General features: G+C 45.6%; 7 protein-coding genes and 1 pseudogene across 8 annotated transcripts; 2 read left to right on the forward strand and 6 right to left on the reverse strand.

The window, feature by feature from the left end:
* Positions 1-2,479: 2,479 nt before the first annotated feature.
* ILVBL (ilvB acetolactate synthase like) lies at positions 2,480-11,881 on the forward strand. The gene is made up of 16 exons (XM_055344003.1): positions 2,480-2,799; positions 3,098-3,242; positions 4,410-4,611; positions 4,734-4,861; positions 4,951-5,089; positions 5,180-5,291; positions 7,671-7,770; positions 7,906-8,003; positions 8,120-8,256; positions 9,223-9,357; positions 10,336-10,450; positions 10,550-10,719; positions 10,796-10,866; positions 10,948-11,019; positions 11,206-11,311; positions 11,432-11,881. The coding sequence occupies exons 2-16, from the start codon at positions 3,108-3,110 to the stop codon at positions 11,608-11,610; spliced, it is 1,899 nt and encodes a 632-aa protein (XP_055199978.1). The 5' UTR covers positions 2,480-2,799; positions 3,098-3,107; the 3' UTR covers positions 11,611-11,881.
* On the reverse strand, positions 11,880-18,682 carry SYDE1 (synapse defective Rho GTPase homolog 1). The gene is made up of 8 exons (XM_055344002.1): positions 18,559-18,682; positions 16,607-16,948; positions 15,863-16,507; positions 15,496-15,710; positions 14,745-14,871; positions 14,375-14,535; positions 13,600-13,825; positions 11,880-13,306 (listed from the first exon to the last, which is right to left on the reverse strand). The coding sequence occupies exons 1-8, from the start codon at positions 18,644-18,646 to the stop codon at positions 12,903-12,905; spliced, it is 2,208 nt and encodes a 735-aa protein (XP_055199977.1). The 5' UTR covers positions 18,647-18,682; the 3' UTR covers positions 11,880-12,902.
* A 14,615-nt stretch (positions 18,683-33,297) lies between these two features.
* Positions 33,298-34,239, reverse strand: LOC129522321 (olfactory receptor 1I1). The gene has a single exon (XM_055344485.1). It carries the CDS (start codon positions 34,237-34,239, stop codon positions 33,298-33,300), a length of 942 nt encoding a protein of 313 aa, XP_055200460.1.
* A 19,362-nt stretch (positions 34,240-53,601) lies between these two features.
* On the reverse strand, positions 53,602-60,132 carry CASP14 (caspase 14). The gene is made up of 7 exons (XM_055343605.1): positions 59,934-60,132; positions 58,062-58,133; positions 57,116-57,265; positions 56,797-57,022; positions 56,521-56,637; positions 56,239-56,342; positions 53,602-55,528 (listed from the first exon to the last, which is right to left on the reverse strand). The coding sequence occupies exons 2-7, from the start codon at positions 58,086-58,088 to the stop codon at positions 55,424-55,426; spliced, it is 729 nt and encodes a 242-aa protein (XP_055199580.1). The 5' UTR covers positions 58,089-58,133; positions 59,934-60,132; the 3' UTR covers positions 53,602-55,423.
* A 13,724-nt stretch (positions 60,133-73,856) lies between these two features.
* On the reverse strand, positions 73,857-75,035 carry LOC129522441 (dnaJ homolog subfamily A member 1-like; annotated as a pseudogene).
* Positions 75,036-89,109: 14,074 nt separating this feature from the next.
* CCDC105 (coiled-coil domain containing 105) lies at positions 89,110-96,020 on the reverse strand. The gene is made up of 7 exons (XM_055343791.1): positions 95,451-96,020; positions 93,982-94,086; positions 90,905-91,103; positions 90,354-90,520; positions 90,133-90,228; positions 89,931-90,044; positions 89,110-89,358 (listed from the first exon to the last, which is right to left on the reverse strand). The coding sequence occupies exons 1-7, from the start codon at positions 96,018-96,020 to the stop codon at positions 89,110-89,112; spliced, it is 1,500 nt and encodes a 499-aa protein (XP_055199766.1).
* Positions 96,021-119,681: 23,661 nt separating this feature from the next.
* Positions 119,682-135,558, forward strand: SLC1A6 (solute carrier family 1 member 6). Of its 2 annotated transcripts, none has more exons than XM_055343789.1 (10): positions 119,682-119,827; positions 125,037-125,248; positions 125,438-125,575; positions 127,083-127,287; positions 128,051-128,093; positions 128,585-128,928; positions 131,470-131,703; positions 132,896-133,090; positions 134,083-134,217; positions 134,997-135,558. In XM_055343789.1, exons 2-10 carry the CDS (start codon positions 125,044-125,046, stop codon positions 135,190-135,192), a joined length of 1,695 nt encoding a protein of 564 aa, XP_055199764.1. In that variant the 5' UTR covers positions 119,682-119,827; positions 125,037-125,043; the 3' UTR covers positions 135,193-135,558. The 2 variants fall into 2 exon arrangements, with proteins under 2 accessions (XP_055199764.1, XP_055199765.1); XM_055343790.1 differs by lacking the exon at positions 119,682-119,827 and adding an exon at positions 119,896-120,011.
* A 1,884-nt stretch (positions 135,559-137,442) lies between these two features.
* Positions 137,443-138,432, reverse strand: LOC129522166 (olfactory receptor 7C2). Its single transcript, XM_055344312.1, has one exon. The coding sequence runs from the start codon at positions 138,430-138,432 to the stop codon at positions 137,443-137,445; it is 990 nt and encodes a 329-aa protein (XP_055200287.1).
* Between the last annotated feature and the right edge of the window lie 3,013 nt (positions 138,433-141,445).

Genomic DNA, 141,445 nt, shown 5'->3' on the forward strand with positions numbered 1-141,445 from the left:
AGAAGCAGAGACACAGGAGGAGGGAGAAGCAGGCTCCATGCTGGGAGCCCGACGCAGGACTCGATCCCAGGACTCGCGCCCTGGGCCAAAGGCAGGCGCTAAACCACTGAGCGCCCTGGGCCAAAGGCAGGCGCTAAACCACTGAGCCACCCAGAGATCCCTGGCTTGTCCTTCTATTGCTGAGGAGTGTTCCATGATAGGGATGGACCACAGTTTGTTTGGCCATTCACCTATCGAGGGCATTAACCTTAAAGATAAAACCATCAAGGGCAGCCCTGGTGGCGCAGCGGTTTAGTGCCGCCTGCAGCCCGGGGTGTGATCCTGGAGACCCGGGATCGAGTCCCACGTCGGGCATCCTGCGTGGAGCCTGCTTCTCCCTCTGCCTGTGTCTCTGCCTCTCTCGCTCTCTCTGAATGAATAAATAAATCTTAAAAAAAAACCCATCAGTTATTTAGCAACAAAAATGGTCTTATTCAGAAATAGCAGAAAATTACAATGCAGGATATTCAAGCTACAGCAAAACTATAGGCAAATCTGGAGAACAAAGGCAAAGTATGTTTTTTTATAGAGGAAAAGAGAGGTTTAGGAGGAGTTGTTATAAACGGAAAGTTCATTGGAGTAAACAGAGTTCTAAGAATAGTAGCTTTTCACTTGATGAACTGTCACAGTTTCTCATTAGCTTGGCTGTTGCTGGGGGAGGAGGAAAACCTTTCTTCCTCCTGCCAGAGCAGTACAATAGTATCCATTCTCAACACTTGCAAGGTCTGCAGTTGATGATGAATGGTAGGGCATGTAAGCTCCCCTCCTAGCCTCCCAACTCCCGTTTAAATGAGATTTCCTTTTGCTGATTTTCACAAGGGACATTGGTTTTTCCAGTTTTTGGCTATTACAAATAAAGCCCCTATGAATAACTGTGTACAGGTTTCGTGTGATGTAGGCTGTTCAAAATCTTCTTTGCTTTCCAGCTCACTTAGAATAAAATCCAGTGTTAAGTGTAAGGGTGTTTGGGTGGGCCCCAAATGTTACACCCTGTGACAGGCATGGGGAAGCCATGTGGTTGACGCACAGTACCTGTTCTTGAGGTATGCCTGGTCTGGGGGCAGCACTGCTTGAGTTCACATGGTGCCTCTTTCACTTACAAGTTTATAACTTGTGACTTTGAGCAAGTACCTTAATCTCTCTGTGCTTAGGTTTCCTCATGTATATATGAGTATATTAATAATATAAACTACCTTACAGGGCCTGTTGTAAGCATTAAATGTGTTAATGTGAAGAGGGTAGGGAACAACCCCTCCTATGTAATAACTGCTTAATGAAAAGTAATGATCACTATTTCGTTATTGGCTTTGGGAATTTAATTGGACCTAGAAGGCCTTTCTAGGAAGTTTGCATTTTATCCTGTTAATTATAGGCAAGGAGAGTCGGGTTGAGCTGTTAGATGAGAGACAGAAAGGAGAGGGACCTGTTTGGAGACTGTTGGCATACTCCTGAATAGCTCTCATAGGGTGGCCGGGAAGAGTCTATATGGAGTGGGTTCAAGAGGGAATAGCCGGGGGCTCACGGAGACAGCAAACAGATAACTCATTGGAGGAATTTTGCTAAAAAGAGGTGCAAACGTACAGTAATAGGTGGAAAATGTAGGGCAAATGGAGTTTTCTTTTCTTCTCTTAAATGGGTGAGCTGAAAAGTAAAATGATTCAACAGAAGATAAAATTACCAACCGGGGGGAATCCTCAGAGGGAGATCCCAGAAGTCCACAAGGGATGGGAGCCACTGGTAAAATGGCACGATTCGTTTGGTCAGGTAGCAAGGTGCTCAGTTCCAAAATTACTTCCCCTTCGCTGATGGGGAGATCATTTTCCAGAGGCCAGACGGCTGGACCCAGAGCCCTCAGGCTTCTGCAGGTCCACACCTGCGCACTCGGAATAGAGAAACCCCAAGGGTCGGCAAAGAAGGCGGGGCCAACGGCAGGGGCGGGTCTACGAGCGCTGGGGCGGGGCTGGGGCGGGGCCTCGGGAGGGCGAGGGGCGGGGCTTGTCGGGGACGCGGTCCCGGAGGGTGGGTTCCGGGGTGCGGCCTGCGGCATGCACGTCCGGCGGACGTTCAGGGGCGTTCGGCACGGCTGGTGTGAAAGCGGGCGGGCTCGGAAGGCCCGAAAACCGCAGGCTGAAACAGGAGGCCAGTGGAAAGCCGCGGAAAGTCGGCTCCGGAGCGGCTTGGCTCCTACAGAACGCCGAGGGGCGTGGCGTCTCATCAAGAAAAGCGTTACCTTGCGGGGCGAGCCAATGAGAGGTGGGGGCGGGGCCTGTGCGAGGCGGCCCGCAGGGATAGGGCGCTGGCGGTTGTCCCGGAGTCCGGTTACGGCTCTGCGCACGCGCGTCGGGCCGGACCAAAGGGCGCAGCGGATCCTAGTGAAAGCGCCACGGCCAGCTCCGGGCCCAGCCCCCCCGGCCCCCCCCCCGCCCCGCGCCGCGCGCCCGGGTCATGTGACACGAAGGGCGCCGAATGCCTCGAGTCAGCGCCATTTCCCGAACGTGAAGGCCAAAGTGCCCCGAGGGCGGGAGACGCCTTCTGCTGCGACCTGACCTCGACCCGCGCAGCCCGCGGTGTGGGGTCGAGCTCAGGCGCTTGCAGTGCGCGGAGGTCTGGCTTTAGCAGAGGGGCACGCACGCTACCTTGGGGGCGTGGCCTGGGCCTTCTAGGTGACGTACACGCGGGGTGGGTGGGCTCACCATTGGGGCTGAGATTCGGATCCAGGTGTGACAGAGGCGGGGCTTCCCGCCAACCATTGAGAAGCAGGTAAGTGTGAAAAGCCATCCGGAGGCTGTTCAGGCCGCACTCAGCCTGCGGTGGGCTAGTTTCAGTGGCGGTGGTGATGTACGGAGGGGGAGGGGCTGGCGCCGCAGGAGGTGTGGCCTGGCCCCGAGGGGCGTGGCCTGTTCTCGAGGGGGCGTGGCCTCGTGAGGCGTAAGGGGCTTAGCTGCGCGGAACGTGGGACGGAGAGGCGTGGCCCCGCATCCGTGCGGGAGGGGGTTACCTTCTTCCGGAAAAGGTATCTACGTCCAGCTGCTCGCTGGCGCTGTCCTTTCTCTTTCAGGTGCCGCCTCATGGAGACCCTTGCGGCCGCCGCCCCTGCCCGGAGCTTCTTCCCCTCCTTCCTGCTCTTGGCCTGCGGGACGCTGGTGGCCGCCCTGCTGGGCGCCGCGCACTGGCTGGGGCTCTTCTATCAGTTGGTGCACAAGGTGCGGGGGCACAGATCAGCGGCGGGCTGGGGGCAGCCAAAGAAAGAACGAGCTCCCGGCCCTCCCTCTAACTCACATATTTTGCAGGCGGAGCAAGTGAGGCCCGACTCCTTAATGTAGGGGGCTCGGTCGGGAAATTCTATCCACCTCCCTGTCCTCTGTTTGCCAGGCTGCAGGCAAGGCCCTCCTGGACTTTGCCTCTAGAAAGAGACAACCGCAAGTTGCTGCCCCGGCGCTCATCGCCCTTCCCACTCCTTCCCCAGCGGCCGGGAGCCCTTTTCACAGAGCACTGCTCCCTAAATGTGGTGTGGTCACAGTGGGCTGAAGGCAGGCCCCGGAGGGGGCCTGTGATAGTTGTCAAGTACCTCTCAACACCTCCCTGAGTAGTTGCTTTTGTTTCTCTCTTTTCTCGAGAGAGCTTGGAGGTAACTTGCCATAGGTGATGGTTTTTGGAAAGAGTTGACAGACCTCATTCTGCACTGCTTGGCTCCTCCCTCCGGAATTTACCTCTGCCCCTGACTCCCACCTCAGTTCCTCTTGTCTTCACCAGGAGCAATGGGAGCAAGGCTACTACTAATCTTGAGGATTTGTGGAGGTTTAAGGCAGAGGCCTCTAGTGTGCAGGGCTGTGAGAAGGCCGGGTCTGGGGAAGCCTCAGCATGATCTGTGCCAGCAGGCTGCTCTCGTGCCAGGTGCTCGGTGGCTGGCCTGCCTGCCTAGTGAGTGGGAGGAAGTCTAGCAGGCTAGAATCCACAGTCAGGGTGCCAGGCCCTGGAGGGGAGGCAGTTCTGGTATCCTGCCAGATGGCCCCTGGTCAAACTACTTAGGGTTCTCTGGATCCACTTTCCCTCTCCTCTCCCTGATTGCCCCACCGCCCCTGAGACAGGCAGTGTAACAAGGGGGTGCTTGAGAGCATTGGTTCTATGCGACTTGGACTATTGCTTGGGCAAGTCTTGGTCTTCCTAGCTGCAAAACGATATAATCTCCAGAGGATCTGATAGGATGACATGTCCTGCTCTGGGCCTGGCCTATAGTATGATAGATGCCTAACCAAGATCAAAGTTCCTCTTACTGACTCTGTCCTGTCCTCCTTCCTTGGGGGGAGCGAGATTGCCCTCTCCCTACCTGCCCTGGTGCTTGATAATCTTGCTCTTCCCTGTGGGTGCAGGTGGACAAGGCAAGCATCCAGCATGGTGGGGAGAATGTGGCAGCTGTCCTAAGGGCCCATGGTGTGCGGTTTCTCTTCACACTGGTCGGTGGGCACATTTCCCCGCTGTTGGTGGCCTGTGAGAAGATAGGCATCCGTGTGGTGGACACCCGCCATGAAGTCACAGCCGTCTTTGCCGCCGATGCTGTGGCCCGCCTGACCGGTGAGGGCAGAGCAGAGAGGGCTGAGGGCTGGGGAGAATGGGATAGGAGGTGTTTGAGGGGCAGAATTTTTTCAGATGTGGCCAGGAGGGTGGGCACGGCTGTGATGGATTCTGTGTTTTAGGGACGGTGGGCGTAGCAGCAGTGACAGCAGGCCCTGGTCTCACCAACACAGTGACTGCAGTGAAGAACGCCCAGATAGCTCAGTCCCCGGTCCTGCTTCTGGGTGGGGCCGCCAGCACGCTGCTGCAGGTGCCCTGTCCTTGGGTGGGTAGCGGGGGTCCCTGGGAGCCTCAGAGGGCTCAATGTGTTAACTCCCTGGACTCCTCTGTTTCCACCAGAACCGGGGTGCACTCCAGGCCATTGATCAGATGTCCCTGTTTAGACCACTGTGCAAGTTTTGTGCTTCTGTGAGGAGGGTGCGGGACATTGTGCCCACTCTGAGGCTTGCAATGGCTGCTGCCCAGTCAGGCACCCCAGGTAGGTGAGGGGTGCTGGGCAGTGGTCAGGCCCTATTGCCTGGGCCTAGAGAGGCATGGCCAGCTCAGTAGCCTCCCTGCCCCTCTTCAGGCCCAGTGTTTGTGGAGCTGCCTATCGATGTGCTGTACCCCTATTTCATGGTCCAGAAGGAGATGGTGCCAACCAAGCCGCCCAAGGGCCTCATGGGTCGAGTGGTCTCTTGGTGAGTAGCCCCACTCCCACCATGCCCTTTTTAGTAACTTCCTGCCAATATCTATCCCTCCTTTGAGTCCTTCATCAGCTTGCATATCAATTGAGTTGGGGGAGGGCAGCCAAGGGAAGAGCATTCTATATAGAAGGACTAGCATATGCAAAGGTCCTGAGGCAGGAACAAACTTGGTGGATTGGGAAAAGCAAGGTAGCCTATGTGGCAGCAGCAGGTGAACCAAGGGGCAGGGGCTGAGCTCAGAGCAGTGAGCAGGGGCTATTGAGGACCTGGGTTTTTTAAAAATTCAAGATCCATTGAGAAGCATTGCAGGGCCTTAACAGAGGCATGCGATGCCCTGATTCAGGGTGTTCTGTTTAACTGCTGCTGGAGAATGGACTGTAGGGTTGAGTGGAAGCTGGGAAGCCAGGAGGAGGTGTGGTGGGCCTTGGCATGAGAGGCACTGGTGGTTGGATCCAGGTGGTGGCTGTGGGATGCAGAGACGTGGGTGGATCACATGGGGGCGCTTAGACCTCAGGCCAGGGTAGGGGACAAGGTTTTCCTGGAAGAGCTACAAGCTTGAGGAAATCTTCTTTCAGTTGAGAGGATAGAAAGAGTTTCCAGGCAGAGGTATGTGAAAGGGGTGTTTTTGGTCACCACGGAGAGGGGCCTGGTTGAAACAGCACAGAAGGACAATCGATTTTCCTTCTCCTTCTTCTCTGTCCCTGCTCTTTGCCTGTGGTTGCCCTTCCACCTTCTGTTCCCCTTCCACCAGTGAGTGCTGCTCTAGGTACCAGGACAGGTGTGAACAAGACAGTCAGGCCCCTGCCTGCTTGAAAGACAGTGTCTTCATGGAGTAGTGGTTTTTTTCACATGTCTCTTAGAACAATCCATCCTGTGTTAAAATGGCAAGGTATTACGTGCATTTCATAGATGGGTAACTGGGACCCAGGGGGGCCAAATGACGGGCATGAAGTCCTCCAGCTTGTTAATGCTGAGGATTCAGCCTGGAGGGGCCCTCAGTGCTTTATCCACAGAGCTCTGTGCTGTCTGTAATGAAGGAAATAAAAGTCCAAAGAGACGGGTCTAAATCCCAGGACTGCCACTAGCTAGGTTAGGTATGTTAACCTTGAGCCAGTGGTGAGCCTACTGCCACCCCTGCCATGGTTTAATTGAGATACAGCTAACATAGGGTGCTGTGCACGCTTATGTAGACCGCGTCATGATTTAACTTTTCTTGACTTCAGTTTCCTTATCTAAAAATGGAGGAGCATTGCCTGTTTTCCCCTCTAGACTAAGATTCCGTGAAGAATAAAAGAAGGTCATTTTGATAGCGTAAAATGCGCAAGTGAATGATTAACTTATTATCTTAAATAAGAATAGGGTTGGAGTCCAGTATCCCTGTCAAGTGTGAGTCAAGGTGTCTCCCACCCTTTCTCCAGCATGTGCTTAGGGAACCACAATTACAGAGGGGGACTCAGGTCCTGAACACACAAGGAATGGCTGGTGACCGTGTCAGGCAGGCTGAGTTTTTAAGCAGTTTTAATTCTGTGGCCATGACGGCAGTCTCTTTTATGACCCCTCCCTTCTTTCTTTCTTTTCTTTAATTAATTAATTAATTTTATTTTTCCTTCTCTTGTTTCTTGGGCTGCCCCTACCCAGCCTCCGGCACTTACTCTGCCTTTTCTTTTTACCTTGGTTCTTTTTGTGGTCTCTTCTCATTCTCTACAGTCTTGGTTCCTCTTTAAAAGAGAAACAGAAGCTTCAGGCTCTGGCTGCCTTCTGCCACCACTCATGTGTCTTGTTTTTGGCTGGGTTGGGTGTTCCTTGAGGGCTGAGCTGGGCAGGATGTATCTCTGTGTCTCCAGGTCCTGCGCAGGCCTATGTGGAAAGTCAGGGCCCTAGGCCCGATGGGTAAGGAGACGGAAGGAGGTGTGTCAGAAGCCAGAGAAAGCGGCTTGAGTACTGGGGATGTTAGTAGCCTCACTGATTGTGTGTTTTGCACAGTGCTTTATATTCTGAATGGATAGATAGTGAACCTTGGGAGATTCCCTTTTCCATTTTACAGAGGAGGAACCTCAGGAAGGTTAAGTTACTTGCCCAGTCACACAACTAGGAAGCGGTGGAGTTGCGTGTGGCTGCCCCTGTAGCGGTGGCCCTGATCCTGGCATCCATGCCTGTGTCACTTGTTTCTGAGGGTCTGTGTCAGGTTGGGTGGTCACCAGAAGCTTCTGAGGGAAACAGGCTACTGGAGACTTGGTCACTGAGGTGTGTTTCTCCTGGGGTGTTGCTTGTCCACTCCGGTGCCACCTTCTTCTCTCCTAGACCTGGTCTCTTCCAGCTCTTGGAGCCCTGGTCATTGATCTTGGTAACCGCCTCTTCCTCTCACCTTTGCAGGTACTTAGAGAATCACCTGGCCAACCTCTTTGCAGGAGCCTGGGAGCCTCAGCCTGAGGGGCCTTTGCCTCTGGACATTCCCCAGGCATCCCCCCAGCAGGTGAATCGCCTCCCTTCCCTGGCTGAGGACCCCCACCTGGCAGAATGGCCTCTCTGAGTCAGTTTTGGGGCCATGATCTTGGGAGCTGATGGTGACTCACACGGTTGGCTCTTTGAGCCCCATCTCTCATCCCAGGTTCAGCGCTGTATGGAAATCTTGAGCCGAGCCAAAAGGCCCCTTATTGTGCTGGGGAGCCAGGCTCTGCTGCCCCCGACACCTGCTGACAGACTTCGGTGAGAAGCCTCAGCCCTGACCTTAGTCTCCTATACCTGGTCCCTGCTTCCCTGATGCCTTATGGGGTGGGGGCACTCCTTGACTACACTCTCCTCTGTTCTGCCTGGATTCCTAGGGCTGCTGTGGAGACTCTTGGCATCCCCTGCTTCTTGGGAGGGATGGCACGAGGACTGCTGGGCCGCAACCACCCCCTCCACATCCGCCAGAACCGGAGCGCCGCCCTGAAGAAAGCAGATGTTGTGCTCCTGGCAGGTGGGCCTCAGCCTCTTTCCTCCCTCCAGGCACCATTCTGTGACCCTGCCCCTCCTAGTTAGGGTACCTTACTGGCACCCCTCATAATTACCCATCCTTTATCTTGGGCCCCTTCCAAGGGTTTGGACAGCCATGTACTTGACATTTAGCTAAACTCTTGCAAAGTTGCAGTTGTGTTGTGGGACTCAGCCTCGCACTAAGGAAAATGCAGAGATAGTGGGCACCTGTAGTATTTGTGTTCAGCATTTGCAGTTGTATATGTTATATAGGATTTATATAGCATATACACATATGGAATACACGTTCTCATGTAAGGTATTTGGAATCCTGCCTAACATACCATAGTTGTATCAGTTTGCTGTTGTGTAATAACCATTCCTAAACTGAGTGAGTTAAAATAAACTCATTTCTCAACGTCCATCTAGCTAGAGGTTAGGTAGCAGTTGTTCTGGTTTTGATGGGACTCATTCATGAGTTTCTAGTGGGAGACGCAAGCAGGCATCTGGGCTGATCCGGGCAGGGTTGGCTCTTATACTTAGCCTGGGCTGACTGCAGGCGGGGTTGACATGGCCTCCGCAGGGATAATTGAATTCTTTCACTCTTCCTTACCTCTTCCTTCAGCTTTCTCATCATCCAGCAGGCCAGCCTGGGCTTGTTTACTTCATGGAGGATGAGAAACATGCAGAGATGGGAGAGCACGGTTTTTTAAGAGAGACCGTGGAAGCCACAATTCTTGAAGCCTGGTCTCAGGGATGCCTGCCTTCTTCTGTCACACTCTGTTGGCCGGAGCATGTTCCGGAGGCCAGCCCAGATTTGAGGGGTGGGGAGCTGTGAAGTCAGTGCATGTGGTACTAGTACGGGGAGAAAGGAAGAAGAGGGACCCTTGTGCATTTAGTCTGCTGGAGTGGATTAAGTAAGGTAGTAGGACACTGGCCCTCGCCATTGAGACCATGTTCCTCACTCTAGGAGCCGTGTGTGACTTCCGCCTGTCTTACGGTCGTGTCCTCAGCCGCAGCAGCAAGATCATCATTGTCAATCGTAACCGGAAAGAGATGTTGCTTAACTCAGACATGTTCTGGAAGCCCCAGGAAGCCGTCCAGGGTGAGCTCCCAGTATCCCCCCAACACATATATGTTCTTCCCGGTCCTTCTCCTGACTTCTGCTGCAGCTGGCTTGTGCCGGGTGCTGGTGAGCATGGCTGGGACCCTGCCCTGCTGGGCACCCAGTCAGCAGAGATGTACATTTGGCTCTCAGACTGATGGGTGCATCTGGATGAACAAATGGTGGGATGTGCATAAGGGGGAAGGCCTGGGAGTGTGCATGTGATCGTGCTCCTGGCCGCAAACCCTCCCATGCTGCCAGCTGCCTAGAGGACAGAGAGCTGCCTCTGTTGTCTCGGCAGACTATCCCTGTTCAGTCTGCTCCCATGGCTTCTTTGTGCTCTGCTTTGCCCATTGCTCCAAGCACATTGACTATGCTACGTGGACCTCTTGTGTCAAGCAGAGAAGTGGCACTGCTGCATTTGTGCCTGGGAAGGCCCACTGTAGCAGCTGGTAGGCAGAGGCCAAGGGGCCCATTCAACTGGGCCGGAGCGGAAAGGACAAGGTCTGGAGTGGGGATGGATGGGCATGACAAACTCAGCTTCTCTGAGCATCCATGGGATCATTTCCAAGATGGAGATGTAAAGTGCATCACTGGCCCATTTCTCGGTCACTTTACAAGCACTCTGCATGCCTGGATTGGAGAGACATGCTTGGCTGATGGAGGTGTTTGGAGGGATGTGTTTAGAGGCAGGATTGCCAGCACTGTGTGATCTAGGATGTGAGGAGGAGATAGGCTGCTCATTTTTAACCTATTTTGTGTTTCCTAAACCTTCCTTTCTCTGGCCTTGCTCTCTGCCTTACCTTGGCTGCCCTAACCTGGTTCTGGCAGACTCTGGAAACTGCCCTAGGAACATCCCCGGCCTGCCTCCTTGTCTCCTGCTGGGATGTTGCCATTGGATTCCTGCTGTCGCTGGGCCTCTGGTGCTGGAAGGGCAGGAGGCCACTTCCCTGCAGCTGTATCCTCTTCCTTCTATAGGAGACGTGGGCTCCTTTGTGGTAAAGCTGGTGGAAGGCCTCAAGGGCCAGACGTGGGCCTCAGACTGGGCAGAGGAGCTTCGGGAAGCTGACCGGCAGAAGGAGCAGGCCTTTCGGTGGGGGCCAGGTGGAGTGGACATGGGGCCGGGGGTGCAATTGAGGGCTCCTGGCAGGCTCCACTGCCGGGCGCACTGACACACATTGCTCCGTGGCAGGGAGAAGGCGTTGACACCAGTAGCCCAGCACCTGAACCCAGTACGGGTACTGCAGCTGGTGGAGGAAACTCTGCCTGACAACTCGATTCTGGTGGTCGACGGTGGGGACTTCGTGGGCACTGCCGCCCACCTGGTGCAGTCTCGTGGCCCCCTGCGCTGGCTTGACCCTGGTAAGGAGACGCCTCTGCCTGGGATAGCTTGCATTGTCGGGGCCCCATTAATCCCACCTACTCTTGGTTTCCCTAGGGGCCTTTGGGACTCTGGGGGTTGGTGCAGGATTTGCACTCGGGGCCAAACTGTGCCGGCCGGATGCTGAGGTGAGCGAGGGTGCTGGAGGCAGGGGGCAGTGAGCTGTTTTCTGGGCAGTGAGCACTCAACCAGCCTTGTTCCCTGCTCAGGTGTGGTGCCTGTTTGGAGATGGAGCCTTTGGCTATAGCCTCATTGAATTTGACACTTTCGTCAGGCACAAGGTGACCGGGCTGCCCCAAGGGATCAGAGCTTGGGGTTCTGGAGAGGTCATCAGGAGTGGGTAGGGCTGGGGCGGGGTGGGGGGGGGACTGCTTCTGTCTGGCAAAGGTCCTGTCCCTGTCTTTGTCTTCTGGCTGGCCAAGCCTTAATACTGAAGGCTGTGGTCTGGCCTCATCCTCTCCCTGCAGATCCCAGTGATTGCCTTGATAGGGAATGATGCTGGCTGGACACAGATTTCTCGGGAGCAAGTGCCCTGTTTGGGCAGCAATGTGGCCTGTGGCCTGGCTTACACTGGTGAGAGGCCTGGGTGGAGTGGAGGGGGGTGGGGGGATGCTGTTTCATGTGTTCCTCTCCTGGACTGAATGCATGGTGGCCTGGGTCCCTGCCACCATCTGACTTGACTTCCCCTTTTAGATTATCACAAGGCAGCCATGGGACTTGGGGCCCAGGGCGTGCTGCTCTCACGGGAGAAAGAAGATCAGGTGGTTGAGGTGCTTCATGATGCTCAACAGCAGTGCCGAGATGGCCACCCAGTTGTGGTCAACATCCTCATTGGGAGGACAGACTTCCGAGATGGCTCCATCGCTGTGTAGGGCCTCCTGGGTCAGTACCCTTGGCTTCCCCATCCTTGGACTGTGCTTGGCTGGGTTAGAGTCCTTGCCTGCCTTCGACCTGGCCTATCAGGTCCAGTGACTCTAGAACCCTCCCTGAAGATGAGGTGGGGATGGAGGGGTCAGAGCTCAGTGAGGCTCACTGGAAAGTTCCTGGGCCTCTTTCTCTGGGGGCACAACTGCCCTCTCTCCCTTCTTCTCATCCAGACTGAATAAACCATCTCTGGTCCATGGGGGCCCGAAAACTCCAGAACTTGTGCATATTGATTTATTGTCCACAAAAATGGAAGTGAGGGAAAGGGGGGAGACAGGAGGGGACCCTACTCTCCCACTGGAACTCTGGGGCCCCCTGAGGCTCCATTCCTGCAGATTTCAGGGTGCCTGGCCACTGCAAACTCTTTCCCCCTCAGAGGCCCCTGAAAGAGCCCCATACGCCTGCTCCAGACGTGTCCATGCACACTAGTCCTCACACACAGACACACATGCATGGAGGCAATAAATATGTTCCGTACCAAAGTGCCCCTAGCCTGACATTTCAGGTGGGGCCCCTCCAAAAGGGAGGTCTTGTAAGTGCTGTTTTCTCAGGGATGTGGAGGAAGAACTGGGTAGGGGAAGGGCCAGACTCTGCTATCTCCACTTCCTGGTTTGAGGCAATCATGGGGTTTTCCCTGGAAGAGAGGGTGGGGAAACCAGCTATTTTTCTAAAGGCCCTGGGCTGCTCTTATCCAGCGGGAGCCCGGGGTAGGGGCTTTCCCCCACCCTGCCCCAAATTGCACCTCATGATAGTCCTTGGACCCTCCAGGGGAGGGAGAAGCAGAGTGCGGTGCTTAAAGCTAATACTGATTTGGTTGGCAGCAGCAAGAGGACTGGGGGGGGGGGACACTGGTGGGGCGGGAAGGAAGGGGACGGTGTCTCACCATCCCGGGGTGATGCTCACAGTAACTGGTGTTTCCCTGGCAAAAGGGTGGGGGGCGAGAGAGGCCAGCCCAGCAAGCGGGAGAAGTGCTTTTTGGCAGCAAGGGGAGAGGCCCTTGGTTACTTAGAAAAGATGCCCCCAAAAGCTGGTCTCGAAGTCCCCAGTCCCCAGTCCCCAGCCTTCGCAACCAGTGTCCCACCACTGAGCACTGGAAACGAGGAATGATTCTCAGCAACCGGCTGGCTGGACACTAGGCAACTCCCCAGCAACCGGGACCGCGGCCCGGGCGACCGGTCCGGTCCCCTCCATCGCTGGGGCGCCCGGCCCGTGACCGGGGTCCCACCCCTCCCCGCCCGGCTCAGAGGCACACGTTGATCTGCTTGGAGAGCTCTCGCTCCAGGTCCAGGATGAGGGCGTCGAAGTCTTTGAGGTTCAGGTGCGGGTTGAAGGGCGCCTCGAAGTCGTCGTCGAAGTCCGCGGCGCCCGCCGGCTCGCCCGCCTCCTCGTCCTCGTCCTCGCTGTAGCTGCCCGTCACGTGGTCGTAGTCCGGCCCGGACAGAAAGTCCCGCCCGCACGGCAGGAAGTCCCGTCCGCAGACGCTCCAGTCGCCCGCATAGCGGTTACTTGGGGGGCTCTCGGGGCCGCCACGGCCGCGGGGCCGCGCCACCACTTCGGGGCCGGCGAGCGGCAGGTGCAGCGGGGGCTGCCGCTTGGGCCGCAGGTACGGCGCGAGGTCTGGAGGCTCCGGGGGCCTGCGGGGATCTGCGGGGGAAGAGCGGGGCTCGTGATTGGCTGCCTCGCTAACCGGGCCCCGGATTGGCCCGGCGACCTGCCATCGGATCGGGGGATGGGGTTTCACTGGCCGAGCCCACCTCTGATGGGCGGGCCCAGAGGCCGGGCGTCCGACCGCGTCAAGCAACGATTGGCTTAGGCTGCCCGGTACCTCGGGCGAGGGGGCGTGGCCCGCCTAGTCCGAGGCTCCGATTGGTCGGCCGGGAAAGCATCGCGGCGGCAGCCTGGCCTGGATTGGCGGCGCGGGCCGGGGGCGGGCTCACCTGGCCAGGCCTGCAGCAGGTAGTGCAGCACCTCGATGTGGCGCTTGAAGTCCACTGCGTTGCTGAGGCCCGGGCCAGAGCTGCGGATGCGGGGCCTGGAGGGTGCCTGGCGCGCCGGCAGCAGCACGGGCCCGAAGCACACGGCCAGGTTCTGCGGGGTCATGCGGTTGTGGGCGTGGAAGGAGGAGACCAGGCGCAGGTGGTCCAGGAGAAGCGTCAGCGTGGCCTGAGAGAAGACGGTTGGGAATCATGAGGCGAGTGAAGCCGGTCCCCTGTCACACCCGAGTGGAGACCAAGGCGGCCCAGAGTGGGGAAACGACAGAGCTAGGGCTTCGGGATTATGGAGGGAAGACTGACGACAAAAGTAATTTGGCTTTGGTATGGGAGAGCTTGGATTTGGATGGACCCACTCCTCTGTGTATTAGGCAGGGCTAGCATTAATCCCGTTTTACAGATGAGGGTATTGAGGCACAGAGGGTCAGTCAGGACTTCTCTAGGATCCCACAGCCAGGAACCTTCCTTGTGGGAGGTGGACAGACCTGTATTCAGAGCCTGCATTTTTGTGATATCCTGGCTGTGCATGCTTGGGAGACTCACTTAACTGCTCTGAGCCTCAGTTTCCGTAGCTATGAGGTGGGGATACTAATAGCACCCACTTTCTAGGGTTGTGACAGTGCCACACGTTCATGCACACTGTGAGCACAGGTGTGGGTGCAGCACTCTCCTGGTATCAGCCCACTCTTGAGTCCTGCTCTCCCCCACCAGCGCAACTTACCCTCTCCACATCCGGCAGGCAGTTGAGGAGCTCACGGGTGCCCTCAGTGCTGGAGGGGGCCCTGCTTGGGGGTCCTTGGGCCATGGCCTCCAGCACCACCTGATAGAGGGGCTGGGTGATGAGTGGGGTGGGCAACTCCCGAAGATAATCCTTGAGGATGCCTGTGGACACAGGGCCCACTCTGGTCAGGGCAACCCTGGCTTCTGAGCCTGGAGGGGTCAGCTGGGGCTGGGAGGGGGAAGAGGAGGACAGGCACAGGAAAGTGAAAACAAGGCCAGACAGGAAGGGGGCGGTCACAGAGGGACCACAGGGACTCCCTTGGGGTGAAGGTTGAATAGGGAGACAGTAGGGGCAGAAGGGGCATGCTGACCAGTGATGACATTGATATCGGGATACAGGTCCTCAGAGAGGCAGACAGCTGCACTGTCCCGCTCAAAGGCATCCCGGAGCTCTTTCTTCACAGCTGCTGAGCCACACAGACGGTACAGCCCCACCACCTGGAGGTGGGGACAGAGAGAGATCTTGCCAGTGCTACAAACTGATCAGGGCTGGGTGGAGTGAGGGGTGGAGGTCTGGGTCAGGGTGGCAGTGGACTGAGGGGTAGGGGCTGACTGAAGCTTGACCAGCTGCCTTCCTGCTCCTGACACCTGTATGGGGCCCCCACCTGGCTGCCTGAACAACCTGGCCCTGTAAACCCTCTGCTTGGATCATTCATCCTGGCACCGCCCTCCTTTGACTCAGGAAATGACTCCCCTTAGCTCACTTGTCACCTCCTCTGGGAAGCCTTTCCTGACTACTCCAACCAGCAAGTCAGGTCCAGCTTTAAACTCTCCCAGCTTCTTCACTATTGTCCCAGCCACAGTGAATTATTGGAATCATGTCTTTTCTCCCAGCTGACTCTGAGCTCCAGAAGGTCTGGGACCAGGTAGTACTAAACAGATGGATGACCTATGGGTTCTGGGTTGGGTGCTATGGTCTAGGGGAGCTTCCAGCTTGTCTAAGCTGGGATTGGATTTAGGAGTGTCCCAGGCAGGATGTATGTGTGGGGAAGGCCTGGGCTCTGTGCCGAGTGTCCTGGGGTATAGGTCTGAGGGCCAGCTGTGGTGGGGCAGGGGGCTCACCCGAAGCCCTCGGCGCTCAATCTGCCCAACGCACTTCTGGATGATGAGGGGCACCTGGCCGGGGGGCTGTTCCCGTTCCACCAGCAGTGGCAGGGGCAGCCCAAAGACTCGGGGCTCATCTGTGCCTGGGGCTTCCTGCTGCTCTGACAGCGTCAGCTTGGCATACAACAGCCCCTGGGGCTCCAGACGCACGGCCAGTTGCTGGGCCTGGCACCCTGAAGATACAAGGGTATCTGTGGAGTCTGCCCCCACATGCTTCTATGCCCTGGTCTCCTACTCCAAATCACACCCCCACCTGGAAACTCTGGGGGAAAGGGGGAGCTGAATCCTGTGCCAACCGCTCCTCCCTTGCAGCCATGTATCCTACCTCGGAAGACTGTGGGTAGGAGCACAGTGCCCTGGGCGCAGGGCCGGTGCCTCCGCACACCCGGGTCCCACGCCAGCACCAGTGCCCGCAGCAGCCGGGCCGCTTCGAGTTCTAGGTGGAAGGTGTGATCCAGCCGCAGGAAGTCTGGTCCCCCCCGCAGTGGCCCTGTTCGGGCCCGGGCCACCCCATCCACCTGCAGTAGGCAGCAGAGGTCTCTTGGGGTGGCCCCAGGTGCCGGCCGCAGACCCCCCAGCCCATACAAGTGTAGGCTGAGGCGGCCCCAGAGTGCGGCGGGGGGTGCTCGGGCTGTTGGGCCCACCTCATAGGGCCGGAAGGCAGTGGGCGACGGGGGCCCTGCTGGGCGCTCTGGTGAGTCACCATCACTGAGATAACCGGCCCGAGGGCCCCGCGTGGCCCCAGCCCCTGCTGCCCGTCCGGGGGTCCCCACACTGCTGTCCAGGTGGTAACGGCTGATGACGGAGCCCTCGGGGGCGGCCCTCTCACGCTCTCTGCCAGCCCTGGTGCCCCGCAGGCTCAGCCGGCGCCGAAGGTCGGGCAGCTTCTTCATCTTCATGGACAGACGCCTGGCTGGGCCGGGGGACTTCGTGCGGGAGGTTTTGGTGGGGGGGCTGGCAGGGGCTGCGCCTGAGGGAACAGCAGATCTCAGGGTTCAGAAGCCTGGCTTGGGGTGGGGGTGAAGCTGGTGGGCATCTTGGGGGCTGGAGGTATGTGGCTAATGCTCACCTTGGGAGGCCGGGCCCTCTGGCTCAGCTGAGCCTGGTTGTGGTCCTGGGGGCTCAGGTGCCAGGGGTCTGGAGTCTTCCTCAGGGATAGGGTTGTACCAAATCTCACCCGCAGGCTCCCCACTTCCAGGTGCCCTGGGCCCCAAAGCAGCCTCTTCTGGTGGCTTGGCCCCACCCAGCACCCATCGGCGGCTGCTGGGCTCCAGGCTCTGCAGGTAGGCCCCCCGAGCTGGGCTCCGAGATGTCTCAGGGCTCGGGGGCACCTCTGCTCCAGCCTGGGACCCTTCAGGGGCCTGGGGCTCTGGCTCTGGAGGACTGGGCTCCGGGCGCTGGGCTGGGCGGCCTGGCAGAGAGCAAGGGGAGTGAGACGCAGCTACTCCCTGCTACCCCCAGGGCAGCCCCAGCCCTCAGCTCATTCCCTGCAGGGGCCAGGGCTGGGGTGCACACAGTGCTGGCACTCACTCCACATGTTTGTTTGGAATGGGCGGGCACAGGCCAGCAATCTCATTGGTTGCCAGCTTAGAGCCAGCCCCCTCTTAGTCGCTGGGGTCCCAAACAGTGTCCCTCTGCCCTTCTTCAGCTTCGGGGGTCCAGTGGGGTTTCTCCAGACCTGGGCCATGTATTCTCAGCTCTGCCTCCCAACTCTGGGTGGAGCCCGGCCCCCGTCCCTTCCTCCTGGGTGGCTTTGGGCAAGTTGCTTTCCTTCTTTGAGCCTCAGTGCCCTCCGGTTAAATGGGGGGAGGAGGATTCAATGCCCCCCTCCAGGGAGGCATCAGAGAGGTCATTGTGGGGAGGGCTTCCTAGGGATCCGGGTTATGGTTGAGCTCAAAGCCTGCAGTGAACCCTGGCTTGCTCCTTTCGGAAGACAGGAGCAGGCACGACAGCTAGGGCTGCGTCCTCCCTTGGCTACATCACTAACCCCACACCACCTCCTACCCCCCCCCTCCCGCCTGTCTTCCAGACTCTGCCTCCATCCTGGAGTGGGCCCGGTATCTCAGCCCAGTCCAGATCCCCACAGTCAACGCCTTGGGGCCTCCCCTTTGCTCCATCCTCCCGTCTCTGACATCCTGGGCTGTTTCCTGTCTGTGTTTGTGCGTGGGCACCCCAGTCCCTTCTCTCTGCTCGAGGAACCTTGGGAATCTTTGGGAAGGGCTTGGTGGTGGTGGTGGTGGGGGGGGGGTCAGAGCGTGGAGTTGGCAGGCCTCCCTCCTTTAACTCCTTCCTTTCCGGGACTTTCTGACCCACGCTGCTCCCAGTTCCTTAAGGTCTGTCTTGCTTGCTGGTGGACTCCCTCCTCTGGTCAACTCTTATTTCCAACGCCCTGGGCTCTGTCTCGGGGGTCCCTATTAGTAGTATAGTCCAAAGAGCTGTTTAAGTCACTTAATTGGCTTTGGGCACTGCTCCGTGCCTCAGTTTCCCTGCCCATATTAAAGGGATAGTTTCCTAGGGCTGCCTAAGGTGGGCGCAGCTGCAGTCACTGGTTAATGGGTGGAAGGGGGCTGGGGGGTGACCACTGTGACTGATGCACCGCCTCTCTCCCTCCGCTGCAGGAGTTCGCTGCCCATCTGCCATCCCGGGTCTCCAAGGGCGCGGGGTGTCCCCCCGCCTGGGCCCGTTTACCAGCTTCCCAAGTGCTCCTCCCCTCCGCCCTCCAGGCGCTCGGTCTCGGCCCCATTTCCTGTCAGGGGCGAGGCCCCCTCCCGGGCCTCGCCAGGAGCCCGCAGCGCTGGCATCCCGGGCCAGGCGCACATAACGGTCCGCGCCCCCTCTGCCCCGCGCCCAGCCCCTTCCTGCCAGGACCCCTGCCCGCTCTCGGCCCCCCGCCCGGGGCCGCAGGGGACTCCGCGGGGCTCCCCCTCGCCTCCCCCCAGCCGTCCCGCCTTGGGGCTCCGGGACCCCCTCCCGGGCGGGGCGGGTCTCGGCGCCCCCTCCTCGGCCGCCTCCCCGGCTCACCGCGCTCCTTCGCGTCCGACTTTTTCCGGGGAAGTTTCTCCCGGCCCCGCAGGCGGGAGAAGGTTTTCCTGAGCAGCGGCTCGGCCATGCTGGGGCCCGGGCCGGGCCGAGTGCGCGCCCCGGGCTCCGGCCGCACCGCCCCCCGCCCTCCCCGCCCCGCCCGGGCCTCCCCGCCCGCCCCCCGCTCCGCGCCAGCAGGAAGCGCATTCCGGGAATGCTTGGCCCAAACTTTTTTTTTTTTTTTCCCCTTCCCGCGGCCTGAGCGAGCGATGCTGGGAGATGTAGTCGCCCGGGCCGCGTGGGGAGGGGATGGGGGCGCTAGGCTGCCTTCCTCGCGCCACCTGTGCGTATCCCGGCACGGTCCTGGGCCCTCGTCTTCCGTCTTACCCACCCTCTTTACTGAAGGAACACAGCAAGTTCTCTAGGATTTACCTTTAAAGCGCATCCTGCGCGTATTCCTCCCCCCGCCCCCCTTTCCCCGTCTACTGGTCCAGCCTGGCGCAAGACCTGGCATCACTCCTTTCCATGATACCTCCTCTTCTTGAGTTTCCTGGTTGCCACTCAGCTGCCTCCTCATGTTCCCATCCCTCAATTCCAGTTACTACCGATGTTTAACAGACGTTTTCCAAAACAGTGGTGTAAAAGCCATTTTTTTGATACCCACAGATGCTGTGGGTCAGGAATTTGGGCAGGGCACAGCTGACATTGATTGTTCATTCTCCTTGGTTGGAAAGTCTTTGAGGTTTAGGGGTATCTCCACAAATGGGGGGCTGGAATCATCTGCAGACATGTTCACTCAAATGGCTTGTAAGTGATCACAGCTGAGGGCTGGGACCTCTTTATAGGCTGTGGACTAGGGCAGCTACATGGGCCTCGCTCCCTGGCATGGGCTTCTTCCCAGCAGGTCAGTAGTCAGGGAGACCAGGCTTCATACATGGCCACCCAGGACTTGGAAAGTCACTAAGACTGAAGCTGCATTATTTTTTTCTGACCCAACCTTGGGATTCATGTTGTGTTACTTCTGGCACCCTGATTCAAGAGGAGGGGGCATAGACCACCCCCCCTTCTCAGTGGGTGATGTGTCAAGGTGATCTTGCGAAGAGGATGGGGGATGTGGCCCATCTGGGAAACTTTTATTTTTTTTTTTAAGGTTTTATTTATTTATTTATTTATTTTTTTTTTTATAAATTAATTTTTATTGGTGTTCAATTTACCAACATACAGAATAACACCCAGTGCTCATCCCGTCAAGTGTCCCCCTCCGTGCCCGTCACCCATTCACCCCCACCCCCCGCCCTCCTCCCCTTCCACCACCCCTAGTTCATTTCCCAGAGTTAGAAGTCTTTATGTTCTGTGTCCCTTTCTGATATCTCCCACACATTTCTTCTCCCTTCCCTTATATTCCATCTGGGAAACTTTAACCTGCATCACTCTGTACATTCCATTCTCCAGAGTGGACTTAAAAAGCTGAAGCCAGATTACTGCACACTCCTGCTGTACAGTCTTTCCACGACTGCTCACCCCACCTACAATAAAATCTAGATTCCTGGTAAGACTTCTAACCTCATCTCTTCTTGTCTCCATTGCTCACCATGACCTCCACTCTGATCCTCCTTACATCAAACTGTACCTGTCCCAGGCCCTTTCCACATGTAGTCCCCTCTGTCTGGAAAGCCCAGGTTCTTCTGAATTTGCCTCTTTCTCATCCTTTAGTTACAAAAGCACACCCTAGGGAGGCTCTCCTTGAGTACCCAACACTGTCCACTCATTATTATCTCATTGTGTTTCATTTCTTTGAACACTGTCATAGCTTGAACTTAAGAGCTCCAGTGCTTTGTTCTAGTTTATCTGCATCCTTGTCTAAACTGGGACTCCACCAGATGCTTGTCCGTCTTGCTCACTGCTGAGTGTTTAGGTAGGAGATCAGGTATCAGGGGCCAGAAGCCTGGATGGAAGGGGGTGGCTAAGAGTCTTGCACAGAGGAGGAAGTGTGTGTTTGTTTATCATGTGTCTCAAAGTGGATCTCTAGGTTTATCCTACTTGGAGTTCATTGAGCTTCTTGGATGTGCAGATTCATATCTTTCATCAACTCTGGTTGGTTTTTTTTTGGCCATTATTTCCTCAACTATTTCCTTATCCCTTTCTCTTCTCTCCTGGGATTCCCATTATGCATATGTTAATCTGATTGTTAGCATCCACGGATCTCTCAGGTTCTGTTCACTTATCTTGGATATGTGTTTGGGGGGAGTCAGGCTGGAGAGTGATACATCCTTGATGTCTTTGAGGGAGCCGCTGACAATGGGGGAAGAGGTCAGGGTCAAGACAGCACCTCTTCACAAGTCCCAGGGAAGGGGGGAAAGGAGGAGGTCTCCATCAGGGTATCCCAGCATCTCAGAGAAGCTGGAGCCTGATATGGGGATGAGAGCATCCCTGGCCCCACCCATATCACATCAAATGATTAAAAACCACTCACATACCTCATCCATATTTATTTATTTATTTATTTATTTATTTTTGGTAAACACCTTTGACAGTGTTTCTGTACTTCTCCTGTTGCATTTATTTGGCTACATGGAGCTTATTTAATTCACAGTTGGCTATGATTCTTTCTCAGCAACCTGAAGTTCTTGGTGTTAATAAAATGGTTATGAATATTGAATTTCACATTTTGTACAGTCTGTACAATTATTCATCTGGATTTTGATAGTTGCTGTTTGGATTTAGGATCTTCTGTGTGTGTGTGTGTGTGTGTGTGTGTGTGTGTGTGTGTATTCTCTTTCCCCCAGATGTTCTCACTGGCTGCAGGCCTGATGTGCTGTATTTATGTACCTGATAGATAAATCCAGTCCCCAGCAAAATGGTGATTTTTTTTTTTTAAAAGAAGAAATGCAGGCAGAGGGGGCTGATGAGGTTTGAGCAGAGCTCTGAACCTCTGTGGCAGACAGTGGGGGTTGGTGTTCATACACCCTAACTCCCTCAGCCCTCATGTGGGATGACTGAAGATGTATATGTTTTGCACTGATGCCCACAGGTTTCCATGGGACTGAGCTCCAGCTGTCTACACTGGAAACTTGAATACCAGTATGCTCTTTACTGACTTCCTTCCTTTCGGTTTCTCACTTCTCCACCCGCCCCCTTTCCAGCATTTCTTGGATCACCTCCCAAATAAACTACCTGCACTTGAATCCTTGCCTCAGAGTCAGCTTTTGGGGGACCCCAAATGCAGACATTTTTTCTAGGACTCAGTTTCCTTGTCCATCCAGAAGGAAGAATAACTCCCCCTGTTACCAAGGCTGTTGGGAGTGGGGATAATGGAGGCAGGGCATGTGTCTGTGGGCTAAGCCTCTTTTCTGCCATCTCCTTGGGATCCTTAGTTCCTGGGAATAGAAGATGGAGAAGATCATGGGGAGCAGGCTCCCGGTCCTCCCTCCCACTTTTGTCATTGCCAGTTATCCCTGTGCCCGAGGCTCACCTGCATCAGGCTCTTCCCAGAGGGTGAAGAGGCACTTGCCTGGCTGGGAGTCTATCCTCAGAAGAGCCAGGGAAGAGGTGGTTGCCCCGAGATGTCCACCAGGGCAGCATCAAGCGGCTAGAGGGAGAGAGGTTGCCAAGTCAGCTTCCAGAGGTGGGATATGGCATCACCTGACAGGCAGTTAGTGGGGCAGCATATCTTGGCCAGAGTCTCCGAGTGGCCCTTAGCAAAGCCCAGCAGGAAAGCTGTGGGGTTGAATCTGAGGTGCAGCAAAACCTCCAGGCCCCCTGCAGTGCCCTCCTTCCATTAGCTGCAGGTCTGCGGGGCCCTCCTGCTGACCAGGCCCCTGTACATGCCCCAGGACACCTTCAGCAACTGGCCACCAGCAGCCATGCCAAGAGCTGCCATGGTGTCCAGCTTGCAGGACCTCTGATTTTCCCAGAGGAAGGGGAGGCAGCCTGGAGAGGGGTGACCAACAGGTCAGCTGGGGCAAGTGGCCAGGGGTGGGCAGGGCCAGGCAGAGACCCCATTTCATTCCTTAGCTCATCCCTCCTCTCTCCCAGATCTCTGGACTCTACTGCACATTCCACAGAAAGGTCTGGCCCCTGACTGGCACCTGGGAGGTAGCCCATAAGCCCTTAGAGTGTCCTACTTGATAAGAATCTCTTTGTATACCTGGGGGCCATGCTAACAATGTGATTTATAGTGGGGGGCTTTGGGCCACACTGTGTCAACTTAACCTGGAGGGTACAGAGATTGAGTAGCCAAGGTTAGCCACATGGGCGGTCAGCTATGTCTATGTGGCTGTTGTGGGCTGAATTGCGTCTATACCAAATTCATATATTGAAGCCCTAACCCTCCACCTACCCCCCAGTTCCTCAGGATATGGCTGTATCTGGAGATAGGGCCTTTAAATAGTGATTAAATCAAGGGAAGTCTTTAGGGTGGGCCCTAATCCCTTATGACTGGTGTCCTCATGGGAAGAGGACATTTGGACACAGGATGTGTGTGGACATAAGGGAGATCATATGACAGTACAGAAGATGGCCATCGACCAGCCAGGGAGAGAAGCCCCAGAAAGAACCAATCTTGCCGATGCCTTGATCTCAGACTTCTGGTCTCTAGAGCTGTGAGAAAATAAATTTGTCTTGTTTAAGCCACACCATCTGTGGTGTTTTATTATGGAGGCATATACTCCCTGGTTGGCAGTAGACCCTGTGTGTGGTCGAATGTCATTGCTGGGCGAATTAAGTGCTGTCTACATGGATCTGCAGGAAGGGGACAACTGGTCCCCTGGTGGCTGGTCCCTTCTGCCCATGTGCCTTTTACCTTTGCTGATTTTAATCTGTATCCTTTCCCTGTAATGAACTGTGAATATAACCATTTTGCTGAGTTCTGTTGACTCCTTCTAGTGAATCACTGAACCTGAGGGTGGTCTTGGGGACCTTCCACAGCACAAGTTCACAGAGATAGGAGTGACTCCTCAAATCCCTAGCAAATGTACATTTGGGAGTAGGAGCTTCCCCTCTAGGACCTCAGGCTGAAGCCTTACTGCATCCTTCCTCATGCCTTGTTGGATGTGGCTTTCTTTCCTACCAGCTGATCCACCTTTTGCCCCCCAGAGCCCTACATGGGGCTGCAATGTGGCCTTGGGTGAGTCACTCATCTGGGAGGCCATCCAGCATGGTGGAGGGAGGGGTCAGGTTTTCGGGTCACACTCCACTGGATTGGAATACTCACTGTGCCCTGATCTAGCATATAGCCTTGGGACGTCACTTTCCTTTTCTGAATCTCAGTGTCTGTCTCCAAAATTGCTTTGAATCACCCTATAAAATCCTATGTACATCGAAGGAAGTGTTATTGTGCTTTAATGGTGGCCAGGGTCACTCTGCTGCACTCTTCAGACCCGGATAAATGGGCTCAAGCCCCTTCTAACATCATTGCTGAGATTTTGGAGAATTACTAGATGATTATTTTCTCATGGTCTCCTGTTATTGCTGAATTAAATATTCTCACGCTGAGCTTGCTCTTCCTGGTCTCTAGGATGAGAGGAAGGCTTCTCTCCTTGATTTCACCAAGGTTCCTGGGTGTATGTCAGGCTTTACGGAGGCTGGGGAGGCAGGAGAGTTTACATCGTGTACACAGCAACCTTATTTTGACTGTTAGCTGTCTCTGTTGTTACCCAGCCTACTCCTAGAGTCTTGCCATTCATTGCCTCCCCATTCATTCATTTGTTCATTCATTCATGTGTTCATTCATTTGTTAAGTCAACAAATATATTTTAAGTGGCTGCTGTATGGAGTTGGGCAAGATAAGCAAGAAAACAATCTCTCAGCTCCCAGTTAAGTGGGTGAAATAGACATTCATCAGAGAATCACACAAATGAATATAAAATCACTGATGTGATGAGTTGAATGAGGAATAGTGAATGTATAGCTATCTGATATAACTGAGGTAGGGAGGGGGTGAGAGGCTTCTGTGAGGAAGTGGGGTTTGCCTTGAAATCTCAAAGCTGAGGAGGCATTAGCAGATGCAAAGGTCCTGTGGCACCATCCATCCCTTCATTTTTTTGGTGCTGGGTTTTGGCCAATTTCACTTCTCACTCTTTGGTCCCTGTTGGTATCTCTGCTTCTTGTTACTTCCATCCATGTGTATCAGGGTTTGCTAACTAGAGCCTGTGGGCCAAATCTGGCTCTTGAGCTATGAAATATTTTTAAAATTTTTAAATGGTTGGCAATGAATTAGAAGAAAACATTTCGGGATCCCTGGGTGGCGCAGCGGTTTGGCGCCTGCCTTTGGCCCAGGGCGCGATCCTGGAGACCCGGGATCGAATCCCACGTCGGGCTCCCGGTGCATGGAGCCTGCTTCTCCCTCTGCCTGTGTCTCTGCCTCTCTCTCTCTCTCTCTCTCTCTGTGTGACTATCATAAATAAATAAAAAAAAATTTTTAAAAAAAAAAAGAAGAAAACATTTCATAAGCTACTTTTGATAATTTTGATAATTAGAACTTTAAACCTAAGGTCCGTTTTTTAAATGGTTGGAAATGAATCAAAAGGAAACATGTCATAAGTTACTTTTGATAATTTTGATAATTAAAACTTTAAATCTAATGTCCGTGAAGGGAGTCTTGGTAACCATAGGATTACTGTGTCCAGTAATATGTGATGTTAGACAGCTCACATTGGATGGCAGATTTTAGACAGGATTTTCTGTTTCTCAAATTAATTAATCTTTTTCCTAATTGATCCTGGAGCTCAGGAAGACGATACAGAAGGTGAAAACTTTCTCCTCATTTCCTCTTGATGGGTAACAGTTGAAATATTTTGGTAGTTGAAATATTGCCAGGTAGCTAAATTAGAAGAGGTAAGTATGTGGGAGTGTTTCTGGGGTGGGTGGAGAAAAGGAGTGAATATATGCCAGTCACTAAAACTCAAACAGCCAGATCCATTTTGGCAATATATTTTACTTTCTTAAAAAAAAGTTACATGCTATATTTTACCACTACAATTTGGGGGAGAGAAGCACATGGAAGGAAGGTATTCGTTGAGAATATTTCTGAATCATTTTGATGATGTCAACACATTTTTTTTTTAAATTTTTAATACTCTTTTATTCAAACATAAAATACAGGCCTTGCATATCTTTCATATTTTAAAACATGACCTATTTCTCATGTATTGTCTAAATGAGAAAATAATTCAAACATGGACAGACTTCTGAAATGTAACATGAGTTACAAAAAAAAGCGTAATATAAGACACTTTCATAGAAGTGGTTATATCTCTTGATTGAGAGATGCTCATTTTTCTTTAAAGTTTTGGATAAATGTGGTGGTGTCACAAAATGAGATGCCATTGCATTTAATACTGTAACAATATCTGAAACACACATTCAAAGACATAGTTCTTTTCTCCACCACAGATGTAACTGGAAAAAAAAAAAAGGAAAGAAAGATAAAAACACTCTGTGGATAACATTGTGCTACTGGTGAAGTCATGTGAATACCAAGAGGAGAAAACGAGAATACTGACACAAGGCTTTGATGATGATCAAACACTAATTCGACATCTGCAGGTGATTCGTCAGGTCCTGGAGTCTACCCAGTGATTGCACTGACCCTGTAGTGAAAGTGTTCTCTATTAATCCTATTAATCTTCCACTCTGAAGCTTTTATTAATGAATCTAACACTGATGATTTTCTAACTTTGGAGACTAGCCATCAAGAATACGTTTGTAATAGTAATTGAAAATTCATGTGCATTTTTAAAAATCCAATTCAGTAGCAAATGCTTTTGGAATTATCCCTTACAAATTAGAAGGAAGTTTTGAGCTATGTTTATTTTAAAACTCTTCCTCCAAATACCTTTTACATTTACTTACTTATTTCTACATTAATTAATCTAGAGACACCAACTCTCAAATACCATTAAAAAGATCCCATATGGGATCCCTGGGTGGTGCAGCGGTTTGGTGCCTGCCTTTGGCCCAGGGCGCGATCCTGGAGATCCGGGATTGAGTCCCACGTCAGGCTCCCGGTGCATGGAGCCTGCTTCTCCCTCTGCCTGTGTCTCTGCCTCTCTCTCTCTCTCTCTCCCTCTCTCTCTCTCTGTGACTATCATAAAAAAAAAAAAGATCCCATATGTTATACTTTGGTTAAAATTTGATCCCTGGATCTAGGAGAAAACTAACACTAAATACAGGGTAAAATATCTTCAGTAAATAAGGTTTTGTTTACTAGAGAGCCACAGTTAGCTCTATTCGAGACTTTGTTGACCTTTGAAGGCAGCCTCTAGTAAAGGATATCTTATCATGTAATTGAAATGTAATCATGGTTATTCTCTAGGCAGTGAAAGGTAGTTTAATGTACCATCTCAAAATATGCCACTCTGGCATATTGATTCTTTTGAGCTGTAGGTGCTTGAAAAACAACAAAGGGGAAGAAGCTTTCTCTGAACTCCCCTTATCTGTCTAAAGACAGATCCTCCAAAAGGAATTCAACTGTTATAAGTCCCCCCAGAAGCTTCTTCAACCAGGAAGGACTGACTCTTACTGCAGGAGTGACTAGAAGTCCATACCACACCCAGAAAACTCTGTAACAAACTATCATCCCTCCCCTCCCATCAATTTTTCTGAGGGCACATCCATCTTTCCTAAAATCATTTATTCTCCTTTAAAAAGCCTATACTCCTCCACTCCTTTCTCTGCTAAGATAGTATTTAAGCCTGAATTTTATGAGTTACTCATTTTTTTCCTGGTCATCTCTGATGTATATCTGAGTTTGTACATGTTAATCAACTTGTTTGTTTTTCCCTTGTTTTTTTTTTTTTTATAAATTAATTTTTATTGGTGTTCAATTTACCAACATACAGAATAACACCCAGTGCTCATCCCGTCAAGTGTACCCCTCAGTGCCCGTCACCCATTCACCCCCACCCCCCACCCTCCTCCCCCTCCACCACCCCTAGTTCATTTCCCAGAGTTAGAAGTCTTTATGTTCTGTTTCCCTTTCTGATATTTCTCACACATTTCTTCTCCCTTCCCTTATATTCCCTTTCGCTATTATTCATATTCCCCAAATGAATGAGAACATACACTGTTTGTCCTTCTCCGGTTACTGTGGCCAAGTTCAAAAAGGGTGTTGCCTGAGTTCTTCTCTGGGATTTTGATGGAATCTTGTCTCACATTTAGATCTTTCATCTATTTTGAGTTTATCTTTGTGTATGGTGCATGAGAGTGGTCCAGTTTCATTCTTCTGCATGTGGATGTCCAATTTTCCCAGCACCATTTATTGAAGAGACTGTCTTTCTTCCAGTGGATCGTCTTTCCTCCTTTACTGTATATTAGTTGAGCATAAAGTTCAGGGTCCACTTCTGGGTTCTCTGTTCTGTTCCATTGATCTATGTGTCTGTTTTTGTGCCAGTACCACACTGTCTTGATGAACACAGCTTTGTAGTACAACCTGAAATCTGGCATTGTGATGCCCCCAGATATGGTTTTCTTTTTTTAAAATTCCCCTGGCTGTTTGGGGTCTTTTCTGATTCCACACAAATCTTAAAATAATTTGTTCTAAGTCTCTGAAGAAAGTCCATGGTATTTTGATAGGGATTGCATGAAACGTGTAAATTGCCCTGGGTAACATTGACATTTTCACAATATTAATTCTGCCAATCCATGAGCATGGAATATTTTTCCATCTCTTTGTGTCTTCCTCAATTTCTTTCAGAAGTGTTCTGTAGTTTTTAGGGTATATTTTGAGAACCATTTGAATGGTAAATGGTTCTCCAACCTTTTATTTTCAGGTTGTAGGTGTCCTTCTGTCTAAAATGAGTCTCTTGCAGACAGCAAATAGATGGGTCCTGTTTTTTTATCCAGTCTGAAACTCTGCGCCTTTTGATGGGGTCATTAAGCCCATTCACGTTCAGAGTTACTTGAACTTCTTCTTAAAGGGGAGTTTTAAGAGTCCCCCTTAAAATTTCTTGCAGAGCTGGTTTGGAGGTCACATATTCTTTCAGTTCCTGCCTGTCTTGGAAGCTCTTTATCTCTCCTTCCATTTTGAATGAGAGCCTTGCTGGATAAAGTATTCTTGGTTGCATGTTCTTCTCATTTAGGACCCTGAATATATCCTGCCAGCCCTTTCTGGCCTGCCAGGTCTCTGTGGAGAGGTCTGCTGTTACCCTAATATTCCTCCCCATGAAAGTCAGGGACTTCTTGTCTCTTGCTGCTTTAAGGATCTTCTCTTTATCTTTGGAATTTGCAAGCTTCACTATTAGATGTCGAGGTGTTGAACGGTTTTTATTGATTTTAGGGGGGGATCTCTCTATTTCCTGGATCTGAATGCCTGTTTCCCTTCCCAGATTGGGAAAGTTTTCAGCTAGGATTTGTTCAAATACATATTCTGGCCCTCTGTCCCTTTCGGCGCCCTCGGGAACCCCAATTAAACGTAGGTTTTTCTTCCTCAGACTGTCATTTATTTGCCTTAATCTGTCTTCATGGTCCCTTAATTGTCTGTCTCTTTTTTCCTCAGTTTCCCTCTTTGCCATCAACTTGTCTTCTATGTCACTCACTCGTTCTTCCACCTCGTTAACCCTCGTCGTTAGGACTTCTAGTTTGGATTGCATCTCATTCAATTGATTTTTAATTTCTGCCTGATTGGATCTAAATTCTGCAGTCATGAAGTCTCGTGAGGCCTTAATGCTTTTTTCTAGAGCCACCAGTAGCTGTATAATGGTGCTTCTGAATTGGCTTTCTGACATTGAAGTGTAATCCAGATTTTGTAACTCTGTGGGAAAGAGGGCTGTTTCTGATTCTTTCTTTTGAAGTGAGGTTTTCCTTCTAGTCATTTTGCTCAGTGCAGAGTGGCCAAAAACAAGTTGTATTGGAACACGGGGGAGTATCACTGGTCCGTCCAGCTGGTCTTCTGGGGGAGGGGCCTGCTGTGCTGATTCTCAGGTGTTAGCACTTGGGGGAGCTGCTCTGCCCCTGCCTGCTGCAGGGCTCAGCGGGGGTTGTTTACCCCGTGGGACCCAGGGAGGAACAGCAGCAGTTGCTATGGCAACTCTGGAAGCCTGGATTCAGCCTCCGCAGGAACTACGGGGCTCGGGGCTCGGCTCTCCCTCTGCAGGGCCTGGAGGCTCCGGGGCGGGGCCGCTGATGTGCTCAGCTCGGGGCAGGAGCGTCCTTGCTGTCCTGGGCCCTCCCGGCCTCTGCCTGTCCCAGGGGGAGGCCGGATCCTGGGCTGTGTCCCGGCGCCCTGTGCTCCGGGGCCTGCGCTGTGGGATTCGCGCTCCCGCCCCGCAGCTCCCTCCGCGGAGCCGCCGCCCGAGCCCCTCCGAGCTGCTCCGGTCGGTCCCGCCGTGCGCGCTGCAGCCCTTAGGGAGCTCGGAGCACTCTCCCGGGGCGCAGGTGCCTGTTAGTGTCCCCGGGAGCCCGAGGGCATCCCCGCCCTCCTGGGTCCTGCTCCAACTCCCCGCGAGCCCCTTTCCGCCCGCCCGGGAAGGTTGGTGCAGCTCCTGCTCCTCCGGGACGGGGCTCTCCTGTCCTGGGGACACTCGCCCCGGCCTCAGCCCGGCTCCTCGCGGGGCCCCTCCCCCTCGGAGGCCTTTTGTTCCTTTATTTCTTTTTCCCCGTCTTCCTACCTTGATAGAAGCGCGGACTCTTCTCACTGTAGCGTTCCAGCTGGTCTCTCTTTACATCTCAGGCTGAATTCGTAGATTTTCAGGATGGTTTGAAGGTTATCTAGGTAATTTGGTGGGGACAGGTGATTTGGGGACCCTGCTCTTCCGCCATCTTGCCCCTCCCTCGTCAACACATTTTTTAATGCAACAGTAAAGAAGGACTATTTTCATGACATGGTAAAATAATATGAAATTCAAGTTTCAGTTTCTAATCCTTGATGTATTGTCTATGGAAGCCACAATAGACAATATACCCATTGTGACAGAGACTGTATGATCTATAAAGCTGATAATTACTATCTGGCCATTTGGAAAGTTTTCTGACCCCCAATCCATGGTATGATTCATCAGTGGATTCATTCTGAATCACAGGCCTTCTCTATATCTTTGCTTAATGTCATGGTGTCCTCTGCCCTGTGGAGCAGTCCCAGTGGTGACTGACTACTGCAGTCCTCCATGAGGTCCCACACATCCCACTCCCTACGTTGTGGGCTGGGGACACACCTCTCCGTGATTTCTTTGAATAACCCAGGCTCCATCCCACCACAAGAACTTTGCACATGCTGTGCCTCCCAGGGGAGGATCCCACCTACATTAGGTAGGTGGGAACTGGGCCAGTTTACAGCTAGGATAAATGTTTCTGAAAAAGAGCTTTAAATCCACTTTGTGAAACGGCACTATCGCCACCTGCTGGCCATGTCCTCAAGCTGTAGCCACAATTCTTTCAAAGATGGTGTGATCTTTGGACCTTTCTCTCCAGGACCGTGTTTAAGGCAGGGAAAAATCGAAAATGTTTATCGAAAAATGCCCTAGATCTGGTTCTCCTGAACCGAAGGCCTATTTGGGTCCCACATCTCTACAACCCTCCATTCCATCCCCCACCTATCCCTGTGATCCCCAAACTTTAAGGCTCATAGAAACCCCATGGGTTGCTGTTAAAATTATGATTTAGTGGTTTGGGATGGTGTCTGAGTCTTCATATCTAGCAAACTCTCCATGATGCTGATGCTTCTGGTTCATGGATCTACTTGGGTATCAGTTTATTTTTTCTATAGAAAAGGGGTCAGCAAACTTCTTCTGTAGAGGGTCAGATAGTAAATATTTTAGGCTTTGTGCACCATAGAGTCTCTTTCAAGATTATTCAACTCTGTTCTGTGGCTTGAAATCAGTCATAGATGATACATAAATTAATGGATGTGGGCGTGTTCCCATAAAACTTTATGAGCACTAAAATTAGAATTTTATATAATCAATCTGTCATAGAATAGTCTTATTTTATTTTTCCCCAACTATTTAAAAATATAAAAACTACTCTTAGCTCGCAGGCCATACAAAAAACAGGCTGTGGGCTGGATTTGGCCCAAGGGTCCCCGTTTGCAAATCCCTGCTTTAGGCACCAACTTCTAGACAGTATGGTGTGATGTTAAGACCTGGGGCTTTGGGATGGGTCTTTTGTTTGAACTTTGGCTATCACTTATTAGCAGCTTCATTTTTCAAGCTTCAGCTTCCTTATGTGTAAAATAAGAACTTATATCACCTAACTTGTAGGGTTGTTGTTTAAAATATAATGAGATAACACATACAAACAGCTTAGCACTGTGCTGGGCATGCTATATATCTCATTATTGTCATCACACTGAGGGCCCAGAAAATGGATTCAGAAAATGAATCCATGCAATTTAAACCCCTCATGTTTTCCTCCAGCTGTAGCCCAGACTCTCTTAACCATGACACACAGTGAGTCATGGACTTGAGGGGATGTGTCTGTGTGTGGTCTTTGCATGATGCCGGCTCTTCCTAAACTTGCTGTACTCATTTGCTAGGACTGCCATAACAAAGGACCACAAACTGGATTAAAGAGTTATTGTCTCATGTTTCTAGGGGATAGAAGTCTGAAATCAGATGTCAGCAGGGTTGGTTCCTTTTGGGGACTGTGAGGGAGGGTCTGTTCCATGCTTCTGTCCTGACTTCTGGTGGTTTGCTGGCAGTCTCTGGTGTTCCTTGGCTTGTAGAACCATCACTTCCAACTCTGCCTGCATCTCCACACGGCATTCTCATCGTGTGTCTGTGTCCATGTCCAAATTCTCCCTTTTGATAAGGTTGGCAGTCATATTGGATCAGGAGCCATCCTAATGACCTCATTTTAACTTGATTACCTCCGTAAAGACCCTATTTTCATGTAAGGTCACATTCTGAGGTTCTGGGGAGTTAGACTTTGACACATCTTTTTTGAAGGATGAAATTCACCTCCCAGCACTAACTTTCCAGGCATTCCAGTCCATCCTATCTGGCTTGTCTTGATTGGGCTTTTAGAATCATATTGGGTTTGAAGTCAGGTGATGGGCATCACAGAAAACACATGGGCTCTGCAGCCTCTCCAGGGCCTGTGTCCTCAGACTGAGGTCTGTGTACTCCCTGCATCAAGGCCACCTGGGAGCTTGTTAAAAAGGCAGATTCTAGGGTTCAGTGCCAGACTGCTGAATCACAATCCCTGGGAGCCAGATGTTGTTGTCTCTTATGATCCAATGCATGGGAGGTGGGGAAGGTGCACATGGGAGGCCCATTGATGACATTGATCCCTATTCAAAGTCATGGCCACAAGAGGTGAGACATGTGAGACCGAGGCTGGTGGCTGCTGAAGTGAATAATAAGTGAGCTAATCTCAACAGATGCTTCCACTGTCCTTCTCCAGGTCACTTAGGAAGCACGGTGACGTAACTGGCTAATATGTGTTGTCTTTATCAATATTAAAATGGTGCAGCCAATCTTTCGTTCAACTAGTATTACCCACATGGCAATCCCATAAGCCGAATACCCCAGAGAGGGCCAATTTAAGACTATTTTGAAGTCTTCTGATCTTCACGGGGAAGATAAATCATGGAAGAAAATGTGTGCCTCTCCCTTTGGGTTACCACAGCTTTTTATTCATCTTTTGTGACACATTTATCAAGTTGCACCATAATGATTTATTTACACATCTCTATCCCCCCACTCAATTCTGAACACCTTGAGGGCAGTGATGGGATATATCTCCGTGTTCTCACCACCCAACAGTGGTTCTGGAACAAGCTAAGCGCCCAACAACTGTTCTGTCCTAGGACTGAGAGGAGACTGCTTTGCCGACAAGCTTCTTCAGGGCTGCCTTCATGTCCTTGTTCCTTAGGCTGTATATAAAGGGGTTCAACATGGGGATGACCACCCCACACATCAGGGCAGCTGACTTGTCCTTCTGGGAGGAGGCAGGTGATGTGGGCTGCAAGTACACAGCAAAGATGGTGCCATAGAACAGTGACACCACAGTGAGGTGTGAGCCACAAGTGGAGAAAGCTTTCCACTTGCCCTGAGCAGAAGGGATCTTGAAGACTGCCCAGAAAATGCAGGTGTAAGAGAGGAGGATGCATGAGAGAGGACTGATGCCCATGATGATTCCAAAAGCAAAAATCACCAGCTCATTGGTGTGCGTGTCAGAGCAGGAGAGCTTCAACAAGGGCATGAGATCACAGAAGAAGTGAGGGATTTCAGAGCCAGCACAGAAGGTCAGTTGAGCCATGAGGCAGGTGTGCACGAGTGACTGGAGATTGGTGATCAGCCATGGCACCCCCACCAGCAACCCACAGACACAAGGGCTCATGATGACTGAGTAGCGTAGAGGGTGGACAATGGCCACAAACCGGTCAATGGCCATCACAGCCAGGAGGAAGCTATCCGTGGTCCCGAACAGGTGGAAGCTGTACATCTGAGCAAGGCAGCCCACAAAAGATATAGCCCGGTTCTGGGTCCAAAGGTTCACCAGCATCTTGGGCACAGTGGTGGAAGAGAAGAAGGTATCGACGAGGGACAGGTTGGAGAGGAAGAAGTACATGGGCGTGTGGAGGTGGGAGTCTGTGATGATGGCCAGGACGATGAGCAGGTTCCCAAAGACGGTGACCAGGTACACAGAGAGGAAAAGTCCAAAGAGGAGAGTCTGATGCTCTGGTTTTTCTGTGAGTCCCAGAAGGAGGAATTCTGAGACTACTGTTTGGTTTTTTGGTTCCATGAACATCCTGTGTCTACTACAAAGGAAAAAGGGGGAGAGAAAAGCAACATAAAGCTGGGAATCAGAGATGGAGGTCCAGTCCTGGTCCCCTACAAAGATTGCAGAGTTCTGTGAAGATTTGTGGGTTCCTGTTTCTCCCCAATGAACCCATCCATGCTGGAGATGGTTTGCATCTCAAAAACCTAACTCAGTGGTTTAGAGGCAACTTAGATATTACCCATGAACATCTTTGTGTTTTCAGTGGGGCAAATCTTCACAAAAAACAAAACTAAGCTGAATTAAACCAAAACTGAAACCGAAACCCAGCACAGGGAAAGGGAACCTGATCAGCCTCTTTTCTTCCTTCTCTTCCTTTCCCTTTATCTTTCTCTCTTTTCTCCTCTCCCTCCATAATTTCATCCTTCCTTCACATGATACAATTTTAGCATCCATGTCAATTTAATGACCAAGGATACTAGGACAGATAACACTCTTCTCTGCTTCCAATGATCACCAAATTTATTAGGGGGACTTTATGATCTTCTATCGTGTCATCACTACAGTAAAACCCCTCTCATCTGTTGTGAGACAGCAACCAACATATGCTCAGGAGGAAAATAAAACCATGGATGAACACAGAAAGCTGGTTAAGTGGAGATTTGTTTTATTTTTTTATATGTATTTTTTTTATTGGGGTTCGATTTGCCAACATATAGCATGACACCCAGTGCTCATCCCGTCAAGTGCCCTCCTCAGTGCCTGTCACCAGTCACCCCATCTCCCACCAGCTTCCCCTTCCACTACCTCTTGTTTATTTCCCAGAGTGGGAGACTCTAGTGTTTTGTCATCCTCTCTGATTTTTCTAAGTGGAGATTTTAAAGAGAACTTTCATGATAAAGAGTAATATCTGGGCAGCCCGGGTGGCCCACGGTGTGATCCTGGAGACCCAGGATCAAGTCCCACGTCTGGCTCCCTGCATGGAGCCTGCTTCTCCCTCTGCCTGTGTCTCTGCCCCTCTCTCCCTCTCTCTGTGTCTCTCATGATGAATAAATAAAATCTTTCTTAAAAAAGAGAATAATATCTGAAGTTTTAAAGCTAATGGTATTTTGGAAGTATATTTGGCCATTAGCAGTAGCTTTCGAGGACAAAAGTGTTATATTTTCTCATGTTCTAGAGAGGCTATCACTAGTAACTGGAACAGTTTTGTACATAATAACAGTGTATTTTACATAATAAAATACACATTGTTATAATGTGTTAAACAGCTGTTTAAGAGGTTTTCAAAATAAAGCTCTCAGACACAGCCTGGATTGTTCAAAGTAATGCCTATTTGATGGGAAGCAAAGCGCTACGTGCTTATTCCTGTAGGTAATATGATGACAAGAAAAGTAAGTTTATAAAAGAAGACCCTGATAGGAACTGATATTAAAACAGTGACCAGTGTGAGAGCAACATTTAAAGAAATGCCCACATAGGCATGTTGTGTTAATATTCTCATTGACCCATTTAACACTGCTAATGGGTATGACCCCGGTTTTATTTCCCCATGGATTTAGAAAGCATTTTGGAGTTCATCCTAGGCCATTTTAATCTTCAGAGTCAGAGGCGACTTTTGAGCTCCTCTCTGCTTTGGCTTCAGCACTTTGGGACTTAGGAGCAGTTTCATGTCAAAATCCCAAAGAAAGCATATGTTTATCTGATCCACACGAGGCCACCAAAGCCTGGTTGCATTTGCCATTAAGTCTCCAACTCCTGGAGTGCGTAGTGATTTCCCCTTTCACTTATTTATAGAGTGTGTTAAGTGCCACATATTTCTTTTATGATATGTGGATGATATAGAAAAAGCCCCACATGGCATGACTCACCAAGTTTTTATTAAACTTCATAATGAATCTTTTCAGCAAAGAGAGGATCTTCTTTAATTCATTGTTTACCTGGTTAAGTTCCCATGACTTAAAGGTAATTTCCAACAAGAACACAACAGAGGGGTTTAGTGACCATATCTGTAGAGTGTTGAGCCTTTTTCTTTCTTCTATGTTTTTTAAGATTTATTTATTTATTTATTTCATAGAGAGAGCGAACTAGGGGGCAGAGCAGAGGGAGAGGGAGAGGGAGAGAGAGATACTCAAGCAGATTCTGCATTGAGCCCAGAGCCTGACACAGGACTTGATCTCATGACCCATGAGATCACGACCTGATCCAAAACCGAGAATTGGGCACTTAACTGACTGTACCACCCAAGCGTCCCAAGTGTTGAGCCTTCTTAGGAGCTACAAGTCTCTCAATATCCACAAGAGGGAGATTGTGTTGGCAGCATCTGACAATGAGGAGCCAGGCTGAGAGTGAGGGGCGTCAGTTTGCAACTGCTCCATTTCCCATCTGGACAGATTTATTTTTACTCTCTCACACGCCATTGCTTCTCTGAGTATGCTTCATGAGGAGAGGCATCTCAGAGCTAAACTGTGCTGTCAGCACTTACTAGGGAAAACTGTTCAATCACGAGCATCTAAAATTATCATCATTCTGCCTTCGAAGGAATGCTAGTCTCCAGAAAGATTTAAGGTTAGCTGAAGTGGGATCAGGATGCATTTGAGAGGACACAGTAGGTAGATAGGTGTGTATAGGAAAGGCTATCGGTGACTCTGAGCTCTTGTGAGAACAAGGGGAGGGATGCAAATATCTGCCATGAGGAGCAGGATCCCTGGAGGTAGAGGAGGTGTCGAAAGGGGATTTTTAGGAAGGGCAGCAGTATAATCTCCTCCTTGGTAACCTCAAGAGATCTCTAGCCAAACCTTCTACTACTTTCCATGATTTTTCAGAGTTCCATTTGAAGCTTTGTAAGGTGATACTCAGGTTCCTCTGGCTGCATATGCTTTGAGAGTCCCCTCCTGGCAACATATTTGCACTTGGTTGTTTTCATGAAGTCCATGGTTGTACTAAAGTAATGGTTCTCAACCTTTGCATCAGTTGCATCAGTGTCTCCTAGAGGGCTGGAGCTATGCCCCAGAGTGTCTGGGGTGGGGCTTGAGAATCAGCACTTCTATAAAGTTTCCAGGAATGCTGCTGCTGCTAGCAGGGGTTCTAGAGAACCACCACCCATAGTGGAAAGATCTGTTTTTCAATTGCTTCCATTTGTGCTGGTGTCTCTCCACTATAGAGCCTGACTGTTCTTTCTTCTCATGATCTACTACAGAGGGTGTGGCCTGTATGCCCTCTATACACTAAGAGGTTGTAATACTGGTCTAAGATACTTCTCTCTCTTTGTGCGTCCAGAAAGGAAAGGGTTTCCTCTTTCCCAGTCCCATTCAGCTCGCTCTGCTTCCCCATCCCTTGCTGACTTACCAGGATGGTATCACCAACAGGATGGTCCTGGCGAACCTCCTCTACTGACTTCCAGGGGATCTTGAGGTCAGTGGTAAGCCCTCAGGAAGGACAAAGGGAGACCACTCAAACGGTGATGGCTGGGGAAAGTCTGATGTCTGTAGGGGGGAATGATGTTTTCGCCCCAGCCTGGGGCAGATGAGTGGGGGGCCAGGGACACAGTAGGATATTTACAGTTTGGAGGCTCTTGGGGACTCTATCCTCAAGGCTCCTTGTTAAGAAAGAAAATGCTAGTTGTTTTGTTTCTAGTCTTGCCACTTGTGGCCTATTCTCTTGGGTATGTGCACTCTGAGATGACGGAGAAGTGAGGAGATGGAAAAGTCACCAGGGATTAGCTCTCACAGAACACTCCCCCCAAATCTTCTCCCAGCCCAGACTGAGCCTCATGGTAGTTGCTGGGCAGGAACTCCTCCAAACCTCCGCTCATATGCCTGAATCAATGTCCTTTCATTCATTCCATCATGATGGGAATTCCATGAGGGAGAGAATTTATGCAGTTGGGTTCATTGAGGAAAGCTCCTAGAAAGTCAGAAAAGTCAATAAAGTCAAATGAATGAATTTATCAAACACTTCCTGGTCCCCTGCCACAGGTCAGGTGCTGTGCTTGACACTGGGACTTCAAACCACATCCTTGTTAAAAATACCTTCCTGTCAGCCACACAAAGGGTTCAGTCTTTATTAACCCTACCAAATGCACTTTGCATGGAGATTAGGGAATTTCTGTTCTACTCTTGCCACTAATGTTGGTGAGCCTTTATTGGGGTGCTCACCTTATAACCCCATTTTCTGCTCCCCTATATCCTGGGATCGTTTTATTTTTACCTGATTGGCTTTCTGTTGTCTTTAAAAATTTTAACTTTTAAATGTGTTAATACTCACTCTTGGTTAAGAAAATAGTAATGCAGTGCAGTAATGAAATGCTGTCCCCCAGTCTAGGTCCCCATGCCTCCGGTTCTGAACAAGCCCCCTCAGTGGATTGCCCCTATTAATTATTTCTTATGTAACCTTCCAGAGTCTCTTTACACACACACACAAACACAGGCACACTTATTCTCCCCTCTTTGTATACATAAAATACCATACTATAATAGTGTTCTGTGTCTTGCATTTCTTACTTAATTTATTTTTTTTAGCATTTTTCATTAGTTCCAGAGATAGAATTTAGTAATTCATCAGTTGTATACAACACCCAGTGCTCATCTTCTTTCCCTTATTTAATTTATTTTGGTGGTATTATATTCATATCCTTAATTTTTTACAGCTCTTTTTTTAATAATAAATTTATTTTTTATTGGTGTTCAATTTGCCAACATACAGAATAACACCCAGTGCTCATCTCGTAAAGTGCCCCCCTCAGTGCCCGTCACCCATTCACCCCCACCCCCCGCCCTCCTCCCCTTCCACCACCCCTAGTTCGTTTCCCAGAGTTAGGAGTCTCTATGTTCTGTCTCCCTTTCTGATATTTCCTAGGGAATAGAAGGGAAGGGAGAAGAAATTTTTTACAGCTCTATTTCTCTTAGAGTAGATAGTGCCATCAATTTTCTTTTGATGAATGTTTCTAGTCTTTGTTAAAATGAATACTTTGTATACATATGATTTCACACTATGGCTCTGTCACATTCACCATGTTATATTAATTGAATCACACAGAATATAGGTTTTGATAAAGCTTGGCTTTTTACACTTAGCATAATATTATTGAGATTCAACCAAGTTGTTGCATGTATCAGTAGTTCTTGTCTTGGGGATCCCTGGGTGGCTCAGCGGTATAGTGCCTACCTTTGGCCCAGGGCGCGATCCTGGAGTCCTGGGATCGAGTCCCATGTCGGCCTCCCGGCATGGAGCCTGTTTCTCCCTCCTCCTGTGTCTCTGCCTCTCTCTCTCTCTCTCTCTTTCTATCATAAATAAATAAATAAATAAATAAATAAATAAATAAATAAATAAATCTTAAAAAAATTAGTTCTTGTCTTTTTATAACTAAGTAGTATCCATGGTGTATATGAACTGTAATTTGTTTTCCAGTTATTCACCGAAGATTAATTCCAATTTGGCTATTACAAATAAAGCCGTTTTGAGCATTCATGTGCAAGTTTTTGTGTGGACATACGGTTTCATATCTCTGAGAGTATGAGTGCTGGGTTGTATATGCAAAGTTTAAATTTTTAAGAAACTATATAGTTATTAATATACATATGTTTTATATACACATATTTATAAGATACTATATATAAAACTGTATTTTATCCATTATCATCTATCTATCTATCTATCTATCTATCTCTATCATCATCATCATCTATATCTATCATCTATCCATCCATCATCTCCAGTACCCCAGAGCCCCTTTATGACTCCACATTCTCATTCAGGTCTTCTCAAAGATAACTTCTTTTCTGATTTTTTATTTTTGTAAGATTTTATTTATTTATTCATGAGAGACAGAGAGAGAGAGAGAGAGAGAGAGAGAGAGGCAGAGAGAGGCAGAGACACAGGCAGAGGGAGAAGCAGGCTCCATGCAGGGAGCCTGATGTGGGACTCGATCCCGGGACTCCAGGATCACACCCTGGGCTGAAGGCGGCGCTAAACCACTGAGCAACCCAGGCATCCCTCTTTCCTGATTTCTAACACCTTAGATTAGTGTGCCTTTTCTTGAACATTATCTAAACACAGTCATGTATACTTTTTTTCTGTTGTCTTTTACTTAACATCGTATTTGTGAGAGTCATTACAGTTGCTGTGTATAACAGTACTTTACCTCTTTTCACTGCTCTACAGTATAACTTAAGGTATTTTGAATTGAGTTTTTTTTTCTTGGAAAGGATCCCTAAACTTGATATACAGTGTTTGAATGAGCATCATAAGTAAAATGCTCTAAAGACCTGAGAATCTGCATCATAGGTACTCAATAAATATTCTCCGTGAGAGCTTGATTCAGTCACTCAGTTGGAATGGTAGAGCTCAGTGTGTTGGGTCTATTTCAATGCTACTAGGCATCCCCTGCTGGTCTCTGGGAATGCTGGGAGGCAGAAAAATGTAGTGGTTAAACTCAGACAAGCTTTAGATCTGCCACTTGGTGGATGCGAGATCTTTGGGAAGTAATTAAATACACCTGAGCCTTCCTTTCCTCACCTGAGATACAAGGATGGTACTATTACTCATCCTGCAGGCAGATTGTGAGACTTTATATAAGGCACAATGTATGTAAAGTGCATAGGGCAGCTATTGAATGCAGTCAACCCTCAATAAAAGTGCCTGTGGTCATTGCATTGTAGCTTCTTGGTGGTTTCTAGAGCTCAGCAGGCTTGCTCGTGTTTCCAGCACCTAACATGTTCTCCTAGAGCTCAATTGACAGTATTGCATTCTCAAAGTCATAGCCCTTAATCAGATCTAGCCAAGAAGGAATAAAGTCTAGCTGGGGAGAAAAGAGAAGAGAAAGCCTATTCTCATCAGTCTGACTGATTACGGCCAGGTATATAGTCAATGAGGAATTGATTCACTTGAGGCGAAGTAGAAAGTTTCAGAATGTGCTGCTTCTTCTTCTTCTTCTTCTTCTTCTTCTTCTTCTTCTTCTTCTTCTTCTTCTTCTTTTCAGAATGTGCTTCTTAATTTTAGTTGTTGCTGTTGGTCAATATGGTGCTTATCAGTAGAAGTCATGGTTGTAAAGATCCCTGAACAAGGCTGTTTCCTGGCTCTCCTGCAGGTGGCAGGCACACCTTACTTTGCACAGCTGGCCAATTACATGTGCTTCTGACTTTGTACCTTTGTACCTCTGGGCTTCTAGAGATGCCCTTGGTGAGATGTGTGTGGGGGTGCGGGGCAATTTCAGCACCACGGACACAGACCTTTAAAGATTTATTGCTTTAATCAGGCACCTTTAGGTTTTTCCACTGACAACAGTGGGCTGAACAGGAAAAGCTCTGGCTTTGCAAACAGACAACAGTTGGACTGTCACCCTTATTCCTTACTTGCTGCAAAAATGAAAGCAAGTGGTGTCACCTCTTGAATCTCAGTTTCTTTATCTGTGAAAGAGTTGATAATTATTGCTGTTTGTTTCTCAGGACTATCTGTGCATCCTCCTACCTCCCTAGTCTTGATCCTTTGTCTGGAGTGGGTATTCAGTACACTCTGAGCTCATCCGGCTCAGAACTGCCCAGCCCTGCATGCTGTTGCAGTCCGGAATCTTCCATCTTCCATCTTCCTTGGTCACCAACCTCTGCTAGATCATTTCTAATGATGACCTCTTTTGACAGCCTACTCTGTTGTTCTCTATGCTAACCAAAGTTACAGTAAGAAGGATGGGTTGAAGTGTCTCCACTTTGCTCCCGATCATTGCCATCTCCCCACCAAGATAAGCACCCAAGATCTTGTCTTAGTGTCTGCTTTTTGGAGAATCCAAGGTCACAACCACAGTATCTAGATCTCCATCAACCTAAGTATACATACACAAACACATAAGTACACATTCATATGCATACATAAACGTGCCCACTCAATACATGTACACACATATACATGCATACACATGAAAGTACACATTCACAGACATTCAACTATGTTGTATGTTGTACATACATACAATAGTTGTATCCATTCAACTATTGATGATGTCAACAGAAATCCATCAAGCCCCCTACTCTTCTGATACAGATATTATTTGGTAGATATTTTGTGAGCTCAAAGCCTGAGGAAGAGGAAGGCATATAAACAAAGAACTCCAGTACAATGAGATAAGCATTATAATTGAGTGCAAGTGCCAAAGAGAAGAGATTGGGTCTGATTACTGCTGTATTCTCAGCTCCTGTGGAATGTCAGTGCTCAATTGATATTTGTGGGATGAAAGAATGAATGAATGAATGAATGGAGGTCTCTAAAGTATTAGATATTAGAGGAAGGAGTAACTCATATACCTGAAAGGGCCAAGGAATGCTTTGCAAACATGGTGATGGGAGTCAAGTCTTGAAGGACAAGGGAGTGTTTGTGTATTTGTATTGTGTGGGCATATGTGTTTGTGTATATGTGAGTACATGTGTGTGTGTGAGTGTGTGCTGTGTGGGCATATGTGTTTGTGTATATGTGAGTACATGTGTGTGTGTGAGTGTGTGCTGTGTGGGCATATGTGTTTGTGTATATGTGAGTACATGTGTGTGTGTGAGTGTGTGCTGTGTGGGCATATGTGTACATATGAGTACACATGCATATGTGAATGTGTGTATGTGTACTGTGTGGGCACAAGTGAATGTGTGTATTAGCTTCCTAAGGCTGCCATAACAAAGTACTGCAGATTGGATGGCTTAAACAAATTTATTTTCTCACAGTTCTGGAGGCTGGAAATGTGAGATCAAGGAGTCAGAGGGCTGGTTTCTCCTAAGGCCTATCTCCTGCACTTGCAGCTGACCATCTTCTCCCTGTGTCCTCACATGCTTCTTCCTCTATAACTGTGCATGTCTTAATCTCTTATTATAAGGACACTGGCCCTATTGGATTATTCATATATTGGCTTATTCATATGACTTCAGTTTACCTTAATTACTTCTTTTATTTTTTTACTTTAATTTTTAAAAAAGATTTTTTACTTATTTGAGAAAGGGAGAGAAAGAGAGAGAGAGAAATGAATGAGAGCATGCACATGAACAGGGGCAGAGGGTGAGGGAGAAGCAGACTCCCCTGCTGAACAGGAAGCTTGACACAGGGCTTGATCCCGGGTCCCTGAGATCATGACCTGGGCGGAAGGCAGATGTTTAACTAACTGAACCACCTGGGTACACTTTAATTACCTCTTTAAATGGGCAGCCCTGGTGTGCAGCGGTTTGGCGCTGCCTGCAGCCCAGGGCGTGATCCTGGAGACCCTGGATCAAGTCCCATGTTGGGCTCTCTGCATGGAGCCTGCTTCTCTCTCTGCCTCTCTCTCTCTGTGTCTCTATGAATAAATAAATAAAAATCTTTAAAAAAATAATTACCTCTTTAAATACTTTCTCCAAATACAGTAGCATGTTGAGGTACTCAGGGTTAGGATTTTCACATATGAATCTTGGGAGGACACAGTTTAGCTTCTAGTACTATGCACATGAATGTATAAGTGTGTATGTGAATGTGTACTTATGTTGTATATATGTATGTGCACGTGTGTTGGGTGGGCCCATCTATGTATGCATACGGATGCATACTTAAGTGTTCGTGTATGCATACTTATGCATGTATACTTGTGTGTATCTCTGTGAATATGTACGTGTGTGTGTTGTGTGGGCATCAGTGTATATATGAGCCTATACATGTGTATATTAATGTGTGCAACTGTGTGTGTCTGTGCGTGTGAGAACATTTCAGGCAGAGGAAATACCATGTGTAAAAATCATGCTATATATGGAAAATTTAGTTTTAGTTTTTTATTTTTATTTTTTAATTTAAATTCAATTTGCCAACATGTTAGATTCAGATGTAGTTTTCAGTAATTCGTCAGTTGCATATAATACCCAGGGCTCATCACATCATGTGCCATCCTTAATGTCCATTGTTTGGAGAATTTTGCAGTTTGGTTTCTATCTACTCTTGGCCCATATGCATGTTTTTTTGAGTTTAGTTGGAGCATGGAACAAATCATTTCCTGTAGCTTACTCCTAACATTCTGTGCTCACTCTCCCCTCTACTGTCACATATTCTTTATGATTACCACGTTAATGGCTGCTTAATATTCCACGGAGTGCATAAATAATGATTTGCTTTACCTTTTTGTTGCTTTTTAAAATTGTAGATAAGAGTGAAATAACCACTTAAAATTGTCTTCTTTTTTTGAATTATTTCTTTGCGATAACTTTTCCAAAGTGGAATTACTGGATCAGAAGTAGAGAACATTTTTATAGCTTTTGACAAAGCTAGTGCTTTCCAAAGGTTGTAACAGTTTATCCCATCATTCTACCACCAGGAGTTTTACTACTAGTTCATAAAACTTTGTGCTAATTTGTTAGAGTTTTAACAGGTCCCCACAGGACTGGTGGAGTTTGCACTGCTTTGACTGCTAATGCAGAAGAATTCCCCATACGCATGCCAGTGATTTATACAGCCTCTTTTGTGGATTGTTATGGATGAGCTCTGCTTAAAAGCTTCAGAGTCAGTGTGGAGGGAGATGTTGAAATTCAGAGCTGAATGGTTCCAGTGGAGGTAGTTAATAGTGCCAAAAGATTCTTTTTGAGGTTAAGCTAAAATCTCTTTCCTCAACATCTCTGCTTGTGGTCCTTGCTTCTCTGTAGGTCTCAAACCACAGGGTGGTATCCCTTTTAAAAGCATGATGTTTTCAAGCTCCTTTATTCTTTTTTAAATTGCCAAATAATATTCCATCATATGGGTAGCAGTATGCTTTTAAATAATAAAAGAATGACATTAAAGAAAAATAACAAAAAAATAGTACAGAGGTATGTAGGTAGGGGGTGCAAGTAGCATGCCAAGACCACTGGGTCTTCATATCATTCCCATTTGCTCTTCCTTTAGATAGATCTTTGTTCAAATATCACCTCCCTGACCACAGCCATCTGGGCATAAAGTTTCCTCCTGGGGAGATGGAAATGTTCTGGAACTAGGTGATGGTTGCACAATATTTTGAGTGTACTTAATGCCACTGAATTGTACACTTTAAAATGGTTAAAGCAGTCCATTTTATGCTATGTGTACTTTACCACAGTAAAAAGCAGCTTTCCTGCATCACTATTTATTATTTTTAAAATATTTTATTCATTTATTCATGAAAGACACAGAGAGGCAGAGACATAGGCAGAGGGAGAAGCAGGCTCCCTGTGGGGAGCCCAATGTGGGACTCAATCCCAGGACCCCAGGATCCCAGAACCCTGGCATCACACCCTGAGCCGAAGGCCTATGCTCAACCATTGAGCCACCCACGTGTCCCCCTGCATCATTCTTTAACCTCTCAGAATACTTTTCCCTCTCCATTGCACACAGCACTACCCCCAAATCATATTGTAGTGTCATTTATTTATTGACAGTCTCCCCACCAGAATGTAAGTTCTGGGGGCTTTGTAAATCACACTATTTCCAGCATCTAAAACAGTCTTTGACATTTGGTAGGGGCTTGACAAATTATTTTAATGCAGGAAATGAGCAAACATAAGGAAGATTAAAATGCTCATACGTTTGACTTAGCAATTCTGCCCCTAGAGATACATTTTTGTACATGTGCGCAAAAAGGCATATAGACCAGGATACTTACTGGTCATGGTATCGAAAGATTTTGCGGAACTTATACTGGTGGTACATTGAGATAACCTTTGGTGATTCATACTTGAACATTTAAAATTTTATTTTATGTATGTGTTTTTTATTGATATGTGATTGATATAACATTTTGTAAGTTTAAGATATACAATGTGTTGATTTGATACAATATTGCATATTGTAATATGATTACCACCATTGTTTTTTTTTTAAATTTATTTATGATAGTCACACGCACAGAGAGAGAGAGAGAGAGGGGCAGAGACACAGGCAGAGGGAGAAGCAGGCTCCACGCACCGGGAGCCCGACGTGGGACTCGATCCCGGGTCTCCAGGATCGCGCCCTGGGCCAAAGGCAGGCGCTAAACCGCTGCGCCACCCAGGGATCCCTGATTACCACCATTGTATGAGCTAACACTTTTACCACATCATGGAATTATAATTTCTTTTTTTTTGTGGTAAGAACGTTTAAGATCTAGGGACACTTGGGTGGCTCAGCATTTGAGTTTCTGCTTTCAGCTCAGGGCCTGAACCCAGGATCCAGGATGGAGTCCCGCATCCGGCTCCCCGCACTGGGCTCCCTGCATGGAGCCTGCTTCTCCCTCTGCCTGTGTCTCTGCCTCTCTCTCTTTGTGTCTCTCATGAATAAATAAATAAATCTTAAAAAGAAGAACGTTTAAGATCTAGCCTTGTAGCAACTTTCAAGTGTATGATATAGTATTGTTGACTATAATCAGTATGTTGTGGATTAAATCTCCAGAACTTATTTATCTATTGGTTGCAGGTGTGTACCCTTTAAAACGTCTCCCCTGTTCCCCACTCCCCCTGGTAACCACCATTCTATTCTCTATGAGTTCAGCTTTTTTAAGATTCTACATATAAGTGATATCATATACTATTTGTCTTTCTTTGCTTGACTTTTCTCACTTAGCCTAATGTCCTCAAGGTCCATCTATGTTGTCAGGAATGATAAGTTCCTTTCTTATGGCTGAATAATATTTTAATGCTTATCTCCTATTTATGGCAAGGGATACTGTCTTTCCACTTATCATGATAAGTAACTGTTTCTTAAATAACAACTGTACTGATATATAATTCACACAGCAAAAACTCATTCTTTGATTGTATAGGATTCAGTAGTCTTTGGTGTATTCATATTCCAAAACTTGTTCATCAGCCCAAAATGAAGCCGCATACTCAGTAAACTGTCATTCCCATTTCCTCCCCCAGCCCCTGGGAACCACTAATCTGCTTTATTTATGTCTCTATGGTTTGCCTATTCTGGACATTTTATAAAATCAAATCATACACTAAGTGGCTTTTCCCACTTAGCATAACATTTCAAAGTTCATTCGTGCTGTAGCCCAAATCAGTCCTTTGTTCTTTTAATGACAAATAGTATTGTATTGTGTGGATAGCTGTTGCCTTTTAAATAAAGAAGATAGAACTGCTTTAAAGAATCAATGAGATGAGCACTGGGTGTTATGCTATATGTTGGCAAATTGAACTCCAATAAAAAAGCTACAAAAAAAATAAATCAATGAATAATGAATACAGGGATATGTAGTTATGGGATGAAGGTAGCATGCAAAAGACCAAGGTTTGGGAAGCTGGAATAATAGGAACTTCATCTGGATATATGCATAATTGATGTACACTACAGGGGTTTGTCTTTTTTATTTTATTTTATTTTTTAAATTTTTTATTGGAGTTCAATTTGCCAACATACAGCATAATACCTAGTGCTCATCCTGCCAAGTGCCCCCCTCAGTGCCCATCACCCAGTCACCCCAACCCCCTGCCCACCTCCCCTTCCACTACCCCCTTGTTCATTTCCCAGAGTTAGGTGTCTTTCATGTTTTGTCACCCTCACTGATATTTTCACTCATTTTCTCTCCTTTCCCTTTATTCCATTTCACTAATTTTATATTCCAGGGGTTTGTCTTCCGGGTGTGCAAGCATTCCTTAGTTCTGTGGTTTGGATGGGAAGATTATTCTTTCAGTCTTCCCACCAGCTCTGGCTTCACGCTATTCTGTAGAATAACCAGTGGGAAAATGTTGGGTGTAGTCAGGAAATGCTCAGTATCTGTTCCCTACTTTCTCCCCTTACAAAAAGTCTGTCTAAAGGAATAGAAGTGTTGCCTTTATTAAAGACTTAAACCCCCCCCCAAAAAGACTTAAACCCACCCAGGATGGTGTAGAGTGGCCAAATTATAATTCATCTTGACACAGTAGTGATTTAACCTCAGGCACCAGGAGCAAAAATTTAAATTCTTTTCCAGTTAAGCACAATGTCAAAATTCAACATGACAAAACAAAAATGAAAACAAAAGCAAAAAAAGCAAAAACCACCCAACCAACCAACCAAACGAACAAACAAAAAAAAAACCCAAAACCAAACTCAGAAAAAGAGATCAGATTTGTAGTTACCAGAGGTGGAGGATGTGGAGAGGGGGAAGTGAAGAATGGGGGTTAAAAGGTACAAATTTCCAGTTATAAGACAAATAAGTACTAGGGATATAGTATACAACATGAGGACCATAGTTAACACTGTTGCATGGTGTATTTGAAAGTTGTTACAAGGTTGTTAGGAGTAGATCCTAAGAGTTCTCATCACAAGGAGAAAAAAGTTTTTTCTTTTGTTTTTATTTTTGTTTTTGATATCTATATGAAATGACTAAACTTACTGTGGTCATCATTTCACAATACATGTAAGTCAAGTAATTATGCTGTACACCTTAAACTTACGCAGTGCTGGATGTTAATATTATCTCGATAGAACTAGAAAAATGAAATGCTAAAAAGCTGAAAAAATTAGCATTGCACAAATATCAAGTATTGCACAAAAATTTATGATTTGCCAATCTTTTATCATACCTTGGAAATTACATTGTATTCTAATAGCAACAGATTAAAAATGATGAAATAATTTACATAGATTAGAAACTGTTGGTCTATTTCTCCTACTTTATATTCAGAGATGATTACATTCTTTAGCAATCAGGGTTAAGTTAGGGAAACAAAAACTAGTCCAGTTATGATTTTTGTCTGTGTTCAATAAACTCTCAGTTTTGGAATACTTTTAGATTTACAAAAAAGTTTCAAAAGTAATACAGAGAGTTTGTATTCTATTCCTTTAATGGTAACATCTTACGTAACCTGGGTGCATTTGTTAAAACTAACATTGACACAGTACTACCGACTTTATTTAGAATTCACCAATTTACCCACACATGTCCTTTTTCTGATCCAATGCAGGATACCCATTGCATTTATGATTTTGTTTGCTTAGTCTCCTTTGATCTATGATGATTTCTCTGTTTGGTCTTCTCTTTCATGATCTTGACAGTTTTAAATAATGTTATTGGTCAGATATTTTGTAAAATGTCCCTTCTTTTAGATTTGTCTGAAGTTTTTTCATTAGCATGGTGTTATGGAACACTCCATTTATTTATTTTTAATAATTTTTTTTATTTATTTATGATAGTCACACACACAGAGCGAGAGAGGCAGAGACACAGGCAGAGGGAGAAGCAGGCTCCACGCACCAGGAGCCCGACGTGGGATTCGATCCAGGGTCTCCAGGATCGCGCCCCGGGCCAAAGGCAGGCGCCAAACCGCTGCGCCACCCAGGGATCCCTATTTTTAAAAATGAGACTCAAGACTTTATTTAGATTTGACCAGTTTTTCTGACATTGCCCTCTTTCTGTTCCAAGCTCTGGCATAGGGTATCACATTGTTTAATTTTCAAGTCTCTCCACTCCCTGTGACAGTTTCTCAATCTTTCCTTGTTTTTCATGACCTTGACAGTCTTGAGGATGATTGTTTGGGCAGCCCATAGGATGTCAACAAACCTGAGTTTGTCTGATATTCTCCCCACGATTAGATTGGGGTTATGGATTTTTGGAAAAAATACCTCAGAGGTGAAGCACTGCTTTTATAATATCATTTCAGAGGGTACATGAAATCCACATGAACACCCTCTTCACTTGTTTAGTTTTCTTCACTGCCAAGCAGTCAAGGTTTTTTTTTTTAACAGTTTTATGAGATATAGTTCACATGCCATACAATTTACCATTTAAAGTGTTATAATTCATTGCTTTTAGGTATGTTACATTTTTAATTTTTAAAAAATAGTTGTAATATATGTATAACATTTTAGCCATTTTTCAACCCACAGTTTAGTGGGTTGAATTACATTCATGATGTACAACTAATATCACTATTTCTAAAACGTTTTTTATCCCAAACAGAAACTATGTAATCATCAAACAATAGACCCTCATTCCCCCATGCCTCCAGCCCCTGACAATCTGTAATTTACATTCCATCTCTTTTAAAAAATTATTTTTATCTTATTTTATTATTTTTATTTTCTTAAATTTAAAATCAATTAGTTAACATATAGTGTGTTAGTTTCAGAGGTAGAGTTTAGTGATTCACTAGTTGCGTATAACACCCAGTGCTCATTATTATTTTTATTTTTTAAGTAGGCTCCACACCCACCATGGGGTCCAATGCAGAGCTTGAACTCATAACCCTGAGATCAAGACCTGAGCTGAGATCAAGAGTCAGATGCTTAGCTGACTGAGCCACTGACTCCTGAGCTCAGCTCCTGAGCTCAACTCTTGGTGAGTTCAAGCCCCATTCTGGTGACCCTGATCTACATTTCCTCTCTGTGAACTTGCCTATTTGGGGTACTGCATATAAGTGGAATCATATAATACTGGTCCTTTTGTGTATGGGTTATTTCACTTAGCATAATACTTTCAAGGTTCATCCAAGTATAGAAACACTCAAGGTATTTTAACAGAAAGAACTCAATATGGAAATTGAACAGTTAGTGGAGGACAGAAAAGGCAATCTAACACTATAGTTAAAACAGAGAGAGATCCTGTGGGACTCAGTTGACCAGCCTAGCCTGGAAACAAAGGGAAGAGCTGAAGGTATCAGATCCCAGAAGCTTAGAGGAGGGAGAGAGGTGTATCATGTGGATCTGGTATCCATAGCTCTGAAGAGAGGTTGCTGATCAGCTGGTGGTGGTATATGTCAGGGGGCATGATGATGCTGGTTCTGCATGTGGGGCAAAAAAGTTAGAAACTGGAATGATCTGATATTGCTGGCCACCAAAACCAGAAGATTCAAGTCATGTATCATTCCTTGTTCCTATCTTCCTCTTGTATATCATGCTGTCAGAACATAACAGGAAACCACATGGGCATAAGGAGCTTGCCTTAAAGCTGTGGGTGTGGACTGTGGGCAAGGAAGTATAGCAGGAGGGTGATTGGCTTATTTAATTGGCCAAAATGAGGGTGACCTCATTTCCTATAATTGATCATCTGTAAGAACAACTTCAAAAACAGCAGACACGTTTTATCCCCCAAATAACCTAGTCAATCAGAATGAAGGCAGACCAGTTTGTATTCCAAATTCTGTAGGATAGATATCCCATCACTTTTCTCGTGTCTTATGGTGAACTGGAGGAGGCCTTTGAAATGGCTTAGGTGTTTGTTCCTTGTGGTTCCCTTGTTAGTAGATATGCTTTTTAAAAATAAAAAAAATTATTAAAAAATTTTCAGCTTTATTGAGATATAATTGATGTATCACTGTTTAAGTTTAAGGTATACAACATGATTTAATATAGATGTATATTGTGAGATGATTAAGAGAATACACTTTTAATATGGTTTAATGTATTCATGGATACAGGAAGTGGATTTGTTTTTATCTCTTGGATTCTGTGAGTTTCCTATTTGGCTTCTAGGAACCTCAGAGCATCTTTCATTATAATGTGCACTTTTAACCTGGATCCTTCACTTTAGGCCTTCAACCTTGCCTGATGTATCAGTCAGCATAAGTTAAGTTATGCTGCAGTAACAAATGACCCCTGAAGCACATTGCCTTATGACATCTGAAGTCTAGTCTTGGATCCATTAATTGTAGATTTTAGTGTGACTTGTGGTTTGAAGAAAAAGTTTACAAAGAACTATAAACAATTGATTTTGTCTGGAGTGATGGACAAGACTTCCCTGAAGAAGGGATATTTGAACTGTGATATGAAGGATAAAGTGGTAGTTGGGAAGAATGATCTAGGCAGAGAGATCTGGGGTGAGAAACAGCCTATTTTTTTGGTGGGGGGAATGGAAGGCCAAAGTGACTGGGGGAAGAAAGAGAGATGGGATAGAGATGAGAACATGTGACCTAGCAGTCAAATTAAGACTGTTTTCCTTACTCAAAGGGTTGTGGGAAACCACTGAAAGATTTTAGGAAGTTGCATGGCAAGTCAGATTTTCATTTTTTTTTTAAAGCAGGCTCCTTTCTGGGTGTGGAGCCCAGAGTGGGGCTTGAACTCACCAAGACCTGAGCTGAGCTCAGGAGTCAGATACTTAACTGACTGAACCACCCAGGCACCCCAGGTCAGATTTTCATTTTTAAATGATCATCCTTGCTGCTGTTAAAGAATGGCTTAGAGAACAGGTGGTGGACAGAGGTGGGTTTTCTGTGAAGCTGGCACAGCATAAGCTGCAGGTATCACACTTTCATGGGCCCCTCCAATGCCTTGGAAGAGGCCTGACAATGCACTCATACAGCTGTACTAATTCTGTGTTGGTATTTTTATATTTTTCTTAGGGAGGAGCTCCTCCCACAACAATTGTACAGGTCCTGGATCTGTCCTTTATACTCAGTAATAATCTTTCAGGACACACTTTCAAATCCTTAGCAAATACCTTGGGGGCGGGGGAGAATTCTTAATCAGGAGTTTTGAAGAATTAAGCCATTGGTTCCATGCTGTCACCTGTTGTATGGGTATGGTTTTTGGTGATGAACAACCCTGACTGACTTTAGCAAAATGGGAATTTGTTGGAAGGACATTACGGCAGGAGCTGGCACACTTCTGAAAGGGTCTGGATAGTAAATACGTTGTTTGTTGTAACTACTTACACCTGCCATTTTTTGGATAAAAGGAGCCATTGAGTGTAAATGTGTAAATGAGTGAGCATAACTGTGTGCCAATAAAGCTTTGTTTATAAAAACAGGTTGCAGACTGGATTTGGCAAGTGAGGCATAGTTTGCTGACCACTGTTTATTTGGAGACTCTGGAATCATTGGGTGTTTAAACCACAAGTTTTCATTTGAATGGGTGTATGGGACTCAGTATATGCATCATCCCAGATCTACTTGGCCCTGTGTACTTAACCCTGTCTCAGTCACTTGCTATGCCAGTCCCATGGATAAAGCCCTAACTGCTGCCATGGTTATTATTGCACCATAGAATGAGGAGACTTGAGTTTGCTACTTAAGAACTTGGTGACTCTAGATAAGTCCCATATGATTATGTTTCCTGAAGCGTTAAGGAGAGAAATACTTTGAGGCTACACCCAAGTTCAGTGGGAAAGGTGTGATTGATTAGTCATGTCTGCTGTGGGCACCTGGGTAAGAGTGCCATGGCACTCTTGCTAAATATTTGTGATCCTGTAACTAGCTGATCTTCAAGGTCTCTAATGGTCCTGAAAAGCTACAGTTCTGTGTCTGGATACTTCCTCAGGAACATTCTGGAGATGACATGATTATGTAAAATATAACAGTTTGAAATGGAAGTGTGGCCTCTAACTTAACAAATCTCCTACACATCTGCCTTTATGAAAGAGATGGGATAAGGCTCCTAATTCCCTGCTCATGATAGACATGTCCAGGAGGGAGTGACCATTGGGAAAAACAAACTAAATCCATAATGCTTTTAACATTAGCCTTATGTTTTAAGCACAGAGCAGATTCCAATACATACTTTTAAAGTTTGACAACTGTTTATTGAACATCCATTATGTTGATCCAAGGCTTGTTTCTGCCCTCAATCCTGTAATCATCAGTGTCTCATCCTGGGTGAGAGTGGAGAATCAATTAGAAAGAATACTGGGGGTGGTTCTTTGGAATACATATGGGTGGGAGGTAGTGAGAGAAAGGGAACCCCAGCTTGGGGAAATGGTGACAAGCAAAGCCTCAGAGGCAGGAGTGAGTAAGAGGACATTCATGCTGTTGGAAGAGTGAATTCACAGTTGGGGAGGTAGGAGATGAGCTTAGTTGATTGCTGGTACAGGGGGAATTATAAGGATGTGAGAAATCAAGATGTGGAGTTTGACCTTGATATCTTTTTTTTAATAATAAATTTTTTATTGGTGTTCAATTTGCCAACATACAGAATAACACCCAGTGCTCAATGTAGGGTACTGTTGTGTGTGCTTGAATGTTCTAGGTAGGTCAAGAGTTGCACATGGTGGTCAGAGGAGGGATGAAATGGGCAGGCAGAGAGGCGAGGAAGGAAGATAGTGCAAAGATGTAGACATAGAGGACAGGACTTGAGCCTGAAGAGTAACATGTAAGGGAAGGGAAGACAGATGTGAGAATTGTTCAAAGTCAGGCTATGCTGAACACAGTGCTTGGTAGCATTTGAAAGGAGATAAGAAGAAGGGAGTCATAGATAACTGCAGAATTCTGAACCTGGTCTGAGGATGAGGGTGCTACTTGAAAGAGGAACTGGGGAGAAAGACTCATCATTAGCCATGAATTTTCAATGATGGCAGATAGGCCCACAGGTTATTTCAGTGGGGAAGGATCAAGGCTGGAGATGGGGAGACATGAATCATGGACTTGGAAGGCAACACATTTGGTTCAAATTCCAACCCAATGCCCAATCCCACAGGGGTAGCCTTGACTGCTGGGTATCGCTTAACCAACTGAGCCACACAGGCACCCTGCTATGTGGCGTTTGACAAGCCTTTAAACCTCTTTGGGTCTCTATCACATTGTCTAAAAAATAGCAGAGTGACACTAGAGAATTAGCCATGGGTTCAACATGTTGTAATTCAGAGTGGTTAAAAGCTGAAGCCTTGAGAAGAAATAAATGGATGGATTTTCTTGGAAAGAAGGCAGAGTCCAGGGCCTTGGGTAGGATCAGTTAGTAGGGAGAGACTCAGAAAAAGATGAAACAGCTCCATTATCCAAAGAGAGCCCATGAGCTAAAAGGAGAATGATGTCAAGGTACCAGCTTGCCAAGGAAGAGGAGTCTTGGAAAGAAAGAATGATTCTTGCTTTACTGATTTTCTAGGGGTTGGGAGGGAGTCTCTGGGAGATGGAAATGGATATGGTTCTCAGAAGAAGGTTATAACTCCAAGTGAAATTCAGGATCCAGTGAAATTTTGATTGGGGTGGGAGGTGGTGTGTGAGTGTTGGTATATCAGTGGAAAATCTTGAGCTTTATCCAGTTACATTTGCATAGGTATAATTAATAAAAGAAAGAAAAGGGTTTCAGTTGAAGATAGGAACAGTGGATATACTCTTAGGTTGTATTAATAAAGGTAGAGATTCCAGTCTGAGGGAGGTGAATGTTCACATTACTGCTATGCCTTGTACTATGTTGTGGCTGGCTTGCTTTAAGAAGGGCAGGGGCAGATAGAAAGAGGACTTGCATGAGGGGTGTGATGAAAGAGGAACTGGGTAACATTTGGCTTTGGGAAGACAAGATTTTAGGGGAGTGGTGAGAGCTGCCTCTAAATATCTGTGTGGCAGAGAGAGCCCTTGAAAGACAGCCCTCCCTGCCCTTTCTACTTTTACTGCAGATAGAGCCGTTTCCGAAGGGTGCTTTGGATTTCAGGATTCACTTTCCTTGGTTTTCCTTCCTGAACCAATTCTGCTTCCGCCATCCGCCGGGTCACCTGCAGCAAGGGGTGTAGTCAGCTTGGGGTTGGGTCCCTAGGGGAGCTGGTATGGTGGGCTTATAGGGAGAAGGTTAGAGAACAAGAGAGGTAGGTCTCCATTTTCTAAAATGGGACACCTTTATTACCTCTTCCTTTTTTTTTAAAAAAGATTTTATTTACTTATTCATTAAACAGAGAGAGAGAGAGACAGAGACAGAGAGAGAGACAGAGACACAGGCAGAGGGAGAAGCAGGCTCCATGCAGGGAGCCCTATGTGGGACTCGTTCCCAGGACTCCAGGGTCATGCCCTGGGCCAAAGGCAAGCACTAAACCACTGAGCCATCCAGGGATTCCCCTATTGCCTCTTCCTATGCCATAATCTCTACGGAATCATTGGTTGGACATTCTTGTTATGTTTTTTTCTAATCCACCAGAAAAAGCACCTAATCATTAGAAGAAGACAAAGTTTGTTCAACCAAAGGCTAAAACTATGGATTTTTTTTTTACAGAAATTTATCTGTATTTCATCTAAATTATCTCACATACCCTGGCTTTGGAATTTCCTGCATAAGGGAAACTCATCCCTAGGACATGGTTATTCTAGTTGGGACCTATGTTGGACTTGGGGCTGGGGGCAGGAGAAGGGGAAAATGCAGAAAGTTTTGTAAGAGGCTTAGCCTTCTTGCTCAGGCTGGGTGAGGGTTTCAGGTACCATGTCCCCAACTCACCTCTGTCAGTAGCTCCAAGATGGGTCCTTTCCTCTCTGTGAACACATCAACAAGGGTCTGGATGAAGCAGGAGCCCTCTTTGTCATGTCTGTATGCGATATATCCTAAGGGTTCCAGAGAAGAGGGCTCAGAAGAGCTCTGATGGGAGTGGGAGGGTTGGGGTATGTGTGGTGCAAGAGGCCCTGGTTAGACAGTGGGTCCTGGAGGAGTGTCTCAGGGGTCAGCAGTGGTGGGCAAGGAGGGGGAGCAGAAGGCCACCCTGTGTCATCTAGGAGCTCATACCCTCCACGGTGGAGTAGACATGGAGGATGTCCGTGTACGTTGGGATGGTTTGGGGACTGTCTTTTGTGATCATCACAATATCGTCTCCACTTACTGTTTCACCGGGGTCCCTTTGTTCTGAAACGTCAAGAAGAGGAAAAGGCAAAGTTAGAGAAAAAGACGGGGAAAGGAGGTCAACCTAAGACAGCCTGGCAAACCAAGGCGTAGATGATGCTCTGGATCTAGGGTGAAACTGGATGAGGAACACAAACTCTGTGTTCTTGGCTTTGTCCCCACCTCCTCGACAGGCCTGCACGATGTACACCTTAGGCTTGGCTCTTAGGGCCCGGCAATTCTTGTTGTTCAAAACCTTGAAGAGGTCTTCCAGCTCCACCATTTCTCCATCCTCCCCCTTGAGGCGACCTTCCAGCCCATGTGCCATGAGCACCACAAAAGCACAGCTGATGAAGTCATCCCTGGCATCCATGGCCTGCTGAAATTTGTCCAGCTCTTCCTGGAATTGCTAGAGAGGAATGGCCAGATTCAGGTGTGGCCCCAGAGCCCACCTTCTGGGCCAGTCCCCTCCCTTATTGGTCTGGGGCTGACAGCACAATACCTGGGCGGTGGGGTCTCTCTTTATGGTGCTCTCAAACTTCAGCTGCTGGAACATGCGTTCCAGAGCATCCAGGTCTGCCTCTGAGCCTTCCCGAGCTTTGGTGACGCACAGTGTCAGGGCTAAGCGGGCGCCTGACATGTCGTATGTCTCCTGGGCCAAGAGTAGACAAAAATCATCAAAGGGATAAGGAAGTCAAGGTAAAGCAGAAGATGTGGTCCAAAGAGGCCTGAGGTTTGGGTGGTTGGGTAAAATACAGGATGCCCAGTTATATTCAAATTTCAAATAAAAAAGGTGTTTTTTTTTGTATGAGTATGTCCCAAATAGTACATGGAAGATACTTATACTAGAAGATTATTTGTTGTCAATGTGAAATTCCAATTTGAATGGATATCCTTTATTTTTATTTGTCAAATCTGGTGAATTAACTGGGATCTGACTCTGTTTTAGCTCTGTGCGAACTTGGGCATCACTGCTGAGTCTCAGTTTTCAAACATAGACAATGGGAATATTTACGGGGGATTGTGAGGGTCCTTTCTAGCTATCACACTGGTGGCTTTGTCTCTCTTTCCGTCCTTCCCAAGAGTATTCCGTGCATCACTCTCTCACTTAAAGAGGTCTCAGAATTTCTGAAGCTATTGCTAAGATCCTACCTTGTCCTGAGGAAAAAGGATATTGGGTTCAAAATTTCTTTTCTTATCTTGTCTTATCTCACTGTCAACCATAGTGATAAGAATTTGATTGTTGAGACAGATATAGCAGGGCCCCCCACCCCAGCTTGGTTTTCATATCTGTTTTTTTCTCCATCTGAATGATTACAATGCACCTTCCAGCTCTGAACATGCATCATGATTTTTCACCTTCTCCACTATCTCTGAAATATTAAGTTCCTCACCTTCACTCTATCCAGATTCTCCCACCCCTCTCCCCCAAACTGCACCCAGCCCACCTCCTCCAAAGGCTGAGGATTGCTCATGTTTCCTCTGATTCTCAGTCCGTCTCTCAGCACTCTTGGTTGATCCTGGAGGGTCAAGAGAAGATAGTTTAAAGGTCTCCAAGTGAAGACAGAGGGGCTCAAGGAATAGATTAGTTTGTCTATCTGGATTTTTGTGACTGAATAGAAACCAAGTGGTGGGGACTTGGTTCATTGGTTCATGGTCAGACCTGGAGAAGAGATGACAGTCTGTGAAGCATGGCTTCTCTAGTGTGACACTCCAGTGGTGCCTTCTGTCCTTGGATGCTCCCAGAACTCCTGCTAGGCCCACCCTAAAATGCCATCCCCCTGAAATTTCCCCTATCCTTCCCTCAGGACACTCACCAGCTTGTGACAGGCTGGACTGCCTGCCCCCCCTAACAAAGGACCTGGACTGATGAAGGGGAAAGCAGCCCCATGTCCTCCTCTATGCTGCCCAGAACTGACCAGCTGGGGAGACATCAACAAGGAGATACTTTGGGATTGAGTTTACCATGAGAATGTCATCAAAGTGGGGAGTACTGCTTTGGAACTGTTCTACTGTGTCTCTAATCCAAACAGATCAATCCACCTCCCTCCACTACTTGAGCCTGAAAATCTGCCTGAGTTCTCCATTCTCGTTTCTGAGTTCTGTTTTACTCTATGGATGAACAGAATGACTTTTCCCATATTCTTGGAGTTTTCCCATCTCCTTGCTTTTTTTTTATACTTCATCTTCAGCCCGAAATATGTCTTTACTCGTCAAGATCCTTCTCTGCCAATTTGGATAGCTTCATGTCTACTATGCCTTCCCCCTGCCATCTACTCATCCATCCATGTACCCATCCATATATCTATTTATCTGTCAAGAATTTTCTGGGTGCCTATTATTTGCCAGCCACCAAGAATAAACTGTGTAAGATGGACATGCTCCCTATCCTCATGTAGCTCTAGTCTGTGACAGAAATGAATATTAAATCTCTCTTGTTCTTAGGATGCCTGGTTGCCTCAGTCGGTGGAATGCGTGACTCTTGATCTTGGGGTTATATGTTTGAGTCCCATGTTGGATGTAGAGATCACTTAAAGATAACATGTTAAAAAATCTCTCTTGTTCTCTTACACACACACACACACACACACACACACACACACACACACACACACGAGTTAGTGCCGTGAGGAAAGAGGAACCAAACTGAGAAAGAAAGTCAAAGGGGTATGGGTTCTGGAGCCAGAATGAACCGGAATGAAGAATGGAATGGAATGAAGAATGGAACCGGAATGAAGTCTTTCCCCTGCCCCTTCCCAGCTGTGTGAACTTGAGCATCTTATTCTCCTCTCCAAGACTCATTTTTCCCATTGGAAAAGGACCGTGAAAGAGCACTAGATGCCTTACAGCAATGACACAGCAAGGGAGGTTTTATGATCCCTGTTAACTCATTGGAAGTCACCTCTCCCTTCACTAGACTCTCAGAGTCCTGCATGTTTATACTTATGTGACAGTAGTGCTTTAGATTCTTATTCTAGTGGCTGAACTGGCAGCTCAATTTTTAGGATCAAAGTCTAATTTCTTTATCTCTGTCTCCATCAGGGTCACCAGTATGGGAATGGGCATAGAAGTAGTATCCAAGGAAATTTGTTGAGTTAACAAATAATAAATAAATGAACAAATAAATGATGGATGGATGGATGGATGGATGGATGGATGGATAAATAGATGGATGGAAATTTCTTTAGTTCTGCCAAAACTGGCCAGGCCATCCGTTCATGCAGGGAGAAGGAGAGAATAAAAGAGAGAGAAGAAAGAAGAGAAAAAGAGGGGAGGAGAGGGGAGAGAGAGAGAAAGCTAGAATCTGCCAAATCACTTACTGATTTGAAAAATGGCTGTTCCTCAAAGCCAGGCCAAGTCTTGCCACTCTGCTAACTGCCAACAGGGCTAGGCACCGAAGACAGGTCCACGTGTTATCTTGGAGAAGGGGCTGACAGTGTATCTCCAGAGAGGCCTGTGTATAAATTGAGCAGCACAGCCATCTGGCCCTTTATTGCAAGCCAGTTTTCTGTCGCTCAAGAAACCTCATGATGGGAGGGACACACCCTTGGCACAGCCTTGGTGAGGAGATGGAACCAGATGCCCATGGAATGAGTCATGGCAAAGCTCAATCAACACCTCCTTGGCTAAGGAGGCCAAGGCGGAGCATTCAAATCAGCCAGGGCATTTATGCCAGCCCATCCACAAGGCAACCCTCAGGTCCAGCCCATCTGGTTACCATAAATCATCATTTCCATCATTATGCTCTCTTCCATCCTTTCTATATTCAACTAGGCAGATAACACCAACCTCACCTGTTTATTACTTCATCAAGTGTTCAACAGCCCCAAGAGGTCAACATTATTACGCCCACTTTGTAGATGAGGGAACTGAGACTCATAGAAGTGAAATGACTGCCCTGGGTCACCCAACCAATGATTGGCACAGTTGGCATTCAGCACCAGTGAGTCTGATCCATCCACATCATCAGACTCAACTGCTGTCTTCTCTTTCTCGTGACCTTCTTCCTTGATTCTTTATCAGCCTTAATTTTAATTCGCTTTATTTTAGATTTTGCTAGTAGATTTAAAGAGATATAATTTATTATTCATATACCAAACAATTCACCCATTTAAAATGTTTAATACTTCTTGAGGAACCTCCATACCTTTTTCTAGAGCTACCTTATGACCTAGCAATTGCATTACTATGTATTTGCCCCAAAGATACAAATGTAGTGATCCAAAGGGACCCTGCTCCCCAATGTTTATAGCAGCAACTTTTACAATAGGCAGACTGTAGAAAGATATGTTCATTGGCAGAATGAATATATATATATGTGTATATATGATGGAATATTACTCAACCATCAGAAAGGATGAGTACTTACCATTTACATCAATGTGGATGGAACTGGAGGGTATTATGCCAAGTAGAATAACTCAATCAGAGAAAGACAATTATCATTGATTTCACTCATATATGGAATACAAGAAATAGCACAGAGGATCATAGGGGAAGGGAGGGAAACCTGAATGAGAAGTGATCAAAGAGGGAGAAAAATCATGAGAGACTCTTACAGGAAAAAAAAGAAGGTTGTTGGAGGGTAGATGGGTGGGGGGGATGGCATAATTGGGTGTTGAGCATTAAGGAGCGCATGTGATTGGATGAGCAGTGAGTGTTATATGCAATTGAGAAATCATTGCACACTATATCTGAAACTATGTATTTTATGTTGACTAATTGAATTTATTTTTTATTTTTTTTCCTTTTTTTATTTTATAAATTAATTTTTATTGGTGTTCAATTTACCAACATACAGAATAACACCCAGTGCTCATCCCGTCAAGTGTCCCCCTCCGTGCCCGTCACCCATTCACCCCCACCCCCCGCCCTCCTCCCCTTCCACCACCCCTAGTTCATTTCCCAGAGTTAGAAGTCTTTATGTTCTGTGTCCCTTTCTGATATCTCCCACACATTTCTTCTCCCTTCCCTTATATTCCCCTTCACTATTATTCATATTCCCCAAATGAGTGAGAACATACACTGTTTCTCCTTCTCCGATTGACTTACTTCACTCAGCATAATACCCTCCAGTACCATCCACGTTGAAGCAAATGGTGGGTATTTGTTGTTTCTAATGGCTGAGTAATACTCCATTGTATACATAAACCACATCTTCTTTATCCATTCATCTTTCGATGGGCACCGAGGCTCCTTCCACAGTTTGGCTATTGTGGACATGGCTGCTAGAAACATCGGGGTGCAGGTGCCCCGACTAATTGAATTTAAATAAAAAGGGTATAATCTAATGATTTTTACTACATTAAGTGTTGTGCAATCATCACTGCAGCCCATTTTATTTTATTTATTTATTTATTTTATAATAAATTTATTTTTTATTGGTGTTCAATTTACCAACATACAGAATAACACCCAGTGCTCATCCCGTCAAGTGCCCCCCTCAGTGCCCGTCACCCATTCATCCCCACCCCCTGCCCTCCTCCCCTTCCACCACCCCTAGTTCATTTCCCAGGGTTAGGAGTCTTTATGTTCTGTCTCCCTTTCTGATATTTCCTACCCATTTCTTCTCCCTTCCCTTCTATTTCCTTTAACTATTATTTATATTCCCCAAATGTATGAGAACATATAATGTTTGTCCTTCTCCGACTGACTCATTTCACTCAGCATAATACCCTCCAGTTCCATCCACATTGAAGCAAATGGTGGGTATTTGTCATTTCTAATGGCTGAGTAATATTCTATTGTATACATAAACCACACCTTCTTTATCCATTCATCTTTCGATGGACACCAAGGCTCCTTCCACAGTTTGACTGCAGCCCATTTTAGAACATTTTCATCACCTCAAAAATAATCCTGTACCCTTTAGTTATTGCCCCCAATCTTCCTCCTATCCACATCTCCCAGCCCTAGGAAAACACTATTTTCTGTCTATAGGTCTCCTTGTTCTGGATATTCCATATGAATGGGATATGTATTTTTTTTGTGTGTTTGGCTTCTTTCACTTAGCATAATATCTTTAAGTTTTATCCATGTTGTAGCATGTGTCAGTATTTCATTTCTTTTTAGTGGCTGAATAATATTCCATTCTATGGATATACCGCATTTTGTTTACCCATCCATCCATTAATGGATATTTGGGTTGTTTTCACCTTTTGGCTAGTATGAATGACATTGCTATAAACACTAGTATGTATACAAGTCTTTGTGTGGATGTATGTTTTTACTTCTCTTTGGCTTATATCTAGGAGTGGAATATTCAGACAATACTGAAATGTATTCAGTAAAACCAGAACATTCCTATTAAATACTACAGCCACTGTAGAACACTGTAGAACACTGTAGAAAAAAAAAGTAAATATAGAATTACTATTTAATACAGCAATTCCAGTTCGGTGTATTTATACAGAATAATGAAAATAGGGTTTCCAACAGATATTTGTACACTAGTATTCAGAGTAACATAATTTGTGATAGCTCATTTTGTGGATAGACAAAATGTGGCGCACCCGTGCGATGGAGTATTGGTTAGCCTTAAGAAGGAAGGAGATTGCCTCCTTCTTAAGGCTATGAAATAAGTGAAATAAGCCAGACCAAAAAAGGACAAATACTGTCTGATTCCACTTATATGAAGTCCCTAGAGTAGTCAGATTCATAGAAAGAGAAAGTAGAATGGTGGGCACCAGATGCCAGAGTCTGAGGAGTGGGGAGTTAGTGTAAATGGGGACAGAGTTTCAGTTTTGCAAGATGAAAATGTTCTAGTGATGGATGGTGGTCATGGTTGTACAACCATGTGAATGTACTTAGTGCCACTGAACTGCACACTTAAAAATGGTGAAAATGGTAAATTTTGTTATGTGTATCTTACCACAATAGCAAAATAAAAAAACACCCTGAAACATTCTCATTCTCCCTTAATTCTTCCTTTTGTGTCAAGGTAGCCCAGGCACTAGACTTGTTAGTTTTCCTGCAAATCCCCATCCCTGCATTGATCTACATATTTATAGCTGTTTGTTATATATATCTTGGCTCATTTCACCAAATTGTTCTGTTACTTGCTTTGTTCACTTAATTATATGTCTGGGTCATCTTTCCATGTCATTCTATATGGATCAAACTCATTTTTGGTTTTCTTTTAAAACATTTTTCATTGAAGGGTGCCTGAGTGGCTCAGTTGAATAAGCGTCTGCCTTGGGCTCAGGTCATGATCTCAGGGTCCTTGGATAGGGCTCACATCTGGATCCCTGCTCAGCGGGTAGTCTACTTCTCCCTCTCCCTCTTCCTTTCCCTCTTCTTGTGTGCTTTCTCTGTCAAATACATAAATAAAATCTTAAAAGAATTTTTTTCATTGAAGATAAACTATATGCAGAAAAGAGCACAAATTATAAATAAATGTGCATGCAACTCAATGAGTTTTCACACATTGAACACACCAGGATTTGATCAAGGAAAAAGATGTGAATAGCTAGCTGCCCCTGGATTTCCTCTCCTGCTTCCTTTCTTGTCACTATCCTGCTCCTGCCTTCCCCAAACGCTATCTTCATACAGAACACTGCAGATTAACTCTTCTTGCTATTGGGACTTTATATAAATGGAATCACATGATATGTTCTCTTCTGTATCTGGCATCATTCACTCCAACATAATGTTTGTGAGATTCAATCCTTTTTGCATGCAGCTGTAGATTCTCAATCTTATTGCTTTATAACTGTATTTTTCAATCTTTTTTCATTATTGTCTCCTCACAATGATGGGAGAACACAGGGCTGGCTGAGGACACGGCACAAGCCTGGGACAGCACATTGACAAGCCCTTGAAACAGGCAGAGGGACATTCCTCTATGGACTCAACTGCCTCTATGTTAATACTTTGCTAAGGGCAAAAGGCAATCTTAGCCTGACCCCCAGGATCCTGTAAGTCTATTTTAACATATTAAAATTCCTTTAGAAATTCCCTTTATCTCTAAACCCCCAAGATACATGTTGGCAATCATCCTCCAAGCACATGGCCCATCCATATACATCTGAAGGGTCTCATGACTCAGGTTTTATTAGATGGTAATAAGTGACTTTTCCCAACAATAGCCCCCTCAAGGTCCTGGAAACCTTGCTTCCAAAATTCATTAGAATTCATTATCCTCAAATCCCTCCCATCTCCCAGGTATATAATCAGCCACCCCTCACAGGCCTGGGGGAAGCAGCTCTTCCTGCCCATGGGTCCTGTCCCTGTGCTTTAATAAAACCACCATTTTGCACCAAAGACATCTCAAGAATTCTTTCTTGGTCATCGGCTCCGGACCTCACCCCACCAAACTTCACCTATATTCCAAAACTTCATCAACAAGAAGCCATATTAGACATTTTTCCTAGTTGTCCCTCCATGAACTTTATTTTATTTTTTTTAATTTTTTTTCCTCCATGAACTTTAATACTACAGATATACTGTATATGTATCTATATGTCTGTCATGGATCTACCTATCTCTATCTCTATCTCTACCTCTATTTTGTATGTATATCTGTATATTTTTTACTTCCCTCAAGTCAGTTTGTCCCTGGGTAGGTAAAATATTGCTCTCATTGAGGGTGTATACTTTATAGTATTCCACTGTGTGAATATATCACAGTATATTTATCCAGTTTGGTATTAATGGATATTTGGGAGATTTCTGGGGTTTTTTTGAGATTATGTGCCATGGTGCTATGTACATTAGTAAATACATTTAAAAAAAACATACATACACATTTCTATTGGGTATACACTTATAAGTGAAAGTGCTTTAGAGAAAATATATATATAACTTCAGTAGTTATTGCCAAACCATTTCCCAAAGGATTGTACCACTTTTACCCTCCCATTAGCAGTCCCCAGAGGTTCCAAATCCAAGCCAACAATTAGTATTTTCCTTTTTTTTTCCATTTTAGTCATCCAGGACATGTGTTGCATCATTGGTTTTATAAATTGCACGATATACCATAGAATAAATGGACAGTAATTTTTTAAGTCATTCCCTTGCTGATTGGACATTCAAGTGTTTCCAGTTTTGTTTTTTTGTTTTCTTTTTTTTCAAGGCACATAACCTTGCTATTTTCCATGAACAACCTGTACATTCCTCTTTAGGCACAAGATTGAAACTTTTCTGGAGAAGAATTCCTACATGTGAAATTATTGGTTTTAAGGGCATAAGGCATCAAAAATCTTGCTAAATTTTGGCTGCTAACTTGCCTTCTCAAAAGGCTTTAGTGATTTGCTTTCCATCTTAAATAATATATGAGAGAGTGCCCATATCCCTGTATCATCAGCAACATAAGCTAGTTTTATAAGCTTCAGTTTCCTCTTATAAGAAATGAAGATTATCTTCTAGGACTGGTGGAGATTCAGAGAGATAGCTCATATGTAAAACACCCAGCAATGTTCCTTCTTGGCATATAGAAGAATGCTCTGCTTTCTTCTTTTCTATCATCCCCTCTTCCTCTTCCTGGTTATCCTCCTACTTCATTTAATTTATTCAGCAAATATTAACTGGATATTGTGTCTGATGCCAGGCCAACATTGGCAAATAAAACTCAGTAGTCTTTGTCTTTATGAAGATTACAATCTTATCTTCATCGTCACAATAGCATCCACAGGCATTGCAAAGTGCATCTCTAGAGCTGTAATAAATATTAATTATAGAATGTCCCAATCATGTGCTTTCTGTGCAGGGGTAGAGCTTGGGGGCTGTGTATGTGTAGCATGTAGGAAAGCATCCCCTCTCATGTTTCTTCACAATAACCCAGATAGGTTTTGGTCATTCCAAAGGGGGACAGGACAACACATCTGGGAGTACATGGAATCATCTGTGGAGGTGCCCTGGGAGACATGTCATCATCTTGTTCTGTGATGGTGTAAAAAGCATATGTTGTTCATTGGAAGAGAAATAAAAACTAGAGAAAGACCTAATCGAAAAGTACCCAACATCCCATCTTCATCTCAGACCAAACATTTTAGCTAAACTATACTTCTACCACCTTCTGCCTTCTTAAAATCTCATTCTCTCATAGAGTCTGGTCAGCTAAGAAGATTGGATCTTAGGGGAAAGAATTGAGAGTATGGATATTTGCAATGGAGTGCTGAAAAATGTTTAACAACTGTCTTGTTGTAAACAAACAAGTAAGCAAGCAAGCAAGCAAAGAAACAACACAAAGAAAAAAAAAAGGCCTAATTTGCAGTGTTTGACAACTTCTATCATGTAAATATTCCCAAGGTGGCTGATTTCAAGTTATCAACACAGCATAAGTGAATGTGGAGTTGGGATGAACTGGTTTCATCACACCACTGAGTGTCATAGATGCCTTAAGAGGGTCCAGCTCCCCAAATTTCCTTGACTGATGAATGGATAAAGAAATAAATGGGCTATTACTCAGCCATCACAAAGAATAAAATCTTGCCATTTGCAATGATGTGGATGAAGCTAGAGTGTACTATGCTGAGTGAATTAAGTCAGTCAAAGACAAATAGCATATGATTTCACTCATATGTGGAATTTAAGAAACAAAACAGATGAACATGGGAGAAAGGGAGAAAAGGGAGAGAGGGAAGCAAACCATAAGAGACTCTTAATGATAGAGGACAAACTGAGGATTCCTGGAGGGGTGGTGGGTGAGGGATGTGCTAAATGGGTGCTGGGCATTAAGGAGGGCACTTGTTGTGATGAGTGCTGGGAGTTATGTGTAAGTGATGAGTCACTAAATTCTACTCCTGCAACCAGTGCTCTATGGTATATTAACTAACTAGAATTTAAATAAAAATTTGAAGAAGGAAAAAAAGGAGGATCCAGCGCATATGGCTGGGATTGAAAAGGATATTTCCTGAGACACCCCTTCTTCATGGAAGCAGGTGGATCCAGTCCTGGGGGCAGGGCCATGTTTGGATATGACACTCAGAGTTAGGTAGGTGCACAAGAAGGAAGAGCTGGAAGATGAATGCTCTGGGAAGTCCAGTTGTCTCCTGAAATGAAGAATGGCAGTGATAGTTCCTCATCAATTGTTCCTTAGTACACCAATGACAGTACTTAAGAAGGTCCTGGCTTTTCTTTTCTTTTTTTTTTTTGTCTTTTCTAATAAGATATATATTTACACAGTGTCAATGTGCAAAAGAACGGTGTATCACTATGGGCCTTAGTAATACTGAGTTAATTAATCAACTAGTTAAATTAATTATATTAATCAGAATTATCCAACCACTAGTTATCCAGAGGAAGACAACCTGGTGTAAAGACTCTATGAAGGGATGCATGCCTAGAAGTTATAGGGTTGCAAGTTAGCTTCCCAGAAGAGCTGGCATTTCATCCAAGACCTGAAGAATGAATAGGTGCTTTCTAAGGTGGGCATATGGGAGAAGCAGCCCAATCATAGGAAGCCCAAGATGGGCAATGGCAGAGATAAAGGAGAGGACTTGGTGGCTTCAAGGTACCATTACTAATCCCATGTGGCTGGAGAATCAAGTGTAAAGGATGGTGGTGGCGAGAAGCGAGTCTAGGTGGGAAATCCAGGAAGGGATGGAATAATGAATGGGCTTGAATCCACTCTAGGGAGTCTGAATTTTGTTGGGTTTTGGGGAGGCCAATCATCCTTGTTTGACCAGGACTTATGGATTTTCTGGGATGTGGGTATTTCAGTACTAAAAAAGTGCAGAAGTGTCAGGCAAAGTGAAATGAATTGGTCCTCTATCTGATAGGCGATGAAGAGCCATTGAGGAATTCTCAGCTGGGGAGTGATAACCACTACTTTCGACTGTTAAAAGATACATTGATTGTCAGGTAAAATAAAGCTTCTGTAGGAGGCCATCTCTGAGCCCTCGCTGGACCAGGTCAGATCTCAACTTCCAGGGCTCCCTCTACTTCCCCTAGGCATTCACATTACTCTTATAATGCCAATTTGAGGTCTACCCTCCCCAGGGGACAGTTGGCTGATGAGAGAGTAAGCTACACATGTAGCTTTTACTCAGCACCCAGCATAGCTTATGGAAATGTTCAATAAATGTCTATGAATTGGGAGAAAGTACCTGTCATTGTCAGAATAGATCCTAATATTCCCTAATCCTACAGGTATAAACTGGGAATAATATCATCTCCCTCATCAAGACTGTAGTATGAAAACATCTAATGCAAGACGTGGGGTCAAGAATAGGTGTTCAAGAAATCTTCGCGGAGTGTGTGAATCAGGATGGTAAAGAGTGAGTACCAGGGGCTGGTGTAACTGTTAGTTAATCACTTAATTAAATCTATGAATTAGAATATTAATTATAGTGGTCTAATTAATTTAATGTTAATTAGATTATTAATTTACTAGTGGTCTGATTTTATTATTTGATAACATTTTATTGTTTTATTTTGTGATGGTGAGCTGTCCACATGGAGCTCTCAAGGAGGATCTAGACAGCCTACAGACAGAATTTATGGCGACCAGTGGTGAGATGGGGGTGCAGCAGGCTGTGGGAGTCCTGAGAAGACCCCTGACCTGGCCCAACATGGGGAGTGGGGCTGAGCTGTCCCCACACTGCATTCCCATTCTGGTTTGGCAGCAGGCAAATCACAACCTTTGTGATCTGGAATCGCCCCATCTGGTTAATACCTACTTGGAAAACTGTTCCAAGGAAGAAATAAAACAACCTATGGAAAGTGAGCAGGTATCCCTGGGCCATTTGGCAGGCACTGGGTCAGACCGGTTTTTGGAGCTTTGGATACACAGCCTTCAGGGGCTTACACACCAGGGCAAGACTTCTCCATGGCTGCATGCTGCAGTTACTTGGGAAGCTCTTAAAATATAGATACCTGGGTCTTCTTCCAGAAGATTCAGATTTAAGTGATCGAGGTAGGGTCTTGACATTTTCTTTTTTGAGAGAGTACATGTGTGCATACATATGTGTACACACACATGTGGGGGGTGAAGGGGCAGAGGGAGAGGGAGACTCTTTGGAGCCAGACACAGGGCTTGATCTCACCACCCTGAGATCATGACCTAAGCCAAAATAAAGAGTTAGACGCTTAACTTACCGAGCCACTCAGGTGCCCCTTGGCATTGATATTTTTGAAAAGGAACCCAGGTGAATCAAAAGTGTTACAAGGTTGAAAACCATTAGTTTTGTGGGAAGGAACAGATAATAACTGAATAAATTAATAAGCAAGATAATTTGGATGGTAACCCATGTTTAAAATAGAAACAGATCAGATGGGGGTGACAGAGAAGGACTAAACCTGGGGACAGGATGGTCAGGGTGGGTCTTGGAAGAGAGAACACTTGAGCCAGTCCTGGGAAGTGGATGTGCTTCAATCATATGGCCCCTTCCTCCTTCCCTTATATTCCTGCTTCTCCAGCATGGTTGCATGTTGGAGTTGCTGAGCAGGTGTTATAAATATGTTGATATCCAAGATCTATAAAGAACTTATCAAATTCAACATACAAAAAACAAGTAATCCAGTCAAGAAATGGGTAAAAGACATGAACAGACATTTCTCTAAAGAAGACCTACACATGGCCAACAGACACATGGAAAAATGCTCCTCATCACTTGGCATCAGGGAAACGCAAATCATTTTTACTTATTTTATTTTATTTATTTTTTAAATAATAAATTTATTTTTTATTGGTGTTCAATTTGCCAACATACAGAATAACACCCAGTGCTCATCCCGTCAAGTGCTCCCTCTCAGTGCCCACCATCCAGTCATCCCCACCCCCCGCCCTCCTCTCCTTCCACCACCCCTACCTAGTTCGTTTCCCAGAGTTAGGAGTCTTCCATGTTCTGTCTCCCTTTCTGATATTTCCCACACATTTCTTCTCCTTTCCCCTCTATTCCCTTTCACTATTATTTATATTCCCCAAGTGAATGAGACCATACAATGTTTGTCCTTCTCCGATTGACTTACTTCACTCAGCATAATACCCTCCAGTTCCATGCATGTTGAAGCAAATGGTGGGTATTTGTCGTTTCTAATGGCTGAGTAATATTCCATTGTATGCATAAACCACATCTTCTTTATCCATTCATCTTTCGATGGACATCGAGGCTCCTTCCACAGTTTGGCTATTGTGGACATTGCTGCTAGAAACATTGGGGTGCAGGTGTCCCGGTGTTTCATTGCATCTGTATCTTTGGGGTAAATCCCCAGCAGTGCAATTGCTGGGTCGTAGGGCAGGTCTATTTTTTAACTCTTTGAGGAACCTCCACACAGTTTTCCAGAGTGGCTGCACCAGTTCACATTCCCACCAACAGTGCAGGAGGGTTCCCTTTTCTCCGCATCGTCTCCAACATTTGTTGTTTCCTGCCTTGTTAATTTTCCCCATTCTCACTGGTGTGAGGTGGTATCTCATTGTGGTTTTGATTTGTATTTCCCTGATGGCCAGTGATGCAAAGCATTTTCTCATGTGCTTGTTGGCCATGTCTATGTCTTCCTCTGTGAGATTTCTCTTCATGTCTTTTGCCCATTTCAGGATTGGATTGTTTGTTTCTTTGGTGTTGAGTTTAAGAAGTTCTTTATAGATTTTGGAAACTAGCCCTTTATCTGATACGTCATTTGCAAATATCTTCTCCCATTCTGTAGGTTGTCTTTTAGTTTTGTTGACTGTATCCTTTGCTGTGCAAAAGCTTCTTATCTTGATGAAGTCCCAATAGTTCATTTTTGCTTTTGTTTCTTTTGCCTTCGTGGATGTATCTTGCAAGAAGTTACTGTGGCTGAGTTCAAAAAGGGTGCTGCCTGTGTTCTCCTCTAGGATTTTGATGGAATCTTGTCTCACATTTAGATCTTTCATCCATTTTGAGTTTATCTTTGTGTATGGTGCAAGAGAGTGGTCTAGTTTCATTCTTCTGCATGTGGATGTCCAATTTTCCCAGCACCATTTATTGAAGAGACTGTCTTTCTTCCAGTGGATAGTCTTTCCTCCTTTGTCGAATATTAGTTGACCATAAAGTTGAGGGTCCACTTCTGGGTTCTCTATTCTGTTCCATTGATCTATGTGTCTGTTTTTGTGCCAGTACCACACTGTCTTGATGACCACAGCTTTGCAGTACAACTTGAAATCTGGCATTGTGATGCAAGCTATGGTTTTCTTTAGGGAAACACAAATCAAAACCACAATGAGATACCACCTCACAACACTCAGAATGGCTAAAATTAACATGACAGGAAGAAACAAATGTTGACTATGATGTGGAGAAAGGGGAACCCTCTTACACTGCTGGTGGGAATGCAAACTGGTATAGTCACTCTGGAAAAACAGAGTGGAGGTTCCTCAAGATGTTAAAAATAGAGCTACCCTATGATCCAGCAATTGCACTACTGGGTATTTACTCCAAAGATACAAATGTAGTGATCTTATTGAACTTGCTCCCCAATGTTCATAGCAGCAATGTCCACAATAGACAAACTGTGGAAGGAGCTGAGATGATGAATGCATAAAGAAGATGTGGTATATATACAATGGAATATTACTCAGCCATTAGAAAGGATGAGTACTTACCATTAACACAAACATGGATGGAACTGGAGGATATTATGCTGAGTGAAATAAGTCAATTAAAGAAAGATAATTATATGGTTTGACTCATATATAGAATATAAGAAACAGTGCAGAGAATCATAGAGGAAGGGAGGAAAACTGAATGGGAAGAAATCAGAGAGGAGACAAACCATGAGAGACTCCTAACTCTGGGATACAAACTAAGGGTTGCTAGAGGTGAGCTGGGTGGAGGGATGGAGTAACTGGGTGATGGGTATTAAAGAGGGCACGTGATATAATGAGCACTGGGTGTTATGTGTAACTGATAAATTATTGAACTGATGTTCAATCTGAAACTAATGATCTGAAACTAATGATGTACTATATGTTGGCTAATTGAATTTAAATTAAAAAACACCAGTGCCTGGCTCCCATTCCCAGAGAATTGATTTAGTGGGGCTCAGGAAATATATATCATAACATTTTATCAGTATAACCATTTTATTATTATTTTATTTTATTTTATTTATTTTTTTTCTTTTTCTTTTTTTATTTTTTTAATAAATTAATTTTTATTGGTGTTCGATTTACCAACATACAGAATAACACCCAGTGCTCATCCCATCAAGTGTCTCCTTCAGTGCCCGTCACCCATTTTATTATTATTTTAAAGTCCTTTTGAGGGTGCTGGGTGGCTCCATTGGTTAAGCATCCAACTCTTTTTTTTTTTTTTTTACACATTGGAAATGCTTTGTAATCAGTATATTAAGGAGACATTCATACATTTCAATTGCTTAATTCTGATTCCAGATTTAAGCTTGTGAACATGACTTTTAAACATGCAATTAAAGCTATTCATCATAATTTGCTATACTACCAACATGAAATTACAGTTACTTCGGAGCATAAGTTAAATGGTTTAAAGTAAGCCTATCACATACCTAGAAGACACCTTCCAGTCTCATACATGCAAATTAACTTCTCCATGTAAATGTCTCCTCACTCTAGTTACCCTGCTCCCGAAGGTGTAACCAGGACTGATATATATTTATATAAATATTATATATTTATATATATAATATATATATTTTTTAAAAAAATGGCACAGCAGAAGGGAATGCAATTCTACAAGTGCAAGCCCTCAAGCAGCAGCATATGATAAATCCCTTCTTTAGAGAGGTATCCTTTCTATCACTGATACCACAGGCCAAATTACATAGCATGCCATCTTCAAGTAACAGTTGAGGCAATAAAATGCAGAGGTATCACAATGAATCCCACTTAACATAACTACAGACCTACACTTCTCTACAAATCAATAAATTCTTTGTCTGACTGCCAATTAAATACAAGTTTTAACTTCATAGCTTAACAATTAAGGGTCATCCACTGAAGTCAATACATACACCTAGCATTTCAGTCTGAACTGTTTCATATACATAGAGCTGCAATCAATTACAAGGTATGGCCTACCAAATGCTAGGGGAGATTTTTTTAAAAGTAGTTTTTACAGTATTAAACTTATCTTGCACACTGAAGTCATCAAACATACAGGGAAAAAAGTCAGAGCTTTTATATTTGAGTTTATTCTTCATTTAGCTTTTATTTATTTTATTTTATTTTTTCTTCATTTAACTTTTAAAACACTACTATAGTTGAATATTAAAACAAAACCATAGCAAGTAGTGAGCTTTGATTATTGTCCTTCACTCATCCACTACTGCGTATAAAATGCCAGCAGCAATGTTATTCACTGGCCCCATTAAGAGGTCTGACACTGAACACCACCCCTAGGATGATGTTCAACATCCTCATAGGCTTCCCCATTGTAATGGCGCCATCTTTCCTGATTGGGATCAAAGTCCACCAGTTCTACCTGGTCCATTTCATCAGTCTCTTCTACTTCCTTCCTCTCAGGTAGCAGTTTTTCCAGCAAAGAAAGTTTATCAGGAGAGAGAAAGCCATTCTTGGGGAGTTTACCTTAAATTTGATGACTAGGCGACCCTTCTCATATGGTCTACAATAAATTGGCATGCCTTGATTTAGCACACACTTGATATCCCCATGCTTGACAATCTGACCTGGATGAGAGGTGATGACGATGGTTCCGGTTGTCAAGAGTAGATATTGGCTTTTGAAAGCCACACAGGGCTTCAACTAGCTGTATATCCATACACGTGAAAAGATCTTCTTGTGGAGTAAAAACAGCATGGTCCTTCTGATCTAAAACAATGATAATATCTCCTGGTTCTTGGTCTCCCTCACCATGGAATGATATCTTCTAGCCATCTTTCATGCCTTTGTCAATATGCACTTCTAGAATCTTCTTCTCTCAAACTATCTTCCTTCCGTTGCAGCATTTACATCTATTTTTAGGACTGATCCGTTCCCCATGGCCCTGGCATTCCATGCACACAGATTGAATTTGCTGAATCATTCCAGGTCCTATCTGATGAATTCTTATTTGCATTCCAGTACCCCGGCAATTGGGACAACATTTGACTGCTCCTTTCTTACCACCTTGGCCTTCACATTTATCGCAAATCACATTCTTTTGCAGAGCTAGTTTTCTTGTTGCTCCATTATATAAATCTTCTAAGGTTACTGAGAGCTGATATACAACATTTTTACCTCTCCATTCTCTCTGCATCCTGCCTCCTCCTCCAAAATACATATCAAAGATGTCCATGGGGGAGCCAAAACCACCACCAGCTCCACCTTCTTTAATTGCCTGTTCTCCTCCTTTGTCATATAATTCCCTTTTCTTTGCATCAGGGAGCACTTCATAAACTTGAGAAATCTGTTTAAACTTCTCTCCTTCATTTGGATTCTTATCAGGGTGGTACTTCAAGGCCAGTTTCCTCTAAGCTTTTTTCAATTCCTCCTGGGTGGCATTGGGTTTGACCCCCAAAACATCATAGTAAGTGGTTTCTTTCACCATGAGAGGGCTTAGGCCGGTTGGGGGAGCGGGAAGGAGCGCGTTGCTGGGCGCAGTTGGGGCAGCCGCCGCTCCTCTCACTGAGCCTTCTGGAAAGTTCCCAAGCATCCAACTCTTGATCTCAGCTCAGGTCTTGATCTTGGGGTCCTCATTTCAAGTCCTGTGTTGGGCTCCACGCTGGGTGAGGAGCCTACTTAAAAAAATAATATCTTTTTCTGGGAAACGAACAAGGTAGTGGAAGGGGAGGTGGGCGGGGGGATGGGGTGACTGGGTGATGGGCACTGAGGGGGGCACTTGATGGGATGAGCACTGGGTGTTATACTATATGTTGGAAAGTCGAACTCCAATAAAAATATACAAAAAACTCTGTTTTTTGCAGTAAGATTATAGTTATTAATTTATTAAAAATTTTTATTGTAACCATTTAAAAAGGTATAATTCAGTAGCATTAAGTACATTTACAATGTTGTGCAGTGGTCACATCTAATTCCAGACATCAAATTGAAACCCCATACCCATTAAGCAGTTCATTTTCCCTTTCTCCCCGCCCTTGCAACCATCACTCTGAATTAATTCTGTCTCTGTAAATTTGTTTATTCTTATTCACAGTGGCCAAAAGATGGAAGTAACTCAAATGTCCATCAATGGATGAATACATAAATGATATGTGATGTATCCATACAATAGGATAGTATTCATAAAAAGAATGAAGCTCTGTATTTGCTACAGGATGGATGGACTTTGAAAGCATTACCCTCAAGTGAAAACAGCCAGACACAAAAAGGCACACAGTGTGTGATGCCACAGAATTTTTAAAAACCCCAGATGACCATGACATGGAGCAAAGCTTGGAAACACTGCCTTACTGAGTTTCAATCAATACAGGTGTAGGTTGATATGGTTCATAATCACAGTGGACAATGACATCCCAGACCTTAAATGGACTTATTTCACAGGCAGATGTGGGTGAGGCGCTCAGTGCCCATACTTCTCAGTCTTTTGGACTGTTTCGCAGAAAAGTGAGGTGAGATCCTTCACTGAACGTGCACATCCTTCCTGGAGATCATTTTCCTGTAGGTTCACAGGGAAGTGGCAACATTCTGCCTCTATACACAGCCAGAGAATGGCAATTTACCCAAATACTGTTCACCACTGGGCACATATATGAATCCATCTTTGTAGCAATAGAGCCCTTTCCTTGTTTGGGGTTTTTATTGTTTTTTTTTCCCCTTGGGTCTTTTATTTTTATTTTAAATTTTATTTATTTTTAAAGATTTTAAATATTTATTTATTTATTTATTTATTTAGAGCATGGGTGGGGTAGGGGCAGAGCAGGAGGGAGAGAGTATCTCAAGTAGACTCCCTGCTGAGCACAGAGACCTACTGGGGGCTCGATCTCATGACCCCAAGATCATGACCTGAGCCAAAACCAAGAGTTGGATGCTTAGCCATTGGAGCCATTGTTAAAAATGTTTTTATTTAAATTCCAGTTAGTTAACATACAGTGTAATATTAGTTTTAGCTGTACAAGTGTTTTACCACTTCCATACAGCCAGTGCTCATCATATCAAATGCCCTCCGTAGTGCCCGTCACCCAATTGCCCTATCCCTCCATTCCCCCTTCCTCCAGAAATCCTTTATTCTCAACTAGCCCGTGGTTCCATTTGAACCGCACATTCTGACCTCTTTGGGGCCCCCTTTGCCTGTGTCAGGACTGCAGCAATGAGATCTCTTGGTGATGAAAGAAGGTGGTATTGCTCAAAGACCTGGCAACTTCTTGTCATTCCAGTCTCCCTTGAGGGGTAAACAACCCCCAGGCGCCCAACAAGATGAGACTGGCATCTCGTCATGCAGGATTTTGTTGGCCACAGTCTGGGAAGACTCCCATGTGCTCCAGGCATTCCTTCCCTCCCGAATGTATCAAAGTTTTATGAGTCACTGAGCTTGCAATACAACGGAGAACCCAGGTGTTCGGCTGCCATTTCTCAGGCACTCACTCGGAGCATTTAAAGAATGGGATTTCTGATTCTGACAACAACTTTGAAACTGCACAGAGAAAACTGAGGTTTAGAAAAGTTAAGTAAGTTAAACACAGAAGGCAGCTCTCTTAGGCTCCCAAGGCCTCTTATTTTCTTCCCTTCATGATTCAAAGTTCAGATCAATGAAAAAGAAATCAAAGAAGGGCTTGTCTACTCCCCTGAGTCTGGCCTAAGAAGGTCACATGAACTCAGCAGGTTAAATGAGCTCGCCCAAACTGCTTAGGGTGACTTGAAGCAGGTCTGGCAACAAAAACAGTTCTTTCTCTGACCTTGATTGAGTGAACCCACTGTGCATGGCCAAGTTCTCTGGTCTAGTCCACCTGTGGATATTTACAAGTCTCAGTTGCTCTCATCCCTGCCAATTTGATGTAGATGTGTGTGCGTATGTGTGCGCACGTGCACATGTGTAAGGGGGTGCAGGAGAAAGGATGCAAATAAGTGGGCAATCTTCACTTTATAGCAAGCAGATAATTGAGCAGGAGTCACAATAGCATAATGGCAAAAGACACAGGCTTCAGAATCAGTCTGTCTGGGTTGGAGCCTGACGTAGTGACTTAATAATATAATCTCTTGGAGGCTCAGTTTCCATGTCTGTAAAGAAGAGGCAGTAACATTCATCTTGCTTGAATGTTGTAAGGAGTTTATATATTCAAGCACTTAAAAAAGTGTCTGTTATTTAGAAAATACCCGACTTTACTTTCTGAATACCTCTTAGATTCACCTCTTTGTCTCCAACATCAGTTCTAGTTGAGATGGCCAATATCCACAACCTAGACAGTGGCTGCAGATACCTAACAGATTTCCACCAGCTGATGTGAGACCTGGACAAGACCCTGACACACCCTGGGACACCTGCCTCTTCACTGCACATGAGGAGATTGGCTCTGGTCAGCCAGTTGATGTTTTGGAAGCTTCATGGTGTGTGCACCGTATGTGTTTTTCATAATGAGGGTGGAGCATAGAAAAGGGGAAGGAGGTGGCCACAAATTGATACTATCAATGGGCTGAGTCACGTTTGCTGGGAAGAGACCTGGTTCACACTGCTGTGGGATGCAATGACTTAATAACAATTAATGATGGCTATAAGTTGTGCTATTAATGAGGCACAAGATGCAGATAAAAGAATAATTATAATGTATTACTGTTGTGAACAAGCAAAATTGGCAATGGTGGTTACTCTTGCAGTGGAGAGCACAAACAAGTTTTTGTGTTTAGAAATGAGTGAGGAAAGAGATGGGAATGAATGAGTGAGAGAGCATCTCGGCAAGTGTGTGGAAACTTACTGTTGGAAGAGGGATTATGATAGGATTGGCCACACAAAGCCATTTCTCACGGAGCTGAAGTCCTGATGTGGCCAGCTACATGTCAATTGATAAGACATCTTGAATCTCAAGGGAGAATCTATTGGTGATCTATCAAGGCCTTCTGAGGTCCTTTCTATTGCAAGTGGAAATGTCTGTGTGAAATAAGGTCTTCCAAATGCTGGCCTTGTGAAGGTCTCCTGATTGTGGACAAGAGCCACTTCTCCTGGGAAGAGGCTTAATGGTGTTACACAGAAAGTGTTTTTTTTCTCCCACACCGGGGGCAGGGCATTTTTAGGTAGGACTTCCTTATTTCCTTTTTTCCCCTCCCTCCCTTCCTTCTCTCCTTCCTGCTACATTTATTAACTGCCTACTATGTCTCAGGCATGGTGGATATAATGGAGAAAAGTTAGATATGGTCCATACTGTCCTGGACTTTACATTTACTCAGTGGAGACAGTCATTAACAGGTGTCTCCCACTCTCCCAAAGCAGAGCACTCCTCTGAAACCTTTTTTGAGCTCAAATGCCATAAAATGAAGATGCAATTACTATTAATTCATATAGAAAAGTTTTTGAGCATTCACAGAACCCCAAAAATAACCTCTCTTAAGCCTTTCTGACACCTTACAACAGGTCTCGCTAACGGATGCACAAAATAAATTGAGATAAAGCCCAGATGCTCACAGACACGGTTCAAAGGTCTGGCGGCTTGATGCAGAGATGCTGAGAGCAGTCACCAGGGAAGGAGCTTAGTGGGGATACTCGCACCACTCGGCTCCCTGCAAAGCAAATGCTGAATGCTTTCATTTTTTGGTCTTTTTCTCGTAAAAGCAGAAATCATCTTCAAATTTCTCTTAATTATCAGAAACAGGTACTGATGTAGATCTTTCCTAAAAGTGAGGTGGTATAATGTGAGCTTTTGAAAAGTGGGGGATACCTGTAAAACAATCACACTAATGAATATATGATTCATTAAGATAAGTGTGTGGAAGGAGAGAAGTGTGATTCGAGAACTCCAGACCAGCCAAGACTACTAAGGAATCTAGGAAGGCTTCCCCGATGAAGGGACATGCTTGAGTGGGTGTCTTCTGGATAGAGGTGTGAGGTCAAGTTGGGGGAGTGAGAAAGAATGGCTCAGGTAGAGAGAATCAATGAGAACAAAAGGCACTGGGCTGGCGGAGAAGCCACAGGAGAGGAATGAAGGAGGAATGGTCCAAGATGGGAATGGATCCAGAGGCAGGGCCTGGCCCTGCAGACTCCTATCCTAAAGCATACATTTTCCTTCAAATTAAATGGAAAAAGATTCCCACTCTGACCTTCAGTTCTTGCAAGTGGCAGGACTCAGAGATATATGCAACTCCAAGATTACTCAAAGCAAACCCAGAGAAGCCTTTCCCCAATTCATAAGGCATTAGATCAGGCACTTTGTAAGTATCCTGGAGGGAGGGAACCTCTTTAGAAATCTGTTGATAAAGATTGGGTACTCAGGATTGCTTATCCTCACAGTACTTGAGCACTCAAGTATGCTGATAGATTGCAGAATTTTCCATCAGTGTTAATGAGATTACTTTTTTTTAATTTAAATTTTAGTTAGTTAACATACATTGCAATATTGGTTTCTGGAGTAGAATTCAGTGAATCATCACTTACATACAACACCCAGTGGTCATCATATTAAGTGCCCTCCTAATACCCATCACCCATCTAGCCTACCCCCTGCCCACTTCCTCTCAAGTAACCCTCAGTTTGTTTCCTATTGTTAAGAGTCCCTTGTGGTTTGTTTCCATCTCTCCTTTTTTTTCTTTCCCTCTTTCCATATGTTCATCTGTTTTCTTTCCTAAATTCCACATATGAATGAGACCATGTGATATTTGTCTTTCTCTGACTGACTTCATTCATTTAGCATAATACCCTCTAGTTCTATCTAGTTGTTGCAACTGGCAGATTTCATTCATTTTTTTAAGGCTTTTATTAATTTATTCATGAGAGACACAGAAGCATAGGCAGAGACATATGCAGAGGGAGAAGCAGGTTCCTTGCGTGAAGCCTGATGCAGGACTTAATCCCAGGACTCTGGGATCACAACCTGAACTAAAGGCAGATGCTCAACCCTTGAGCCACCTAGGCATCCCAAGGTTTCATTCTTTTTGATGGCTGAGTAATATTCCATTGTATTTATGTATCACATTTTCTTTATCCATTCACTGGTTGATGGACATTTGGACTCTTTCCATAGTTTGTCTATTGTTGATAAGGCTGCCCTAAACATCAGGGAGCTTGTATCCCCTCTAATCTGTATTTTTGTATCCTTTGGATAAGTACCTAGTAGTACACCTGCTGGATCATAGGGTTGTTCTATCTTTAACTTTTTGAGAAGCCTCCACACTGTTTTCCAGTGCTACTGCATACCAGTATGCATTCCCACCAGCAGTGTAAGAGGGGTCCCCTTTATCCACATCTTCTCTGACACCCGTTGTTTCTTGTGTTGTTAATTTTAGCTGCTAATGAGATTCTTCATGGAAGAAAGGGACTTTCCAACAGAGACCATTTGAGGAGAACAATAAGGCATATGCAGAAGAAGAGGGAGGTCCCATACTAAATTTGTACAAGGGACGAGGCATCTGGACCACATTCAAATCAGAATCTCATCTGCCACATTGGGTCCCCGGATCCCTCTCCAGCCTCATCGACCACCATCCTAAAACTATTTTTCAGCTTCCCAGATGTACCATTTTCTAACTCCCTCCTTCCCTCTCTTCCTCCTTTCTCCTCTCTCTCTCCCTTTCTCATAAAATGCCAGATCTTTGTTGGTAAACTTATCCCCAAATCTATTTTTTTGATATGTAATATGATGTTAGTTCCAGGTGTACCACATAGTGGTTTGATATGTTTATATATTACAAAATGATCACTATGATAGATTTAGTTAACCATCTGTCACTACATAGTTATTATTTTCCTATATTTCCTACATTATCTCCTTGGGACGTATTTTATAACTGGAAGTTTGCACCACTTAATCCCCTTCATATATTTCACCTCTCTCCCTCATCCCTCTCCCTACTGCCAATTACCACTTTGTTCTCTGCATTTAGGAATCTGTTTCTATTTTGTTTTGTTTTTTAGATTCCACATATAAGTGAAATCATACCGTGTTTGTCTTTCTCTGATTAATACCCTCTGGGTTTATGCATAATATCACAAATAGCAAGACTTCATTCTTTTTTGTGGGTTTATGCATAATATCACAAATAGCAAGACTTCATTCTTTTTTGTGGCTAAGTAATATTCCTTTGTGTGTGTGTATTTATATACATGTTTTATATATATGTTATATATATAACATATATGTTTTACTATATTTTATATGTTTTATTATATTTATATATATATAAAACATATTTTCTTTATCTGCTCATCTACTGATGGACACTTAGGTTGCTTCCATGTCTTGGCCATTGCAAATACTGTTGCAACGAATGTAGGAGCACATGTATCTTTTTTAATTAGTGTTTTAATTTTCTTCAGATAAATACCCAGAAGTGGAATTGCTGGGTTGTATGGTAGCCCCATTTTTATTTTTTGAGGAACCTCCATACTGTTCTCCATAGTGGCTGCACCAGATTATATTCCCATCAACAGTACACGAGGATTCCCCTTTCTTGACATCTTTGCCAACACTTGCTATTTCATATGCTTTCGTTCTTGCCCCAGGACTGTTCATTTTTTCTGGAACATTCTTTCCCATTCTTCTTTTTAAAACATGACTGATTCTTGTTCATTTTTCAGGTGACAGCTTTATTTTTTTTTATTTTTTATTTTTTTGGAATTTTCCTTTTTTAAATCTATTTTTTATTTTTTCTTTTTTTTAATAATAAATTTATTTTTTATTGGTGTTCAATTTGCCGACATACACAATAACACCCAGCGCTCATCCTGTTAAGTGCCCCCCTCAGTGCCCGCCAACCAGTCACCCCCACCCCTGCCCTCCTCCCCTTCCACCTCCCCTAGTTCGTTTCCCAGAGTTAAGAGTCTTCCATGTTCTGTCTTCAGGTGACAGCTTTAATGTCAGCTTCTTTAGGGCAATCTTTCCTGACCTGCCTTCTCTCTTACAGATAAGGTCTTCCTAGTTTTGTGTACACATCACACCTTGTTCTACTTTTTTTTTAAAAGATAGAGAGCAAGGTTGAGTGGTTGGGGAGGGACAGAGGAAGAGGGAGAGAGAGAGAATCTCAAGCAGGCTTCACACTCAGTGTGACATAGGGCTTGATCTCATGACCCTGAGACCATGACCTGAGCCAAAATCAAGAGTCAGCTGTCACCCAGGTGCCCTGTTCCACTCCTTTATGACACTTAAATTACTCAGGTCAAAATTTGTCTTTTTTATGGAGTGTGCCAGGCACTCTCCTGAGCACTTTATATCATTTTATTGAATTCTCATAAGCCTGTGAAGTAAGAACTGTTACTATGAACAGTTTTGTATGTTGGAGAAGCTGAGGCATGGAGAGGTTAAATAAGTTGGCCAAGGTTTCTCAGTGAATACTTGGCTTCCCCAGGGTTTGAACTGATATCTGACTCCAGTGTCTACGTTCTTTACTACTTTTTGCAGTATAAAAGGAAGTGACTTCTGTTTTTTTTAAAGATTTTATTTATTTAGTCATGAGAGAGAGAGAGAGAGAGAGAGAGAGACACAGACAGAGGGAGAAGCAGGCTCCATGCAGGGAGCCCAATGTGGGACTCGATCCCAGGACTCCAGGATCACACCCTGGGCCAAAGGCGGGCACTAAACCACTGAGCCACCCAGGGATCCCCAAGGAAGCGACTTCTCAGGGTAAGATGGATCTGCCATTTCTAGGCCACCTGACACTCAGAGCTTACCCCAGAAAACAGGGATCATTAAGTCTCATGCTAGTTTTCACCAAATAAAGATATGATGATTTGCAGGGACATGTAAGAGTCGAGGTGGTAAGCAACTTGGGGAGGTGGGAGGAGATAGTTGCTCAGTGGCAGATAGAAAAAAGAAACATAGGGGGCCCTGGACTTCTCATTCTAGCACAAAGTAGGAACCAAAAGGTATTATATATATATTTTAAAAATATATAGTGTGGCTGTTATAACTGGCTTAAGAAATAAAAGTTCATTTTTTTTCACATAAAAATAGAAATAGATGGTTCAGAGCTGGAACAGAAACTCAGCAGCCAGGGAGCTACATTCGTTTTGTTGTTAGGTTTCCCTCAATATGCAGCTTTCATTTAGTGGACCCAAATGGCTATTCCAGCTCCCATCATCACATCCTACATTCCAGTTTGCAGGAAGAAGGAAAGGGGGAAGGGGAGAGAATATTCCTTTTCTTTAAGGGAAGGAGGGATAATGCATATATCATTTCTACTTACATCTCATTAGCCAAAATATTGTTTACCTTGCTACTCTGCTATACTGGACTTATTTTATCTTCCTTTAAAGATTTTACTTATTAGAGAGAGAGAGAGAGAGAGAGAGAGAGAGAGAGAGAGAATGCACAAGTAGGGGGAGTGGGAGAGGGAGAAGCAGGCTCCCAGCTGAGCAGAGAGCCTGACATGGGACTTGATCCCAGGACCCTGGGATCATGACAGGAACTGAAGGCAGATGCCTAACTGACTGAGCCACCCAGGTGCTCTGGGTTTATGTGTTTTAAAAATCTTATCTATATCATAGCAAATACAGAATTTAGTACCAGGAGATTGCAAAATTTTGTACCAGAACTGCAAATATATGACATTGGCTTAGTATAGAGATTTTCAATCAGGGATGATTCAGCAATTCTACTCCTTTCCCCCAGGACATTTGGCAAAGTCTGGAAACATTTTAGGTTGTCTTGAGTTGATGGGAGATATTGTTGGCATCTACTGAGCCAAGGATGCTGCTACATATCCTATAATACACAGGACAGCCCTATAACGCACAGAAGGATCAGGCCCCAAATGTCAACAGTGCCACAAGTGAGAAAATCTGGCTTAGCAGGAAGTGGTAGGACACATGGACACGTGCTGGAAAGTTGGTAGCTCATGTTTTGCTATGTTAAAACTTGATAAGATTGTTGATTACAATATGGGCAGAGCCTGTAGCTCTAGAGGAAATGGTTTAAAAAATTTTGAATTTTGGAGTGTTTACTGCTTCTTGCTGTTGTCAGCACAGTCCTGTAAAAACAAGAGATGGACTCAGAATGGTCAGCCAGTGTGTAAACAGAAAAAGGAAAAAATGTGCTGACTGAAAGAAGTCAGACACAGGAGGTCTCATATTGTATGATATCTTTTACATGAAATGTCCAGAATAGGCAAAGACAGGAAGTAGATTAGTGGTTGTGGTCAGGGGCTGGGGGAGGTGGATGAGGAGTGACTGTTTAATGGGCATGGAGTTTTATCCTGGGGTGGTAAAGTGTTTTGGAGCTAGGTAGTGGTGATTGTTGCCAACATTGGGGATGTAAGATAGAAAGCTCTCCTGAAGGAGAGTTTCATGAAAGAGAGAAAGAGAGAGATGTCATCTAGAATTTTTAAGCATATTAAGTATATTTGGATGAACTTGTGGCTATGGTTATTTATCACAGATGGAACTGACCAGAAATCAATAGACTGAAAGGCTACTCACTTTTTGGAAAAAAATCTATTATTGAAAAAATTACAAGCATGGCTTCTATCAAAAAGCCTGTGATTGTTCCAACCCCGAAACATCTCTGGCTCTAAGTTGAAACTGGCAGGAAGTAAACTTTGAAATCTGCATGCTCCTTCCTCAAGGTTCCATTTCTTATGTCCACCTAAAATATATTTTTAGAGAAAAATGAACAAGGAAGACCTTTGCTGAGGCAAAGCGAGAAATCATGGAAGACAGTGGACAAAGAAATTTCTCCAAAAGAAAAGAATGAAGTGGGAAAGTGAAACTTTCAATCTATCCTTAGCTTATCCAAATTTCCATCATGGCTAAATACATGCATCATGTCATAGCCAAAAAGACACCTTGCATCCTGAGAAAACCACTCCAAAATTGCACCTTGTCTTTTCCTAAGTTTTTCAGTGGTTTTGCTTAACAATCCTCAAATGGATTAAATTTTGGGCCCTGTGGTAGGCAGCTTCTGACATTACTGGCAAAAGTTTCCACCTCCTGGTATATACTTCCTTGTGTAACCTACTCACCTTCAGTGTAGGCTGGACCAAGTGATATGTTTTAATGAATAGAATATGACGAAAGTGATGGGATGTCACTTCTGAGATCAGGTTGCGAAAGGACTGTGACTTTTGCTGTCTTTGACTTGTCTCATTTGTCTTATTTTTCACACTATGATGATATGAGTTGCCATGTTGGAGAGGCCCATGTGGCCAAGAGCCTGTGAGGAATTGAATCTGCCATAACTTGGTGAGTAAGTCTGGAAGCAGAGCCCCTCCCAGTAGAGCTTTCAGATGAAACCAGAACCCCAGGTGACATCTTGCCTTCAGCTTTGTGAGAGACCCTATAACAGAAGACAGAGGAATAATGTTATTTGAAGCCACTGAGTTTTGGGATAATTTGTTACTTAGCAGTAGATAACTAATACAACCATAAGTTGCTAACTCCTTAAAAGAAAACAATGTACGCTTGAAATTTTTGCAATGCTGATCCCTACATACAACCACAATTAAGAACCTACTTCAGGATGCCTCGGTGGCTCAGCAGTTGAGCATCTGCCTTCAGCTCAGGGCGTGATTCCAGAGTCCTGGGATCAAGTCCCACATCGGGCTCCCTGCATGGGGTCTGCTTCTCCCTCTGCCTATGTCTCTGCCTCTTGCTCTGTGTCTCTCATGAAAAAAAATAAAAGAAACACTATTTCCCCCCCACCAATTAGAATATTGAACAAAATAACCTTATGTTTGTGGGGTTAGTTTTTAAATATATATCAAATATTGGTTCTGAGAGTTGGTTCTCTGAAGGTGAGACTCTCTTTTATGTTAAAAAAATTCTCAGCTCTCAAATTTATTCCTGAATTTTTCTTTTTACCATTAAAAACTGAGATAAAATTGACATATAACTCATGTAAGTTTAAGGGGTACAACATATTGATTTGATACATTTGCATTGCAATGTGATTGGCTAACCAACTCACATTGGCTAACCACTGTCACATTACCAAGTTATCATTTCTTCTAGGGGTGGAACAGTGAAGATCTTTTCTCTTAGCAAGTTTGATTTTATAATATCGCTTTATTGTCTGTCATTACTGTACTGTGTATTAGATCTCCAAGCCTGATTTATCCACAAATTGTATGTGCCCTTAAACAAAATTCTTAATTTTCTTGAACAAAAGGAACTTACTCTATTCCCAGAGAAAGAATCTTTAATATTTTGCACAGAAGGATTTGTCCTTTGCTAATGACCATGGGCTGCTCCGTTTCAACTCTTTCCCCTCCATTTACTAATGAGGGTCTTAAATCCTCACTCTCCTATTTGAATCCCATCATTGCTTATTTGATGTGTATGGGGGAGATAATTTACTGTTTGGTTTGCTGACTACAAGGCCATGAATCTCTGCATTTGGACCTAATGGAGAAAACTGTGCATCACCCAGAGGTCCTGGAGTATGATGGGACTTTGGGATGTCACCCTACATGGAAAGAAGGATGGATGAAATAACTACTCTCAAATGTTGTATTTCCTTCCATGATCTGCAAGAATTTTTGACTTCACAAACCCAAAGAAGCAGAGAGTAGAATGGCAGTTGCTAGGGGCTGGGAAGACAGGACATGGAGGAGATGTTGATCAAAGGATACAAGCTTTTACTTATGCAAGATGAATAAGTTCTGGATATTTTGTGCACAGTATGGTGACCATAAATAACAATACCATATACTGGAAATTTTCAAAGAAGGTATATCTTAAGTGTTCTCACCACATACAAAAAAAAAAAGAAGAAAATTGGTAACTAAGTGTGGGGTGATGGATATATTAGATTGATCATGATGATCATTTCATCACACATATGTATATCAAACATTAAGTGGTACTTGTTGAACATATACAATTTTTATTTGTCGATCATACCTCAATAAAGCTGTTAAAATTTTTTTGACTTTGATGATGATTCTGAGAAGCACTTATTTTAGTCCACAGTTTCTCAACCTTAACACAGTTGACTATTTTCAGCCAAGTAATTCTTTGTTATAGTGGGGGTTGCCTTGGACACTGCAGGACACTTAGCATCCCCTACCCCTTGCCCTTAGTTGTGACAACCAAAAATGCCTCCAGACATTGCCAAATGTCCCTGGTTGGGGGCAGAATTACTTCTGATTGAGAAAATGTTTTCATCCAACTCCTTTTGGATAAAAACTACTGTTTCAGTTCCTTTTTTTTTTAAGGGATGAAATATTTTTTCCTATTTTATTTTTTGTTTCAAGTTTTAATTCTCATGAATTTAAATTCTAGTGTAATATTGGTTTCAGGAGGAGAAATTAATGATTCATCACTTACATACAACACCCAGTGTTCATCATAACAAGCGTAATCCCTGACACGATAATATGATGACACCCACTTTATGGTGTCACCGAGAGGCTTACTGGGTGCCCATGATGTGACCTGGGGCAGTAACTGAAATCTCAGCTTGGAGGCAACAGAGGGGATTATGCAATTGCTGTTGTGGAATACTGGGTGAGCAGAGTGAGAAGCTGGGGCTGTATCAGCAAAAATGAGGGTGGCAGATTGCAATCCAGAGTGTAAGACATTGTATGCAAAAGAAGTATCTGCATCTCTATGCAAGGTTTTGGGGCTTGATGGATCTTTGTCCAAAGATGCAGGGAAAGGGACAATTCCCAGCCCCAGGAAGGATCTGCAAGAGACTCAAAAGTCAACAGGGTGGTGGCAGCTCTGTGCCCTAAAGGATATATGGACTGCACCTAAGGGGTTCTTTTTTTTTTTGTCGTTGGCTTCAACCAACAGAGAACACTGGTCAATGGAGAGAGCTGGGTAGGGGCATGAATTCCTCCAGCATCCACAGGGCAGCACTGCAAGGCTGGCTGCTTTTGATTACCTTGTCCCTTCAGATTTAGGAGTGGCAAAGGTGGCTCTCCACAATTACCAGCACCTTGGTACTGTGCTTTCCATTGAGGATTTTCTCTATCCTGCCTACACCTTTGCAAATACAGTTGATTCTCATTATATTTGTGGTAGTTATGTTCCATAACTCTGTGTGTGTGTGTTTGTGTGTTTGTATAGTGTTAATAATGGCAACCAGTGGGGGGAACCTGCGTTCATTTAAGAGAACAGAGGAGAGCTTCAAGTTTTGCCCAGAGTGTAGACTTTAGAGCAGGGATTAAAATTTTAGCTCTTCTGCTTACTAGCTGTGTAACATTGGGCAGCCACCATTCTACAGGCCTTACACATTATCCTTATGCCAAGCCTTTGAGCGCTGTAATCCTTTCCATTTTATAGGTGAAAGCACTGAGGCTAGAGAGGAACAACGACTTGCCCAAGGCTACACAGTTGAAATTGGGGAGCTGGCATTTGAATCTCAGAAATCTGGCGCCCAGATCCAGCCTGTTAACTCCCAGGATACAGTGCCCATAACGTGTTGTAGGGTAAGTGACTGATATACAGTAGGAGCCTAATAATGGCAATCATTGTCATTTTTAATTATAGTTCTGCTAGAGGATGCTTAAAGGGAGGGTAGGTCAGGCGAGAGGGAGGGCCACTGAGCTGTAAGTGGGCGGGATGGCCGGGGCAGGGGGAGAGGCTGTCATTTCGCTGCAGCATCCGACTCGACGCGCGGAGGCGTGCGCGGATCCCAGTCGTTGACCAGACGCTGCGCCTGCTCGCAGCACACGTGCGGGTGCCGCTGGCGGAGGCGCAGGCGCACCACATTGTAATCCACTTCATACCCGGTCTTCTTGCAGTTGAGGCTCCCGGTGAGGTTCTTGTGCGTGGCGAGCAGCTCCTTCAGGTTTTTTTCCACGTGCGAGATGTGGCGCTGCAGCTTGTCAGTACCCTGGGGAGGAAGCGGGACCGTGCTGGGGGCCGGGCACTGTCTGGGGTGGACTACCGCGCCGGGGCCAGGTGTGCGTGTGAAAGGAGCACACCTTTAAGAAAGGGCAGGCCTTAGAAGGGGAGGGGCACACCCGGGCCATGTGTGCTGGCGGAAGATTCCTCCCCCCAAGTACCCCCCCTTCCCGGGAAGGAGCACAGGAGAGGGGGGACTCGCAGAGATCGGGGGCAACGTTCTCTGGCCAGAGGCGCTTTGTAGAGAAGTCCGCGACAGGGCGGGGCCGAGGGGCGGGGCGGGGGGCGGACGCACCTGGAGACCGGCAGGGCTGACCTGGGATGTGGGGTGCATCTGCGCAAGGAGCGCTTGGAGGAGCTAGGCTGAATGAGGGCGGTATCAAGATGGAGTGAGGCGGGCACTTTTTTGATAGAGGTGTGGGTATCAGAGGGCCTCCTCCAGGGCGGCGGTGGGAGGAGCGGCGGACCTGGGTCAGGTGTGCTTGAGGAAGCGGTGTTACCGCGATGAGGCTGTGCCTAGAGACGGCGGGGAGGCGCGGAAGGGGCCAGGTGGGAACATACCTGAGCGAGGCGCGAGGCTTCGGGGAGCTGGGTGCCCACGTGTCTCTGGTACACCCGAACCAGAGGTCTATCCAGTTTCTCTCGAGTCTCCAGGTGACTTTTTGACAGAGGACCCTGGCAGAGTGTGGTATGCGGAGCAGTGAGGCTCAGGCTAGGCGAGCAAGCCCGGCCCCACCCCCGCACACTCTTGTACAAAGCACACCTTGATGAGGCCGCGAGTGATGTACATTTCCTGGTTGAATTTCGTGCACCGATGGATAGTTCCCCTCATGAGTCCTAAGGTCATATTCATTCTTTCCTGGGTGAGTGAGAGCACAGAGGGACCACACTGGCTTCCTGGCTTCTCTCTGCCCCGCGTCCCCCTCTCTGTCCTCTGCAGTCCACCCTAGCCTCGCGCCGCCAACTAGCAGTCGCCGCGCCCACCTTCAGCTCCAAGGTCTCACGCATCTTCTGCGCCAGCGAGGCGCACACTCGATCGTTTATCAGTTGTTGTTGCTCCTGGATGGCCTCCTCGTTCTTTGCCATTTCTAGCAAGGTGTCCTTGGACTCCATCAGCAGTCGCTTGGCTTCGTACAGCGCCGCGGCGCACTCTGCGGGCAGGGAGGGGCATGCGTGGAGAGCCAAGACCTCCTTTTCCTGATCCTGGCTTTCTGAGTTCCCCTCTCTATCCTCAGGTTGTGTTGGGCCCTGGGCGAGGGGGTTTATGGAAGGATTTGGAGAAAGTCCAGAGGAGGGGCTGCTCATCTGAGATTGACTGAGGGAATGCTCGCCTGAAGGACCGAGGGAGTGCTCACTTGCAGGAGTGTGCAAGGGGAAGAGCTGATCAAAAACATGGTCCCAGGGGAGATGGGCTCTCAGCGCTCTCACTTGGTCTAGGGGCGCAATTCCCCAGGGAAGGCAGTGGCTGAGAAGTAGAGGAGGATTGGGCACCCAAGGGTACCTATGATAGTGGGCTCCTTTCTGTGGGGGCTTACCTGGGGTATAGGTGCCCACAGGGTCCGGAGGTGGCGTTTTCTGGCCCTGAGTGCGGGGGGAAGGAACGCGGGACAGGTTCACCCAGGAGTGGCGGCCAGCCTGCTCCAGAACCTTATCCAGAGGCTGGTTCATTAGGTCCACAGCTTGGAGCCTGTCCTTACAGCAGAAGGCCAGAGTGTCACGACAGGAGGCCAGGGCCTGGAGGCAAGGAAGCAGAGAGAGGCAGAGAAAAAGGCAGAGTGTGAGTGGGGAGGTTCTCCCTTTTCAATTTCAGACTTTCTTGAAGGATTTTTCAGGACTCACCAGATTTAAAGGAATGTGACAGTGACCTGGGGGTGTGGTGGGGTGAGCTCAAGGAAGGTTCAGCACCACGGACAGTGGTGTGCCAGCTCCTAAATTTCCTCCCCCAGCCCCATCCACCACCCCATCTGCCTCTTATTTGAGTGTCTTTATAATATGAACTCTGTGAGGGCAAGCCCATTTCTGTCCTCTTCGCTACCTTGTTCCAGTGCCAAGCATGGTGCCCAGACACCAGGGCACTGGATTAGTATTTGTCAAATAGATTAGTCAAAAACACACACAGGTTACCAGCTAACTTTAACCAGTCCCAGGGCTCTATCAAACTCAGCTGCTCTCTCACCTCCATTAGTGCCCTCATAAAGAAATCTTCATTGCAAGAGTTAAGGATATAGTGAGACCATCTTTGGCTGGAGCCGACAAAGACTGGGCACATATAACAGTGTAAAGAACTAGGCTCAAGACACTTGAGCTGAATCTATAAGGTAGTTCTCCCATTTCCTGGTATATATCCAAAGAAGATCAGGATTTCAAAGAGATAGTTGCACTTCATGTTCATTTCAATATTATTCACAACAGCCAAGACATGGAAACAATAAAAATGTCTCTAGGCAGGTGAGTGTATAAAGAAAATATGATATATATACTATTGTAATATTAATGTGTTAATAATCAAAACATTGGACAGCCTGGGTGGCTTAGCGGTTTAGTGCCGCCTTCAGCCCAGGGCATGATCCTGGAGACCTGGGATTGTGTCCCATGTCAGGCTCCCTGCATGGAGCCTGCTTCTCCCTCTGCCTCTGTTTCTGCCTCTCTCTCTGTGTCTCTCATGAATAAATAAATAAAAATCTCAAAAAAATAATCAAAACATTGATATAGTAATATATTATAAATAATTATATAATAAATAATATATTATAATATGTAACATTTCATACAATATATCGTTAAATAATATCATATATAGAAATTATACATAATATGATTTAATATATAATTATTATATAACATATAATATAATTATATTTTATATAGAAGCTATAAAATTTTATAATAAATTATATAATTATAATGTAATATATAAAATATAATTATATAAAATATAATTATAATATACTATTATATAAAATAATATAATTATCATATTATATTATATAAAATATAATTATAATTAATATGTATTAAAAAGATACTTAATGTAAATGTCCATTTATATTATACATGTTATATATTATGTATTATAGCATATAGTATATTTTAGTATGTATAGCATACATAACATAGTATATATGCTATAATATATAGTATATAGCATATTGTTATAGAATATATTAATATGTAATATAACATAATTGTTTATAATCTAATAATAGTAGAATTGATATTTATATTAATTATTATATAATCATATAGTATGTATATTAATAATATATAATAGTATATGACATGTAATACATAATGTAATATGTATATAATAAAATATATACAATGCAATATTTAGCCTTAAAAAGGATACCTTGCCATTTGTGACAACATAGATGAACCTCGAGTTTCATTATATATATGCTAAGTGAAATAAGCCAGATGCAGAAAGATCTCACTTGTATGTGGAATCTAAAATAGTCAAATTCGGGGTGCCTGGTTGGCTCAGTGGTTGAGGGTCTGGCTTTGGTTCAGGTCGTGATCCCAGGGTCCTGGAATCAGCGCCCTGCATCAGGCTTCCCACAGGGAGCCTGCTTCTCCCTCTGTGTCTCTGCCTCTCTTTGTGTCTCTCATGAATAAACAAATAAAACCTTTCAAGAAAAAAATAAAATAGTCAAATTCATAGCGGCAGAGTGTAGAATGGTGGTTGCCAGTGCCTGAGGGGGAGGGAGAAATGGGGAGATGTTGGTCAAGGGGCACAAAGTTTTTGTTATGCAAAATGATTAAGTTCTGGAGATCTAATGTAGAACAATGTGACTATGGATACCAATACTGTATTTTATAATTGAAATTTGCTAAGAGTTTGGATCTTAAGTGTTCTCACCACACACATCAAGCTAACTATGCGAGGTGATGGATATGTTAATTACCTTGATTATGGTGATTATTTCACAATTTACACATATGTCAAATCATCAAGTTGTGTTCAATATACATGATTTTAAATTGTCAATTATACCTCAGTAAAGATGGAAAGCAAAAAGACCTCTGAGCTGAAACCACAGCCCTGCCCCTGGCTAACTCTGTGCTTTGGGTGAGTCTATATCTCTCTGAGCCTCAGTTTCCCCATTTCTAATAAGGGGATCCTTGTATGTATTTCACAGGAATGTGTTAAGAAATTAACTCAGTGGGGGCACCTGGATGGCTTAGTCAGTTAAGTGTCTGCCTTTGGCTCAGGCCATGATCCCAGAGTCCTGGAATGGAGACCTACATCACATCCAGCTCCCTGCTCAGTGGGGAGCCTGCTTCTCCCTCTCCCTCTGCTGTTCCCCCTGCTTGTGCTCTCTGGCTCTCGCTCTCTGTTAAATAAATAAATAAAATCTTAAAAAAAAAAAAAAAGTTAACTCAGTGACTGCATAGGGTTCAGCAGGGGCGTTCATTGTTATTTTTGGGTTCACTCCATCTGTCAAAGCCTCAGTTTCTCCACTGCACCAAATGGAAATACAGTGAGTGTCAGGGCAGAGTGGGTAGGGGTATGGGTTGAGGGATTACTGTGGCTACAGTCCCAAATGTCAGAGTGGTCTGCTCATTCAGATTCGCTTCCAGCCCTCCTCACTTGGCCCTAGGTGTTCCCAACCTTGAGCAGGGCCTCTGATTTTTCCATATCTTTTTCCATCTTCCTCTTCATGCTCTGTAGCTCCTCCTTCTCCCAGGTGAGCATGCTGTCAGCTTTGTCAGGGACCTAGAAAACAAGGAAAGAATCTCTCACATCTTCCAAAGGGGGCTGGAGGGAGATTTCTCCTTCCAGGGTAGTAGAGGGTTTGCCAATTTCATAGACTCTAGGCTTGGAGAATGGAGTTGGGGGTGCTGTCACCCTTTGGGAATCTCACTCTGAGAAGGCTTTATTCTTTCAGAGGCTTTCACTTGGTGGGGGAGGCCTTACTCTTTAGAGAGTGGGGCTGGGGGCTTCTCCATTTTATAGGTAGAAGTCCAATGAGATGGGATTAAGTGACTTAACTTGGGGGAAGGCTGTTCTTATACTCTGGGCCTCGGGGGAGTTCACCTTCATTCACGATGGTCTTATCCTCCCTCCTTGGCTATATAGGGATGATGAGGGGGTTGCCTTTTTGGGTTCTTACTATCTGGATTTGGGGGCTGGGAGTAAGAATTCCACCTGGTGTATGTATAGTGTGTGTATTGTAGTGTGTGTGTGCGTGTGTGATTTCTCCCTAGGGAGGCTAGAATGTTCCTCACTTTTGCAGTTGTGGTCTGCAGTTTCACTTTAGGGGAAGGATCTCACCAGGGCTGAGACTAGGGGTCTTACTCTTTTCTTTGACTGGGGACCTAGCTCTCAAGTGCAGTGGCTTGGAGTCTGAGGGTCTCAACTTGTTGGCAGGACCTGTTTCTTTCTCCTGAGAAGAGGTCTGGGGAGGGATTCACACTGTCTGAGACTATGGGGCAGGATTGGGGTTTAGTAAAACATTTTGAGGAGGGGCGCCTGGGTGGCTCAGTTGGTTAAGTCCCACTCTTGATTTCAGCTCAGGTCATGATTTCAGGGTCCTGAGATTGAGCCCCGCACGGCGCTTTTCTGCTTGGTGCAGATTTTGCTTTATCCCTCTCAGTTCCCCTGTTTGCTCTCTTTTTCTCAAGTAAATAAAATCTTAAAAAAAAAAAAAACAACCCACATAAATTTTGAGGAGAGTTTCATGTATTGGGACCAGGACATCACCCACTTTCGGGGCGGGGGGTTGGGTGTGTTTTCACTGGGGCCATTGATGGTTTCATGTCCATGGACAGGTCTCACTCTCTGGGCCTGGGGGCTGGGTGGGTGATTTCATACCTGGGCTGGGATCTGTGATTACTCTTTGGGAAGAATTTCATCTAGTCTGATTCAGAGTCCCAACTTCTCTCCTTGGCTGGGGGACTGGAATAGCTTCTCTGGGGCAAGGGGGCTTGAGGGTCCTGTCCCCTGGGCTCAGAAGGAGGGAGCGTCATCTTGTGCCCTCGCTCTTTGGGGGCTGGGGCCTGGGGTGGAGGTGGGTGGTCTCTCTACCTTCCCGGAGCTGAGAGGCCTGGGTCTCCGCGAGGGTGGGGGGATGGTCCCACCTTCTCAGACTTGGGCCTGTAGCCCCGAAGCTTGCAGCTCTGCTGGTTAATGAGCAGGCCTTTGCGCACCTCGCTGAGCCTGCGGTCGGTAGCTTCCCGCTGGCGCAGCAGCAGCCGCAGCTGCCCATTGATCTGGTGCTGCGCGCGGCACAGGCGGGCGGCTGCGAGGCGGGCCCCGCGCGCGTGCGCGTGCACCACCTCTGCGGTCTGCAGGGCCCGAGCATCGCGGTGCATGGGCAGCGGCAGGCAGGCGTGCCAGGCGGGGGGCTTCATCTTGCCTTTCCACAGCGTGACGCCCTCGCCCGGGGGCGGCTTCTCCACGGTGCTGCCGCCCTTGAGCATCTCCACGCGGAAGCGCCAGGGCAGGATGTAGGCAGCGCGGCAGAGGTGGCGCGCCACGTGCGGGTCCCTCACGCTGTCCTTGGGTTGCCACATGGTCACTGCCTCCTGCCCGCAGCGGTCGGTCAGGTGGTGCGCCTTCTGCGTCATGGCTTTGGCCGCCTCGCGCCATGCGGGAGCACCTACGCGCGTGTCCTGGCTGCGCTCCGCTGGGGGTATCAACACGGGCATGGTCCCTGCCCGGGGCCCCCACGACGAGGGGCAGGGACTCCCGAAGACGAGCCAACTCCTTCCTGGCTTGAGCAGTGAGTGCAAACGGAGTGCCCATCACCATGACGACGGTGGCAACAGCGCAGAGTTCCATGGGTGGGGGAGGGGAAAGGCTACAGAGAGGGTGCACCGTGTCAGTGCTTTGGGACTTGGCCACGTTGGCTTGGAATTCTGGCTCCTTAAGAAGGCAACGTCATCTAGCTCATCTCTCACTATTGCTTTTTTTTTTTTTAAAGATTTTATTTATTTATTATGAGAGACACAGAGAGAGGCAGAGAGAGACACAGGCAGAGGGAGGAGCAGGCTCCCTGCGGGGAGCCCAATGCGGGACTCGGGACTCGGGACTCGATCCCAAGACCCCGGGATCATGACCTGAGCGGAAGGCAGATGCTCAGCTACTGAGCCACCCAGGCGCCCATCACTATTGCTTCTTACCCCCAGCAAGACAGTCCTTCTTCCAGCGCTTGGGACAGGCGAAGCTCTTTCCCGCCTCAGAGGCTCGCAGTCGCTGTTCCTTCTGGGTAGCATACTCCCTTCCAGGCCTTTCCATGGCTGGTTCTTCTCCAGTCTTCAGAACCCAGCTTATTTTTTAATAAATTAATTTTTATTGGTGTTCAATTTACCAACATACAGAATAACACCCAGTGCTCATCCCATCAAGTGCCCCCCTCAATGCCCGTCACCCATTCACCCCCACCCCCCGCCCTCCTCCCCTTCCACCACCCCTAGTTCGTTTCCCAGAGTTAGGAGTCTTCATGTTCTGTCTCCCTTTCTGATATTTCCTACCCATTTAGAACCCAGCTTAAATACCACTATGTCAAAAGACTCTTTCCTTAGTACTATATCTAACTCCAACCCTTTTTCCCATTACTCAGGATTTTTTTGTGCAAGACACAGAGACAGAAAAGATGGCCTCACAGTCAGAATCATACCCCTTGAATATAAAAAATAGTGAAAGGGAATAAAGGGGAAAGGAGAAAAAATGAGTGGGAAATATCAGAAAAGGAGACAGAACATGAAAGACTCCTAACTCTGGGAAACGAACTAGGGGTGATGGAAAGGGAGGTGGGCAGGGGGTGGGGGTGACTGGGTGACGGGCACTGAGGGGGGCACTTGATGGGATGAGCACTGGGTGTTATGCTATATGTTGGCAAATTGAACACCAATAATAAAAAAGAATCATACCCCTTCCCCCAAAAAGGCATGCAGCGGCTCTTGAGAACATCATGGCTACTATTGCAGAACTCCCAGCTGTGTTGTCTCTCTTGGAGGCTGCCACTTTAGCCACCCATGGAATGTGTTCTCTGTGGCATCTGCTTCTTTGCCTTTCTGGTTCCTGGGGTCTTAACCGGGCTGCGTCTAATTGGTTGAGTCTGCGACACATGAGCATGCCCTAGCTTCCAAGGGAAGCTGGGAAAGTGAGTCATTTCTGAACTTCCTATTTCTTTTTTAAGATTTTATTTATTTATTAGTGAGAGACACACACAGAGAGGCAGAGACATAGGCAGAGGGAGAAGCAGGCTCCCTGTGGGGAGCCGAATGCAGGACTTGATCCCAGAACCCCAGAATCACCACTTGAGCCAAAGGCTGACTCTCAACCACTGAGCCACCCAGGTGCCCCAGAACTCCCTGTTTCTTTGGCAGGAATGAGAACTTTATTTTCTACTGAGACTCATCTGATGTGGATTTCCCTCAACATAGGAAGCAGATTAGAGCTTGGGAAGACAAAAGAGATCTGCCCACCATCCCTCCTCCATGATTCTCCATCACATCACATTGTTTGTTTCTTTCTAGCAGTGGCATTTTTATGTGAGCATTTGGTGGGCACCTCTAACTCAACAGGTCCCAAACCAAACCTTTGATTAATCTCCCTGATCTTTTCCTCCACTAGTATTGCTTGACTTGATAGTTGGCCCACCATCCCCGCCACCCCCCCCAGCTGCTTTTATTAAAAACTTAGAAGCTTCTTTAATCTTTCATGTCTGCATCCAACCCATCAACAAGTTCTGCCAGTCTTACTTTTATTTTATTATTATTTTTTTAATAAATTAATTTTTATTGGTGTTCAATTTACCAACATACAGAATAACACCCAGTGCTCATCCCGTCAAGTGTACCCCTCAGTGCCCGTCACCCATTCACCCCCACCCCCCACCCTCCTCCCCCTCCACCACCCCTAGTTCATTTCCCAGAGTTAGGAGTCTCTATGTTCTGTCTCCCTTTCTGATATTTCTCACACATTTCTTCTCCCTTCCCTTATATTCCCTTTCGCTATTATTCATATTCCCCAAATGAATGAGAACATACACTGTTTGTCCTTCTCCGGTTACTGTGGCCAAGTTAAAAAAGGGTGTTGCCTGAGTTCTTCTCTGGGATTTTGATGGAATCTTGTCTCACATTTAGATCTTTCATCTATTTTGAGTTTATCTTTGTGTATGGTGCAAGAGAGTGGTCCAGTTTCATTCTTCTGCATGTGGATGTCCAATTTTCCCAGCACCATTTATTGAAGAGACTGTCTTTCTTCCAGTGGATCGTCTTTCCTCCTTTATCGTATATTAGTTGAGCATAAAGTTCAGGGTCCACTTCTGGGTTCTCTGTTCTGTTCCATTGATCTATATGTCTGTTTTTGTGCCAGTACCACACTGTCTTGATGAACACAGCTTTGTAGTACAACCTGAAATCTGGCATTGTGATGCCCCCAGATATGGTTTTCTTTTTTTAAAATTCCCCTGGCTATTTGGGGTCTTTTCTGATTCCACACAAATCTTAAAATAATTTGTTCTAAGTCTCTGAAGAAAGTCCATGGTATTTTGATAGGGATTGCATTATACGTGTAAATTGCCCTGGGTAACATTGACATTTTCACAATATTAATTCTGCCAATCCATGAGCATGGAATATTTTTCCAACTCTTTGTGTCTTCCTCAATTTCTTTCAGAAGTGTTCTGTAGTTTTTAGGGTATATTTTGAGAACCATTTGAATGGTAAATGGTTCTCCAACCTTTTATTTTCAGGTTGTAGGTGTCCTTCTGTCTAAAATGAGTCTCTTGTAGACAGCAAATAGATGGGTCCTGTTTTTTTATCCAGTCTGAAACTCTGCGCCTTTTGATGGGGTCATTAAGCCCATTCATGTTCAGAGTTACTTGAACTTCTTCTTAAAGGGGAGTTTTAAGAGTCCCCCTTAAAATTTCTTGCAGAGCTGGTTTGGAGGTCACATATTCTTTCAGTTCCTGCCTGTCTTGGAAGCTCTTTATCTCTCCTTCCATTTTGAATGAGAGCCTTGCTGGATAAAGTATTCTTGGTTGCATGTTCTTCTCATTTAGGACCCTGAATATATCCTGCCAGCCCTTTCTGGCCTGCCACGTCTCTGTGGAGAGGTCTGCTGTTACCCTAATATTCCTCCCCATGAAAGTCAGGGACTTCTTGTCTCTTGCTGCTTTAAGGATCTTCTCTTTATCTTTGGAATTTGCAAGCTTCACTATTAGATGTCGAGGTGTTGAACGGTTTTTATTGATTTTAGGGGGGGATCTCTCTATTTCCTGGATCTGAATGCCTGTTTCCCTTCCCAGATTGGGAAAGTTTTCAGCTAGGATTTGTTCAAATACATATTCTGGCCCTCTGTCCCTTTCGGCGCCCTCGGGAACCCCAATTAAACGTAGGTTTTTCTTCCTTAGAGTGTCATTTATTTGCCTTAATCTGTCTTCATGGTTCTTTAATTGTTATCTCTTTTTTCCTCAGTTTCCCTCTTTGCCATTAACTTGTCTTCTATGTCACTCACTCGTTCTTCCACCTCGTTAACCCTCGTCGTTAGGACTTCTAGTTTGGATTGCATCTCATTCAATTGATTTTTAATTTCTGCCTGATTGGATCTAAATTCTGCAGTCATGAAGTCTCGTGAGGCCTTAATGCTTTTTTCTAGAGCCACCAGTAGCTGTAGAATAGTGCTTCTGAATTGGCTTTCTGACATTGAAGTGTAATCCAGATTTTGTAACTCTGTGGGAGAGAGGGCTGTTTCTGATTCTTTCTTTTGAAGTGAGGTTTTCCTTCTAGTCATTTTGCTCAGTGCAGAGTGGCCAAAAACAAGTTGTATTGGAACACGGGGGAGTATCACTGGTCCCTCTAGCTGGTCTTCTGGGGGAGGGGCCTGTTGCGCTGATTCTCAGGTGTGAGCACTTGGGGGAGCTGCTCTGCCCCTGCCTGCTGCAGGGCTCAGCGGGGGTTGTTTACCCCGTGGGGCCCCAGGAGGATCAGCCGCAGTTGCTATGGCAACTCTGGAAGCCTGGATTCAGCCTCCGCAGGAACTACGGGGCTCGGGGGCTCTCGGCTCTCCGTCCGCAGGGCCTGGAGGCTCCGGGGCGGGGCCGCTGATCTGCTCAGCTCGGGGCAGGAGCGTCCTCGCTGTCCTGGGCCCTCCCGGCCTCTGCCTGTCCCGGGGGGAGGCCGGATCCTGGGCTGTGTCCCGGCGCCCTGTGCTCCGGGGCCTGTGTTGTTGGATTTGCGCTCCCGCCCCGCAGCTCCCTCCCTGGAGCCGCTCCCGAGCCCCTCCGAACTGCTCCGGTGCGCGCTGCAGCCCTTAGGGAGCTCGGAGCACTCTCCTGCGCTTGCAGGTGTCTGTTAGTGTCCCCGGGAGCCCGAGGGCATCCCCGCCCTCCTGGGTCCTGCTCCAACTCCCTGCGAGCCCCTTTCCGCCCGCCCGGGAAGGTTGGTGCAGCTCCTGCTCCTCCGGGACGGGGCTCTCCTGTCCTGGGGACACTCGCCCCGGCCTCAGCCCGGCTCCTCGCGGGGCCCCTCCCCCTCGGAGGCCTTTTGTTCCTTTATTTCTTTTTCCCCGTCTTCCTACCTTGATAGAAGCGCGGACTCTTCTCACTGTAGCGTTCCAGCTGGTCTCTCTTTACATCTCAGGCCGAATTCGTAAATTTTCAGGATGGTTTGAAGGTTATCTAGGTCATTTGGTGGGGACAGGTGATTTGGGGACCCTGCTCTTCCGCCATCTTGCCCCTCCCCCCCAGTCTTACTTTTAAAATGTATCCCAGGGGATCCCTGGGTGGCTCAGCAGTTTAGCGCCTGCCTTTGGCCCAGGGCGTGATCCTGGAGTCTCGGGATCGAGTCCCACATCAGGTTCCTTGCACGGAGCCTGCTTCTCCCTCTGCTTCTCTCTCTCTGTGTCTTTCATGAATAAATAAATAAAATCTTTTAAAAAAAAAAGAAAAAATGTATCCCCCAAATATTCGTCCTTTTTTTCCATTGTTACCACTATTATTTTTTTTTTAAAGATTTTACTTATTTATTTAGAGAGAGACAATGTGAGTGTGGGGAGGGGCAGAGGGAGAGGGAGAGACAGATTCTCAAGCAGACACCATGCTGAGTGCAGAGCCAGATGCAGGGCTCGATCTCACAACCCTGAGATCATGAACTGAACTGAAATCAAGAGTTATGCTGAGCCACCCAGGCGCCCCCATGGCCAACATTCATATTCTTGCTCCCATCACCATGTTGCATTCATATGATCTCTCTGCCTATTCCTGCCCCTGCCCCACTTGCCTCCTTCAGTCCATTCTCTACATCACAGCCAGCACTATGTTTTATTATTTTTTTTAATTTTTTTATTTATTTATGATAGTCACAGAGAGAGAAAGAGAGAGAGGCAGAGACATAGGCAGAGGGAGAAGCAGGCTCCATGCACCGGGAGCCCGACGTGGGATTCGATCCCGGGTCTCCAGGATCGCGCCCTGGGCCAAAGGCAGGCGCCAAACCGCTGCGCCACCCAGGGATCCCCAGCACTATGTTTTAAACTAGAGCACATCTCTTTTTTTTTTTTTTAACTTAAAACACTTCAGCAAATCCCATTGTATTTAGAATAAAATCCAAACTCTTTTCTCATAAGGTTCTGCATGATCTGACTTTTCTTACTTCCCTGAACTAACTCATCTTCTACCTCCCACCCCCAGGCCCACTCATTATGCTTCAGCTTCCCTGGCTATCTTTGTATTCCTCTAACACATCATGTTAGTTCCTACCCCAGGGCCCTTGCATTTGCTATTATCTTTTGGTCAGATCTCTTTCCCTGAAGATTTTTGCCTGGGTGGATGCTTGGTGTTCCTCAAGGAGGCCCTCCTTGACTACTTACTCAAAAGTAGCTCTCTTAGTCTTAAAGTTCCTTCATATAGTGTCTTCACAGCTCTAATCACTACCTGGAAGTCTTTATCTATTTGTTTACTTTTTAATTTTTGATCTCCCCCCGTCTCCTGGAAGAAACCTTGCTCTTAAATGCCTAGCACAGCTCATGGCATATAGTAGGTTCTCAGTACGCATGTGATGAAGGAATGGATGGTAACCACATGCTGTGATCATGTTATTTGTTTCCTTTTATTTTTTGAAGATTTATTTATGAGAGAGAGGGAGAGTGAGAGAGAGAGAGTGCATTAGTGGGGGGAAGGACAGAAGAAGAAGGAGAGAGATAATCCTCAAGCCGACTCCCAGCTAAGCATAGAGCCTGACATGGGGCTCAATCCCATGACTCGGAGATCATGACCTGAGCCAAAACCAAGAGTCAGATGAGATGCTTAACCAACTGAGGCATCTAGGCACCCCTCCTTTTTTATTTTTTGAGGTGAAATTCTCATAATAGAATTAATATTGTTAAAGCACACAATTCCGAGGCATTTAGTATATTTACGATGTTGTGTAACCACCAGCTCTATATAGGCCCAAAACATTTTCATCATCCTCACATAAAACCCCGTACCCATCAGCAGTCACTCCCCCTACACCCACTCCCTACCCCACTCCTGACAACCACTAGTCTACTTTCTGTCCCCATCATTTGCTTGTTCTCATATTTCATGTAAATTAATCATACATTGTGATCCTTTGTTCTCTTCCTCTTAGAATAATAATTTCAAAGTTTGTTCATGCTGTATCATGTAGCAGTTTTTCATTCCTTGTTTCTTTTTATGACCAATTTCTACTATACTTATATACCACAACTTTGTTTATCCATTAATTGACATTTAACTTTTTAAAAAGATTTTATTTATTTGGGCAGCCCCAGTGGCTCAGCTGTTTAGCGCTGCCTACAGCTCAGGGCGTGATCCTGGAGACCCGGGATGGAGTCCCACATCAGGCTCCCTGCATGGAGCCTGCTTCTCCCTCTGTCTGTGTCTCTGCCTCTCTCTTTCTCTCCTCTCTGTGTATTCTCATGAATAAATAAAGTTAGCATACAATATTTAAAAAAAAGATTTAAAAAAGATTTTATTTATTCATGAGAGAGAGACAGAGAGACAGAGAGACAGAGACATGTATTTATTACATGATATATGAGTATGTGCTTTCTTGTTGAGTGTTTGAGTGGTGCAAGGATGAAGAGGGAATGAGTGACCCTGGCTTTGGAAACCAAAGGATCATTCAGTAATGGGGAAGGATAAGATGGCCCATGGAAGCTTCCCAGGCCAGCCATGCTGGAAACCTACTGGGGTCACCAGGAAGTGATGGAGGCAAGTAATCTTTGGTGATGGAGACGTATTTCCAGGATTTACAAGAATGTGGATTTAGCATAGTCATGGGGCCCAGTGGTATATGGTGCAACAGACCTTCACTAGAGTCAGGATAGTGCTATGCTGAAGATTCTGGAGCTGGATGAGTTGAGTGCACATTATGACTCTGACATAATGTTTGTGTGATCTTGGGCAAGTCTCTGGCTTCTCTCTCCCTCTGTTTCCTCATCTGTGAACTAGGATAATAGGATCATGGCATGGATTAAATGTCTTAATATGGGGAAAGAGCTTAAAAAGGTGGCTCACATAGAATAAGCATGATTCAAGTGCTTACTTTTCATTTTTACTACTTGAATGAATGGATGAACTACTCTAACACCAGGAGAGGCAGAAAGGGTTTCCCAAAGAACAAGGGAGACCGCTCACTTGGGACAACATTCTGTGCTTAGTCCATTTAGTGCTTCTATTTTCCCAACCAGAGGATTATACTGGGTTGCTGCTGCCTGGTGTACAGAGCACTGTGCCTGCCAACGTACCCGAGGGACACCTGAGAAGGCTTTTTTGTGCCAGACCAATATGAAGGATTGCTCTAACAAGCATCTGTGGTGAAATTCGTTAGGGTTAAGAGTGAAGGTGTGGTCAGTTCTGTTCTGGCTTTTTATTGGCTCAATCCATTCACTTCAAGACACTCTCAATGTCTGCCACCATTTTTTGAACATTGAAATTGGTGCATACTACTGCCCAGTGCTTAATCCACCAACTTCTAATTTTCATCTTCAGACCCAAATTTGACTGTATCAACTTCTGAAACTCACCTCTGGTTCCTGGCTCTGATGGCCTGTTTTAGATACTTTTCTCTAGCCTGACACATACAAGCGTGTGTTTGGGGAATGAGTGAACTGTCTTCTGCACTGTTTTCAAAGCCTAATGGTCATAGCCTGGTTTGACATCTACTAGAAACTGAATGTTTGTGTCCTCCCAAACATTTTATATGTTAAATCCTAACGCCCAATGTGATGGTATTAAGAAGTGGGGCCTTTGAGAGATGGTTAGGTAATGAGGGTGAAACCCTTGTAAATGAAATTAGTGCCTTACAAAAGAGACCCCAGAGAGCTCCCTTGGCTCTTTTTCTATGTAAAGTCATAGTGAGTAGATGGCTGCTTATAAACCAAGAAGTCCTCCTGAGATGATGAATCTATTGGCATCTTGATCTCATATGTCCCAGCCTCCGGAACTGTGAGAAATACATTTCTGTTGTTTTTAAGCCACCCTGCCTATGATACTCTGTTATAGCAGCCCTAACACTCTAAGACAGCAGGTGTCTGGAAAAAGAACCATAGAAGCGCTGGAATTAGTTTACAGTCTCCAAGAGATTCAACTACGTGTGGTTCGGCAGCAATTATGAGATTCAGAAAAAGCCTCAGAAACATTTATATACATGAGCAGAGGGCTAGGAAAATTTTTCATTACTCTTCAAATACAAATATTCTCTTAAGCTAACAAGCCCGTTTTTATGCCACAAAAGTAACAGATACGCATTGTGTAAAATGTGTAAAATACAGAAAGTCAGAATGAAGAGAATGAGAATCATCTGTAATTTTATCATCCAGAGACATCTATTATGAACATGTTTGATTTTACTCCAGCTATTTCCCTATATTCCTTCCCCCCTATCTATACTTACGGTTATACACATCTCCCTCCTCCCATCATACCAATGTTCAAATATTTCTAACTCAGCCCAATAGGGAATAATGTTTGTGAAATTAGCTCTCTGGTTTTTGTTATGAAGAAGGCTTTACAGCAACTCCTTTTTGTAGCCATCTCTGCTGGACCACCTGTTCTGCCTAACAAGTACTGCAAAGTGGGGAGCAGAATTTTGCCCTTGGATTTAATAGTGTGAAATTGCAGGATGTATGAAGAAGGAGAGCCTTCTAAAACTTCTAGCTTTTCTTTCTTTTTTTTCCTTTGGTATTACATGGAGATGCCCTTCACTCTGAAATTTTGGCAGGTAATTATCAGAGACTCCTTTTTAGGTTCCCCAATGTCTTTCCTTCTGGGGCACCAGGTTCTACTTTTAGCAGGTGCCCCCCTTTCTCTTGGAGATAATCACATCAGTTGGTCTCTTGTTCCAGGGGGATATGACCTAGAATCAATTTTGTCTTTGAGAAATGAGGCCACTCTCCTGGGGGAGGTGTCAGGAGACAGTGGGAAGCCCCAGGCTGGGAGAGGAGGTTCTTCCCAGTCACCTCCTGCAAAGGTGGTGACCATGCTTGGTGAGGGATAAGGACTGGTTCCTATAACTCTAGTCCCCACCACTCCCCTGAAATGGTTCAGGCAAAAGGTCATCAATGTTATCTTACAATTGACAAATTCTGTAGTTTCTTTTCTGTCCCATTCAACTTGACCTCTAGGTAGCATTTGAAATTATCAACCACCTGGAACTTGAGTCTCCTCTCCTAAAACTCATTCACACCTTTCTCCTTTTGCCTCTAGTCTTGGTCTTTCATGGGCTCATTGTCTGCCACCCACCCATCAAGTGCAGTGTTCTTCAGGTTCTTCTTAATTAGGTGGCCTTGAAGTTGGCCCCCAGTGGTCTGTACCTTTTGGTCTTCATACCTTGTGTAATCTCCTCCCTTTGAGTGTGGGCTAGAGCTAATGATTCACTTCCAACCACTATAATATGGCAAAAGTGATAAGATGCCACTTCTGAATTAAGTTATAAAGACATCATGGCTTTTGTCTTGCTCACTCTTTCAGCAATGGGGAAGTCCACATGGCAAAGAATTGAGGAAGCCTCTGGCTATCAGCCAGCAATGACCTGAAGCCCTCAGTCCAGTATTCCATGAGGAACTGAATCCTGCCAACAACCACATGAGTGAGCCTAGAATCACATTCTTTCCTAGTCTAGCCTTGAGAAGACATAGCAGCCCCAGCTGACATCATGTCTGCAGATTGGTTAGAGCTTGAGCTAGTAGGCCCAGCTAAGCCATGCCCTGACCCACAAGAACCCATTTAATAAATATGTGTAGTTTTAAGCTGTTGAGTTTTGGGATAATTTGTTATACAGCAAGAGCTAACTAATATATGAGGTTTCCATCCCCCATTCACTTCTCATTTCTCACCTTCTTCTTAGAAAAGCTCATCCATGCTAGTGGATTCAGGTATTACTGGTTAGGTGAGGACAGCTGTGGGCTTCAGTCCAATGGGTAGATTCAGTGAGGTGAGCCTTAAGTTTAGAAGAGCACCCAAATTTCTTACCATGATCTCCAAGTTGCTAGTTCCATGCCACTTTGCTTCTGTCTACCTTTCCTTCTCCATTTCCTGCCACTCTGTCCTCGAATCATGAAGGGTCAGCTATGCTAGTGCTCAGACTCCCCTCTTTGGAATGTTCTTCCCTCTCTGAGATGTTCTCCTGCATCTTTTTTTTTCTAAGATTTATTTATTTATTTATGATAGACATAGAGAGAGAGAGAGAGAGGCAGAGATAGAGGAGGAGGGAGAAGCAGGCTCCATGCCGGGAGCCCAACATGGGACTCGATCCCGGGACTCCAGGATCGCGCCCTGGGCCAAAGGCAGGCACCAAACCTCTGAGCCACCCAGGGATCCCTCTCCTGCATCTTTATATGGTTTACTCTCTCTTTCATACCTTATGTCTCTGCTCAAATATGGTCTCCTAATGGATACCTCTTTGATTATCTGATCTGAAATCATGCCACTTACCAGTTTGTGATTGTTACCACCCTCTCTAGATGTCAGCTCTTTGATGAGGATCTCCTCTGTCTTAGTCATCACTGAATCCACAGTACCTAGGCCAGTTCTTGGCACAGAGCAGGCCCTTAATACCTATTTGTTGAATGACTGAATGACAGTGGCCTTGCCACACTTGGACATTATCCATGAAAAGAAAAGAAAAGACTGAACTGCTTCTGCTATGGACATTCCTGTTCTAGCCACTCATCCCATTCTCCAAACACCCTTTTCATTTATGGGGGAGTCCAAATTAGGGGGGAGGCCAGACTGCTGAAGGGTCTTATCTATTGTCGTAGTTTGAATTGTCCCCTGCTCCACAAAAGATATGTCGAAGTTCTGACTTCTGGCACCTGTGAATGTGAACTTGGCAATAGGGTTTTGCAGTTGTAATGAGTTAAGTTACCATAAGGCTATGCTGGAACAAGATGGGTCCTTGATCCAATGACTGGCATCTTTATAAAAAGGCTGTGTAAAGACACAGAGAGACACTAGGCCAAGTAAAGAAGGAGGCAGAGACTGGTGTGATGCATCTACAAGCTGAGGAACACCAAGGATTGTTGGTAACTCCTAGAAAGTGGAAGAGGCAAAGAAGAATCCTCTCCTGGGGCCTTTGGGGAAGCATAGCATTGCCAACACCAACACCTTGTTTTCTGGGCTCTGGGAGAGTAAGAGAATATTGCTGTTGTTTTAAGCCTCCCAGTTTGTGATAATTTGTTAAAGCATTGTAGGAAACTAAGATAATGGTGTCTGCCCCTTTAGTCTGGGGTCCCCTGCATACTCCTGGTCTATCTCTAGATAGGTCTATCTCCTGTCCCCTGTCACTTGGGCATATTGCAGACACCTTTTCAGTGCTCAAAGTGCAGAACCACAGCCATTTCCTCTCCTGGCTATCTGAGCTCACCTTCTAATTGCCAGATTTCCCATCATAATCCTCTCTGGAGCTTTCATCTCTTGCTGGAGCTTTATTTTATTTATTTTATTTTATTTTTAAAAAAGATTTTATTTATTTATTCATGAGAGAGGAAGAGAGAGAGAGAGAGAGAGGCAGAGACACAGGCAGAGGGAGAAGCAGGCTCCACGCAGGAAGCCCGACGTGGGACCCGATCCCGGGACCCCAGGATCATACCCTGGGCTAAAGGCAGGCGCCAAACCGCTGAGCCACCCAGGGATCCCTGGAGCCTTCTTTATTTTTATTTTTTTAGGATTTTTTATTTATTCATTCATGATAGAGAGAGAGAGTGAGAGAGAGAGATACAAAGACACAGGCAGAGGGAGAAGCAGGCTCCATGCAGGGAGCCCGACGTGGGACTTGATCCCGGATCTCCGGGGTCACGCCATGGGCCAAGGCAGGTGCCAAACCACTGAGCCACCTGGGCTGCCCTGGAGCCTTCTTTAAATGGAGACTTCCAGATTTCCCAAAACAGGGAGTCCATTGATACGGTCCACAAAGATCTGCCTCCTGCAGTGCAGAGGAGGTTGGAAAATAGATAGTGGACTCAGGGGTCCACTAGAAAATCTCTTTCCTAATGGGCTGATTTTTTAAATAATAAATTTATTTTTTATTGGTGTTCAATTTGCCAACATACAGAATAACACCCAGTACTCATCCTGTCAAGTGCCCCCCTCAATGCCCACCACCCAGTCACCCCCACTCCCTACCCTCCTCCCCTTCCACCACCCCTAGTTCGTTTCCCAGAGTTCAGAGTCTTCCATGTTCTGTCTCCCTTCTGATATTTCCTACCCATTTCTTGTCCCTTCCCCTCTATTCCCTTTCACTATTATTTATATTCCCCAAATGAATGAGAACATACACTGTTTGTCCTTCTCCGATTGACTTACTTCACTCAGCATAATACCCTCCAGTTCCATCCACGTTGAAGCAAATGGTGGGTATTTGTCGTTTCTAATGGCTGAGTAATATTCCATAGGATACATAAACCACATCTTCTTCACTTAATGGGCTGATTGATTTGACAACATTTACTGAGCACCTGCTCTGCGTCAGGCACTGGGCTGAGAAGAGGGTGACAAGACAAAGCCCCTTGTCTTATGGAGCTTCTTGTCCAGTGGTGGAGACAGAACATGAAGAACTAAACTACCAAGATCATGGCAGATAGAGGTGATTGCTTAAGGCGTGTGACGAATAATAATAATACTGTGATCATCATGATAAACTGCCAAAATGACGTGATTCTAATTCTTTTTATTGTGGCAAAACATACGTGGCATAAACTTTATTATTGTAACCATTTTTTAAATGTATAGTTTAGGGGCATTAGGTACATTCACATTGTTGTGCAACACTCACCGCCATCCTTCTGCAGAACTTTTCCATCTTGCAAGCTGGAACTTTGTCCCTGCTAAACATTAACTCCATTCCTCCCTCCCCTCCACCCCCAGTCTCTGACAACCACCATTCTATTGTCTGTCTCTATGAATTTGATGACTCTAAATACTTCATAGAAGTGAATTCACACAGCACTTGTGCTTTTGTGACTGGTTTATTTCACTTAGCAAAATGTCCTCAAGGTTCACTCATGTCGTAGCATATCAGCAGAATTCTAATTTTGAACTAGGAAAAGTATCCCCGCCTGGTAACGAATCCACCAACATTTTAATGGTAATTAGTAATAGGATTAGGATTCTACATTTTCTGCATTTGAAATTTTTTTCTACAAGGGACACGAATTACCTTGATCATAAAAGAAAGTCTTTAAAATGTCTGCTTTCTGGTCTTTCTCTCTTTCATGTCAATGGTGCTGCTTTTCAGTGTTTCCCCAGCTTTTCCATGTTCCACCAAGGATACTTCTGCTACTACTATTTCCATAGCCTGCTTATTTATGTTTTATTTTCTTGAGTTGAGATGGCTAATTTTATTAATTTGTTTTTTATTGAAATAGAATTGACACACACAGTAGTTCCCCCTTGCCCTTGGTTCTGCTTTTGATGGTTTCAGTTACCCTCAGTCAGCTGAGTTCTGGAAGCAGATGACCCTCCTCCTGACGTATTGTCAGAAATGCCCAATGATATATCACAATGCCCCAGTCATTCCCCTCACTTCATCTCGTCATGTAGGCATTTTATCATCTCACATCATCACAAGAAGAAGGATGAGCACAGAACACTAAGATATTTTGAAAGGGGGAGGAGAAAGAGTAAGCAAGTTCACACAAATATTGCAGTATATTGTTATAGTTGTTCTATTTCAGTATTATTGTTAATCTCCTACTGTGCCTAAATTATAAATTAAACTTTATCACAGAAGTGTATGCATAGGAAAAAAAAACGTACTATATATAAGGTTGTGTGCTATTTGGGATTCAGGCATACAGGGGGGAGTCTTGGAACTTCCCCCACAGATAAGGGGGGGCTACTACAACATTGTGTAAGTTTAAAATGTACAGTATGTTGGTTTGATACATTTATATATTGCAATATGCTTGCTACCATAGCATTAGCTAACACCTCTCTCTTATCACATACTTATCATTTCTTTTTTTGTGGTGGGAACAATTAAGATCTAGGCTCAGCAACTTGGAAGCTTATGATACAGTATTGTCATCCGTAATCCCTATGCCATGCATTACATATCCTGGACTTATTTATCTATGCCTATGTATTTTGCTACTGCTTTTTCTAAATGCCTTTCTAGTAGAGAGTCTCAGCAGGAAGCAGATGCACACTCAAACTGGGTAGTGTGGTGACAGTTTGGTGAAGAGGTGGTGGGGAGAGGGTGAGGAAACCATACGGGATGGTGCAGGAGCCTGGAGCTAGTGGTGCCTGGGCAGAAGCAGAGAGGGAAGAGGGAGTATATAGTGCCAGGACTGGGAGAGGGTCGCAGTCTACAGTCTAGGGGCACAGTGAATTTGTGAGGAGGAACCTGAGGGAAAAATACCCTGACCTCAAGTTCCTGCATCCCTCTTACTTCCTGCAAAAGTCTCCCTTTGCCTGAACCCAAGGAGTGAGGGAGCCTGTTGGCATGATCCATGACAATCAGTGTCCTAGGACACAGAAGAAGGGGAGGACAGAGAGTCTCAGGAAGCCATATGAAAGTTATGCAGTGCTGTTTCTCAATCAGACAGAGCTCTGAGGGCAGGGCCATGCTTCCCCACTCAGTATAATGCTGGGCACAAAACAGATGTCCTTAAATGCTGAATAAATATTCATGAACTGGAAAGAGACTAATTTTTTAAAAAAATATTGTATTTATTTATTTGAGAGACAGAGTGAGTGAGAGAGAACGCACGGGCAGGGGCAGAGGCAGAAGGAGAAACAGACTCCTCGCTGGGCAAGGAGCCCAACAGGATGCGGGGATGGGGTGGGGGGTTTGATCCCAGGATCCTGGGATCATGACCTAAGCCGAAGGCAGACACTTAACCAATTGAGCCACCCAGACACCCTGAAGCTAATTTTTAAAATTGTAAACTATACATAATGTAAATTTTTTTTTCATAATATAAAATTTTACCATTGCAACCATTTTATCAGCTTGATGGAGATATCATTGACATATAACATTGTGTAAGTTTAAGGTGCATGATGCACTGATTTGATACATTTATATATTGCAAAAGGATTATCACCACAGCCCTTGCAACCGCTTTGAGGTCACAACTTGATGGTTTTAAGTTCATTCACCATGTTGTACAACCACTACCATCATCTAGCTCCAGAACATTTCCATCACCCCCAAAAGAAAACTTTACACGTTAGCAGAGGCTCTCCATTCCCCATGCCAGCCAGTACTGCCCAGCCCCATAGCCCCACAATTACCTATTCTGAATATCTCATATAAATATAAATGCAGACTGAATTGGGAGGTAGGAAGGAAACTAATCCCCTCATCTCTTTCTTATTCTTCCCCACCCTGATATTCTGCTTGTGGTTTCAGGCACTTGCATATCAGGCCACTCTGGTAGTAGGAAGGGTGGGTTTCAGAGAAGGAGGACCTGACCTTCCTCTCCCTTTTCCTAGGCTCCCTATGGGGCCCCAGGAATGATGGGGAAGCTTAGCTGATAATGAGACCCCCTCTCCCTTAATGACTCTGGGGGCTGCGGGGATGCCGCAGGCTAGCTCTGCCCTAATTAATTAATAGGGAGCGCTTCCCACAGAGGAATTAGCCTCAATTCTTACATCTCAGGCTCCTCTTGGCTCATGCCCTGCACAGGCCCCACTCCACAGCAGGGACAGTCTGGGGATGCTCCACCAGCTGGCTTACCCTCCTCATGCTAGAACCTCATGCAGAGTTGGAACCACTGGTCAGAGGGGTCTACGGAGGGGGCTCAAACCCTGGCCCCACCACTTATTAACCATGTGGACTGCAACTCAACCTCTTTGAGACCCTTTTACATGTATAAAAGGGAACCAACAGCCTTTCCCTTATTAAGAGATTGAGAGAGAGAGTCCTGGGGCCAGGAATAGGGTGAGGAGAGTAAGGCATTTACTGGAGGCATGAAACATAAGGGAGGGCCCAAACACTCTGCAATTAAGAGAAATAATACCAGAATATTCTTATTGGAATATTGTTGGTATGGTAACTTTGAGAGGTGATGAATATGTTTATGGCCTTGATGATTGTGATGGTTTCATGGGTGTATATTTATTCCCAAACTCATCAAGTTGTATACATTAAAGACATTTAGCTTTAGAGGTGCCTGGGTGGTGCAGTCAGTTAGGCATCCAACTCTTGGTTTTCACTTGGATTGTGATCTTGGGGTTGTGGGATGAAGCCCCGCATCGGGCTCTGCACTCAGCACGGAGCCTGCTTGGGATTTTCTCCCTATCTTGCTTGTTCTCTCTCTCTTAAAAAAATCTTAAAAAAAAAAAAAGACATTCAGCTTTTTACGTGTCAATTATATTTCAATAAAATGGTTTAAAAAAGGAAATGAAAAAGGCATTGAGATAGTGACTCTAATTACCTACTTGCAAAACAGTGAAATATATCAGGTTTTTTTTTTTTCCCTTTATTGGTTATTCTTTGGAGATATAATTATATTACATTTTCCCAATTCAGAGATAATAAAGGTATTCTCCTATAAAAATAATAAATCATATTTTAATGTGAATAATTCAGCCCTTCCCCCTCAAAAAATTAGTGCAAAGATCCATAGTGAGCAAAGTATAAAAAAAAGCATCGGTAAGAGTGTTGAGCCAAGCCATATGGGAGCCTGAGCAAGAGAAAAAAAATCAGGAATTCTGATCCTGTCTTTATTTGGAAAGTTGATATTTTCTTCATTGTGAATTTTGCATTCACTTTGGTTTTTAAAAAAATTTGGGTTGAAATGTTCCTTATCTGAAATACTGAGTTTTGGGCACCACTTTTTTTTTTTATTAAGGTGGAATTCATACCACATAAAATTAACCATCTCAAAGAGTACAATTCAGTGGCCCTTAGCACATCCACAATGTGGTGCAACCATCATCTCTATCCTATCTAGTTCGAGAACGTTTTCATCACCCCAAAAGACATCAGTACCCAACATCAGTCACCCCCTTCCCTCCAGCATCATTAGCTTATGCTCCACCGGTGCAAAAGCAATGGTGAGTAACAGTTGCTATCACCTCAGCATGAATGAAGTTAGCCGCACCGAACTGTACTGAGTCCTTATATCCTTCACCACCATACTCTCAGCCAAAAAGAAGAAAAGCCAATTTTATTTTGGTATGTCTTTGACGAAGCAGTAGCAACTACATTTATTTTATTAAACTTCAACTCTTGAGTGCATGTCTTTATTTTTTCTGATTTTAATGGAGTGTTTTTTTAAAACTTTATTATGTATGTATGTATTTATTTATTTATATTTCTTAGAGATTTATTTATTTTAAAAAGAGAGACAGTTGGTGGGGGGTGGGTAGGGGCCAAGGGAGAAAGAGTCTGAAGCAGACTCCATGCTCAGCATGGAGCCCAAGGTGGGGGGCTTGATCTCATGATCTCAAGATCATGACCATGAAATCACGCTGAGCAGAAATCCAGTCTGATGCTCAACAGATTGTGCCACCCAGGTGCCCCAAGACTTTTGTTTTAAGGAATAGTTTTAGCTTCATAGTCAAATGGAGCAGAAGGTCCAGAGGTTTCTCATATGCTCCCTGAACTGGCACATGCACAGCTTCACCATCATCAACATCCATCCCCCACCAGAGCAGTGCATTCGCCGTAACTGATGAACCCACATGAACACATCATTATCACTCAGAGTCCACAGTTTACATTAGGGGTCACCCTTGGTGTTGTATGTTTTATGGGTTTGGACAGATGCAGAATGACATGTATCCACCATTATAGTCTCACACAGAGTAGTTTCACTGCTCTCTCCTTCACTTACTCTTCTCTCTCTTTCCCCTAACCAAACACTGATCTTCTCACTGACTCTGCAGTCTTGCTTTTCCCACAAAGTCATAGCTGGAATTACACAGTATGCAGCTTTTTCAGATTGGCTTCTCTTACTTAGTAATATGCTTTTAAGTTTCCTCTCTGCCTTTTCATGACTTGAGAGCTCATTTCTTTTAAGTGTTGAATAGTCTATCATTGTCTAGATGTCCTACAGTTTATCCATGTGCCTACCAAAGGACATTTTGGTTGCTCCTGAGTTTTGGCAATTATGAATAAAGCTGCTATACCCATCTATATGCAAGTTTTTGTGTAGATAGAAGCTTTCAACTGCTTTGGGTAAATATCATGGAGGGTCATTTCTGGATTATACAATAAGAGGATGTTTAGTTTTGTAAGAAACTGCCAAACTGTTTATTAAATGGCTGTATCAGATGATGTCTTTTTAATATTCTGTAGGATAAAATGGAAAGTGTGCATAAAGCATTTTTGCTGCATGCTGAACTACTATGGTAGCTGTCTCTGGGAAAAAAAAATGCCTGCATTGTTGTTTGATTTGCAAGCTGAACCAGCCACTTTTTAAATGGGATACCATTTTTGGATATGCAAACCTCAGTTCTGAAATGGATATTTGACAGACACTCTTCACACGAGTGAAAGAGAGGGGCCTGTCACTTCAAGAAAAACAACTGACAGTATTTTTTTTTTTACCAGTGATAATATTTGAATTTTTAGGTGAAAACTAGAATTTTGAAAAATCTGTATTTACCACAGTGATCTTAACAGCTTCCCAATGTTTAAAGGCTTTTCTCAGAAGATTGGGGGTCATACTAACAACTGTGACTTTTGGGTAATGAATAATGAAATGTGTTCATATTTGGAAGATCTGTGTAATTCAGTGAACTAATATTTTTCAAATGACTAGTGCATGATGTTTCAAAATCATGCACTGGTAAAAGATGCACTCAATGGATTTTAATGTTAGTAGAATACAAAAGATTCACTGGCAGTCTCAGATCCCACACTGCTACTATTCTTTAAGAAATTAAGACATATCAAGGGGTTCCTGAGTAGCACTGCTGGTTAAGCCTCGGACTCTTGGTTTCTGCTCAGGTCATGATCTCAGGGTCATGAGATTGAGCCCTGCATTGGGCTCTGCACTCTTTGCAGAGTCTGCTTAAGATTCTCTTTCTCTCTCCCCCTGTCTCTCCCCACACCCCCCTCTCTCTCAAATACATAAATAAATCATAAAAAAAAGAAACTAAAACATACTGAGTTTTGGTATAGTCTCAAAGAATAGCCACAAGTATCTGAAAAGCTGATTAAAATATTCTCCTTTTTCCAATTACCTGTCCATGTGAGGTTGAGTTTTCTTCATACGGCTTTAACCAAAAACAACCCATCATGAGTGATTCAGTGCAGAAGGTACACTTGATTCTTATTATGCAAGGTAGTTTTGTTCTCTCAAGTTGCCTTAAGTACTGAATACTGAGCCACTGCCCTTAGGGAGAAATACAGGGTTAGGTTCCTGCAAGCCTCTGGCCACAACATTTTTTTACAAGCAATCATTCACCAATCAATACTTTACTCTGTTTTATGTGTGTTTCTGTTTAAAGATACCTTATTTAATAAATTATTAAATATATTATTATTTATTATATTTAATATATACTGTTGGCTTGTTAACATTGAATTCACAAACAGCAGCAGTGTAATTATTGCCTTAGTGAAGCTCATCTAGCACATGAATTTTCTCAGTGAGGCACATGGCAGCCTTCTTATGCCAACCAACCTTAGCAGTACTCAGCGCTATGCCTGAGGCCATTTTAAACATCAAAAGAGCACAGAGATGTGAAGAGCACACACATGTGAAAAATATGGCACTAAATAGACCAGGAAAATGACATCTTTTATAGCATGGTATCTGAAACAGGAAGGCAGAGCACAGCCTTGTTCAGCGTCAGCTGGGAAAGTGCATGCCAGCTAGTTCAGATTTCATATCACTCAGCATGTCTGCTAATGGCCACAAAGTGCCAAAGGTATTGATTTTAGAGTCATACATAAGTTTAGGTTGAGTGGGTGAACTTGTAAATATGGAATCCTCACATAATAAGGATTGACTGTATAAGAACCCCGATTTCTTTCTATTAAGTGAGACACAAAAGCAATTTGCAAAAAGCGTAAAACGTTGCTTTTCTCATATCTTTTCTTTTGGAAAATATAGTTATTTTTCATAGAACATGCTATTTATATTAACATATAATGAGCTTATTTTTAGGTTACGATGAGTAAATAAATATATTTTTTTATTTTTAAGATTTTATTTAGTTATTCATGAGAGACACACACACACACAGAGAGAGGCAGAGACACAGGCAGAGGGAGAAGCAGGCTCCATGCAGGGAGCCCGATGTGGGACTTGAACCTGGGTCTCCAGGATCACACCCTGGGTCAAAGGCAGGCGCCAAACCGCTGAGCCACCCAGGGATCCCGAGTAAGTAAATATTTTAAAAGCTTTCCCAGTCTTAACTTCTAACACAGTAAATAAAGATGATAAGTATAATCCACAGATGAAAACTTTTCAGTGTCCCATGATCTTTTAAATAAACAGACACAATGTCTTTGAACAGTTTTGGATTTACAGAAAAATTGAAAAGATAGTACAGAGACTTCCCATATCCACTGCCCACCCCCTCCCCCCTGCCATAATTTCCCTTGTCTTCCATCATATGATATGTTTGTTTCAGTTAAGGAGCCAATATTGATAGATTATTACTAAAGACCACAGTCTATGGATATGTCCTCAGTTTTTTCCCTAATACCCTTTTTCTGTTCTGGGATTCCCTGTGGGATCTTACATTACATGAGGCTACTCTTTGCTGTGATAGTTTCTCAGACTTTCCTTGTGTTTGATGGCTTGACAGTTTTGAGGAGTCCAGTATATTGTAGGATACCTCTCTATTGGAATTTGATTTTTTAAAATAATGATTAGGGTACTTGGGTGGCCCAGTGGTTAAGCATTCAGCTCAGCTCGTGATTGCAGGGTCCTGGGATGGAGTCTTGCATCAGGTTCCCTGTGGGGAGCCTGTTTCTCCCTCTGCCTCTCTCTCTATGTCTCTCATGCATGAATGGATGAGTGAATGAATGGATGAATAAATAAATAAATAAATAATTATGATTAGGCTGGGGTTTTGGAGGATCTACTCTAATTGTTAAAAGTGTAAAGGGGGGGGGGCACCTGAAGACACTTGGTTAAATGAACAACTCTTGATTTTGGCTCAGGTCATGATCTCAGGGTTGTGAGATGTAGCCCCAAGCTGGGCTCCACACTGAGCATGGAGCCTGCTTAAGATTCTTTCTCCCACACACACTCTGTCTCTCAAAAAAAACAAAACAAAACAAAACAAAACAAAACTAAAGGGATTCTGAGACCCAATCAGAACTGCTTCGATTTACTTATTATTTACTAATTTTGTGTAAAAGAGCAAAGGAGTGCTCTGTCTTCTTTCCTGCTCAATCCCCAGCTTCTAGACAGCCCAGCTCACTGTGAACACACAATCAATATTTGTGGAGTGAATAACTAAGAGCCAGGAGCTCTAGGCTCAGGCTCAGAGACAGGTGCAGAATCTTCACACACAGCCAGTGACAGAAAAAAGGGAATGGGGACGTTTCAGGGAGGAGTTACAGGTGTGGCCCAGGAGACCTGACATCTAGGGCAGGGGCTCAACCTTAGCCACACACTGAAATCACTCAGGGAGCATGAAACTTGATGCTGATACTTGAGCCCCACACCCAGGGACACTGATGTGATTGGTTTAGGATGTCACTGGGCATCAGAACTTTTAAAAGTTCCCCTGGTGGATTGATTCTAAGGTTCAGCTAAGTTTGAGAACCACCTATCTGGGGGCCGGTGCTGTCCAGGAGGAGAGTTCAGGCAGTAGGGCAAAGATTTGAACTGAGATGGCTGCTGCCTGCCTGTGTGATGTTGGGCAAGTTACTGAACCTCTCTGAGCGCCTGTTCCCTCATCAAATGGGGGTAGTGGTATCTACTTCAAAGGGGTGTGTAGGGCAGCCCCGATGGCCCAGAGGTTTGGCCTTGCCTTCAGCCCAGGGTATGATCCTGGAGACCCAGGATCGAGTTCCACGTAGGGCCTGCATGGAGCCTGCTTCTCCCTCTGCCTGTGTCTCTGCCTCTCTCTCTCTCTCTCTTTCTCTCCGCATCTCTATGAATAAATAAATAAAATCTTAAAAAACAAAAACAAAGGAGCATGCAGATGAACTCTTAGAGCAAATGAGCCTGCCTAGCCTAGGAAATTGCCATCAACACTTGTTCCATGACAACAATACTGGTAACAAACATACACTGATTTTTATGACCCGAGGGAAATGACAGCTTTCTGGGGAGGCGGGGGAGGTTGGAAGCGACCAGATAGATCCGTGCCGTCAGAGAAGCAGCGCAGGATCAACGCTGACAGGTGTACTCTAAAGACAGCAAAGAATAATATTAATTACAACAGTAGAGGAATCATTCGTCTCCCATCTGTACGAGGCTTCACGCGGGGCGGACAGTATTTCCTTTGCAGCTTTAATTTTCCGTGGGGTCGGCCGAGTCATCTCCGCGGTTTAAATAAGGCCAAGCTCTGAGAGGGAGAGGGACTGGCCCAAGGGCACGCAGCGGCCAAGCGGCCGGGGGCACCGGGACCCTGGCGCTCGCCGGGCCCAGAGCTCCGCGGGGGTGCGGGCGGGGCCCAGCGGTCCCCGGGCGGGTCCCCGCGCTCTCCCGGGGCTTCGGGTGGGGGATGGGGGGGCCGGGAGGCGGGGGCTCGGAGGCGCGGCTCCGGGCGGGGCTGGGACGCGGGAGAGGCCACCCAGCGCGCGCTGCCCAGGGTCCCCTCCCTCCCCACCCACCTCGCGCGGGGGAGGCGGGGGGCATCCCGGAGGGGATCCCGCCCCCTCCCCCGGCCGCCCGCGCCCCCGCACCCACGTGAGCGCAGGGCCAGCCCGGCTCCCGCCCGCAGCACAGCGCGTCCCGGCTCCGCGCCCGTGCCTCCGCCGGCCGGTCCCCGCACCAGCGCGGCGCCATCCCCCGCGGTCCCCGCAGCTCGCCGGCCGCTTCGCCGGGCTCCGGCACCTGCATCCGGGCGCAGCGCGCAGGCCGAGGCGCGGGCAGGCCGCCCCCGCCGCTCCGGGCGCGGGTGAGTGGGGACTCGGCGGCCCGCTCGGCCGGGGGCTCTGGGTCGGGGCGCGCGGGGTCCGAGGCGGGCTCGGCCCGCCCTGGGGTCAGGCGGGTGGGGGCCCCTGCGTGCGAGTTCCCGGCTCCCGGCGCCTTTGTCTCAACTGCCCCACAGCATGGTCGCCGCCGCTCATCCGGTCGCCTTGGTGAGTTTCCTCCCGCCTTAGTTGTCACCTAGGTCTCCCTGCCCATCTCCCCTCCTCCCCTTCCCACCCCAGGGTCCGTGCCTCACCTCGTGCACAGGTTTCCATCCCTGTGCCTGATGCCTCCTCCATTTCCAGGGCTGGGCTCCCTTCCCTATTTTGGGGGTGGGGTGGGGGTTATCCCTCCAACTCTGGACAGACTTTGGCACCGCTGCACGGGGGCTGGGTTGTGGGAAGTTGCGTGTGGGGTGTGGTGGTGTGGCGTGCGCGTTGCAGGCTGAACTTTTGAGTGGGCTTGCCTTCCTGGAGAGGTGTGTGTGGGCTGGATGTTTAAGTGTGGGAAGGAATTTGAATTGTTGGAGTTTTGTGTTTGGAGTCCCAAGTTGCGCGCGTGTGTGTGTTTGTGTGCAGCAGCTCTATGGCTCTCATTGTATGGAGTTTCATTTACGAAGGGGAATTGTGCAGGGTCTTGAAGGTGTGTGTGTGGGGTTGTCTGATGGTGTGCATGAATGTGGCAAGTGTGTGTGTGTGTGCATAGGGATTGTATAACTGACACTGCAGGAGTGGAGTTGCATTTCTGGAGGTGTGCGTGGGCTTGTGTGTCTGAAGAGTTCTCTGGGTGTGTGACTGGGTGTGTGGTTGTATTTGTGTCCATTGCACCCAAAGGCATGTGAGGCTGTGGGTTTGAAGGTGTGTGTGATTCCTCTCCTCTTTCCTTCTCTGCTCCCCCCTCTGGCTAGCAGAGTGTTGAGATAAAATGTATGGGAAGCATACATCTGCTCAAGCTTGCTTTGGTTTTAGGATGTAGGAGGCCCTTCCTCTCTTTCCTTTGGCTCCAAGGGAGGGGCGGCCAGTGCATCTCATCACATCTGAGAGTCTGGAGGTTGGGGGAACCAGGTGGGAGACCCATCCTGAACTCCTGCAGAGACTGGGGACACTAGAAGGGTCATTTCCCAAGCAGCAAGCCTAAGAAACAGGGTCAAGAGAATACCGAGGACCAGGAGAGACTGGAAAAGAGAGAATCCAGGGGTCAGAGGTTGTCTCTGTCCTCATTTCTGTGTCTGTTGGCTTTCTGCTTTTTGTCAACCACAGTTGACATCTATGTTGTGCCCACCAGGCGCTGTTCTAAGTGTCATTGGGCCATCTAAGCCACATAGAAAGTGATGTCTATCTCCACCAGCAAGGTGGAGGGAGATTTGAAATAAAGAACTCAGGTATGCTCTTCCACTAAGCTAGGGGCTGGCAAATTTTGTTAGTAAAGAGCCAGAGAGATTGTATTGCAGCCCATATAATCTCTGTCCCAACACCCCAGCTCAGCTGTTGTAATATGAAAGTAGCTGTAGAGGATGCTTGGGTGGCTCAGTGGTTGAGCATCTGTCTTTGGCTCAGGCCATGGTCCCGGGGGGTCCCAGGATCAAGTCCTGCGTTGGGCTCTCCGTGGGGAGCCTGCTTCTCCCTCTGACTGTTTCTCTACCTCTCTCTCTCTCTCTCTGTCTCTCATGAATAAATAAAATCTTAAGAAAAGTAGCCGTAGACAACATGTAGGGAGTGAGTAGTGGTTCTGTGCCAATAAAGCTATTTATAAAAAGAAGCAGTGGGCTGGGTTTGGCCCTTGGACTATGGTTTGTCCATCTTTGCTTTATGCAGCGCTGATTCTTGTAGGGAAGAGAAAGGAAGGAGACAAAAAAAAGCTTTGGCTAGTTCGTGGCTAGCTTGTATCTCACTTGAACACTCCCTTGGGACCCACCAGCAATTCTGCGCTACTACTTGGTGACTGGGAACATATATTCTATTTTCTTTTTTTGGAACATATATTCTAGAGAGAGGGAGGAATTAAGAGTTTCCTGTGTAGTCTGTGATCTCATGTCTGGGATTTTTCACAGCGAGATAAGAAACAGCATTATGGTTTCAAAACGATGGACCCAGTTGGAGCAGGACCCAAACTGGGGTTTGGCATTGAGAATGAGGGCTTGGATCTGGAGGAAGCAGGGCCTGGAAAGGTGAGACAGGTGTACCAACGTTTGGATACGGGGGGGATCAGGGTAGGGCAGTTGACCCCAGAAAAGTAGCTGCACTAGTGGCAGAAAAAAAAAATCCAGGGATCTGGATCTGGTGGAGCCAAGACTTCTCACAGGCTTCCAGACTCCCAGTCCCGACCTGGATGAAGTTCAGCACAGAACAGTATTGACTGTCTTCCTTTGGCTTGGAGAGTTTTTTCTAAGAGCCAGATAAATCTGGTGTGTTTGTCCGGAAATAGCACACTCGAAAAGCAGAATTGGAAAGGGTATAAGTTAAGGGCTATTTACAAAGATATGAGCAAAGTTAAGGAAAACCAGTAAGGTTGGGGTAGTAGCACTCAGGGACCAGCAAGAGCGGGAGTGGAGGGGAGGGGAGGAAGGCGAGAAGGGAGCAGGACAAACAAGGCCAGAGCCTTGGCTGCAACAAAAAATTGTGTTTCTTTTTTAGTTGAAATATATTTGATATATAACATTGTATAAGTTTAAGGTGTATACCATGTTGTTTTTATACATTTATATATTGTAATATAATCCTCATTGTAGTAATAGCATCTCTATTAGGTCAAGGGAGCCAGGAACACTCAAGGAAGAAAGGATAGTCTCTTCAACAGGTGTTGGGAAAACTGGATAAATACATCCAGAAAAATGAAATCGGACCCCTATCTTACACTACTCAGAAAAATTAAGTTGAAATGCATCCAAGTCTTAAATGTAAGACCTGATACCATAAAACTCCTAGAAGACAACGTAGAGAAAAAGCTCCTTGACGTTGGTCTTGGCAGTGAGTTTTCAGGGTATAATTCAAAAGCATAAACAAAAGCAAAAAAAAAAAAAAAAAAAAAAAAAAAAAAACCATGGGACCACATCACATAAAAAACCTCCTGCACAATAAAATAACAAAATGAAAAGGCAACCTACAGAATGGAAGACATTTTTTTGTAAACCAGGTATCAGATAAGAAGTTAATATCCTAAATATATAAAGAACTTACACAACTCAACAACAACAACAATCTGATTAACACATGGACAGAAGAACTAAATAGACATTTTTTTTTTTCAGAGAAGACATTCAAATGGTCAACAGATATAGAGGATTGTTTGACAGGACTGGAGGCCTGAGGCAAAGGAACACAACCACTGCTAAATAGGGGCTTGGCAAGAAGAATTAATGCTCCTCCCACTGGCCAGACCAAAAGGGGAGTGAGCAGGCAAGGGATCCCAGGCAAAGCCATCCCTGGTGGTCAGCTGTTTGCACCAGAGTGAATCTAGAGAGTCAACAGAATTCCCTGGATGCCTAGAATATGGGCACTGCCTCTTTTCTTTTCTTTTCTTTTCTTTTCTTTTCTTTTCTTTTCTTTTCTTTTCTTTTCTTTTCTTTTCTTTTTTCTTTTCTTTTCTTTTCTTCTTTTTTCTTTCTTTTCTTTCTCTTTCTTTTCTTTTCTCTCTTTCTTTCTCTCTCTCTCTTTCTTTCCTTCCTTCCTTCCTTCCTTCCTTCCTTCCTTCCTTCCTTCCTTCCTTCCTTCCTTCCTTCCAATCATTGTAGGCCACTCTGCCTATCATTCAAGAATAGGAGGTCCAGGGCCCAGGCCCATGATACTTTTAGGGATCCACAGAAATGCTTTCACTTTTTAAAACATCTAATTTAATTTAATTTTTTGTTTTTAAAAAAGTTCTTTAAAATCAGAAAAAAGAACTACACTCTTAGATTAAAAAAAAAAAGGGTAACATTTTCATCTAACATTACATTAGGTGAAATTCACATAACAGAAACGCTATCATTTTAAAGTGGTGTCAGTGGCATTTAGTACATTCTCAATGTTGTGCAACCATCTCCTCTATCTAGTTCCAAAATACTATATTCAGTTTTATATCATTTCAATTGTAAAATATATATATATATATATATATATATATTTTAATAGAGGAAGGAGTCCACAAAAACAAAAGTTCCTCTGGCTCATGAAAGTCACATTTCCAAGCTGCTCTCTACATGTAAGGTGTTTATTTTTTATTTTTCAAAATTTATTTATTTATTTATTCATGAGAGACAGAGAAGAGGCAGAGACATAGGCAGAAGCAGCCTCCTTGCAGGAAGCCCAGTGCAGACTCGATACCAGGATCATGACCTGAGATGAAGGCAGATGCTCAACCACTGAGCCACCCAGGCATTCCTACATCTGTTTAGTTGGTAAAGGATAGGCAGGTTTTTATTTTTATATGCATTTCATTTAATGTATATTAAAATACAATTTGCATTTCAAGCAATAATCTCTAGTTTCCCTTTAAGATAGATTTATTTAAATAAATAAAGTTACAGGGATGTGGTCAAGTACAGAGGAGACACAAAAGTCTGAAGTTTGGGAAACACCCAGAGAGATTCTGAACATCACATTTCCCTTCAAACCTGGATCCTGAAGAGCCCCTGGGGTCAAGGATTGTCACCATTTCTTTCCCAAGGGACCACACCTCCAGCCCTTTTGCTCACCTGAGCACTCATACAGGGACTTGCATTTATTGAGGGCTCACTGTTGCCAGGCACCTGTTGATTTTGTCGTTGTGATAAGGCCACTTGTCAACACCAAATCATGTTAATTTGAGGGGCTAACCCCAGTTGCCTTGTCTAGGGCTGTGCATGCAGTTGGTGCTCAACAAAGGCTCGCTAGTTTGTGAGCTGGGACAGCCCCCAATTCCTTGTGATGGTATAACGTAAGGAGGGCTCAGGAATCAGGGAATGGTGAAAGAATCCATTATTTACATTGTGGTCTCCTTCCCTACTATGTCGAGGATCGGATTCTGGAGATCTGGACCCTTTTCTGCCACGATATAACCCCTTGAACCCCAGGCAGTGTCCTCAGGTGTCCCAGCAGGGGCACACCCCAACAGGTGGAACCTCCTCTCCCCTGGTGTCTGGATTCTGAGTTCCTTGCCAGCATCCTCCACGCTTTCCCCTGTCCCCACATCCACTCTCTGTCCTGCCCGTCACCAGAAGGCCCTTCTATCCCCTGCAGATAGACGATGAGCAGCCACGGGAACAGCCTGTTCCTGCGGGAGAGTGGCCAGCGGCTGGGCCGGGTGGGCTGGCTGCAGCGGCTGCAGGAGAGTCTGCAGCAGAGAGCGCTGCGCACGCGCCTGCGCCTGCAGACCATGACTCGGGAGCACGTGCTACGCTTCCTGCGCCGGAACGCCTTCATCCTGCTGACCATCAGTGCTGTGGTCATTGGTGAGCCGGCTGGGAGGGGCAGGGACCTCGGAGAAATTCCTCCAAGCGCACATCTTTGCTCCTCCCCCTCATTCTCACCTGCACGTGGATGTGCCACCACCCCCAGCTTTGCCTCTCATGTAAGGACACATTCACCAAAATGGGGCGGAGTGACCCAGCCACTCCACGGAGTCTTCCTTTTGGTCCTAGGGGTCAGTCTGGCCTTTGCCCTGCGACCGTACCAGCTTACCTACCGCCAGATCAAGTACTTCTCTTTTCCTGGAGAACTTCTCATGAGGATGCTGCAGATGCTGGTGTTGCCACTCATTGTCTCCAGCCTGGTCACAGGTGAGAGAACCCAGCCCGTCCTGGCGTCCAGAGCCCCAGTTCAAACCTGGAGCCAAAGCTATCCCAAGCATGGGATCACCTCCTTATCTTAGGACCCCAAACATGAAGCCTGCACCTAGCCCTGAGTTCTTGGCCAAACCCCAGATCTTCATCAAACTCCGGTTCCAGACCCCATGTGACCTATGCCACTTATCTCAGTAACTTTACTGTGCTTTTCCATGGAGGTAAAATATCAGCCTTCCAGGGGTTTACCATCATCCACAGTTGAAAGAAAGGCTGTGATAGAGCAGCCAGGTAACAGAATGGCCTCCTTGGTCAAGGAGTGGGAGGTGGGTGAAGGTGTTTGAGATAGAGGTGACAGGATAGTGGGTGGGGGCTGGGGTAGAAATAGGGATGAGTTATACAGCGGTATGCAAATTCTTCTGTAAAGGGCCAGATAGTGAACGTTTTCAGCATTGGGGGCCATACAATCTGTCGTAACTGCTCAGTTCTGCAATGGTGGTAGCAGACCCATCTATAAACAAATGGGTGTGGTTGTGTTCCAATAAAACTTTATTTGCAAAAACAGGGGGCTGGATTTGGTTCCTAAGTAGTTGATTGCCAATCTCCAGATTTTGGGATGGGGATGAAGATAAAGTCCTGAAAGAGTGGTGTCTTGGGTTGGCTTTCCCAGAAGCAGAGCCTAAGATGGGGATATTTGCACAAGTGATTTATTGGGGGATAACATTCGAGAGAGACCCATGAGGAACTGAGAGGAGCGAGATGGAGCAGGGAAAGAATCCAAGCAGAGATGTGGGTTCAGAAGAAGGCTAGCCTCTCAGCCTTTTATCCCACGGGTAGCTCTGGAGCAGGAGTGATGCTACAGAATTGTTCTTCCAACTCTGCCTCCAGCTGAATCAAAGAAGCTGGCCTTTTAAATCCCTGTACCAGGCAGCCTTTGGCTTTAGGTTTTCCATGGGGTATTTCTGGGCAAATCAGCTTTTGTTCTGCTGAGGGCAGTTCTCCAGAGAAGGGGGCCACACAGACTGTTAGCAACCAACAATGCAGCAGGTGGAGGGCAGGCATGTCAGTCTGGTAAAGGGCTTTTGGATGGAGCAACAAAAGAAGTCTCTTTCACGATAGCATACAGTGAGGTGAGTTGGAGGGGGTATAATCTTGGGGTTAATAGCAGGATGAAGAGTGGAATGAAGATGATGTCATGGTATAATCCAGGCATAAGTGGAGGATGGGGTGGGAGTTGAAAAGGTTGGCTTGATGTAGAGGGAAGGTTAGTGAAGTGGGGCTTGGGATAAAGGAACGGGTAGAAGGTGTACATAGAAAATAAAATGGGGCTGAAGAATGATGAGAGGAGACGAAGGATGGTGTGGGTGCTAGGGTGGGGCACAGAAGGAGACGCTTGGTAGGATGCTTGTTGAGCTGGTGGTGAGGGAAGTCAAGCCAATGGATGGGAAGGTGGGTGGTGGGGGTGCAGATGGAGTTTCTCAGGGCTGTACCACCCATCCTCTAGGTATGGCATCCCTGGATAACAAGGCAACAGGGCGGATGGGGATGCGGGCAGCTGTGTACTACATGGTGACCACGGTCATTGCTGTCTTCATTGGCATCCTCATGGTCACCATCATCCATCCTGGGAAGGGCTCCAAGGAGGGGCTGCACCGCGAGGGCCGTATTGAGACCATACCCACAGCCGATGCCTTCATGGACCTGGTCAGGTGACGTCCTTTCTAATTTTGATGGGAACTCTGGCCCTAGATACAACAAGCCATACTCAAGGAGAGACAAAGGGGACAGGTGATTCAGCCTGGAAGTGCAACACCCAAGTTGAATCTAGGTTATTGGTACCCATTTTCTGCCCTAGAGCCTTGCACAAACCCTCTGAGAGTAGCTGGCTCCTAGGGTGTGATCTTTGGCCCTTAGGCTCAGGAGGTTTCAGCTGTATTCTGAGATGGGCTCAGAACAGGTGGCGTTTGGTGTTCCCCAGCTTCATTGGAGGATGAATGATTCTCTTAAAGAAGCAAGATTTTGCCAGCTTGTCATAGTTCTTCCCTAGTCACTGACTTAGGGGAAAACCCAGATCTGAGGTCCACAAGTTGTCAGTGTTTTTTGAGGCATCACTGGTACATGTGTGTGAATTGAAGTCTGTGAAGTAGCATAGGGTTCTACTGAAGGGCTCAGAGAGGCCTGGATTTGAGGTCCATCTGTACCCCTTATGAGCTGTGTGGCTCTTGGTAACTTCCATAGGTTCTCTGCTCCTTGGTTTCTTTGTACATAAAAAGGGGACCTCAATAGTGCTCACTTCTAGAGTTATTTACTCATGAGCACTTACTCATATGGGTAAGTGCTTGGCCTAGAGTAAGCATTCACTTGTTGGCCACCATTATTATGGTTGGTACTATTGCTATTATTATGACTATTATCACCCTGGACTCCTTCCCAAGGTCTAACCACCTCCCTTCCTCTGATGTTTTTCTGCAGAAATATGTTTCCGCCCAACCTGGTGGAGGCCTGCTTCAAACAGGTCAGGGGGAAGTACACAGTGTGGTCAAGGAGGCTTGGAGGGTGGGGGGAGCTTGCTGCCCAGTGAGTGGTCCTGGGATGAGGGATGGGAGGAAGGGCTTGCTGGAGCCATGGGCAGGGGCTTTTGGAAGAGTCGGGGAGAAAGAATGTACTTCCCATTGGTGGGGTGATCAAGGGAGGATTACAGAAAAGGATTTAGGCGAAGAGCTGCCTGGGGATGGTACTGGAGTCTCACCATGGATGGTTGAGGAGAGAGGCCCCCAAATCTGTTTGAGCAAGGGGCTTTGAAAAATGCAGAATCTGTACTCATTCTGCCATGCGTTCATTCCTTCATTCATGTATTCCTTCACTTGTTCTTCTATCCTTTGGTCAAGTCCTCTGAATAAGACTCTCCAGGGGTCCAGGGGTGGCAACCAGGAATTGGTGCTCTAAATATATTTCTCCAGGAGATTTGGATGAATTGATTTTGGCCCTGATCTCTCCATATTTCAGTTCAAGACGCAGTATAGCACGAGGTTGGTAACCAGGACCATAGTGAGAACAGAGAATGGATCTGAGCCGGGCACTTCCATGCCTCCTCCATCCTCAATGGACAATGGAACCAGCTTCCTGGAAAATGTCACCTGGGCCTTGGGCACCCTGCAGGAGGTGCTGAGCTTCGAGGAGACTGTGCCTGTGCCTGGCTCAGCCAATGGCATCAATGCCCTGGGCCTTGTTGTCTTCTCTGTGGCCTTTGGACTGGTCATTGGTGGCATGAAACACAAGGGCCGAGTCCTGCGGGATTTCTTTGATAGCCTCAATGAGGCTATTATGAGGATGGTGGGCATCATTATCTGGTGAGTGCTGGGCTGTGATGTGGCGGGGGTAGGGTGGTAGGGGGGCTGGTGATGGCACATGGGAAGGCTGGAGCTGGGCCTGGGAAGTCAGGCTGTGGGGCAGCTGTTCAAGGGGCCATTGGGGTCATTTGGCCAAAGTCATTCATGTATATATTGGTTAATTGACTCATTCATACGTTTACTCATAAACTCATTCACAGGCTCATCCATGCATTAATGAAGTCATTGATTGATTGCCTGACTGATTTACTCACTCCGCTATGTATTCATTCAAGCTCATTCTTTGGGCCACTCATTCATCTCTGCATTTGTTATTCTCCCATTTGCTCACCACATATTCTCTGCATTCCTTCACTTAACATGCTCATTCATTCTCTTGCCCGTTCATTTGTGCCTCATTTTCTTTTTTTTCATTTGCTCATTTTCTTGTTTATCCACTCACTAGTTATTCCTTAGTTGATACACGCATGCATCCATTCTTTACATTTTTCCATTCCTTCACTGATTTCTTCACTCACTCAGCAGACATTTCCTGGGCTAACTTTGTCTGGAACACAGAGATACATTGAATTCAGTCCCTGTTCCTAAGAAGTTCAGAGGAGTCTGAAGTCTTGGAGGAGACAGACACACACTCGATAAATGTAATGCAAGGTGGAATGTTCTAGAGCAAAGGGACATTCAAAAAGTGTTGGGAATGGGGAGAAGTGAGCAGCCAGGGGAGGAATCATGCAGTGAACTCTGCCTGGGAATGTGAAGAGGGAGTCATGGAAAAGGCCGCCTTGTGGTTGGATCTTGAAAGGCAAGCAGAAACCCAAAAGGACAGGAAGAGGAGAGAGGCCCTCCAAGCAGAGGGAAGAGAACATGCAAAGCCTGCAAGAGCCTGAGTTGGTTGGAGAATGGCGGGGAGTTCAGGGAGGTGGGAGCACAGGGTAAGTTGGGAGTGGTGGTGCAAGATGTTAATAAGACTGCTTAGTACCAAACTGGCACTAATTAGAAAGTTGTGTATGGGGCTTAGGGTCAAGTGTAAAGCTTGGAAAAGCAGCTGAGGGGAATGTGAGAGGGGAGCTTATCAAGGATAGCCAAGAAGAGTGAAAAGATTGAAGCTCAACTGGATTGGGAACCATTAATTTATAGTGGTGTCATTGGCAGGGCTGGGAAAAATACCCAGATGTGCCATCTGGGTGAGTGTAGAAGGAAGGAAGGCCATGCAATTGACTTGGGTTGAGGAATTTTGTGGGGGATGAGGAGGAAGGATGAAGATGAGGGAGCTGGGGAGGGGGTTCACAGAGCAGTCATAGAGGTAGGTCTAGACTGGGAGATAGCTCAGCAACCTCCCATCGGGTGAGACCGGCTTAGCCCAGGCTTAGCCCAGGGGAATACAGATGTGGCCAATACAGAAGTGCCCGCATCCTTCCCACCACCTCAGGGTGGGTCTCATCATTTCTGACCCAAGCTATTGTACCAATTTCCCAAGAGGTCCTTACCTCCTCCAATGCCTCTACCATGAGAACAACCAAGCGTATACTTCAGTTTCTAAAGAGAGAGGAGTAAGAGCTGAAGCCTGGTGACGGGGGAATGAAGGCACCACTGGCAGGAACTCGCAAGACTAAGATGTGCTGGTTTGTGGGGAGCGCAGGTGAGCCCCTGATGTACTCACTTCTGTCTCCTCTCACTCGTCCCTCTAGCCACACTGGTCTGCTCTCTGCCCCTTCAGCACCTCAAGCTCATGCTCATCTCAGGGTCTTTGCATAGTGTCTGCAATGCGTCCCTCTCAGATAGATGTGTCCCTTCTCATCGTTCAGGCCCCTGAGTGAATGTCACATCTCCAGAGAAGCCCTCCCTGACCACGCATGCTGATGCAGCCCCACTCAGGGGCGCTGTTTTGCAGCTCTCACTGCCCGAAGTTTTTAATTAGGCATTTCTGTGTGTACTGCCTCTTATCCCCATTGAAATGTAGGCACCACAGGGGCAGGGACCATGTGACTGGAGCAGAGTAGACACTCAAGAGAGTGGTTGAATAAATAGATGATTTGATAAGATGCCTGGTTTGGGATGTCTGTGGGGGAAATTCAGGTGACATGGCTCCGGTCTGGTGAGTGAATGAGGAGGTGTGCTTAGGGGGCATTGAGGTTACACATTTAGATCAAACAGAGTTGGAGGCAGTGAAAAGGCCAGTGATAGGGAATGTCTGGGCCACATCTACGGAGAGAGTCCCAAAGTCAGTTGGCTATTTGGGGAGAGACTTGAATGGCAGAGTAGAGGAAAGAGAGACCTTATAAAATTGTATGCCCTGGACTTGTAGGAGTTTTTCCCTGCTGTTCTGGGCATGAGCTGTGGGTAAGCAGGAGGAAGAAATGGGATGTGTTTGTGGGGGTCCATCCCTGTTTGTCAGTGTGTGGGGAAGGTTGGGGTGGAGTAGGGTGCTGCGTGGTGGGCACGGTCTGGCTCCAGGGACTTATATAGGCAAAGCCTTGGGGATGCCAGCTCTGAGCATTGGGGGAAGTCACGAGGGAGCTTTGACAGGTGTCTGGCTTGGCCTAGGTATGCACCTGTGGGCATCCTGTTCCTGATCGCTGGGAAGATCCTAGAGATGGAGGATATGGCTGTCCTGGGGGGTCAGCTGGGCATGTACACCCTGACTGTCATTGTGGGCTTGTTCCTCCATGCCGGTGGTGTCCTGCCCCTCATCTACTTCCTCATCACCCACCGGAACCCTTTCCCCTTCATCGGGGGTGTACTGCAGGCCCTCATCACTGCCATGGGCACGTCTTCCAGGTATGGCCCCATCCCCCACCCCTGGTCCTTTTCTGAAGTTTGCTGCTTATGGTTCACAGGCTCTCTAGGAGTCCTGTCCCCCTGTCCCTGTACTGAACCTCGTCTGAGCTACTCTATTATGTCAGTGGCTCTTGTAGGTCTCCAGATTGATGGATACCAGGGTGGGGAACTCCGTCCTGGGCTGGCTCTCCTGTTTTCCATATTTTCTATTTTTCTAATTTATATGGAGAAGAACCAGCTGCCATTTTTGAGATTAGGACCAAGGTTCCAACATGCCCCAAATTCTCTGTAATTTTGTAGCTCAGAGTCTCTTTTCCCCTCACAATTGTCTGTAGGAGTTCTCTTGGCTTCCTTCTCCTTTTCTTATGGTTTTATGGGGTTAATAGAGCTTCCCTTTTCCCCATCATTCAAATTCAAAACAGTTTGAGAAGTATCACAAGAGCCAACTGGGTGGAAGAATAATATCATTGCCATTGCTCATAATGCTCCCTGGAGAATGTGCCTTTTGGTCTGTGGCCAATAGGATTGGTGACATTGTATCCCAGAGTGAAACTTACCTGATCACCAGAGGGCTGGATCCCCAGAGGCCTTCTCTGTGGGTCTAGGCTTCTCACCACATGACATCAGGCTAACCAGACAGAGCACATGCTTTGTGGACAGGTGGACTCCAAGAGAGATGCCCACTCCTTCAACTAAACTCACCAATCAGTTAGGTCACTCATCCCCCTCCCCGCCCCAGGGAGTGGTGGGAGAGAGACTAGGAGGGTTGGTGTAGCTGAGGTTGCTCCCTGAGCTATAGGAGTGGGTACTAGGGGTCCCTGTAATATTTCTCTCCTACTCTGAGGGCTTGTGAGGTCAGCAGACCCCCAGTCTTTTCCTTTCTGGGAGTGGACAGTTCACTAGTGACATAGACAAGTGTCTAGTAATTAGCCTTAACCTATTGGCTTTAAGTGGTTCAAGAGACCTTCACCTTTGGAGACCACCATTGCCGTGTGCTTCCTGCATTGTGAGGAGCACCTCTTCCCTGTGCCGTTATCAATCCCTGAAATATTACACACCTACCATCCTCCCCTTGCCCTGGCTCCCACCTGGTCTTCCAGTGTTCTCAGCAGAATCCCTCCTTTGGCCCATTGCTGCTCCAGCCCCACATGGCTGCCCCCCCGTTCTCAGCTGCCAGGACTCTCTTCCCTAGCTCTGCAACACTGCCCATCACCTTCCGCTGCCTGGAGGAGGGCCTGGGTGTGGACCGACGCATCACCAGGTTCGTGCTGCCTGTGGGGGCCACTGTCAATATGGACGGGACTGCCTTGTATGAGGCCCTGGCCGCCATCTTCATTGCCCAAGTCAACAACTATGAACTCAACCTGGGCCAGATCACGACCATCAGGTGAGGCAGTCTTGGGTGGGATCTGCCAGCAGGTGAGACCTAAGAAGCCATTAGCTTGGCTAGGGCTGGAGGGAACCTTAGCTTTAGGTTAAGGGAGGCTTTGAATGTTGGGTGGGGGGATGTGGGAAGAGCCCAGCCACCCCTGCCAAATGAGGCTAAAGGTGAGACTTTGCAACCTGAGCCTGTCAGGAGCTGGCCAGATGTTTCAGTCTCATCTTCTCTCACATGCTATCATGGGAGGTCCTTCTGCCCAGTATTTTCCAAAGTATGGCTGGTAGAACCTAAAAACCAGAGGCTCTTATAATAAGGATGGATCCCTGGGCCTCATCACCCAAAGGTTCCAATGTGGTCATTATAAATATAACAGCACACATTATCACCTCCTTTAGGACTTTGCTGCGTTGTCCCTGCTCGGGGGAGTGGTCCCTGAACATTCTACTTAAAATTGCATGGTCTGGATTTTCATAGGCTGAACCATTTCTCTGTAGCACCATCTGCCTTAGTATATATTTTAACCACTCATCTTGCTTATTGCCTGTCTCCCCCACTAGAATGTAAGCTCTGTTTGGGCAGGGATTTTTCTTCTGTGGGAATTTCTAGTAGGTGTATAGTGTGTAGGAGATGCTCAATAAATATGAGTTGAAAGAATACATTTATTGAAGGCTGCTTTTTTTTTTTAAGATTTTATCTATTTACTTGAGAGAGAGCACACAGAGGGAGAGGGAGAGGGAAAGGGAGACAGAGGCTCCCCACCAAGCAGGGAGCCCAATGTGGGGCTTGATCCTAGGACCCCAGGATCATGACCTGAGCCAAAGGCAGATACTTAACTGACTGAGTCACCCAGGTGCCCCTGATGGCTACTTTTTATTTTCAGGCACTTACTTTAAGATGTCCCAGGGAACTGCCTTTCCTTCTGTTGTCCCCTTTCTCACTCTTTTCCTTGTCCTCCCCTTCCCACCTCTTGCCCCTCTGTGTTCTCTCTCTGTGTACAGTATCACAGCGACAGCAGCCAGCGTTGGGGCTGCTGGCATCCCCCAGGCAGGTCTGGTCACCATGGTCATTGTGCTCACATCGGTCGGCCTGCCCACTGAAGACATCACACTGATCATAGCTGTGGACTGGTTCCTGTGAGTGTTCTTCAGATCCTTGCACTATGTCACAACTCCCCCTGCTTTCCTTGTGAGACGCCCAACCCGTGGGCCCTCATTCCATCAAAGACACAGAGGTCTAGAATTTTAGAGTAGAGGGGAAGCCTTGGAGAATACTCCTAGCCATAGCCTGTGATCTGAAATTCCATAGAGTGAACCTTGGGAAATAGGATGGAGAGGAGATGAGTATTGGGGGCTTTATCTATCAGCCTGAAAAGCCCCCCTTGTACTTGCTTTATGGAGAAGTCACAAAAAGGTGATCCATAGGATAGAGCTGGCTTGCAAATTTTTGTTGTTATTGGTTTGTTTTTGTTTTTAATTCTCAACTTTGAAAAACAGGAGGTTTACATTAAAAAATAGTCTGGACTTTCCTCCCCATGTGGGAGTTGTCAGGTAGACCCGAATCCCATTTAGATTAGTTTCTATTCTGACCTCATTAACTCATGGTGGTTACCTTCTGCATGCTGTTTAGCTCACAACCCCTCATTTTCTCTATCAGATGTTTATATCCTTAAAAAGAAAGAATTGCATAGCTAAGAGCAAATGTGTGCCTATCAGAGTTGATCCAACCTGCATTTGCTAGGAGGGGAAACTAAGGACATCGAAGGGGAGGGACCTGCTTGAGGTTATGTGGTCATGGATGGGACATAGACCTCAACTCCCAGGCACAAGGAACCTCCCACCCTGCTGTACCTTCTCCTCCATGAGCTCTTCAGACCTTGGCTAACAGTGGCTTCTCTCTCCCTCTCCCTCCCCAGTGACCGACTTCGTACAATGACCAATGTCCTGGGGGACTCTATTGGAGCAGCCGTCATTGAGCATTTGTCTCAGCGAGAGCTGGAGCTGCAGGAGGCCGAGCTCACCCTCCCCAGCCTGGGGAAACCCTACAAGTCACTCATGGCACAAGAGAAGGGGGCGTCCAGGGGACGGGGAGGCAATGAGAGCGCCATGTGAGGGGCCCCCAGCTCTGCTGCCCAGAGAGGAGGGAATGGGGCTGGGGGGAGGGGGAGGTCCTAGGGAAGACTCACTGCCTGAATGACTGTGAATGACTGTGCACTGAACACACATATTCTGTCTGGCTTGTTTGGTGGAAACTGAGATAAAGGAGCAGGAATGAAAGGATGTCCAAAGCCTCCGTTTCTCTGTGAATGCATGGGGAGAACTTGTGGAGGGCAGTGAGTCAGGTGGGATGGGAAGGAAATGCTTCCCCTGGGACTGGGGGTATGGGCAGCTTTGAGTCCAGCAAGCTGAGGAGTCGGTTCATGTTCTTGATTTTCTCAAAGAGTGGTGGAATTGAAGGAGGTAAAGGAAAACCATCATTTATTATAATAAAACAATGTTCTGTGTCAGATTTCCCCAAGACCTTCAATGATTTCCTAGAAGGACTCATGGAACTCAGAAAACTGTGATGCTCCCAGTTATGGTTTACTGCAGTAAAAGGATACAGATTAAAATCTGCAAGGAATAAAGTTGCCTGGGGCAGGGTCCAGAAGACACCAGACATGGGCTTCCAATTGTCCCCTCTTAGGGGAGTCCCATGGACGCCTTTAATTCTCTCAGCAATGATGTCTGAAAGCATCTATGAATATTTCCAGTCAAGGAAGCTCACCTGACCCTTGGTGTCCAGTATTTTTACTGGGGGTCTGTCTTGTAGGCATGGAGTGCTCGCTGACCTTCACTACTCATTCTTCAGCCCCCACAGGAGTCAACTGAATACAGCATTGCCCAGGGTCCCAGGTGAACAAAAACATGGTAATTTACATTTTCAGCATAGTCGATCTGGCATGACTCAAAGCCCCAGGTATACAAAGACATTTTTATCAGGGAGGATATTCCAAGGGCTTGGAGGTTATTTCCTAGGAGCCAGTCAAGGGCAAGACTTTTCTCTGGATATGCAGACTTTGAGCACCTCTAGCCCTCTGAGTTAACCCTTTACTTCAAACACTCATGGCTGGGAATAGAGGAAGTAGCTTCCCATGGGGATGAATAGCTGAGTCTTGTAGTCCCAACTCTGGACTTCTGAAACCCATTGTCTGAGATACCCCATACTGGCCTCAGGAAACTCTGTGTTCTCCAGGCAAGCCCACGAACCAGGTGAGACATTAAGCGAGACCTTAATAAAGGCTTGGGGGAAAACACAAATAGTAACATGATTCCAGATGTCATGGGCATAACTCAACTCTATAACCCTTTTGTCTGGGAAACACTTTATCTATCTATCATCTATCTATCTATCTATCTATCTATCTATCTATCTATCTATCATCTATTCATTCATTCATGAGAGACAGAGAGAGAGGGAGGTAGAGACACAGGCAGAGGGAGAAGCAGGCTCCATGCAGAAAGCCTGGTGTGGGACTTGATCCTGGGACTCCGAAGGCAAACACTCAACCACTGAGCCATCCAGGCGTCCCTTTTTTTCTAAATTAAGCTTCACTTGAGCACCTACCTCTCAAAGGGAGATGGGACATTCAAGCACAGATATATGTGGGGATGCCTCCTGCCCCATTCTTTAGGATCTCAAGAGAACCATTGGGCATACATAATTGAAGTAACTTGGAAAAAGGGATCAGAATTCTTTTACCTAATGCAGTCACCGTGGAAACATTTGTGTGAGAGATTGGAAAAGTCCATGCAAAGGCAAGAAGCTTATAAAACATCCTACTCCACATTTGATCCTGGGGAACTTCGCTTGGGATCCCAGTCTCAAACCAGATTTTCTGTCTCTAGCCTATGGCCAAAGTTCTGTGTCTGCAGAAAGCTCCTTGTGAGAGAAGGGTATATTAGTTTGCTAGGGTTGCTATGACAAAGTGCCACAGGCTAGGTGGCTTAAACAATCGGAACTTATTTTCTCTTAGTTTTGGAAACAAATCTTTGGCTTGATTCCATTCACAGAACTTCAGAAAACATCTCTAAATGAGTTTTCAGGGCAATATTTCCTGATTAGGCACATATCCCATCACCTTGAGGATACACATTCAATATGTGAGATTTGGTTTATTTTAAGAAATCCAAACCATTACTGAAGATTACTGAGAAAATAGCAGGTTTTATTCATACCAAGTTAAAATGACTAGTTACAGAATGAGAAAAGGAATCCACCACAATGGAACATGAAGAAAATAGAGGACAGGGAAGAACCAAGGAAAGTCTTGCTCAAAAACACATAAAATTAGGAAAAATAAAAATACTGCATAAAGGAAACTAAGATTTCTCATCTTCATTATTGTGTCCCCAGCTACTCATGAGACTCCTGATGCTGAAAGGTACTACCCTGCTGAGGAGCCTGCCCAGGGCCCCCTTCATGTCCCTGTTCCTCAAGCTGTAGATGAAGGGGTTCAGCATCGGGGTGACAATGGTGTACATCACCGAGGCCATCAGACTCATCTTAGAGAATGAAGTCACTGCAGAACTGAGGTAGACCCCAAGACCTGTGCCATAGAACAGGGAGACCACCAAGAGGTGAGACCCACACGTGGAAAAGGCTTTATATTTGCCCCTGGCTGATGAAATTCTCAGGATGGAGGAAAAAATCTCAGAATAAGAAAAGAGGGTTCCAGAGAGAGGAAAAACACCTAGGACAATAGTCACAAAATACACCACTATGTTATTGATGAGGATGTCAGAACAGGCGAGCTTCAGGACTTCAGGAAGATCACAAAAAAAGTGTGGGATTTCCATGTTTGTGCAGAAGGACAGCCTCAAAAGGGTCAAGGTCTCGAGAAGGGAGCCTGTTACACTGATGCACCAGGACCCCAAGACGAGCAGTCCACAGAGCTGGGGGTTCATGATGACTGTGTAGTGCAGGGGGTGACAGATGGCCACAAAGCGGTCATAGGCCATCACGGTCAGGAGTAAATTGTCCAGGCATCCAAATACAATGAAAAAAAATATCTGGCTGAGGCATCCTGCATATGTTATGGTTTTGCTCTGAGTCTGGATGTTCAGCAGCATCTTGGGGACGGTGGTAGAGGTGAAACAGATGTCAGCAGAGGACAGGTTGGCGAGGAAGAAATACATGGGTGTGTGGAGGTGGGAGTCTGAGCAGATGGCCAGGATGATGAGCAGATTCCCAGTGAACATGACCAGATACATGGACAGGAACAACCCAAAGAAGAAAGGCTGTAGGTCCAGTTCCTCTGTGAATCCCAAGAGGAGAAAGTTTCCAACTCCTGTTTGGTTTCCTCTTTCCATGGGGCTACTGGGTGTGTCCAGAAGGAGGAAAAAAGTAACACAAGATTCACTCTAAATAAGCATTCCCCAGAAGGATAGAAATTTCCTTAATCCAAACTCTGAGGATTCATGAAGTCATTCATTTTGGCTAATGATTGGCTTTCTTTGCTGACAAATTATGGTAACCATTGCTACCTGGAAAAATTGTCTCTAAGATCAGTGGTTCTCAAATCATGGTCCCTGACCAGCACCATCAGTGTCACCTGGGAACCTGTTAGAAATGCACATTTTCAGACCCGCCTGACCTAATGAATCAGATAATCTGGGTGTGGAACCAGCACTCTGTGCCTTGACAAGCCCTCCTGGGGACTATGACGCACACCCAAGTTTGAGGACATTGCTTTCGTGCTTGTCTGCATCCCTAAGCAATCGTCCCTGATGTCTGCTTTTGCATTTTCTGCTCAGTGCTTGTGGGAATGGGGAATTCCCTAATGCCAGGCAAAGATCTTCTAATCTTTGAGAAGTTCTTTCATTGTGCTGTCTTTCTGTAATTTCTTTATCTTAGATCTTCTGGACCTTGGGTACTCCTTCTGCTAAGAAATTAATAACCAATATTATTATTCTTAGTCATCATTTATATTTCATTTGTATTATCAGTGTCCCATGTAAATTCAGCAAAAATTGAATTTATAAATATACTCTCATAGAGCTTCTTATTTACTTATTTATATATAAATTTTAAAAATTATTTTTCTAAATTCCAGTATAGTTAACCTACAGGGTTAGATTAGTTTCAGGTGTACAAATGGTGATTCAACAGATCTATCCATGTCTCAGGTCTCATCATAAGTATACTCCATAATCCCCTTCACCTATTTCACCCATCCCTCACCCACTAACCACGTTTGTTCTCTATCATTGAGTCTTTTTTGTCTCTGTTTTTAATTGTTTTTTAGTGTTAAAATGTAAAATCTAGTTAATTTACATACAGTGTAATTTTTAGAATTTAGTGATTCAACACTCTCATACACTTGGTGCTCTTCCCAAGTGCCCTCCTTAATCCCCATCTCCCCCTGCCCACCTCCCCTCTGGTAACCATTAGTTTGTTCTCTAGAGTTAAGGGTCTATTTCTTGGTTTGTCTCTCTCTTTTCCCCCGTGTTCACTTGTATTTTTTCTTAAATTCTGCATCTGAGGGAAATCATGCAACATTTGTCTCTCTCTGACTGATTTCACTCAGTATGATACCCTCTAGATCCATCCACATTATTGCAATGATGCAAAATAATGACCAGATTATATTCTTTTTTATGGCTAAGCAGTATTCCATTGTATATGCAAACCACATCTTCTTTATCCATTCATCTATTGATTATAGTGTCCAGACTGTAAATATTGAGTTTGTCTTCACCTAAGTTCATCTTTTATTTCTAGCCTTTATAGTTAATTACAAAAAATTGCACATATCCAACATATACATGTTGATAAATTTGCACATATGCATTCATCTGTGGTATCATCACTATAATCAAGGTAATAAACATATCTGTCAACTCCCAAAGTTTCCTTGGATTGTTCTGAGTGCTTTTTTGTGTGATAAGGATACTCACAATTTATCCTCCTAACATATTTTGTTTATTTTATTTTAAGATTTTATTTAGTTATTCATGAAAGACACAGAGAGAGAGTCAGTGACATAGGCAGATGGAGAAGCAGGAACCCCGATGTGGGACTTGATCCCAGGATCCCAGAATCATGACCTGAGCCAAAGGTAGACACTCAACCACTGAGCCACCCATGTGCCCCTCCTCCTAACATATTTTAAAGTGTACTGTCCTGTATTATTAACTATACTTACTAAGTTATACACCATATCTCTAGAAATTATTCATCTTGCACAACAGAAACTTTATACCCATTGAGCAACAATTCTCTATTTTACTCTCCTCCTAGCCACTGGCAACCAATATTCTATTCGCTGCTTCTATGAATTTGAGGATTTTAGATGCTTTATGTAAGTGGAGTCATGCAGTATTTGTATGTCTGTGTCTGGCCTATTTCACTTAGGATAATGTCCTTCAGCTTCATTTCAGGGTTCATTCACAGAAGGCAAGATTTCTACACAATATTTTAATGTATTTTAGGTTTTATGTCATTAGTAGTGATTTTCTTCCAAATTATATCTCTGATATTACTATTATATATAAATATATATATTTTAAATATTTTATTTAATATATAATTATTCATGAGGGACACAGAGAGAGAGAGACAGGCAGAGACACAGGCAGAGGGAGAAGCAGGCTCCATGCAGGGAACCCTACGCGGGACTCGATTCTGGGACTCCAGGATCATGCCCTGGGCTGAAGGCAAGTGGTAAACTGCTGAGCCACCCAGGGATCCTCTGATATTACTATTTACATTAAGAAAACTTTTGATTTTTTGGTATTATGAAGTATGTGCATTTTCTGGATTTTATTAACAATTTTAAGAGTTTCTATAGTATTTACATACTTTTTCCAAATAATATTAATTTATAACACCTATTTATCTTTAGGTCTTTTTGCATTGGTATGAAATTCCACAACACTTCTCAAATTTACAGTAAAAGTTGTTCTTCATTTCATTCAAAAGAATAATCCTGGAATTTTGTAATTTAATAAGATATTCATCATAATTTAGGATATATAAAAATATTTTTGTCAACTTAAGTTTCATTTTTTATTACTACACTTTAGAGGATCTTTAAAAGGCATAAATGTTTTGTGATTGACAATATAGGAAAAATAATGTTAAATCTGATATCCACATTCCCTAATAAACTTTTTTCAAACTTTTGTTAAGTTTTAATTTAAATTTCAGTTACTTAACATACAGTGTAATATTAGTTTTAGGTGTAGGATTTAGTGATTCTAATATCTACTTTTTATAAAAGATTAATTTATTTATTCATGACAGACGGAGAGAGAGAGGCAGAGACACAGGCAGAGGGAGAGGGAGAGAAGCAGGCTCCATGCAGGGAGCCCAACGTGGGAC

Source organism: Nyctereutes procyonoides, unplaced genomic scaffold (genome assembly GCF_905146905.1).
Source record: "Nyctereutes procyonoides isolate TBG_1078 unplaced genomic scaffold, NYPRO_anot_genome, whole genome shotgun sequence".
Taxonomy (NCBI): Eukaryota; Metazoa; Chordata; class Mammalia; order Carnivora; family Canidae; genus Nyctereutes; species Nyctereutes procyonoides.

Excerpts from the sequence above, each read along its gene's own strand:
- ILVBL (XM_055344003.1), top strand. The coding sequence starts at position 3,108 with ATGGAGACCCTTGCGGCCGCCGCCCCTGCCCGGAGCTTCTTCCCCTCC. Across the intron at positions 9,358-10,335 it reads GCCCCAGGAAGCCGTCCAGG|GAGACGTGGGCTCCTTTGTG; the intron begins GTGAGCTCCCAG and ends TTCCTTCTATAG. Across the intron at positions 10,867-10,947 it reads TGTGCCGGCCGGATGCTGAG|GTGTGGTGCCTGTTTGGAGA; the intron begins GTGAGCGAGGGT and ends TTCCCTGCTCAG.
- SYDE1 (XM_055344002.1), bottom strand. The coding sequence starts at position 18,646 with ATGGCCGAGCCGCTGCTCAGGAAAACCTTCTCCCGCCTGCGGGGCCGG. Across the intron at positions 14,536-14,744 it reads CGATATCAATGTCATCACTG|GCATCCTCAAGGATTATCTT; the intron begins GTCAGCATGCCC and ends CTGTGTCCACAG. Across the intron at positions 13,826-14,374 it reads GCCTGCCGGATGTGGAGAGG|GCCACGCTGACGCTTCTCCT; the intron begins GTAAGTTGCGCT and ends GTCTTCTCTCAG.
- LOC129522321 (XM_055344485.1), bottom strand. The coding sequence starts at position 34,239 with ATGGAACCAAAAAACCAAACAGTAGTCTCAGAATTCCTCCTTCTGGGA.
- CASP14 (XM_055343605.1), bottom strand. The coding sequence starts at position 58,088 with ATGAGCAATCCTCAGCCTTTGGAGGAG. Across the intron at positions 57,266-58,061 it reads ATCCTCAGCCTTTGGAGGAG|GAGACATACGACATGTCAGG; the intron begins GTGGGCTGGGTG and ends CTCTTGGCCCAG. Across the intron at positions 55,529-56,238 it reads TCTTGGAGCTACTGACAGAG|GTGACCCGGCGGATGGCGGA; the intron begins GTGAGTTGGGGA and ends CCCTTGCTGCAG.
- CCDC105 (XM_055343791.1), bottom strand. The coding sequence starts at position 96,020 with ATGCCCGTGTTGATACCCCCAGCGGAGCGCAGCCAGGACACGCGCGTA. Across the intron at positions 94,087-95,450 it reads ACAGGCCCAAGTCTGAGAAG|GTCCCTGACAAAGCTGACAG; the intron begins GTGGGACCATCC and ends CTTGTTTTCTAG. Across the intron at positions 89,359-89,930 it reads AAGCCTCGCGCCTCGCTCAG|GGTACTGACAAGCTGCAGCG; the intron begins GTATGTTCCCAC and ends CTTCCTCCCCAG.
- SLC1A6 (XM_055343789.1), top strand. The coding sequence starts at position 125,044 with ATGAGCAGCCACGGGAACAGCCTGTTCCTGCGGGAGAGTGGCCAGCGG. Across the intron at positions 128,094-128,584 it reads TGGAGGCCTGCTTCAAACAG|TTCAAGACGCAGTATAGCAC; the intron begins GTCAGGGGGAAG and ends TCCATATTTCAG. Across the intron at positions 128,929-131,469 it reads ATGGTGGGCATCATTATCTG|GTATGCACCTGTGGGCATCC; the intron begins GTGAGTGCTGGG and ends GGCTTGGCCTAG.
- LOC129522166 (XM_055344312.1), bottom strand. The coding sequence starts at position 138,432 with ATGGAAAGAGGAAACCAAACAGGAGTTGGAAACTTTCTCCTCTTGGGA.